Raw genomic sequence first — 136,596 nt, 5'->3', positions numbered from 1 at the left:
GGTCTGGAGAACAATATGGGGAGGAGCTGAGGGAGCTGGTGGTGCTCAGCCTGGAGAAAAGGAGGGTCGGGGGGACCTTTTCTCTCTTTACAACTACTGGATAGGAAGTAGCCAGGTAGGAGTGGGTCTATTCTCCCAGATAACAAGTGATAAAATAAAAGGAAATGGCCTCAAATTGTGTCAGAGGAAGTTTAAATCAGAGAATAGGAAAAATTTCTTCACTGAAAGAGTGGAGCAGGCTGCCCAGGGAAGCGGTGGAATCACCATCCCTGGCAAGGCTCATAAAAGGTGTGTGGAGGTAGCAGTACAAAATGAGTCTGTTTCAGCCTCGGGTCTTGCAGGAGGATGAAGCTGGTGCTCCTGCCAGCCGTGGTTGTTCTTGCTACACCAGCTCACCTGGGTTTGCCCACCCGTGCTGCGTGAGACCATCACTATCACATTTATTTCAACAGATTGTTAAAAAAATAACCTGTAAGTGCTTCAAGGGACTGAACTGCTTAACCTGGAGAGTTGTCTTCATTCTGGCCCTTTTTGCATAGGCCAGAGGAAGTTCATCCTCGCTGTCCCCACACCTGCAGGCAGCAGTGAGGTGTGGTGAGGGTATTAGGGCAGATGGACAAATGGGAACCAGAGAGTGTCTGGCTTGACCTGTAATGCTGATGGCTCAGCATTTCAGAGGGCTTGGTCATCACTGCCCAGTTCTGTCGCAGGCGTGGCTGCTCTCCGTTTTGGGAGCTGCTCTTCTCTTCCCCAGTGCTGTCCATGGCTCTCCACTGGGCATCTCTCCTCCATCCCACTTGGAAGCACGCCTGGCTGGAAGGGACAGCCAGTCGCTGCTGTGACTGTCACATACGAGCAGGGAAAACCCGTGTTGAACCGTCAGAGGCAGAGCCAGGAGCATCTGAGAGCTTCATTAGCCGGGCTTTGTTCTGACGGCGCAGTCAGGCGGGGAAATAATGCCGGGAGTGTTATCAGCCATGTGCAGGAGGTGGTTGCGTAGCAACCCCGGCTGGGGACCGGGCCGCTGCTCCGCCGGAAAAAGAAATACTCATTTTCTTCAATTTAGAGGCATTTCAAACAGGAATTCATTGCTGATGGAGGATTTGCTTAAGTTTAACATCTCTTAAAGAGATGGCAGCTGGTGTTGGCCTTGTTTTATCATCGTGTGGGTGCAAACTCACAAGGTAAATGAACCTAAGACAATCCAGGTTTTGTCTGGGTTTTCAGTGCTGGTTTTCATCTTTTTGTCCTGCTGGGGTTGAAATGGGACGAGTACTAGAAATTGCACTGCTCCTTTCAGGCCTGATGTAAAGGCATGTCCAGGGAGCCCTCCTTGGCACCACATTGGTTACTCCAGGTGAGGAGGGTGATCATGGTCCCTCTTTCCTCTGTGCCTTGTTCAGAGAGCAAAGTGCAGAAAGGGTGTGTTTCTGCTGCTGCATCCCCTGGTCAGGCTGGAGAATTGGTCAGACTTCAGAGAAACTACAAACCCAAAATACCTGTGAGGCTGGGAAGGAGCACTGGATGTAAGGATAGGAAAGAGATTCATCAGTCTGCTTTTGTCTGGACACTGAGATGTTGAGATTGAGGCAGAGGCTGCCCAGGCCTGTTTTGAAGGGCAGCATGATTATATAGTGCAAGTAAGAAACAAATCCCAGCTCTGAGTGGGATTGCCAAGTGTGCAGGTAGGGCAGGGCACCCCGTGGTCTCCCTGTCCTGCTGGAGCTCTGGCTGTTTCACACACAAGGGGCTCACAGAGCTTTTTCAAACTTCAGCTTTGGTGTGTGCTGTGCAGTAAGAGCAGTGGGGGAGAGTCAGCCTGCCCTGGACGAGCAGCTGGGATGCCCAGACATCACGAGGGCGTCCCTAATGCATCTGTCTAGGTTTGGTAGCTGTGTAGAGGGATTCACATTCTCCATGTGCCATTTATCTGGATGATGTATCTGGCTTTCCAAAAACTTGTGTGGACTTGCACCTACCCTTGTGCACTCCTCTCTGGTGCCTAGGACAGGCAGGGCATGCCTGAGTGCTCCCAGGCAGAAATATTAATAGGGAATTAACAACTACAGGATATTTACTAGTCCCACACAGTAATGTGGAAATTACTGTTTCATTCTTTGTTCACCTGTTACTGTCTCTATTGCCAGGGTGAGCAGGTAGCAGCAGGAGGGTGCTGGTAGTGGCATTGGGATTTGGGATCCGTGACGCAGGAGAGATTAAATGAACATCCTCTGTGTGGCCTCACCTGCTGAGAATGTGGAGGCATTTTCTGTCACTGATCAGCTTGTGCATCAAGTGACAGCAAGTACAAAGAATGTCATTTGTACATGGAAAACTCCTTTCTCTGCTCTGTCCTCTGGCTTCAGCCTTTCAATATTGAACAATAATACATCTTCCCTTCTTATTAACAATTCAGTTTGAAGACTGATTCAGATTAACTTGGGCTCTCACTATATTAAGCACTTTAGGAAAAAAAAGCCATAGGAGCTCAGGATGTTTATGAAAAGCAATTTCCTCAGTGCCAGGCAGTTTAATCTCCATGGACATGGCATTCAGGCTCATTTATTTTAAACTGTGTTTCCAAACTGTGACGGGTCAATAATAAATAAGGCAGGGTGGCAGACTTTGTGTGGAAGGGAGCTCAAAGGACACAGGCACATTCAGACAGGAGCACAGAGAATCATGTGGTTCTTGGGTCTGACAAATTAAAGGCTCATTTGAAAAACAAATCCTTCTTATAATCAATATTTCTCCGCTGAACTATTGAGAGCAAGTGAAAATTTGGAGCTATATATGGCAAAAGGGAGAAAATTCTCATCCTCTCTCTTCCAAACTGTTCTCTTGTAACAGTAAAATTGTTCTTCTGCATGTTGGTCTGGATTTTCCCTTTAATCAAGTCCATGGTGGAAGGAGACACATAGCCCCAGGCGGGTTTTTGCACCTGAGACCTCCAATCTACTCAAGCAATAAATACAAGCGTCACAGAGTGCTTCAAAGGACTTGTTAAAAATATTGGAAATCAGTACCTTGTAGGAAACAAAATAGGTTAATAGTATTTGTTGAAAACACCTTTTACAAACCACGTGGGACACTGAGCAGGTCAAGTGGAATGTGTAGCAACATTCACCTATCTCCTGCTTCCCTCTGTGGATATTCAGACAGAGATTTTGGTGGGTTTAGGTTTTATTATCTGCCTTTGAAACACAGAACATGCAGAAGAGCCAAGGTGAATCGCTCTGCTTTGCGTCCTGCTCTGCTTACGGGAGCTTTGGGCTTTCCAGATCAGGAAGGGCTTTTCTTCTGCATATCCCATGTTCAGGGCAGCAGGTTTGAAATGTAAACAAGCTTCAAAAAGCTGGAGTTCTCAGACTGGTGTTAGTACACGGATATTGGAAAATTGATTTCTGTTGGTCAAGTTTCCTTTCAGATTACTCCTGGTAGAAAGACACCCCCTTCTCTCTGTGGAGCATGAAGTGTGGTGGATTTTTCCTGGATAATCAAAATATTGAGTTTGATTAAAGTGTTATCTAACTCAACAGACCTCTTTGTTAGACATAATTTGTTAGATATCTATTTGTTAGATAACTTCTGTGAGTAATTGAGCAGGGAGGTTATCTCTGCTGTTTCCACCCAGCTGGAGGTTGGGCTGTGGCTGGCCAGGGAGGTGAGCTGCTTCTGCTTTTATTTTGGTTAAACAGAATATTTATAAATCAGGTGCTCAGCTTGAATGCTTATTTAAAAGTCCTAACTTTTTCCTTAATGTTCCTGAGTGCTCACTTATTAGAAGCTCACACTGTGAGCCCCTAGGAATTCACGAGATGTTTTCTGTATCTGGGTACTTTAAATAAATCTCACAAGTGCGGGCTGCAGGGTCTGAGGAGATGAACTGTTTCTGAACAGGCTTCCCACACTGACCTTCCCCTCCTCCAGCTTGGCAGGAAGAGCTGCATCAAAATCTTGGCGTCTTTTGCCTGTTGATGGACTTACCTGCAGAATTTCTCATTTGAAACAGAGGCTTCAGTGGTGGTCAGGGTGACACTGGAGCTGCAGGTGACGCTGCCCGCAGAGGTTGTGTGAATAATGGTGTGAGCTGGGGTGAGCTGAGCCCGGCTGGGTGCCAGATGTCACCCAAAGCTGGTGCATCACTCCCCTCCTCAGCTGGACAGGGGAGAGAAGATACAGGAAAAGGTTCATGGGTTGAGAACAGGGCATGGAGAGATCTCTTACCCATTACCACTGCAGGCAAAACAGACTTGACTTGGGGAAATTAGTTTAATTTATTACCAACAAAATCAGAGTGGAGTAATGGCAAACACAAGCAAATCCTAAAAATACCTTCCCTCCACCCCTTCTTTTTTCTGGGCTCAGCTTCACTCCTGAATTCTTTCCCTCCTCCCCATGGTGGTACAGGGAGTGAGGCTGTAGTCAGTTCATCACACACTGACTCTGCTGCTCCTTCCTTCTCAGGGGAGGACTCCTCACAACCCTCTGCTGCTTCACCATGGGGTCCCTCCCCCAGCAGACAATTCTCCATGAGCTTCTCCAATATTGGGCTTTCCCACAGGCTGCAGTTCTCCAGGAGCTGCTCCAGCATGGATTTCCCACGGGGTGCAGCCCTTCAGGAACAGGCTGCTCCAGCCTGAACCCCGCCAGGGTCACAGATCCTGCCCCAGCATGGGCTCCTCTCTCTGTGGGGCCACAGGTCCTGCCAGGAGTGTGCTCCAGCATGGAGCTCTCTCTCAGTGCTGCAGCACTTTGAGGCTGGGTCTGAGACCAAGACCTGGATCTTCAAAGAAACAAACCCCAGCTCCTGACCTTCTAAGGAAGCTCAGGCATAAAAATATCTTCACCCCCTCCTTCTTCCTTTCTCCTGTTCTGAAGCCCATGATCTCTCTGACCCAATGAAACAGGACTCTGGGCAAGTATCCCTTGCATGAGAGTGCTGCAGCTGGCAGGGTAATGAGACAGAAAAGTGATGGATCCTGAGCTCCCATCCCCTCCTCTGCTCCTGCTCAGTGCCCACACACTGCCTTGGCCGTGGGCCTGAGCCCGTGTGAACCTGCAGCAGGATGCAGGTGCGGGACACAGGGACACACTTCCCTTCTCTGCCGGTTCAAGGACTTTATTTTTTAAAGCTACCACAAGAAATGTCCTTACACTGGCAGGGATCAAGTGGGGAGAATGTGTTATGCCTCATCCTCCTGCAGTCCTATCCTCAAGGATGCCTCTGCTCTCAAAGCCATTCCTGAGTCATCTCTTGCTGGTTTGGCTGCAGGGCACTGACCATGGGCTCCTGGGGTGCGGGGTTTGTCTCGGTGTGAGGAGGGAGGGATGCCTGCTGCTACATCAGGTGACCAGAGCCTGCATTGCTGGCTGCTGCTTGGCTGCTTTTTTTATTCCCTTGATTTAAAACCATTGTGCAGCATCTGGGGATTCATTCTGTTTAGATGTGTTACTTACAGATCCGTAGAGAGCAAGAATTATCACCTTAATTCATAGTAATATTCCCAGGCAAAGCCTTTGATTGTGGGTGCATGTTTTTCTTGTCTATTTTGGCTCACAGAGGATTTGCTTTCTATCTGGGTTTGGAGGGATATGATTTCTTTGTTTGATTTTCCTTCCCAAATATCCCCATAGCTGCATACTGAAGGAAAACTTCTGTCTGAAAAATAGAATTTTACCTTATTTTAGGCTTCCCTGCCTTAATCTCTGGTCAGGTAGCTGGAATTGTATGTAAAAATGAGGGAGACAGGAGATAATCTGCCAGTCTTTACAGCATTCAGCTCTGGTGGTGGCATCCCAGCAGTTTCCAATCTTCACCTTGCTGGAGAACCCATTTCCATGATGATAATCATTTGTCAGCTTTTAATCTCCCAGTGCAGATGTGACAAAATAGTTTCATAATCCGCTTGCGTGCATCAGGCTGCTCACTTCTATTCTGGGAGAGCAGGGCTGACTAATGTGTAGCTCTGGCTGATGGTGTGTGACACTGCTGTGCCAAAGGCTGTCACAGTGCAGCAAATGCCTCCAGAAAGGGGGTAAATGCAGGGATTTTTTAGTATGAGTTGGAAACTGAAACAAAAACATCACACAAAGTCATGGAGAGAACCCTGAATTGTGACTCACAGGAGGAGAAGTCACTGTGTCCATGCAGTCATCAGGGGCAGGGCAGGGGAGTGACATCCCTCGTGCTGTCCGTCTGCAGCCTGGCCCATCTCAGCAGTGTTAGAGGGAAACATGGGCTCCAGGCCAAAAATAGGGAATGGTGACTCACTCCTGCTTCAAAGGGGTGCAGAGCAGCAGGCAACAGCGTGTTCCCCCAGTCACAAGGGATGCCAGCTACTCCCCAGATCCCCAGGGACGTTTCTATGATTCATTTGTGGGATGAGAAAGTGGAGGGATAATGGGGAGCAATTTGAGCATTGTGTCATCTGGAGTGTGCTTTGCTGCAGAACTTGTGGGAAGGGGATAAAGCACCAAAATCTAACGTAGCTGCACTGAGTGTGGGGGAGCACTGGATTATGTGTCTGAATATTCCATCAGAACTTGCACACGTGGTCATTTGACTGTGTGGGCTTATCTGATTTGGTCTTGTTAAAGCTCAGAGAAAGGATGGTCAAACACTTGTCCCGAGTAAGTGCCTAGACATTCAATTGTTCCTAAATAACCAAGTGTGTTTGATTAAAAAATAATTGAAATTTCAATGGGTCTCAATGGGTAGACAGTTTAAAATGAAGATGAAATGTGGTTGAAATGTAATCAATATCTTGGTCAGTCAAGGAATTTATGTTTGGGAAGTGGCAGTGTGTTCTATGGGGGAAAAATGGCAAAAGACCTCGTTAGCTTGAGAGCATATTTGATTAAACCAGAAAGTTGGGAGAAAGAAAATGCAATTTCCAGTTGTGCCTCGTGAGCCCACTAACAAGCCTGTGGGATGTGTGTGTGGAAGGTTCTGACATTGTTGTTTTCCTAATAGTAATAATACTTATATATAAGTAAAGATGGGAACTAGTCCACGGCAGAGTCCAGGCATAAATCCCACCATTTATCATCTGTGCTCTCCTGGAAACAAGAAGTGACTGGCATACATGCTTAATTCAGACTAAATAGCCTATAAAACAAGTTCCCCAAGGCTAATAATAATAATATCAGGAGAAATGAATATAAGGATGATTGAATACAGGATATGCTGAGGAGTGAATATGGGATATAGATGCATATCACGCTGGCAAAGATGGGCTGGTGTTTATGGTATGCTGGGAACTCCAATCCATCATCTGACCAGAGAATATAATGCAGTTAGAATCAAAAAGGATGCCTCTGTCTGAAGCAATGCATGGATGTTATAAACCAGTAAATGCAAATAATCAATCAAAAGCAGCGAGTGGGCCAAAGTAGAATATCATCAAGCAATAATTCAAATCACAGCTGTGATTATGAGAAATAACCTTAAATCTGCTATTTAATTAATATTAAGCTCCTGACACCCTCTGGGACGGGGCACACAAACCTTCACAGGCTAATATGATAATAAAGAAAATATTACGTTCCTTAGAAATTTCAGAAAGGTTATTAACCATTGAAGGCTCTCGGACCTGTGTGTATAAACCATGCTGTCTGCACCCCAGCACTGCTCAGGTAATTGCTGGTTTCCTGGGATCAAGCACCCTTTGTCAGAGACCCCAGATCAGGCTGGGGCAGGCTCAGTGCTCCCATCACCTTAGGGGTCCCTCTTTTGGTGTTGATCCATGGTTACTGTGTAGTCTGGTCCTTTTTGCCTCGCAGGAAAAATAGAGATGCCCTGTGAGACCTTGCTGACCTAGGCTGCCAGCAGCAGCTCCTGGTGACTGAAGCTTAGCTGCCTTGGTGTGGAATGAGGGTGCCCAACCAAAGCACTGAGCTTCAGAAGAGATCCCAGAATAGATTGGGTTGGAAAGGACCTAAAACTCATCTCCATCCAACCCTCTGCCATGGCCAGGGACACCTTCCTCAGGAGCAGCTTGCTCCAAGCCCTGATGATGATCTGACACCTTCAGTAGCCCAAGGGACATGTAGAGAGGTGCCTTGCACCTGCTCCCAGAGCCTGGTGTTAGACACAAGCTGATCCAGAGCATGAAGCTCTTCCTAGGCAAGTGCAGATAGAAATACCTTTGTAGTAAGATTGTAGATTTGCATTTTACACTTAATGGAGTGACTGACTCCTGTGCCTGGGAATGAAGCAGCTCCCCCCACCTTCCTCTGCTTCGTGAGTGAGGGAGTGTGTGTGTGGTAAATGACCTTTGGAATGAAAATATTAACAGAAAAGGAAAACATGATTGTAATTTATGAAATGTTAGCCCAGCTGCCTCTGGGGGGGAACAGACCTTTCAGCCCTGCAAGCTGATACATCGCTGGAGGTGCCTGCATTGACACAGGTGCGTTTAAAGGGTCAATTAGGGGGAAGCTGTGTATTTACACAGCCTGGATTAATTTCATGTTTTGGCAACTTTCTTTTTAAACAGTCGAGACTCCTGATACTGCTAAAAGAGATTACTAGTTGAGAAAGGACTGGATGAGGTTCCAGAGCAAAGAGGTGAAGCCCAGACTCTGGTAACAAAGCATTTGGGTGGTCACTGCACCCTGAGAGAGCATCAGATTGAACAGCCCCTGCCTGTGCTGGAGCAACTCTTGATGGTGGGATTTGGGCTCTTGAATGTTGGCAAATGGCTGCAAATAACTCAAATTTCCAGGGATGTTGTCTGCAGGAGAACAAAGGAAGTGGGTGCTCTCTTGGCAGTAGCTTTGTGCAATTCGATTTTCTGGGTAAAAACCCTGAGTTTCTGTCTTCATTACTGACCAGGGGCTTCCACATAGGGCTATTAAAACCTTAAAAGACTCTTTGAGGTAGATCAATGCAAAATGAAATGGGGGAAAATTGTTTATTGCTGAGGAAAATACAGCACTGTGAATAACAAAGAAGAAAATGCAGCTGAAGGCTCAAATTGAATCTCTATTATGCCTGTGATTAAAGAAAATGTGCTAGGAGAGGGGATTACAGGAGGGTTTCTGTGCTAGGCTGGATGGCTAAAAACATGGTGATTGTGGCTGCTGGGCCCTCATTGGCCTGGGTTTGATATCTAAATTATAGGGTTATTACCCAGAAATGAGTTTGATGCTCTGTCTGAAAGGCAGAGCCCCTCCATGGCCCAGCTGGCTGGGGACACTTGTCCTGCTTGAGGCTTGGAAACTCCATCTCTCTATTTTCCTTGGCAACTAAGGGTTTGTAGTTCTTTGCATAACAGTTGTGGGGTTTTTTAATAGGCTTAAGAAATTAAAGATGGATAAGTCCTTCTAGTCACCTACATTCCCATGTAAACCCCCTGACAGTGGATGAGTGACTGCTTTGTTTTAAAGCTGGGGTTTTTTCTTGTTTATTTTAATGAAGTTGATGTCCTTTATTGATGAGGGTGATGTGTGGGGTGACAGCACAAGATTTGTGATGTTTTCCAGAACAAACTTGCACATTTGTAAGTAGTTGAGGTTCTAAGTGATGGCTGAAGGGTTGTATTTGGCAAACTTAACTACATTTGAAACTACTTTGGGCTTGAACTTGGGAAATACTGCTTTCTGTTTTAAACAAAACTGTTCTCTAGGATGAGAAGAAGATTTCAATGACATGTTTGTATTTAGTAGGCTCAAGGCACTTTTCACAAACTTCAGAACCATTCAGCATCACAAGTTGTTTTCTCCAGGAAATCTTTCCTGCTCCGCATCCTCAGCCCCCACAAGCCCTGATCTGGGAATTGCTGCTATCAGCTGCCTGCAGTGTTCTGCTCCCGGCTTATCTGCTGCTAACACAGAAAGGACGCTGGCAACTGCTAATCAACCTCGAGCACGCAGATCTCCCCAAAACATCAACAGCATCTGCACTGCTCCCTCTTCCTTATTCCCTTCTCATCTTATTGGAGGGGGGAGCATCCTTTGCTGTCTGCAAGCTCCCTAAGCTTAAAAATTGGAGCACAGTTAATTATGATTATTGAGTTGCTGCATCAACAATTAGCTGCACCTTAATTTGAAGCACAGAGCTATTTGGATTTGTTTTATGCTACCCACCTAGTCTTTAACATTAAGGTCAGCTCTCCCTCTGGCCCCAGTAACATGAGTGTTTGTACTGTGTTGCTGGGTGGTGTAGCCCTGCTTCCAACCCCTTTGCTTTAGGGGACCTGCTGCAAATCCTCTTCTCTTGGAGCTCCAGCCTGGTTGACGGCTGCTTGTTGTCACCTTTGGGTCACTCTCCCAGTTAGTGCTAAGTGTTTTTTTGGTGACCCACAGAATCCAGTCAGCACCACTGCAAGGGGCTTGTGTGACAAACTGTAGCTCCTCAGCAAGGGACAGCAGGAAGGATGCTCCAGTGAGATCTACATCATCTGCAGGAGGACGGGCCACATTGGGATTTGGTCCATCACCCACACAGGTATCTTGATCTGGAGTTGACCAGTTCTCTGACCTTAGTGTTTCTTGGATTATTTTGTAAAAAAACCCACACAAACAAAACTCAGTTTCTCTTTCAATATTCCTGTCACCACTCCTATTTCTCCTGCAGCTCTGGCTGCCTTTGCCCAAGACATTAATATCCCAGTTGTTATCAGTGTGCCAAAACATGGCAGGAATAGCAAGTGTTTCTGCAGGAGTGTGGAGGCAGGAGAGGACTCGAGGTCCTGGGGACTGAAGACATCTAGGGAGGGTTTGGCTGATGAACTTAAACATATTTGGTGTTCCTGTGATTTTACTGAAAAATCACGAAATATCTCCAAGGTAAACCTCCAGCTCTAAGTTCAGTGCAATTTTTGCTGTCTTTAAAGAAAGAAAAGGGATCTGAAGAGGAAGGTGCAGCTGGTGGTTCCAGGGTGTAAAGGCTCAAATCTCTGGTAGGGCAGCACTAGTGCAGCGTGGCTTGGGTGATGTTCAGCTCTGTGGTGAGGGCAAGGCAATGACTCCTGCCTTGTTCTGTGGGTCTTGTACGACTGGTTCATGTGAGTTTCCCAACACCTCTTGTGGCTAATGGAAAAGCCAGCATGAGTCCACAGAGAGGTTCAGCCTGGCTGTGTCAGACCCTCCAGTGTCTTGTCATGTAATGTGAGTGAACAAGGTCAAAGATAAAATAATCCCCCCCCTCCCCCTTTCACAATTCTTCTGCTGTAATTTTTTAAGAGCCAGCCATGTGTGAGATCAGGCAAAGGTTAAATTGTCAGGCTCTCTTAGCCAAGGAGAGATTTGACTCCTAGCCCGAGGCAGGAGTATCTAACCTGAGCTGTTACACTGCTCGTTAGATCCTGGTTTTTCATAGCCAAAACATATCTACAGCATAACCCCACTATCCCTGCTGGCTGTGAGGGGTGTGGGTTTTAGTCAGTCTGTGTAAACCTGGTCTAACACACCCTGGTAACCTGTTATCCAGAACTCATCCAACTGTAGGCTGCCAAAAACTGGCTGGCATTGCACTTTTATTGGCTTATGTCAGGAGGAAGTACTTTGTTTCTCTGCATCCAGTATCCGGTGAGTGGGGACTGGGGATTATTAGATGTATTTTCAGATTTATGCTGCTGCAGCTGAAGAAGGCTTGTGTTTCTCGTGTGTGTACACAGGGCACAGAGTCAACTCGTGACATGGCTGTGTGTGCTGGCTGATTGCCTCTGCTTCGTCAGGGAATTGAGAAAATTTAACTCCCATTACGTAAGTTCACCCTCATTGAAATTTATACGAATACAACCTGGAGGTGTACTGCTGCAAGCACCTGAGGTGCTCAGGGGTGCTGAGGGGGAGCCTGTAACTTGACAACATCAGGTTTTGCTGGTCCTGACAAGCCTTTATGTGGCTTTTCTTATACAGAAAATGCAGTTGCAGCACAGTAAACTGCATTGCAGCTGCAGTGGGGGCCCATCCGTAGGGACCATCTGGCAGAGCCAACTGAATGGCTGAGCCTGCAGGCTCGGGGTGCTGTGACACACGGAGGGAAGCCACGCATGAACAAAAGCACTGCTCGTCTCATCAGCAGGAGCTGTGCTTAAATACAAGGAGGATTTTACAGTGACAGTCATTTCTGTGAAACCTACTGTAGTTAATTCTTCCCAGTGAGGAAGGCAGAGCTCACCTCTGCCACGGGCTGGATTTCTCTTGACCCATCACAGATGTTGCTGTACTCCATTCTCAGGTCCCTCATCTCATGATGAAGGTAGCAGTTTCTTTAGCCCATCCTTCCAGATTTCCCAAACATAGAGTAGATTTGTAACCAAGGAGGAAAAATTGCAAAAGTCCAGCAATGTTGCATCAGTCTTGAGTATTCTACAGACATGGGGTGGTTTTCTTTCTGCCTAGTTCTTCTGGGCATCCCTCTCTAATTAATATACCCATTAAATATTTATTTTGGTAAACAACTCCCAACTGCTGTTACAGAAAAACTCCAACCTTCTTTAAAAAGCCAGCAGACCCATTTTGGTTATGAGTTCTGCAGTGCAAGTGTGAACAGTGGTACAGCCACAGAAGGTCAGGGTGAAAGCCCATCACTGTTTCAGCTGAGGCCGAGATATTGATAGGGACCTTCTGGGTGGTTTACTGCATTCTGGGTGCCAAATTAAAATATCTACAAGCCCAAAAGAGTCAGAATTTAAGGCATTAAAGCTGTCAATGTCTAAAGTGGATTTTGGAAGAAAGTGTAGCTGATCTGTACTGGCTTCAATGACATGTTGGATGGCACTTTGGGCAAACTGGTCTAGTGGAAGTTGTCCCTGCCCATGTCAGGGGGGTTGGAGCTAGGGGGTTGTTAAAGGTCCCTTCCAACCCCAACCAGCCTGTGGTTCTCTGACCTTTCTTTCCCTGACTTGGACTGTTTATTTCTCCAGTGTCTGTATGACACATGCCCCTGCAGACAAAAAACAATCTTTGCTTTCACATTGGGACTCAGATAAACAAAGGCATCAGCAGCAGCCCCCAGAGAGGCTGGGCTGTAATTGAGGTTATTAGCTTTGCTATTTTTCAAAGCACAGAGCAGGCTGGCAAGAGGCCAACCCTTCCCTGCTCCGGCAGCATCTCTGCTGCTCCTGCACCCGCTGCGTTCAACACCCCCTGCATCCTCCCCAGCCCCTGCTGCCTCTGCTCTCTCCTCCCCAGACTGCCAATCCCCTGCTCACCAGGGAGCTTTTTAAACGGCAGCGTCTCTGGCTAAAAATAAAATGAAATTTTAATGACTGCAAAATATCCCCTTTCCACCCAATTGCCCTCTGGAGAAAGGGGAGGGCTGGGAAGCCAGGGAATGTCCAAGAGATGATGCAGGGGTTGATGACTCTCACTTGCTTTGCTGAGGTGTGTGATGGTAATGAGGAGTAAAGAAATAGAAAAGACATTTTATTTAACCATTTAAAAAATTTATTTTATTGTCTTCAGGTGTTGTGGATGGAGAAAATTCGCTGGGAATCATTTGTTTGACGTGGCAGTGGCATACACAGGCTCATGGCTCTGTTCATATGGCTGTGATGTAACTGATACCTGAACACAGAACGTGTTTTGGACTCTGACCAGCACCTCCCACTCTGCCCAAGCTTGGGCACTCTGGGAGAGCCAGACTGGCAGAAACTCCTGAGCACCAAGTCAGAGCCTCTTGCTGGAGTCCCATCGGCATCCCTGGACCTTGTGACTGGTTTTTGGATAGAGCTCAGTGCTGCAGTAGCCAGCAGAGTCTGCTCAGTCTAGGCTGAATCTGTCACTTTCCCCCAGTTTTTCCCACGGGAAAACACGGTGTTATAACACTTGGTGTTTGTGTTCACTTATCCACAGTGCTGAACCGCTGCGTGGCTTCCTCCACCTCCCTGAGGCCGCTGTGATGCAACACCTCCCTGCCTTTCTCCTGGCAGAACTTTGTATTTGTAACCTGTTTAAGAAATTACATGGAGACATTGATTTAACCTGTAAATCAATAGTAAGGCAACATGTCCTACCAGGATGGGACTGGGAGGGAAAACAGCCAGGGGTGTTACCATCCTCACAGGGCTTGCTGTGGGAAGAAGCATTCCCTGTGGGCAGAGCATTGTGATGACCTTCCTCACGTGAAATCCTTCTCTGGGGATTTGCAAACCCCACACTTTCTGCTCAGAGTTGATAAAAAGCCCTTCCATGCCTGTATATCCTTGCTCAGAAGGGCAGAGAGAGCCTCAAAGCTGGAGCATCAGAGCTGCTGCAGTGCCACAGCCAGTGTGGGGCAGCCAGGGGTGAACTGCAATGAGTCACCCCAAGAACAGAATTGTCACACAGCACCTCCTGTGCTGGCTGCTGGGAAAGTCAGAGGGAATCCTGGGGGTTATCCAGCCTCCCTGGCTGCTCCTCTGCCAGGTCCATGCTGGCAAGTTCCCAAGGGTGCAGCTCAGCCCTGTGGGGGACAATAATCACATCTCCCTGCTGGGATTCCCCTCTTTCCTCCACAAAAACCCCATCACCACACTCACTTTTTCATCCTGTGTTTGCTCAGTCAGAAAAGATAAAGGCACTCGTTATTTTTATGTGCTCTGTGACTTTATAGGTGAACGTGACATTTCTGACTGACATAATCTGATGAGGAAAACAAGGTATTGGCATCTAAAAATTAGTGATGGGTGCTTTACAAATGTCTGCATACCCAAAAATAGCTGCAGAAGACAGTGCTGCCAGTACATTTTAGGCACAAGAACAAGCAATGAAAACATCCCAGAACTGCTCGAGGGAATAACAGACTTTTCATTTAAGGCTGTATTATTTAATTGGATAATCCGATTAAATATATAGGTTATGTGGGGACCTGATGCTACGCCCTTAAACTGCTGCATATAGACAGAAATAAAATAACCAATTGCATGTGAGGCAGAGCTACAATAAATGCTATTTTTGATGCAATTGCTCTGGAGAAATTGGTGGCAGATGCATCACTCTGCTATTTGGTTAAAAGGGCTGTTTTCTCCCAGATGAGTCAGTTTGTGAACTGTAGTGAATTGGCCTTTGCCAAAATAATTTATTAAGTCAGAGCCATTGAGGCTGGGTATTTTGTTTGAATTTCCATGTTTTATTTATCCTGTGCTTGATTTACATGTGTATTTATATAAATGCCCAGTGTACGGGCTCTTGCCAGGGCTCTGCTGCACCAATGGGTGTCAGTGAGAGACGCTGGAGCTGCTCTTAGATCCCTGTGGTTTTGGGTTTGGTAGCAGTCACACCAGTCCTGTGAGTTGAGTAAGCTGAATACATTTAACTCAGCTTTTGCTGTGTCTGAGCAGGGGATTTGCCATGGCCTGTGGCTGGCTGTTTATTAGCATAACTTAATGGCTGGCTATAAATAGAAGTGAAGGGAGGTGCAGATAGAGACTTGCCTCACTAACCTGTCTCTTGGGCCCTTGCCTATGATCTTCCTTTTTTCTAGGGTTTTTTTTTTTTCCCCTTTTCCACAGTGATAAATAGTTAAAATGCAATTACAATGTTAATTTGTTGTGTTAATGTGCTACAGCAGGAAGCCAAAGGGAACTGCTCTGGCAAACTGGAGAGCCAGTCAGGTCCCATTAACCATCCAGGCTGCCGGGGGGAGTCCTCTGCCACGGGAAAACCAGGAAACACAATCAGCATCTTATCAAGGCTGACACCAAAAGTGATGCAATCAGGTTCAAGTGTCCCAGAAGGACCAGGCACGAATAAAGATAAAGCCACTCAGCCTTTTCTTGCTTCACTGGGGTCATTGGGAAGGGAAGGATGTCATTAACTAAGCCATAAATCTCACTCCTGAGGCTTCCAGTTTTGGTTTTCTCCCCTGCAGCTCCTTGGTGGTGCAAAGAAGGGGATGGCACCCAGGACCCCCTTGTTCCTGAATGGAGAGTTGTCCCCAGGCACCTCTGTTTGTGCAGAGGGAGTCCTAGTGGGGGCAGTTCAGGGGTTCATGGGCTCCAGCACAGGTTGTCCTCCTTCCCTCAAGTCCCTCCCTTTTTTCTGCTTCTGCTGCTGTGTTATCAAGGGCCTCGCTCACCGTGTTTTTCGTGGCTCTCCTCTGCCCCAGCAGCAGCTGGGAGCTGTCCAGACCTCCAAATTGTATCCCAGTGTCCCTGAACACTTTTTTTTTTTTAAGATACAGCACGTTTTTCATCTCCTCCCCATTTATTTGGTGTTCCAGGCTCTCGCCCAAGGAAGATGGCAAGAGGCAGAAGTGTTTTCTTTCCTGTTCTTGAAACTGGAAGGATTTCTCCTGCCATGGGCAGACATGGAAACCCTCAGGTGGAGAGCCCAAATTGTGAATTAAAATCTGACATATTATCCCAGGCTTGAGAGTGGGAGTAAGATCCAGCTGCTGCTGTTCTCCTTGTAGGGCCTAAACCACTCTGTGGGTGTTTTAGTGCTCTCAGCACATGAAAATTATGTATATACCAGGGTGCTGGTAAGGAATGCTCAGATTTTTCCTTTTGGCTAAAATGTCTCTTCCATTCCACCTCTCCTTCCACATAAATGTTTACAAAGTACAACCTGCTTCAGCAGCACGCCTTAGAATTTATTGAAAGGCAAAACACAGCCTTAATCAAACACTTTTTCCGTCAGGAGTTACATAAATAAGTAAACCTGTCTCCAAACCAGATGATTTTCTGGTAGTAGAAAAATCTCCTTTTACTGCAGTAGCTGGCTTTTCAAGGAATTAAAACTCATTAGCCTCTCCCATTTAGGAAAAAAAAAAAAGGCTTTTAAACATCAATTTAGAATCCATTTACAGGCTCTCTCAAGGCCCTGTATTACCACTTGGATCCAAGGTTATGTCTCCCTAATAAAATGTTGGGAAGTGTGGAAAAGCAGTAGGGGAACTGGAATTTCGAAATATTTTCTTTTTCTTTTTTTTTACTAAAATATATGTTCAGATACTAAATTACCATTAAAAAAAAAAAAAAAACCAAGAAACCAAAAAAAAAATTCCCAAAACCAAACAAAAAAACCCATCCCCACAAACTCTTGTAAGCAGGAGAGAATTAGAAATTCACTGCCAAAGTATGCAAATGATGTGAAGTTCAAAGAGGGCAAATGGCACATTCCTGTTTATCACAGCCCTGGCCTGGCACAGTGCTCAGTGCTTGCAGAGAGGATTAATGACAGATATTGGCATTAAAACTAATGTTATCAAGCTAAAGAATATTTGCTTTCAAAAAACTGCTCGCTAAAGGATAAGTGTAGAGCTATGTTAACATTTCACAACTTGATACTCTGAGATCTGGTTTTTCACTAGTCCAACTCCTCCAGTCTGCAATTAAAGCCAAGAGATTTGGATTTTGAAGATAGCAGAGGGTGAAGAGTATTAAAGTCCTTTGGAAAACCAGGAGATCCTGTGTGCTTCAAGCTGACTCCACGGCCAGGCACTCTGCTTCAAAGGTAAGACGGGACTGATGCTGCCGGGTCCTGCTGAATCGTTGGGCAGATGTATTTATTAGTGCTTGAAAAATCTGGTTGCTCTATTGGCCATGAAAAATGGCCTGTGGGGAAACACGAACTCATCATTGAGAACAGCCTCTGCCTCTGTGCAATGAATGAAGCTCGTGGCCACGGAGTGAACAGCAGAAATAGATGATGCTGCTGCTTTTTATTGCCTCCTGGAGCAGTGTCCTTTCTGTGTGTGATGTGAAGCAGGACCCATGTGTTGGCTGGAAACCTCGCCATGGGGGGATACAGGGCATGGGGAAACTTTCCAGGGCAGAGATAAAATGAGGTAAAAATCTCCACTGGATATGTAAATGTGGCAGGAAGTGTTTAAAAAGTATTAGTATACATTTGCCAAAGTAGCATTTGCTCCTCCTAAGGTAACCTGGAGAGAAGGGCACTGTAAATCAGTCAATGTATTCCTGGTTTACAGAGGTCGTGCCTTGAGATAGCTCTGTGTGCCTGTTCTTTCGCCTTGTTACACCTCACTGTGATGCCTTGGGTCCTGTTCCCTCTACTATCATCACATTAATGAGCTTATGCTGCTCCTGAAGGTTCTTTTACAGTGTCCAAAGGCACCTCAACGCACCAGACCTAAAGACCAGGAGGTTACAACAACCCATCCTCTTTGTGAGCTTAATGAAATTAGTGTTTTCTAACACAGTGTCGGTGTTTTCCTGCAGGCTGAGGGGTTCAGAACCCGAGCTGTAGCCTGTTCCGGAGTTCTACCCCTCTCAATGTAAAGAAATTCCTCCAAGTGTTGAGGTGAAACTCCTTGTATTTTAGTTTATGGCCATTACTCCTCATCCCGTCAATGGGTACCACCAGAAAGTCTGGCACCGTCCTCTGATGTCCCTTGGAGAGGTTTGTATGGATTGATGAGATCCCCTCTCAGTCTGCTTTTCTCCAGACTGAACAGGCCCAGCTCCCACAGTCTGCCCTCGGAAAGGAGATGCTCCAAGCTCCAAATGAACTTTGTGACTTCCAGTGGACCTCTCTAGAAGCTCTTGTTCTGAGGAGCCCAGAACTGGACACAGTGCTCCAGATGTATCTCTTCATATGCCCCTTTGCCATAAAATCCTGTTTAATGGTAGCATATCAGCACTGACAATTATTTTTAAAGGATATTTCTCATTTTATGTAGGTTTAAACACTTTGCCATGTTTGCCTAGAGAGACAGATTGTTAAAAGCCAGAGAAACCCTCTCTCTTTCTTGGCACTCCACAGGGCCACACAGCTGGAGTGAGTTTTAAAATTATTGTCTCCAATTAAAAAAAAAATAAGCCAATTTTAGGAAAAAAAATTAAGCAGTCAGGATTTTCCACTAAGCCTAGCTCACGCCTGCCCTTTAAAATGTTATAAATAGAAAAACATCATCAACAAACTCCTTCACTGTGCAAGAGCCTAATTTCTTCCTCTCCACTGGGATCTGGTGTGTTTTTCAGAGTCTGTCATTAATTGTGCTGTATTGTGAGCATTTTCTGCTTCACTGGTTAGTCAGATAGGCAGCAAATGGAGTCAGCCCTAGGTCAGAGAACACAAAAAGCCAACTCCTGCTGCCTCCCCATCAGGTAGGGATATTGAATTGGGCTCCACATAATTGAAAACATTAGCAGGCTGGACAATAAGCCAATTCTTAAGCACACAAGCCTGAAACACAACAAAGAGACAAGGTCTGAAATTCCCAACGAGCCTGATCCATCTGCCCGTGAAAGCAACAGAATTTCCTCCACCCCTTGCAATGGGATCAGAGTAGGGTGTCTGGAAAGAAATACCAAGGGCCCAGTGATCTAAAGGTAGCGACCAAAACATTTAACTTCCCCAAAAGCTGTGAAGAAAAGTAGGCTTAGCCAGTTTTTGAACAGGCATGCTGAGACATAGAAACAGATATGGGGTGTTCTGCCATGTTTTTAAAAGTGGATGAATAAAACCTTTTTCTATGGATAAATAGGCACATCGTACTTGCACAGAGCATCTCCTTCCCTAATTGCTTGTCTAGAAGTTGCCTTTAGCCTCTTTCCAACAGAGAGGAGAGTTCTGAAAGGCAGAAAATGCCCTTCTGTTCCATGGTGTGCATTTTCCCAGACACCAGCTCTTGTTTAAATGAAACCTGGGCCTCCAGCTTTCCTGGACATTGTGGTTTTTCACCTTGACTAAAAGCACAAAAGCTGAGGGATATCACCTGGCACTGCAGACATGATACTCACAATGTTTGCTGACTGTGGCTTCAACCCAAAAAGAGCCCCACTTGAGAATCAGACATTGGCCACTAAATGAGTGATGGACACTTCTTAGCCAGCCTCCCTCATTTCCAGCTGAGGAGATATCACAGGCTGACCCTTTTCCCCCTGGATAGTCCATAGCTAAATGCTAAAGAGGGGCTCTGCAACAGGGAATTGCAGATCCCAACTGATGTCTCTGATGGGTACAGGCACAATTTACAGTAGCTGAGTGTGTCCCATTTCAAATGCCCAGTAAGTCTCACCTCGGCTGCTAAAATATGGGGAAGGGAGAGGCAGAGAGGGGAGTGTTCACCACATCTTCTCGGGCAGGCAGTTTTTTTCTGGGGCAATTATCATATTGCTTCCCATCAAATAGCAATTTGCATGTGATGCTGCAATACGAGGCCTCCAGGCCTGGTCCCCACCGTGGATGCTGTGACGTGCATTTTAATCAGAGTTCATTGCATGTGCTCTCTTCCAGGTGTCTTTTTGTATAAGAAATGTGGCTATTTGTATAAGTCGTGGTTATGCAACATATATAAGGAAAGAAGCTGTACAAACACACATGATGGAGCTTCCCTTATCAGGTGAGCAGCACTGGCAGCCACGTCCTCTGGGACCTGTGAGATCGGGGAAAGGCAGGGATGATGACGTGCACTGAGCAGAGGAGATAAGGCAAGGAATAATTCCCGGTTGCCTCACAGTGTTTCAGGCCTCCTATCTACACAATCACAGCCCCTCGCTCTGTGTAGGCCGAGCGTTTGGCGCTTGGTCCAACAATACCCACCCAGCATATCAGCAGCACAACAAAGTGTTCAAAATTCAGAGCTCTGAATCTGCCCAGCTCGACCCTTCTGAAGGGTGTAAGTCAGCGCTGGCTGCTCCTCTGTGATTGGCCCCCAAGGAGCAAAGTGATTTCCTGAGCAAAGGGGCAGCTGGAAGAAGGATGGATGGAGGGATGGATGTTGGTGAGTGGCTGTGCCTCCAGCATCTGCCCAGGAACCCATAGAAATTGCCCCAGAGAGAATCTGAGGGCACAAAACCTGAACCAAATCAGGTTTACCTGATTACATCCGTTACATCAGTTACCCTGCTGTAACTCCACAGGGAAAAAAAAAAAATCTACTGTAGCCACTGTATTCTGCATATAATAGATGAATCTATTCAAGGCTGCCAGGGCTCAAGGAGTGCTTGGACACTGCTCTCAGGCACAGGGTGGGATTCTTCAGGGTGCCCTGTGCAGGGAGGGACAGGACTTGGACTCGGACTTGATCCTTGTGGGGCCCTTCCATCTCAGGAGATTCTTGACTCTACATACAAGGCATATGTGTGCATTTCTCCACCTCCACATTTGAAGACAATTCATTTTATTACGTCTCAGGAAATAAACTTGCTTCTTTCATAAGGCAGTACTCTGCTGACGGGGCTGTGCCCATTCAGAAATTCCTCTTTACAACCTCAGGCACCGCTTTTCTGTTGATGCAAATCCCACGTCAGAGGCATCGTGCAGCTGCTCTGCAACCCCGCTGTGGGCACAGGGAAGTGCTCCAGTTGTACAAACCACAGCTCACAGCATGCCTGGCCAGGCACGGGAAAAGTACAGGGGGTTGTAAACGCCAAGCTGATGAAATCTGCGTGAGCTGTTAAATGTTCAAACAGCAAAACCCATTTTAGCTTTTTATTTTCTTCAGAATGGCTCTGGAGAGCACCTCCGAGGTGTGTCCCAGTTCCTGAGAGCAGACGGCTGAGGGGGAGGAGGAGGGAGAAGCACGGCTCTTATGCAGGTAAGGGCTTGAATGCCATCGGTGACGCCAGCAGAAATCCCTGGGATGCAGCGGCGGAGAGGGAGGTGGGAACCTCTGGAATTAGCTTCTTGGGATGCTGCTGCTGTCTGCACACATTGACGCTGCTGTAGAGCCACATGGGTTGTGAGGATCACATGAAAACAGCTGTTTGCAAGCAGCACAGAAACACGGGTCACCGTCATCGAGGTTCCGAGCAAACACCACGCAGGGATGAAGGAGGCAGTTCACACGGCTCAAAGAATGGTGAAAGAAATTACTTTCGGGCTTTGCAACAGTTTCAGAAAGGTGAAAATGAATCCGTGCCTCGCCCAGCCGTGTGCTGTGAGCCGACACCTTTAACAATGTGCTTTTACTCCTGCCGTAGTTGCAGCTGAGGCCCCTCCACAGCCCCCTGTGCGTGAATCCTGCGCTCAGGTCCGTGTGGGAGAGCAGTTGACACCTTAGAGGAATGGAACAGCTCTGCCGGGATTGCTGGCAGGGGGGGGAGCCTTGTGCTTTTACAGGCGTTGTAAATTTGATGATGGCCCTGGCCAGAAGTGAGAAGAGGATCCCTGCCTTGTTTCCAATGGCAGCTTTCACCTCATGGCCATTAACCCTCCTTCCACCCTCAGCGCGTTCTGCAGGAGCCCCTGCGTGCTCCTCATGCAGTGCTTGGAGGCTGACGAAAACCGAGCCCTCAATGCACAGGTGAGTCTGTCCCGGGATACGAGTGAGTGGGAAATGCTGAACTTCCCCTGTTGAGTGGAGGACAAGGCACCCAGGCAGAAAAATCCCTCCTGTTGTTATAGATGTGTTTAGTCTGGCCCCACATCAGGGCATTCCTGCAGAGACCCCCATCCCTGGAAGTGCCCGAGGCCAGGTTGGATGGGGCTTGGAGCAACCTGGCACAGTGGAAGGTGTCCCTGCCTGTGGCAGAAGGTTGGAATGAGATTTTAAAGTTCCTTCCCACCCAAACCATTCTGTGATTCTATTAAAATAGTATTTTCCGTGCTATCACTAAGACTTGGATCACAGCAAGGTCCTGTGTGCTGACAAAATGGCATTGGTACTACCTGAAAATCAAAGGAAACAATCCCAGAGTGACAAGGAACCTGGAAAAAAAACAGAGAGAGAGATACAGAATTTGACCATAAAGTAAAACTTTAATTCTTATAAAGCCCTCAATGAGACACAGGAAGAGCAAATATTTGTTCTGCTGCTGACCTTCTCAGGCAAATAGCACGGGAGGCCCTGTGGGGCTGGAGGCATCGTGCTGCTGGGAAGTGAGAAATCACCAAAAGCCAGAGGGGGCTGTCGAGAACCAGCTGATTACTCAGGGGAGTCAAATTCCAACGCAGTGAGAAGCCCTTACCTGGATGAATGTGCCCAAATAACAGATATATTTTTGCCATTACTTCTTTGCTGCTGAAGAGAAGGGAATTAATTTCCAGTGTATGTCTAGAGTCAAAATTCAAACATATTTTCAGCGTATCTATAATTTTCTACATGTAATTGGTCCTGCCGTCTCAGCTAGAGAATAGTTTTTAGTATTTCGATCTGAAAAATGATCTTCTAAAAGTTTTTGATAGAATTTGCCATTCTATCACACTAAGAAGCTGATTTTGGTGATGTCTGTACCTCCAAGGGCACAGCACTGCTGCCACAACAGGGAAAGGTGCTCGCCTGAGCTGGGCACATGGCACAGGCACAGAATCACAGAATGGTTTGGGTTGGGAAGGACCTTGGAGACCATCTCATTCCACCCCCCTGCCATGGGCAGGGACACCTTCCACCGGACCAAGTGACTCCAAGCCCTGTCCAACCTGGCCTTGGACACTGCCAGGGACAGCATATCCAATCAGCCACTTATTTTCAGCTCCAAGAAGTGATTTTTTTTGCTCCTACCTGGAATGCGTGGCTTGGCGGCTGACACCAGCCAGCAAAGCAGTGGTGGCTCTGCTCTCTGCCCAGCCTGGAGGTTAGGGCAGGTTTAAGATACAGAGGAAAAGACTACCGAGATGAGCTACAGAATTAACACCTGGCTGACTGGTTAACAGGGGGTGGGTATGTTACTCATAGCTCCAGGTCTCTTCCTCACAGCCCTCCTCTTCCCGAGAACACCCCTTCCCTGAGCCAGTGTCTTTATTGGGGCAGCTGATCACCCCAGTAATGATGCCATTTGTGACTAATCTTCCAGGATTAAAAATGAACTGTAGCTGCTGCGGCTTCCACCTTTGCCGCATAGCAACGAGAGCAGAAAGTCAATTAATTACCTTCTCGCTGGAATCCGGGGGCCCTTTCGTCCTCGGCTCAGCCGAGTGTGTAATGGAAAAGGGATCGAGGCAGGCTGCAGCTGGCCAGCTGGGAATTGCATGACAAAGTGAAAGATGAGGTCTGGGAAAAAGAGGAGAGGGAGGGTGCTGGGGGGAAACCCTCATCCTACAGGTTCATTTAAAAAAAGTAAGATGCTACTGATTACACAATTATTGACTTATTTCCCTGCTTTCAGCCCTGCTGATGGTTCTGCAGACACCCCGTCTTGTTGCAGGGCACCACCTGAGCTCCTGGAGACATGGGATTATCTGCTCTGACCTCCTCCCTGCTTCAGAACTGGCCTTTCAAGAAGTTTATTTGGGTAATAGTAGCTTTTCAGCTGCTGTTTCCTTGGGTAAAGGTCCCTTTTGGTTTGTTGCAGCCTCTCACATTGCCCCAGAGTTTTCACCCAGCAGCTGTTTGGTTGCTCTGAGAGCTGGTTTTGAATGTGACTGTTTCACTGCTCTTTCTGGTGGCTTTCTGTGGTGAAGGTTAATGGGAAAATCATTCTAAAGATTGAATTTCCTTGGGAAGATTTGACGGGTGGGTACAAACAAACTGAGAAGCCACGGGTGGTGATCTGAACAGATATGGGGTTTGACTCAGCAGGAGGGCATGCTGCTTTTAGCAGCCTCTGTGGAGACAGGGGCTTGTAAGGTCACCCTCAACCTTCCCAGATAGAGCTCAGTGCCCTGTTCTGAAGGAAACTGCAAAAGTGAAGGAAGATAAGGACTATTTTAATGTCCATTTATCAGATCTGACAGCTTCAGAGCCCTCAGTAATTATCTGTTAATGAGAGCAAATAAATGTTACCTCTGGCCCCTCTAGTTCAGCAGTGTCACTCAGGTCACCTCGCAGGGGCTGGGAGGGGGGACATCAGGATTGACACTCCCTGGGACAGGAAAGAAGGGACAGTAGAAGGGAGGAGCATGGATGGGGAAGTGCAGAAGCCTCCAGCATGGCCAGTGGTGGATCCATGGGGTGAGGAGGGGCTCCATGTGCAGGGCTCTGTGGCAGCGACAGCAAGGTAATAGAGGGAACGTCAGGTGCCCAGAAAGGAATCCTGGTCTGTAGAAAGAATCAAACCTAGAGAGACCAAGGAATGTGAGACCCTCTACTTCAACTTTCGCTCTGGGCACTTCTGTCCTATTATCAGTTGGGATGTGAGGTGAACCGGGCTCCAGTGATTTATCTACAGTGACAGAGCTACAGTGCCTGAAATGGAACAAGGAAGCTTAATCTGTGCTTTCCTGCACAAGTTGGAAATTTGGAATCCCAGGTTTCCCTTTCCCCGTCAGGGGTTTACGCCACACAGAGAAGTTTTTGGCAAAACCAAGTGTCCAGTTTAACAGCAGAAGACCTTTGATGTGACAGGGAGGATGTCAGCTCCTCAGGGAAAAACTGAGAGTGCTGTGCCCAGTTTGGTGAGTTCAATGACATTTTCAAGCCTTAGGAAACAAGTCTTGAGGATCTTCTACCCAGTGCAACCACCACATGTCTATTTAATAGCTAGGATGAGGTGTTTTAGTACTGGAAGGTCTATCCTGAATCACAGTCCTGCTGTGGGACAGCACAGCCCTCTCCTTTCCCAGCCTTGCAGTCTCCTCTCACTCACCTTTCTAACGTGGAGAAGTAGTAACTTTAAGTCTCATTGTTAATTTACCTCATCTGCAGTTTACATGTGTACAGGGGGAGGTAATCACAGAGCTGCCTTCCCTGCTGTTCTCTTCCTGAGGTTTCACACTCTCCAAATTTCTTTTTGTCATAAATCAAATTAACTAAATTGCTTAAGAAGTACTGTTCTATTAAAAGCAGATAGTGTTGTGATGCCAAAAGGTTTATTAGGAGAACTGTATTTTTAATAGTAATACTTTGAGATTACTGACTGCTAAGTCAGAGTTTCAAAGTTTAAAGACTGCTTAAAACTCTCCTGTGAAATAAATATTTTGGTAGGCATTTACAGAGGCCTACAGCAAGGTACAAATGGATGAAAACATATAAATGTGGCTAAAATATTGGTTATTTTATTTGCTGAAGATCCTTGGATCCCCACACAAAGCTGTAGAGGTGCCTGAAGTCTTGGTAGTCCTGAGTGGGTTTGGGAAGCTCCCGAGGCACAAAGAGTGAGCCCAGCTGGTGCATCCATGGACTCCTGCACGGGATGCAGCGATGCACTTCATGAAACAGCTTGTCCCCTTTATTAGGAGCTGTCCCAGGAGGAAAGTGGTGTGGGAGAACAGCAAAAAAAAAAGCAAGGCTCCCCCGTGTTTGAGTTTCCTTCCTGATGGAAAAGCAGCAGCAGGGGAGGGTAAAGTCCCCTCTGTGTGTCCCAAAAGAATGCACCACGCTGGGCTGGGCTCCTGGAGTGCTCAGGGGCGGGGTGGTGCTGGTACCACGAGCACCTCTGAGCCTCGGGCAGCCACCCTGTGCTGCTGCTCTCTGCTCACTGCAACGATGGAGGCAGTGGGCAGAAATGCTGCTTGAGTGCCCAGAAAGTATTTATTTGCAAATATTTTTAAATCTCATTTGCCCTCCTCTCTTAATTTGAAGGCTTAAGCTAAATTCATGGAAAGGCACAGAATCTGTCCCTGTAATACCCATGAAGCAGAGACCCTCGGGTTCCTGGCAGCCACAGAGCAGACCCTGGTGAGAACCACCCTGCCTGCACCTTGCCCAGTCCTGCACCCAATTCTGCCTGTTATGGAGCAGAGCATCCCACCAGCAAGTGACCAAAATCCCCACAGGAGGTTTGCTGCAGTGGTAACAGGTGAAATTTCTATTTTGCTGAGAGATTTGCTGTGTGTCAGTGGGAGCTGCACAGCTGTGCACTGTTCTGCTGCGTCACCAAAAATACATCCTCTGCTGCAGCTGTGATTTCCAGCTCATGGTCTGTTGCCTCCTTATTGTCTCCTGGCAAGGGATAATTTCAGTCCTGCCCTAGTACCTGTTCTCTTTCTGTACATTATCCTAGATGAAAGAAGGAAGGCCCCTCTGCGAAGATCTGGTGTTCTGCCTGTGGGGTTGATGCTGAGGCTCCCGGGGCTGGCTGGACTCTTCTGGTGCCTCTGGACAAGGAACTGGCTGTTTGCCTGCTTGTGAGGACAATAAATATCACCCTGTCCCAGCTTTGCTAGTCTGAAACGCCGACAGGAAAGCTTTTCAGGTCAGAGTATTTGAGAAACTCTATAGAAATGCTACATTTAGGCTGTAATTACTGAGTGCTGTCCCCGTGGCTGGCTCTGGAGTCACCACAGAGGAGCTGCCAGCACTGTCAGGTATCGAGGGTTATTATGGGCACCCCTGCAACAGCAGACTAAGAAAATGTGATGAGCTGGTCTCTCTGAGACATGTAAAAAACAAGCAGGTATTGCTCGTGTTGGACACAGGTGACTGGAGCTCCTTGCACCCTCTCAGTGCAGGACCAGGAGGGCTGGGTCTGCCCCGTGCCAAGTCCCCCTCTGGCTGGGCACTCACACCCTCCCTGTGCTACAGTGAGTTTTCCCAGCACTGTGCATTGCACTGCTCACACTGGCATTGTGGGACAAAAGGGAATGATGTGTGTGGAGCCTCCCTGCACAAAGAGGTTTTTTCCCTTTTTTTTTTTTTTTTTTTGCCTTTCTTTGCTAAAAGCAGGACTCTGCCCGTGCTGCAGAGCAGGGGCAGCCAAGGCGAGTGCAGAATCCAGTCCTCGTCCACAAGCACCAGCATCCCCTCAGCTGGCAGTGGGCATTCAGGGGACTCAGTGGCAGCAGCACGAGGTGAGGTTTTCTGTCTCATCCACTCCAGCAGCATTGTAAGTGTTGCTGTGGGCTGAGCTCTCCTTCCCTTTCGATCAAGCTGTGACATACCTCGCTTTGCCCTTTGGCTTTCCTTAGGTCACAGCAGCAGCTTCACGTGGTGTTTTTCTGGGCTCAGGTTTTGATTGTATCCTTTACCTGGAGTTTATTTTTGCTCTCTAGAAAAAAGACCCGACTAATTGATGATACCTGCACTCAGAGGCTGCACATCCAAGTCCTGCTGTGGGAAACAGCACCCTCCACATGTGAGGCTCCACAAATTGGTGTGGGAGTCAGGTCCAGGGACCCAACTGCAATTTTGCCAGTAGCTCCAGTCCCTGGCTTAGGTGAACCTGGTTTCTGTCACTCCAAAACACTGAGAGAGGTCCTGTTAAAGGAAGATACACAAACCTGTGCCTACTGCCTTCCCTTGATAGCCTTGCCTGAGGTGTCAGGAATATCACAAAGCAGGGGCTGGGGTTTCCCAAAGAGCTCCTCTTGGCTTTTGGGTAGAGCTGGAAGAAGTTTGCAGGAGATGTGAGTAACTGTGTGTTGCTGACCTGCTTTAATCAGAAATGAACACATAAAGGAAGAAGGAAAACGGACAGATGGGGGATGGAACAGGCTGAGATTGAGCCCTCCTGACAAGAAACACCCCAAAGGCAGGCTGGCTGCCAGCCGGCCCTCTGCTCTGAGAGGCCCTTCCCACAGCACACACAGATTAAATGCAATTAAGAAAAAGCAATATTAAAAGAATAAGAAAAAAATATAGATTATATAAAAACTCTCCAGTACTGGGGCATCATCGGGCCACAGGGAGAAATTTCCTGTACAGACCAGTCACTGTTTGTTACAGCCTCTACAACTGCAGCAGAAGAGCTTTTTATTTGAAAGTTGATACTAAAAAGCTTGGCAACAATGAAGTATGCACCTTCCTTTCCTAGTCCACAGTCATTTCCTGTGAAATACAAGGGCAAGTACATATATGAATATTTAATTTGACAGTGATGAAGCTTTATATATTAAGTCAGTGAAAATGCTGTTAAAGCTCATGGGAACAATACTACTTGTGTAGTGAGTTGGGAATTTGGTACCCAGTGGCTACCACTTAATTTTGACATGAAGCATAAAGACAAACATTATTCCAACCTATTGAAAGTGGTTTTGGGAATGTGTTGTGCTCAAATTGCAAATTAATTTTTAGTTTATAGGTGATAATGGTTTATCAAGGCTTTTCCCCAGGGGAAGCAGAAATCACAGCAATTCTTGTAGAAATTGTATCCCAAATTACAGATCAGAAGTTATTTATTTTGCAAATAGTGAGGTTAAATCAAGAAGCCTTTTTTTTCTACATATAGTAAAATTTTCTTATCATAATACACATTAATCTAAAATCGTGATATTCCCAGTCCTTTATATGTGTGGTCTTTTTTTTATAAGTCTTTAATTTAGGCAGCCATTTTCTGTTCAGTAAAAAAAATGAAATAAAGAGGGGACATCCAGTGCAGGCTTTCTCCTGGAGACTTTGCCTTTGGATTTCGCTCTGTTATGGTTATTTTACTGCAGAGTATCTGTCAGTGTGGCTGCAGCTGTGTTTGTCTTGAGCACTGTCCTGTGGATCCAGCCCCAACAGCCAGAGCACAAACCCAGCAGCAGCTTCTTTGATTCTACATCCAGAGTTTTCACTTTGTACTTTCACTCAGAGCTGCTGACGAGCTCTAAACACGACCAGGAGGGAGAACCCAAAGCTTGGGGCATTCCAGCACCCTGTGCTGCAGCCCACACCCCTCCCTCCCCTCCAAAACCCACTCACTCTGCACCACGTCCTGACACCAATGCCTTTTCCTTCCCTAACAGCCCAAAATTCCCAGGGCTATTAACTAGGTCACAGGAGCTGGTCCCAATCCAGCAGTTTATCTAATTGCCTTTTTATAGTATATCATGCAACTCTTCATTATCCTGTCAGAGTTTCCCAGCACGGTGCTGGAGCGGGGATGAGGAGGCCGAGCTGGGATGAAGGGCAGTGCTGTGCAGCCTCTTGTGCCTGTGCATTGCTGGTGCTGCTGGGGTGGCATCAGCCTGGCCATAAACGCGGGAGCTGCTTATGGCAATGGCTGGAGGAAGGTGGAATAACTCCCAACTCCTGGGATCACCTCCCTGGGTGGACATGGACGTGTCCAGAGGGGTGGCTGCTGCTCCAAGAGTGCCTGCTGCCCTGCATGAAGTTTGCTCCTCGGGCAGATGTGACCATGGAATTTTCTTGGCTGGTTGGGCAGAAGGTGCCCCTCAGCCTTCCTGTCTCTGCAGCCTGGCATCTGTGCTGGAGGTGCCCTGCAGCAGGTTAGAAAGGTGTGGGGAAATATTGTGGCATTGGCCAGGAGGCTGAGCAGGAATCAGGGGGTTGCACACCTGCATTTGGACACCCACGTTTTCCCTGAGTGTTACAGGGGAGAGTGAGGGTGAACATTCAGGATTTGCACATCTCCTTTATTCATATGGTCACAATTTGCAGTCTGGTGTGTTTGTAGCAGTTCACAGTCCCCCAAGGCCCTTGAGAATCAAATCCTTTGGGGGCTTGGAGCCTGACTGAGCAGTGAACTAGGAGTGATGCCCATCCTGCTCCCAAATAACTGCACCTTCGTGCAAGCAGCACCTTCTATGCCGCCCAGCAACCTGCAGAGGGGCTGGTGGTGAGGGATTTAGAGAGACAGCACATCCAGGATTGGCCTTCCTGGCTTGCTTTAAGTGATTTTTGACCACAAATAGCTTTTTCCCTTCCGTTTATTAATCAGAAGACCCAGCCACAACCCTCACGAGCCTGCTCTGCAGAGATAAGGCAGAGTCGCTCCTCCGGCTTGGACGTGCCAGGGGAGGATGGTGGGGTCTGGACGAGCTGCTCCCCGCAGGAGCAGAGCTGCACACCCCTAGGGCTGCTCGGGGGGGTACAGGAGACCCTCAGCCCGCCCCGGGGAGCGGCTGCAGAGAAAGAAGATAGTGCCAGAGCCCCCCGGCGTCAGCGCTGGCAGAGGGGAGGCTGCCGCTCGTTCGCGGGCTCGCTCTCGCCTTTTAGCTTCGGCTGAAACGATTTGCAGCTCAAACGCCCCCCTGAGAGCCGCTAACCTTTGGATAAGGTCTGGCACCGTTATCCTGCTTGGGTTAATTGGGAGTTAGGGAGAGCCCAGGAGCGTCGCGGCTGCCTCCATCCGTCCGTCCGTCCGTCCGTCCGTCCATCCAGCCGCCCCTCCAGCCTTCCCCGGCGCGCTGGGGGCAGCGATGGGGAGAGAAGCAGAGGTAAATGCCCCGACCCTCCTCTCCATCTCTCCGGGTTTTCCTCTCTTGCTCTCCCTCTTTCTGTGTCCCGTAGCCCTTCCCCCCGCCCCCGTTCCTATTTTTGTGCTTTCTCCCCGATTTCAGCCGCCGGTATTAGTTCGGGGGGAGGGGAAGGGAGGAAAAGTCTTTTATTTCCAGCCGCTGCTGCAGAAAAATCTTTTTCTCCCTCTCCTGGAAACGGGGCAGGAGCGAGCCGGCGTCCCGGAGGCAGAGGGACCCGGGTGGGTGTTCCCAGCCGGGCAGGGGGTGGCGGGGGAGGTTCCGAGGTGTGCCCCGCCAGTGGGGACAGGGGAGGCGGGTGCGGGCTCAGCTCTCGGCGTTAAAACCGGGGGGGCAGAGCGGCACCCCCAGCTCCTGCATCCCTCGGAGCCCCCAGACCCTGACCCCTCAGCATCCTCTGCTTCCCCGCGCATCCTCGCACCCCTCACAGTTTCCCACTCACCGCGGGGTCCCACGAGGCTCGGCAGCCGCCCCGGCGCTCTGTGGGCTCTCGGCTTGAGGGGTCCCCCGGGCAAGAAACGGGCACGGCCCCGTACAGCAGTGGGAAAAGCGACCCCTGACCCCCGGGCATCCCCGGCCGGCGGAACGGCCCGAGCCCGCCGAGCGGACGGAGGGTGCCACGGCTCTCGCAAGGCAGCCCCTGCCCCGGGGCATTCTCTGCGCACCGGCCCCGCCATCCTGGGCTTATTTTCAAGCTCCCTGTGACTTTTTGTTTTTTTTTTTTCTTTTCTTGGTTAGAGTTTTTTTTATTGGTTGGTTTTCTGTCGGTTTGGTTTTTTTGTTCCGGTTTTGTTTGTTTGTTTTGTTTGTTTGGGCTTTTTAATATTATTATTTATTTCGGTTAGGGATTTTTTTTTTTTTCCTCTAAGCGATATCTCCCGTGCCCGACCCATCCGTGACATTGTGGATGCTCAACGAAGAGCCGAAAGCCCGCTTCCTCCACCCTTGGCGTGATCATAGAAAGGCTTGGGTTGGAAGGGACCTTAAAGGTCAGCTGGGTGGCTCCCAGTGGAACCCCCTCCACCCCCCGGCATCGAGGGCTGCCGGCCGGGGTGCGGCGCGATGCCCGGTGGGACCATTTTGGGTCTCCCAGACGACGTTCGGGGGTGCCGGGGCAGGGGCGGGGATGTGTCAAGGCTATTTGAGGAAATAATCACGCACCAGACAGAGGTTTGGATGCATTTTCGTTCCTTCTTCCCTGATGCCCCCTGCAGCCTCCAGAAACAGAGCTCCTTCACGTCTTCCTTCATAACGAACTCGTCTTAGGATGAATAAAAATTAATGTTAATAAAAAGAAAAAGGAATCGTTGGACGAGTCTCTCAAGGTGTCCGTCGTAGCAGTGGTTTTCCCGGGCTGTGAAGAGGCGAGACGGCGGCTGCGGCGGCCGAGGGCAGCGGGGACAGCCCGAGCTTTTCACTTTCGCCCGTTAAATCCCAGCCCTTAGACGCTGCTAAACCCGAGGCGAAGCCGTGCCCCGCTCGGTTTTCTCGACCTATTTGTGCACTGACATGTAATAATTCCCACGCAAAGCCAAGGATGCGCTGCGCTCAGTCGCCCTTCTCCTCTGCTGCCATCAAAACCCCCATTTTTGGGGGGCCGGCTGTAGCAGCAGCTCCCCATCCCTCCGCCGGGAGCAGCGGCCGAGAGACCCTTTAGGGCTACAGCTCTCACCGGGGATATTTTAGGTATTTTCTGGTTTTTGCGCCCTTCAACCTTTTTGCACCCAATTTGCTTTTGGATTGTGACTGGGAAAAAAATTTAAAAGGTATTTAAGGAGGTTATTTAAGGTTTTTTTTCCTAGGAATCGGGTTTTTTTCCCCATCTCTGTTCGGTACCGGATCCCACCTGCAACCGCAGCCTGAGCGCTCTCTCCCTGCTCCCTCAACAACGATATTAGGAAATAATTTAGCGGTGGCTTTTCCTCCCATCTGTAGTAAAATAATGTTCTTCTTTTGCCTTCCAAAATAGCAAAGGTAACAGAAATTCCTCCCCCCACGCGCCTTTTAAAGAACATATAGATATAATTTTTTTGTTTTGTTTTTGTCTTAACAACGATTCAAAGGCTCTCCCGCCGCAGAGGGGACGTGCTTTCCCACACACCTCCCCCAAATGCCATCTCTCCCACTGCCACTCCCCACTTGTCTGTGCCACAGCACAGGACCGGCATTTCCCGTTGCCGTTGTTGGCTGTGTTGGCCGCTCACCTCGGAAAAAATTAAAATAAATTAAAAATCGTAAGGCTTTTGACTTCCAAACGAACATAAGCGCTTGGACGGAAACGGAAAATATCGGTACTTTGTTTAAAGAAAGGAGAACCTCAGAATTGGCTGGTGGGGACCGAGAGCTCTGCACGGAGCATCTCCCTGGTGCCGGTGCCCCCCGCGGCCGGGCGGTACCGGTGCGGTGCCGATGCGATGCCACCCGGATGCGGGCCGCGACCGGGAGCTGGGCCCCTTGTCCCGCCGGTTTTGGAGCTCCCTGATCCCAGGAATCGTTAAAGAGAGCTGAGCCTTCGCTCCTTGTGCGCGGGTGGCCACGCTCTGCTGAGTCCCCTGGGCAGGGGCCGCTGCCCAGGCCGCCCCCCGCCTCCAAAGGAGCCGCGCGTTTCGGGGGGCAGAGAAAAGAAAAAGAAAGGGGTGCGAGGAGGAAAATCCCGTTCAGAACCTGTCGAAAGCTGCCTGTCCACCTCCTCAGCAGGGCTCTTTTGTTTCTCCGTGGGGAAGGGGCTGGCGGCCGGAGGCCTGCGGGCGAGTGCGGGGCAGGTGAGGGGCAGGGCGGGCAGCGCAGGGGATGCGGAGCCGGGTGCGGGGGGGGGTCCCGGGCTGCGGCGCTGCTGGCGGGGCCCGGCGGGCGTGGGTGGGGCGGGGGGGGAGTGCGGGGGGCTGGGCTTGGCCGGGGAGGCTGGTACCTCCCCCAGAAATGCAGCAATTCTCTCCCCTCTCCTCTTCTCTCCGCGAGGTGGGCGCACTGCGATGGAGACGCGGCGCGCTCTGCCAGGGGCTTGCGCTGCCCGTCTGGTGACATCCGCCGGCTGCTGACAGCCCCCATCCCGCCCGATTCGCCCTCCGATCCCGCCGCGGGGCTCGGCGGAGCGGCGCGGAGCAGCGCGGAGCGGGCGGCGGGGCGTGCGGGCCCGCTCCCCCCGCAGCGGTGTCATGCCCCTGGGCATCCCGGCCGGGAGCCGCCCGCACTGCGCCGGCACGAGGAGGTAGCGGCTCGGAGCAGATCCCCGCAGCCGCCCCTCGCCGGGCGACCAAGTCCCGTCCACCGCCCCGCCGCCCGCCCGCCCCGTCGGGTCTCTGCATCCCCGAGGGTCCGCGAGCAGCGGAGTCACCAGAGCCGCCGCCATGGCCACCCTCCTCCGCAGCAAGCTCTCCAACGTGGCCACCTCGGTGTCGCACAAATCCCAGGCGAAGATGAGCGGCATGTTCGCCAGGATGGGCTTCCAGGCGGCCACCGACGAGGAGGCGGTGGGCTTCGCCCACTGCGACGACCTGGACATGGAGCATCGGCAAGGGCTGCAGATGGACATCCTCAAGTCCGAGGGCAGCGAGGAGGGCGGGGAGCCGCCCCTGGAGGGGGACATCCACTACCAGCGGGACGGCACAGGGCCCCTGCCGCCCTCCGGCTCCAAGGAGGCCTGCTCCGAGCTCTCGGGGCAGGGCAAGCCCAAGATCACGGCATGGGAGGCGGGATGGAACGTCACCAACGCCATCCAGGTACGGCCGCCGCCGCGCCGCCACGGCCGAGGGCCGCCGGGCAGCGCTCCCCGATCCCGGTCCTCTTACATGCTCTGTGTCTTGGCCAGCAGCCGTGAGCTGATTGCAAACCCGCTTCGGGGAAAAAGAGAATAAAAGGAGGGGAAAAAGAAATAAAAATAGGTGAAAGATAGAGGAGAATAATAGGGGGAAAGGAAAAGGGAAACAGATTTTAAAAAAGGAGATTAAAACTCCCCAGGCCGGCTTTCTGCTTTTCCCCCCACCCCCGAACAGGGCACAGCGCCACGGAGGGGCCCCAGCCCTGTCACACTGCAGCTTCTGCGGGGCGGGGGCTGGCCAGTGACCCCATCAGGCTGCCCCCAGCAGGGTCAGGGAGCAAGGAGGGACAGGGGCCCCGCGCGTGACTGGGCTGCTGATGGGGCTGCACTGGAGTGGGCCAAGTGTGGCCCCTCTGGATGTCCCCAGCTACGGAGGTCTTGGCACACCGAGAGGGGCTGGGGACAGAGACAGTAGAGACTGGGGCAAAGCCCGGGCGCCAAAACCTTGCTGGCCTGTTCCGGGCGCTCGGGGGTGCGATGATGCGGGTGTGACTGCGCGGGTGTGACTGAGGGGGCGGCACGTCACAGGGACACGGGGCTGCGTCACCGCGGGGCCGCGACTGCATGGCGTGACTGTGTGACCGCCTGCGTGGGTGTGATGGTGCGCGGACGAGACACAGAGCACGCACATGACCGCCGTGCTGCGGCTGCGTGTGCTCAGCCTGGGCCCCTCCAAGACCCAGCAACACGGTTTCTATTTTGTCTCTTTCTAGGGAATGTTTGTTCTGGGCCTGCCCTATGCCATCCTTCATGGTGGATACCTAGGACTCTTTTTAATAATTTTTGCTGCAGTGGTTTGCTGCTACACTGGGAAAATCCTTATTGCCTGTCTTTACGAAGAGAATGAGGATGGGGAGATAGTCAGGGTGAGAGACTCCTACGTGGACATCGCAAACGCGTGCTGCGCGCCCCGCTTCCCCACCCTCGGGGGCAGAATTGTGAATGTGGCTCAGATCATTGAACTGGTCATGACCTGCATCCTCTATGTGGTGGTCAGTGGGAACCTGATGTACAACAGCTTCCCCAACCTGCCCGTCTCCCAGAAGTCGTGGTCCATCATTGCCACGGCAGTGCTCCTGCCTTGTGCGTTCTTGAAGAACCTCAAGGCAGTCTCCAAGTTCAGCTTGCTCTGCACCTTAGCCCACTTCGTCATCAACATCCTGGTGATCGCCTACTGCCTCTCCAGGGCGCGCGACTGGGCCTGGGACAAAGTCAAGTTTTACATTGATGTCAAGAAGTTTCCCATCTCCATTGGCATCATTGTCTTCAGCTACACCTCCCAGATCTTTCTGCCTTCCTTGGAGGGGAATATGCAGAACCCCAAGGAGTTTCATTGCATGATGAACTGGACTCACATAGCAGCTTGTATCCTTAAGGGACTCTTTGCCTTGGTCGCCTACCTGACCTGGGCTGATGAGACCAAGGAAGTCATTACAGACAACTTGCCATCCACCATTAGGGCAGTAGTCAATATTTTCTTGGTGGCCAAAGCCTTGCTCTCATACCCCTTGCCATTCTTTGCAGCTGTAGAAGTCCTGGAGAGGTCCCTTTTCCAAGATGGAAACAGGGCTTTCTTCCCCAACTGCTACGGGGGTGACGGGCGGCTCAAATCCTGGGGACTCACCCTCAGATGTGCCCTGGTAGTTTTCACCTTGCTCATGGCTATTTATGTCCCCCATTTTGCCCTCTTGATGGGTCTTACTGGGAGCCTCACAGGCGCAGGGCTCTGTTTCCTGCTCCCCAGTCTCTTCCACCTCAAACTCTTGTGGAGGAAGCTCTTGTGGCATCACGTCTTCTTTGACGTTGCCATTTTCGTTATAGGTGGTATCTGCAGCATCTCTGGGTTCATCCACTCTTTAGAAGGCCTCATAGAGGCTTTCAGAACCAATGCTGAAGACTAAGGAGGAGCCGGAGTCGGGTGCAGGAAGAGAATCACACTGAACATCCGCATAGCCAAATAATTCTGCATCCCTTTAATGGAAAGAATCATTATTTTCGTTACGTGCATCCAACAAATTCTATGTCATAGAATCTGCAAATTAAGGAAAACAAGAAGAGATGAAAGTGCTCTCCCTGATGTCTTTTTAAATAAGCTCAGATTTAAATCTATTTTTTTGTTATTTAGATTTTTTTGAAGGAAATTATCTGGTGCCCCGTCCCTATCTCCTCACTCGTTGCCTGAAGCTTGGCCCCCCACAAACGGCCTGTTGGGAAACAGTCGCAGTTTTCAACACTCCTCACAGATATGCAATTCAGTGTTTCAGGAGCTGAAACACAGGTGCCGATCCCATGGGATTGGGTCGCTGCGCTCACAGACGGAAGCAAACCCGCCTTTAAAGGAGCAGGGACCTTTGTTTTAACACTTTGAGAGATGGATGTAGATGAGACCCAGATTGTACGACCAGCCCAACAAGCCCAAGCAGCAGCTGACGACCGGTGATGCTGCTTACCTGCAATGTTTACACCGTAGTCACATAGATGTCAGGACTGCTTGATTCTTTCATCCGAGTCCGCACCGAGGAACGGCGCTTCCCATCGAATACAAATGTGTTGCCTCTGGTTGAAATCGCAGCCCTGGAGTCCACTTCTCGGTGACTTATGTTTCGTTTCGTTTTAACAATCGTTATTTCTAAATTATGAAAAGCTAAAAAAAAAAATAATATATATATATGGTTGGATTTGATGTCGTTCAGGATTACAGGAACAAAACTACGACACAATTCATTCTGTGCAATCTACCAGATCCGTGGAGCTGTTTCCAATGTACGTGTGGTGTCATTGTGGTAAATAAGATGAAAAATGTATATCAGAAAAAAAAAAAATCTATCTTTAACATATAATGTGGTACATAAATATATCGAACAATAAAGAGAAAACATAGATGATGAGGCTGGCCTGGTTCGTGGGGGGCCGCGGAGAAGCAGGGCAGGGGCAGGAGGTTCATCCTCTCCGTGTCGGGGCTACAGCACATCCCCGGGTTAAAGCGAGGCAGTGCTGGGTTGCCATTGAAGGTGGCATTAAGCTGTTTGCGACAGGTAGGACACGTTTTTTTGGGAAGAGGTCGTCTTACGTCTGGGGGTGGTGGGGCTGCTTTCACCCCCTCCTCACAGTTTTGCTTTCCCCCGTAGTGCTCAGACTCCAGGGATGGAGGGAGTTTGCAGATGCACCCTGAGGTTTTTGTTCTTCTGAAGGAGGGGAAAAAAAACCCGTTACAAACAAATAAAAGGGGAGAAAAAAACGAAAAAAAGTGCTGGATGTACCCCTGGCTCGATCCAAACTCATCAAATCCTGCCCACGGCTGTGGAGCACCGCGCTGATCCCCGCTGCAGGCAAAGCCGCCACCGCGGGGAAAATCAGCCCCACACTCCACTCCTGTGACAGAAAACACCTCGATTTACACCATTTTAAAAGCCACAACGACTAATTGTCCACCCGCTGCCGCTACGCAGCGAGGATGAGGATGGGGGTACCCACCGGCAGCACTCTCGCAGCACAGGCACGGCTGAGATCCCCGTGGGGGTCTTATTTTTGCCCCCAAATCGCGTCGAGCCCCGGTAGGGCCGGGATGTCCCTCCATGTCCCCCGTCCGGTCCGGCGCTAGCGGGCAGCTCCGCAATGCGGTACCGGGGGCGGGAGGGGGGTGTTGGCACAAGCTGGGAAAGGGGCTGCGAGCGGGAACGGGGGATGTCCCTGCCCGGAGGAAAACGCATTTCGGGCGGCTCTCCGAGCAGCCTCCGAAAGGAAAGCACAGGGGAGCTGTGGGGTCTATTCCATGTGGAGACAGGGCGGTGTGGCGCCGGGGGTGGGTGAGTGTGGGGGGCATCGTGGTGGGGCGCCTGCGCCCCCAAATTAGCCACGCTTCCCTCCACGCCGGCGCCCTTTCCCGGGGACATCCAGCGCTGTCCTATCCCGTCCTCAAGCTCATCCCCATCATCTCCATGCTCACCCCTACACGCATCATATTCATCCTCATCACCCCTGCTCCCACCCCGATGCAGGTTACCCGCGATTGCCGCCCTGCCGCAGGCACCGACAGCCCGATCCGACCCCCCCGCCCCGTGCGCTCCCCGCCCGCAGCCGGCCCGGAGCCGGCCCGGAGGCGCAGCGCCCTCGCCCGACGGCGCTCCCAGCCCGGAGCCACGGCATCCACAGCCGGGAGATGGGATGTGCCCGGCCCGGAGCCACGGCATCCACAGCCGGGAGATGGGATATGCCCGGTCCAGAGCCACCGCGTCGATCCGCCCGGGATGAGGGGAGCCAGCCCGGCCTGGGGGCTTCACTTCAGGGGTGCTCACTGCTCTTGCTTCTGCCCTGAACTCTGTCCCAGCTCTGTTTTCTCCTCAGGGCCAGTGTGGGAGGAGATCCAGCCCGTCTCCCTGCCCTGAGCAGGGTTGAGATAACCCCTCGGATCCTGGGAATAAGAGCTGAGGCTCCCCAGCAGGTACTGCTCTGCACATCTGTGGTTTGCATCGGCTCTGCACAAGATGGTTTCAGGGTGGTTTTGTCTCTCTGTTCCTCACCAGGGAAGCAAAGGGACCCATGCCATGCCATGCCATGCCATGCCATGCCATGCCATGCCATGCCATGCTGCAGCAGCGCGGCAACTGGCTCTCCTCTCATGCGGGCTTGTGTCTGGATACGGGATGCTCACAGACTAACCTGTCCTGGTCTTTGTGCTTTACAGGGGCCAAAACTTCTCTGGTTCAGGGTACATGATGATGGAGACCCTTTTATGAAGCTTTAATTTTGCAGAGGTTTTAAACCTAATTCAGCACTTTTTTTCCCCCTCTGTTTTGCGAGCAGAAGTGGCTCCTGCTGTAATTGGGGCTGTAAGGTTTGTCCCCTTTTTGTGACAGCGAGGGGAAAGTCAGGGATCCTCGCTCCTATCCCTCAGGGTGAAGAACAGAGAAGCATGAGCAGAGAGTGCCCTCAGTCCCTGCAAGGGCACCTCAAATCCCGGAGCCCCCCAAGCTCCTGCTTCCAGGGAGATGCCTCTGGCTGGAGGAGCTCCGCGAGGCATTCGTGCCTCCCGCTGCCGCCTGGCAGCAGCCGGCGGTGCTGCTCCCGGGGACGACAGGGCATCTCAGCGTCTGGCTCGCTGCAGATTTCTGCTGTGGCGAAGCCAGCGATTACCCAGAGAGCCCCAAAGGGCTTTGTCTCGCTGTCAGCTCTGCTCAGGCGCTTCCCTGCGTGTTCCTGCCGGGAGCCGGCGCTCGCTGGCGGCTGACGTGCGACCAGCTTGCGAAACGAGCCGGCTCTGCAAGCCGGGCGATAAGCGGAGGCTTTGTCCTCTAAACTTGTCCGTGGCTGGAGCGAACGCAGATGTCGGTGCAACACTTGTGCCTTGGGCTTGGAACACGGGCAGCCCCTCCAGCCCGTCGCAGCAGACATTTTGATGCTGTGCTGGTGCCGGTGAAAGTCTTCGTGAGCCCAGCGCTGCGGGACATGTGCAGCCCTTACAGCAAGGGATGCAGCGGAGTGAGGAAAATAACCCCCAAAACAGCAGCAGGTTTAACTTGAACAAAGCAGAGATCTCCTGAACAGCCAGCGCGATGGCAAAGTCTGATCTGTGCTCCAAATGGCTTTTGTCTGCAGCTTCGTAGCTTCTGGTCATGTGCTGCAACAATCCTCTAAACCTTCTCACTCTGAAAACCAGACAAACAAAGGCCCTCTCTGCACTACCAGGGAATGGATTTATTTCTCTCTCTGTCTGTACAGTTCCTCAAACACAATGGGGACCTCTATTTGGGCTCGTTTCCTGAGACATGAGGGTAATACCAAATCTCTGTTGCCCTCATGCACCCACACAGTCATGCCACCCAACAGGACCATTGGTGGGAGCTGGAGGGAGGTGAGGGCTGAGCCCAGTCCTCCCTGTGGGCAGAGGGCAGGTGTGGCTCTGCCTTCTCCCCACACACAGGGAGCCAGAGACCTTGGCTGTGGTGGCAGCTGGAAATCTCGGCCTCATGCTCCGTATCACATACTCCAGGCTATTTTAGAAAATGCCTGTTTTGACAGTGGCACCAATGTTCTCCATCAACTGTTTTTGTACATCTTTGGAGTTTGTGTTTCAGGTGATGAGCTGGAGGCTCCACCAGTGACGCCACCAATGCACTCATCTGTCAGACCCTCATTTGGGCCCCCACATAGGGATGTGTGACCACTGGTGCTGGGCTTCTGCAGAGGGCAAGGAAGAGGAATGCAGCAAATTGGGGAGGGCATGGAGGCAGTAGATTTTGGCTCTAAGAGCGCTCCTCTGGGCTCAGTTCTGATGTGCCCGTGGGGCTTGATCTTCTTGGCTGCTCAGGTGGGTGTTCCTGCATATTAGTGACCCAGGATGGGGAGTGTGGAGCGAAGGGGGGGCACACAGGAGGCAGAAGGGAGGTTGTAGGACTGTCACACCTGTACAGATCAAGCATGTAAAAGTCCCTGGATTTCTTGCCCCTCAGTCCTGCCAGAGGACAAGGCTCCCCCTCACCCAGCTCCTTCCTGTCTGGCAAGGTCTGTGGGTTGCTGGAGGATTGGCAAGAGGTCATGTCCACAGCCGGGAGGTCTTGCTGGCGTTTGGGAGGTGACCCATGCCTCACTACCTCTGCTGGGACCCGGCATGTGACCCGGCACAGCCTCCGGCAAACAGAGCACTTTGTTCTGACCCTTTGCACTTCCCTGCCAGCGAGCTGCCCTCTAATCCCCCCAAGGAGGGATTTTCCTCTCCCACCCCGGCTCCCTGTGCCTTGGTCCCCTCGGAGAGCGGTCCAGGGTAATAATTTACTGCCTGCCACAAGCCACTCCTTCGGACATTTTCTTCGACCTTCAGACTGCATTGCCAAAATAAAAACAACGGGAGGGAGCAGTACAAGCTGCTTCCCACAGCGAGAGTGTGGCAGTGCCCGCCCGCCCTGCTGCCGGATCCTGGGAGCCCTGTTTCTGCAGGTAATGCCCATTTGCTTTCTCTGGGATGATTGTGACTTTCCCTTCTTTTAATGAGTTCCTGAACCCCTTTGGGAGGAGCAGAGGGTTTTGTGAAGGACTCATCCGTTGCTGCCAAGAGCCCAGCTGGCCAGTGGAAGAGCTGATCCCCAGGGCCAGCAGCTGGAAGTGGAGGGGGGTTGAGTTCCAGCAGTGGGGTTGTTTCCCAGCTGTGGAGAAGTCCAGAGAGGAGATGACCAGCCTCCTTGCTCCCCCTGCAAATGCTGCAGTAGTTGGGAAGACTTATGGCACTAGCTCTGCCTCCCTCAGGAAAGTTCCATCAAAGGAACTTCCACCACCCTGCTTGTCCCTGCAGCCCCACATCAGCTCACTGGTGAGCTCCCACAGGTGTTCCTGATCTGGGTGATTCCAGGAGCTGGCAGATCAGCAGAGACCGACTGTGTGTGTCCGCATGTTCCTGGGCCACCTGCACATGGAAAGGAGCCTTGGGCTCCACTGGGATTTGCAGCCAGCACCAGAAGGGTGAAGTTTACACCGGAGATTTCAGGTTGTGAATTGGCTGTGGTCTCCTGGGCTGTGAGAGCCTCGGGGCCCAGCCTGGTGAAGCTCAGGGGTGCTGTGCCCAGCAGCCTTCCAAGAGGGCATTCCCAACCCCCTTGCTGGCAGGACAGGGACAGCTGTTCCTGCTCAGTTCCAGAGCAGGGGAACAGAGCTGGGCTTGGCAGATTTCAGGACAGCTCTGCTGCTCCTGTGCAGGGGCTCACAGGTCCTGGCAATGCCTTGAGCCCAGCTTGGACTGGGCTGCTCACTGGATCCATTATGTATAACTCTGCTGGAGACAATCTCTGGCTGTGCCAGCACCAGTTGCTTCCCAGGATTTGCACGTGGATAAAAAGGGGTGAAAACATATATCCCATGCAGAGGAGCTGGAGTTGGCAGCTCTCAGGGGTGGAGCAGGCAGAGGGGAGGCATTCCCAGGGACACTGCACCCATAAGCTATCCTCACAAACCCAGTGCTGTGCCAGCAGTGAGGGCCTGGGTCTGGGCAGTGCAGCTCTCAGAGCCACTCCTGGACTGCTAAACCCTGCTCAATCCAGCCAGGAGACTGCCTCTCTGCCCTTGTCCCCACCAGGCTGAGCAGATTTGGGGTTTGAGTTGTGGGTGGTGGCCCTGTGTCACACTGAGCTGTGCTACAGGGGAAAAGAGGCATTCACCCCAAAAACCAGGGTTTGGTGTTTGTGTTTTTTGGGTTTGTGGTTGTTTTTTGTTTGTTTTTTTTTTTAAAGACCTTAAAACACGGGCTGTAATGTGTCCTGAAGTGCAGCTGGGAAGGAGAGGAGGGGACAGCAAGCAGGAGAGCTGAGCCTTCCCCAAGGACAAGGCTGGCCAGGAAGGGCCACTTACAGTCAGGCTGCTTCCAACCACGTGTTATTTATTCACTGAGACTGTGCCTACACTTGAAAAGCACTCAGGAGCAAAAAAAAGTCCCAGCCAATTAATTTAATGGCAATAATAACTTCAGGAATTTATTCCTCAGAAGATGTAAAGGCTTTACAAGAGATCAGTAATCATTCTGCCACATTCATATTTACAGAAACAGAGGCATGAAAAGTGGCAAGAGTTGCTCAAACCCACCTTAGCTGTCCTTTGGAATAAAAACCTGATCCCCAGTGGTCTCCTCTTGTCTCCTTTCTCCACGGGGAAATATCCCAGCACCTATGTGAGATTCCTTGGCAAAATCAAAGGCAAAGCCTCAGGCAGAGCCCTGGTTTTTTGAAGCTGAAAGAAAAATGTAGAGAGGGAAAAAAAGGGAAATATTTTAAAGAACTGCAATGGTCACCAGTAATCTATTTAGTCTTTTATGGATCCTCCTAAAATGAACAAATAGCCTCTGGGCTTTTAAAGAACGTCCTATCCTATCCCACCCTATCCTATTCTATCTTAGCTCTTACTCAGCAGAGATAGCTGAGTAGCCAAATATTTTAGGTCAGCTTTCACTGCAGGTCCATGGACTCTTGCTCTGTGCTTTCTAGAGAAGTATTTGATTTAGCCTTATCTGGACCTTCCCTGCAATTCCAACTGCTCAGGACTGTGTGGCTCCACTTCAGTGATACTTTTATGATTATGGTTATGGATATTGCTAGATAGGGAGATTAGGATTATCTTTCCCTGTAAAATAACATATAAAATATTGTGTGAGAGAGAGAGAGGGTGCTTCTCTGTGTGTAGAGACAATGGGCTGGACCTGTTGTTCTCACTGGATGTGTCCTGTCCCAGAGAAGCTGCAAATGTGGCTTCCCTGGGATGGCTCTGCCTGGAGGGATCCAACTCAGCCACAGAAGGACCACACAGCCCTTGACCCCTTATAGGGCTTGGGGAAGTGAAGGTAACTTCCCTTCCTTGGTGGAAAAGAAAATGTTTCCAAGTACAGGCAGTGTGTGGAGGCTCTGAGCTGTGCCAGTGCAGCTGCAAAAGTTCCCTTTCTGTGGCCAGAGCCTGCTCCCCCTGTGGCCTGACAAGGTCCAGGCAGGAGGTGTGCACAGAAGGGGTTAAATTTCCCCAGAGCTGCTCCTCACCTTTGAACTCAGGTCCAGCCAGAGGTTTTCCTGGCACAGATGTGTTCTCTGGAGGGCAGGGAAACAGCAGCCAGACACAGAAGAGCAGCAACGCTGGCAAACCCCAGCCCTGAGATCAGCAGCTGCACCGGAATTGTTTAATTTTGCATAGGAGTGCGTGGGTGCTGGGCAGGGCAACGGGCCAAGGTCAGTGCTGGTGTAAGGGGGCACGGTCACCCTGCTGGCACCTGCAGGGACACGTGCCTGTGTGATGTGTGTGCCCTGCAAGGGCTCCCACACTCAGAAGTCCCTTCAGCACAGCACTAACCTGTCCAGCCATGGGCACGGCCGATGGTCAGTGAGGGACAAGAGCTGCTGCAGGGGGTGACCGGCTGTGGGCACACAGGACAGGGCAAGGGCAAAGTCTCACCTCTTACACGTGGGAAGGGCAGGAGGCTAACCCTGCTCACACCTACCTGTCCCACTCCTGTCATCATGGTGACAACTGCTCACCATGGTCACCTCTCCAGGGAGAGTCACAGGGCTCCACAGGCAAAGCCCTTTGCAGCTGCCCCAGGCATCTGGTGGTGTCTGATGCTGAATCTCCAGTGAGGATGGGCATTTTCTGATGGGCTATGTGTCCCTGTGCTTCCAAGGAATGTTTTCTCCTGTGCCAGGGAGCCACCAGTGTCAGGGCAGTCACCCCGGGTACGGGTTTTAGCTCCTCAAAAGCATCTAAACCCTAAATCCTTTCCCGAGAGCAGAAATACATGAATTCAACAGTTTTGGGGTAAATTTCTTCTGTGGTACAGAAGCCAAACCACTCAGCTCTCTTCCATTCCCCCTGTCTGCCAGTCCCAAAGCACTTTGTCACCGGGGTGATGGCAGAGCCCCCCAGTGACCTCCACCAGACTGAATGCTGAGTGGGTGCTGCCCAAACGAGGGTCAGGAGCTGTCCCTGTGTCCCAGAGCCGTGCATGGCTGGCAGGCAGCCAGTGCTGCACCCAGGGACTTGTTTCTGCTCTTACTCCTGTGCCCTTCACCTTTGCAGACAGAGGAACATCTGCGTGCTCTGCTTCCCGAGGACACCCGGAGCCAGCAGCTGGATTCCTGCCCCAGCTGTGAGGAGAGGAGATTATTTCAGCTGTTTAATGTTCGTGGCCTGGATGGAGCCCTCCTCCACTGCCCTGGGCAAGACAAAGGGTAATGCTGCTGGATGGTACGGTGTCACTAAGCCCTGGGGGTGGTGAGGGCATGGAGAAGAGTTCCCCATGGAGGTCTCCCACTAGTGTTGGGCTGCAGAGCCTTCCCGGTGGGCTCCAGCTGGGCTCAGCCTGCCCAGCAAGGGCTGCAGGGAGCCTGGTTCCCATGGCACACACACAGGGGACTCGTGTGTGAGGGGAGGTGGCACCTTTGCATCGCACACCTGGTCCTGAGTGACACCCAGCCCCAGAGGGTCAGTGACCCTCACAGAGTGGGTAGGATGGACAAAACCGACCCAACATCATTTTGCCATCACTATCTGTCATCAGATTAGGTGTTTTATGCATTTTAGCAGTTAAAATTTGCCTTACAGGATCCTTCTGCTTTCTCGTCTTTAGATAGGAAGTGGGTTTAATTAAAGATGCCTCTTCCTATGGAAATTAAAATCAAGTCGATTTTGTCGATAGCACCAAGATTTTCATTAAAGAAACAAAAGAAGAAGGCACTGACTAGAAAATGTAAGTTAACTGATGAAATTATTCTGAAATTTGACAATTTTAATGCAAGTGGAGGCAAAGCTGGAGAAAAGAAAAACATGTTAAGGGATATTCTTAAAAGATGTCAATGCTGATAGCCTGAGAATATTGGCTGAGCAAAAAATCAGTTTTTGACCTGAGAGAAGGCAACATTTCAAGCAAAATGCTGCTTCCCCTTCCTCGTTACACATGGCACCAAGCACATCAGATGTCCCAAGTGATCTCCCGCAGTAGCTGCAGTCTGGAGTGAGGGCCACCCGTCCCATGGTGGCCGTTCTGCTTCCCACAAGGAATGCTGCCCACAGCCTGGCTTTTACCTCCTTGCACCCACCACTGAAATTGCTCTGCAAGCTGCTTTCCTGCTGCTGCAGCTGCACACAGGGAGATTTTGTAGGAAATTACAATGGAAGCAAAAAGTGACTGCTTTATTTTTAACGAAGAGAGAGAAGACACCAGCCCTTCTCCCAGGTCCCTTTTGCTCAGAGCTTAGTCCCTGGTCTCTCAAATCACCAGGCTCCCTGCGTGTTTATGTTTGCAGATAACAGTGCTGCAAAGCACCAGCATGGCTGCCCTGGCTGTAGCCCTCCAGGATTCCTGAGGACAGCTGAAAAAGCAGCTCCTTCAGGGTTTGACCTAAACCAAATGCCAGTTTTGACCTTCCTCCAAACCACTGGATGGCAGACAAATTTCCAGCTGACCTGTAAAAAATTATTCAGAACACCTGAACTGCCTGCCAGGCTGTAATCTGCTCCTAGCCACAACCTACGCCCCTTCCTCCCCACCCAAAACTACCCCTCCCACCTAAATTCTCACTCCTAGGGTATAGCTAGCAGGTGTCTCTTCATCTTTTGCAGCTGGGCAGCTTTTCCTGCTCTCTTTAAAGTGTTGCAGTGAGGCACCAGCAGTGGCACAATCACTTTGAGGGGTTGAGGGTGGTTGTGTTCAGGGGCTAAATGAACTGCTGCAGGAAACAAAGCTCTTCCCCTCTGGGTTTTAGGAAGGGGCTTTGGGCTCCTGGCCTAACAGGGTGGGCTGGTGCAAGGATGGGAAATGGGGGGAATGAGAGGTCTCTGCACTCACTGGTTGTGGGCTGCTTCCCGTGTTTCAGGACTCAGCCTCTAGCAGATGTGCTCCCAGGTATGTTTGGTGACTTGTTTTCATGGAATTATTTTTCTGCAAAGTGCTTCAAACTTTAGCCACCTGCTGTTTTCTTTAAGTTCTGCATACAGCTTTTCCCTAAAGTTTCAAGGATTGGTTGTCTGTGGGCTCCAGCTTGCCCTGAGCCATGGTTGCTTGGCTGGGCTCCTGCTTTGGTTTGCCGTATCCCAGGATCTGCAGGAGAAAATTGGACAAGCCAGGAGCTCTCCAGAGGGTGGCTTAGAAAGCTTCCTCAAATACAGAAGTGCTTTAAAGTCTTTCCTAACCTCTTCCTGGACTTACTGTAGTGCCTCAATGGGAATGAAAGTGCAGTTCAGTACTGGCTTGCAGCTATCTCTTAGATCTGTAGCAGGGGAAAACTTGAGCCTTTTTTTTCTCTCCCCAGTAAAAGCACGTGTTTGCGGGAATCCTCCTTCCCACCTCTCTCCCTGCTCTTCTCTGAGCTGAAACTGGGGCACCTCCCCCTTAGGCTGAGAGCAGCCCCTGTGCTGGGTAAAAGCTGTGGGCTGCCTTCGGTACCCCTCTCTCAATCCTGCCCTTCCAAACTCTGTGCTTCCTCCAAAGCATCACCTGCTGTCCCGGTGACAGCCCTGCCATGCCTCTCCATGCTGGCAGCCAGCCCTTCTGTATAACCAGAGCGGGAGAGGATGAGGGACTCGCTCCGAGGGGTTTGCAATGTAGGTTAGGTAGGGGAGGCTGCCGAGAGCGGTGACATCAGGGAGGAGGGTGGGAGGCAGCCCGCAGATGACGAGTCTGTGAGGTTGTATCTCCGTGCAGGGTACGCGTTGCATTAGTAATGTGTTTGTAGCAAATAACGCTGGGCTAGCATGGGAATGTGGGTCAGCACTGCCAGAACTGTGCAAGGAAGAGGGAGCTGCTCGTGCTGTGCTGGGAAGCAAACGTATGTTACTGAGGGATGTGTGGTGGGGGGAGATTTAGCTGCAGTAACTGCTCCAACTTGTAAGTAGCGGCTTTCTGTTGTGTGAGCGGGGACTTCGTTCCTGGGGGATGCCTCTGGCTGGGAGTTGGGGTGAAATCGTCTTTGAGGAGTGGGGAGCAGGGTGCAGGGGTTATTCCTGGTGTGTAATAGTCACATTATACTGGGAAACTCCTAGACTTGCTTGCCGATGCTCTCCGTGGCCCTGGCCGTGCCTGGAGCATCTGTGCTGCACCAGCAGGCACAAGGAGGGATGCAGCTGGGCATGTATAACCAAGGATTCCAGCGTATTTCCGTGACCTATTTCTGGTTCTGTTGTTCAGTGTGTGCGCTCAGGAAATCTTTGTGCTTCAGGGGGACTAGGGTTTGTTAGTGATAAAGAAAAGCCTGCTCGACTGCTTGTGAGATTTAAACCACAAACTAACCTGGTTTTGAAGGTGGACTTGGGCTGGGGAAGGTGGCTCTGAAGCTGAATAGAAAGTGATATGGGATGGGGATATACACATCCTAAAAATGGGTATGGTACTTCAGTGCCAGAGACTTTAACCTCAGAGCAAGTCCCTTTAATGAAAAAGCTTTGCTGGAAAAGGCTGTCCCTGGTCAGCAGGGACTTGTTGAGTGGCTTCACTTCCAGCAAAGATGCAGTGGAGCAGAACAGGGTTGGTGGAGGGAGGCATTAACGGGCTGCCAGGCTGGAAGGGGCTCTTGCCTAGCTGCAGGTTGCTAAAACAGGCTTGTCCAAGCCCCTTGGAGCAAGCCAGGAACTTGTCCTGCATCCTGTGCTGCTAGTAAATACCTCCAAGGCAGATGGATGTGTTTCCATGGCTTGCCCATGTGCTCCCCAAGATGTCCAAGCTGTGATATCTCCATCTGTGCCTGAGTTGTTATGTTCCCCCAAGTCTGGGGTTGGAGCAGTGGCAGCACGCTGACCCTGGGGCCAACTCCAGGCTTGTGGGGGTTCAGATTTGGAGGAAATGGGCTGTATCACCTGATGGAGCTGCAGGCAGGGAGAGGGAGTGAGGTGTTCGGTTGGGCTGCTCTGGCAAGAGGCTCCTGAGCAGGGGTGGGAACCTTCACTCCTCTACGTACTGCTGCCATGTGCAGCTTTGGGCTTGTCCACACACACCTGTGTGCCCTGGCCATCCCCTGTGCCAACCTCCTCCCTGGCCCTGAGCCTTCAGCGAGTGTTGTCTGGTCAGAGACAGCAGCACTGATGTCCCTCTGCTGTGGCCATGATACCTGCCCAGCCTGCGGGACAGACGCAGCCCCGAGGCAGGTGTTGGATGACCTTCAGCAGACCTCAGGGAGCCAGGGAAAGCCAGACTTTCTGGAAAAGGACTATGCCCAGTGGGAGGAGATGGGGTTTGATCTGTCTGGGTGCTGCCTGTGTGCTGTCCCCGCTGGTGGGTGCCAGCTGGGACAGGATCTTGGACCTCCTGCAGGGCAAAGTACGGACAAGGTCAGGGGCTCGGACCAGCCTGATGTTGTAAGTTTTCCCTCTGCATGGTTTGCGGATTTTGCTTTAAATTCCTACTTTCCCTTTCTTATCCATTCAGAAACTCTAAACCCACAGCTTAATTTTTTGGCTGCTCATCAGAGCTGCCCCCAGATCTGCTGGTGGGGCCAGTTCAGTGGCTCTCAGGACTTCACACATCCCTCAGCCTGGCAGATCCAAATATCCATTTGGGAAGGGCTCTGTTATGGACTCGTTTGCCTCAAAACTCATTGTCCTACAAATTCTTTGCCCAGAGAGATGGCCTCTGGCAGTTGGTGCTGTCCATTCCTTGGTCTGTAGAAGAGCTATTCCAGGATATTTATGGACACAACTTGCTTGTGTCCACAAAGCTCCTTCTTTTTTAAATGGAGGTAAACACATGTTTCTGTGAATGCTTTGATTCTTCCTTTCCCTTCAGTGGCAGAACTGAGGAGTAAAACTGAGTCTTGAAATAATCTTGCTATCTACTCTCCTAAGCAAAACAAGGATCTCCTCTGTACAGGCTGCACGCCTTGGGCTTCCCTCTGGCTCAGCCTGTGCAGCAGCAGGGAGCAGGCTCAGGGCTGCCCCTCTGTGAAGGGAGAGGTGATGATGATGATGATGAGTGGTGGCAACTGCCTGCACGGCTGAGCAGCAGGGATGCTCCATGGTGGGAATCCCAGCTTCTGGCACTGGCTATGTGTCCTTGGGCAAGTCACTCCTGTGCTGTGTGTGTGCTGGCTTACCTCCTGCAGGGCCTGAAAGGTTTCATTCATGTCCCTAATTACTCACAGAGTCCTGAATGAAAGGGACAGTGGATGTGCCAAGTGTGTGATGTATCCCAGTACAACCTCGTCCTTGTAAGCACTCTCCTTGTTCCCCCTGGGGACACAGGGGTGGCTCAGGAAGGCTTGTCAGTGGTGCTTTAGCCTGAGTCCCCTCGGCCACCAGAGAAGGTGTCTGTTTTGTGGCACTCATCGCTGTCCTGTGAGCTATTGAGGGCTCCTGGTGAAGCTGGGAGGGAAGATGTCCTGGTTCCTATAATTTCCCGGTTATTTTGGTATGTGAGTGGAAGGGGGAGGAGGGTGGCTGTGGAGAGAAGAGCAAGGTCAGAGAAGAACAAATGTGCCTCTGTGCACTTGTGATCATGCTGCCAGCTAATCGGCTTCGGTGCTCCAACTTTCCTCACAGAACTCATCAAGCACGGCCGGGAGAGGATAGAACAAACCATCAAGGCCTCCGGCTCCAGGCTCTGCTTGTAGTGAGTATGAAACCCTCCCAGTGGGATGGGAGCCCTTTAACAGCTCAGCCCGATAACCCCTGCGCTGGCTGGGTGGCGGATGGAGCTGGCTGGCACCGGGCAGATGTGGGCAGTCCCTGGGGACAGCTGCCAGTATCCGCTGCTGCCCGGCAGCTCCTGCCATGCTCAGCCTGGCTGCGCAGGAGGGGCTTCTTTGGGATGGCTGGGGGTCTGTGCCTGGTGCTGTGTGGGGGCAGCGAGTGGGAGCACCCACAGGTGAGATGTGGGGAGGCTGGTGGGGTCTTTGGACCCCCTTTTTGGGAGGGGTAGGGCAGAGAGTGGCTGTGGGGATGGGAGCCTTCAGAGCCTTCGTGTGAGGGGGAGTCAAAGCTCTCTGGGGTAGGGGAGAAGGGAGCAGAGCTGTTTGTTTTGTGTTATCTCCTTAATTCTGGCCTTTGCAAGGAGCATGGGGGAACCTTTAAAACCAAAGAGAGGAATCCCTGAAGCAGGGTCCACCTATTCCCAGTGATGCTCAGGCAGGATGGATCTGAACCAACAAGTGTTCAAGTCCAGCTCTTCCAGCCCCAGCAAAAGCTGCACCAGGCAGACAAGAGCCCTGGTCTTTAATGCTTCTGCTCACCGAGCCTGCCCTGGCTGCCATGGCAGCTCTCCTGCAATGTCAACAGCCCTGAGCTGCCCTGGTCTGACCTGGCCTGGGGAGTGGCCTCTGGCTGCTGCCAGCCCCATGGACCGTGGTGGTTGGACCCGGCTGGACTCTCCTGGCTGCCCTGTGGGGATACTCACTGGGCTGCGGTATCCCTGGGCAGTGGGGTGGGGGCTGCAGCTGCCTCGAGAGGGGTCTGGCCAGGAGAGCTGTGACTTCACCTGGCCTGGTGCTGTGTTGCTGCTGGGGCTGTGCTGGTCCTCATGTGCTGGTGCCCTGAGCAGTTTGTGCTATTGCAAGTCAAGGGCAGACATTTCATGTGCTTGTGCACCCAGGAACCCTTTTCCCCTAACCTCCTGTCAGCACACACTGCTCCCTGCCTCCTCCAGAGCGTGGGCATCCCCATCCTTTGGGGATAGCAGTGCTGGGGAGCTCAGCTCAGCCCTCCTGTGATGGATGGGGTGCACAGGCGTCTGCACTGCTCCCTGGAAAGTTAATGGTGTGAAGCTGTTTCTCCCTTGGATTTTGTTTTCAACACTGACTACTTCTTCTTTTCCCAAGTGCTGAGAGAGTTGCTTTTTTAATGGATCGTTCCCGGAGCCCAGACAAAAGCACCCAGGTGAGATCATGGCTCTGAACAAGCAGATCCTCACCTTTGGGACAGAGGGGGCTGGTGCTTTTAGATGAAAAACAAGGAGAGAGCCTGTGTTAGCCTGCTGGCAGTCTTACTGCTGCCTTGTCCTCTGGGTGATGCTGGGTGAAGAAAAACAGCAGAGAGGCCCTTTTGGATAAGGCACAATGTTCCCAGAGTCTGGGGAGGGGAAGATTCCTAGGGAGCAGGAAGAGGAGGAAGAGCATGTATGTGTATGTATCCTCTTGTCTTTGGGAAGAGGGGGGCTGCAGCTCTGTGGTGCTGGGTGTGCATAAGGCCATCCAAAGAGACCTGAAAGGTTTGCCGAAGTATCAGCTGGGTCTCTTGCTGATGGGTGTTTATCAATGGCTCTGTGTGAGGGACACTGTGTTGAGGAAGGGAAAACCCAACGTGCAGCATAGTCCTTTTGACTAAAATTCTTGTTTTCTTCTCTAGCCTTCAACACCAACTGACAACATCAACCTTGGACCTTCTGCTAACCCCAAGTAAGCCTCTGCAAAGCCAGGTAGGGTGTGGAGCATGAAGAAATCTGCCTGGGGGATGCAGCAGGTCCCTGGGGATGCAGAAGTCTCAACAATTACATTTCTTGGCCTCTAACACCATGTGTGTCACCAACGCACCAGCTTTCAAGACTAAGCTGTAGCTGGCACTTATAATCATTTTCTCCTGGCCATATCTGTAGCCTCTTGTCCCTTTTCTTTTGAGAGGTGATAAGAGAAGGTCTTCCTCGTCCCTGCTGGCTTTCTGACTACCTTTCTCTAGAAACAGGGATAAACTGTGTCCCCTGTAAGGCATCACTTTATCCTTACAGGTGCTTTCAGTGCTGCTGCCTTCAGCCTGGGAACTGCTCATGGTGCTCTGCAGGGCACACTGACACCCACAGTGTGAATCCTGAGCTGGCTGGGAGCGAGGGTCACCCACCAGTGCCCTTTAATCCCCTTCACAAACTCACAAACACTCGTTTTTCCAAGCAGGAACTCTGCTTTGATGGTGGTGTCACTGTTGCATGTTTCTCTCCCAGAAACATTAACTTGTTTCATTCTTGCCCAACAGTGCCAAGCCAACAGACTTTGACTTCCTGAAGGTTATTGGCAAAGGAAGCTTTGGAAAAGTAAGTGGGCTTGTGCAGGTGGGCTGTAGATCTTTAGAGGCAGCTTGGAAGGAACATGTGTTGCTGAAGGAGTTTCTGGCTGTGTCCTTTGCTTGCACCTCTCTGGCTGTCTGGCCTGAGTGGGACTGAGATTAAATATACCTGAGACAGTTATTAATAGTCCATTCTTACTTTAAGGTCCCGCAACCTCTCTAAGGACTGAAGAGTGAGGTGCTTTATGCTCAGGGGGTGATGGTAAGGAGCAGTGCTTGATTCAGAATAAGTTTCAGACTTGTTCAGCAAAAGATCTCCAGAGAAATCTGTACCTTGGAGACAGCCAGGATTCACTTTAAAGGGGACTGTCCCCAAATGTTTCAAAAGTATTTTCTATTGGGTGTCTAGGGGATATATGTGGAGATATTGTGTGTTTTTCTTCTGGCAATGAAAAAGTGCTGGGAATTGAGAGGGCTGGAGCTTGGTCTTTAAAACCCTGTATCTGGCCCTCTGAAGCAGTTCTGTGTATGATCACTCACAAGAGTGTTGAGCTAATGAGGAACCACTGACCAAGGTGAGACTGAAAGCTGTGACCAGGACCTTCTGTTGCAGGTTCTCCTGGCCAAACGCAAGTGTGACGGGACTTTTTATGCAGTGAAAGTGTTGCACAAGAAAACCATCCTCAAGAAAAAGGAGGTGTGTCTGCTCTCCTGGGCTACTTCTGCAAACAGTGCTCGGTGTATGGGCTCTCTGGGTAATGTAGTTGGGGTACCTGGTGTTCGTGTAGGCAGTTCACATGTTAAACATGGATTTCTCTGTGCCATGAGAACAAAAGAACACAGATTAATTGGGTCAGATAGGAGGGAGTTGTTCTTCTTTTGGAGAACGACCCTCATGGGCTCCCAGCTTCCATCTGTTTTGAAAACAGCAGTGAGCCCCTAGGGCAGGCTGGGCTGGACCCTTGCCTGAAACCTTAATGCCTCGTCTGCTTTTTGGTAGCAAAACCACATCATGGCAGAACGTAACGTGCTTCTGAAAAATGTCAAGCACCCCTTCCTCGTGGGACTCCACTACTCCTTCCAGACCTCGGAGAAGCTTTACTTTGTGCTTGACTATGTAAATGGAGGAGAGGTGAGTGCACTTACAGGCTTTGTTTTAATCATTTTTGGTCCTTCACAAACATGCTGCTTCATTTTAAACTGTTTCTTGTCAGAAGATAATGATGTTGAGGGATGATGTTGTTTTGACTGCTGGCAAAGAGCAGCCAGGAATACCTAGCAGGATGCCTCACCTGTAAATCCAGTCAAGATCTTGCTGGCTATGACCTGGGTCAGATGATTCCCAAAGTAAAGATGCTGAGAAAAGCAGTGTTGGGGCATTTGAAAATGCTGGGGAGAATATGGTAAGTATTGGTGTTGGTGAGCTTTAGGGAAACTCACTTTTGGCCCAGCTCTGGATCCATGTCTAAAGCTCGTGTGTGATGCCACTGCAACTTTGTAGACTTTTTCTGTCCTGTAGAGGTTTACCTTTTTCAGCTGTCTTTCTGTGCTATCTGAAACTGGCTGGGAGACATTGTGAAAGTGGATATCCTGCCCAAGCTGAGTTCATGTTGGGGACCTTCACATGTTCAGCTCTCTGCATGTACCACTTCTCATGGCCATACTACCACTGAAATCATCTTGTGGGTTGTAGTAAGCTAGGAGCTTAATCAGGTCAGCAGATGATGAAGGATTTGAGAACTAATTATTAATTTTTGTGAATGAAGAGGAAGACAAATGAAGCAATTTCTAGAAAGGTGTTTGGATTGCTTAAATTCACTTGGCTTGGGCTTATTTCATGCTGTTCATGTGCTACCTGCTGCAAAACACTTGTCACTTATATAGCTGGCTTTCACCCTTGCTCCAGATTAGCCTTCATTTATTTAGAGACATGATCCACCCTCTCACCTTCCCATAGCTCTTCTTCCACTTACAAAGGGAGCGTTGTTTCCGTGAGCCCCGGGCCCGATTCTACGCTGCAGAAGTCGCCAGTGCCATTGGGTACCTGCATTCCCTAAACATCATCTACAGGTAAGGCAGGGGCACCACGCCTGCCCAGCCAGGGGTGCAGTGCTGCGAGGGAATGGGATTCACTGGGGAAGTGAAAGGCAGGACTGGCATAGCTGAAGAATCTCCTACCACAGACAAGACTGTGCTGCTGGCACTTTACCCTGCAAGAGGGTCTGCACAGGACCCAACAGGCAATAAGCCATTCTTTCCCCTTCCCAGTATCTGTCTGAGAGTATTAAGTTTAAAGATATAAAAGAAAACTGGCTCAATAAGTAAGAAATATCTCTCAGTAACAATTTATGCATGGAAATCCTGGCTAATGCTTGATCCTGATAGGCTGTGAAAGCAGCCTACCTATGTTTGCATGTATGTATACTGAGGGGAATCTGCAATTTGGGAAGGTCTTGGTGGTCTGGATTGGGAGGTTTTGTTAGCTCCTGTTCTTAGCTGATGCTGTTTCAGATCCATGTTTTCTAAATATTTGGCCAAATCTGCTCAAACAGCACTTTGTCTTGCAGGGACTTAAAGCCTGAGAACATTCTCCTGGATTGCCAGGTATATTCACAGCTTGGGCTGTCTTCCTGCTGCCTTTAAAAATGTCAAGACCACCAACAGAGGGCTGTGGCTCTGCAAGCTGGGCTATAGCTGACGGATGGCATGGGTTTTGTCTGTCTGCTCCACTGCACTCCTGTGGGAAGGATGACTGGGCCTGCCCTCTGAAGGACTGCACGGATTTGGAGCCCTTGGCTCATTCCCAGAAGCTGTGGGCAGGGATCAGGGGTGCGAAGAGCAGGTCACTGCTGCAACTCTTGTGGTGACTGTTACATAAATTGGCTCTGGGATAAAGCAGCAGAAAATCACCACAGTGCTGCATCTCTTCATGGCTATCTAGCTGTAGACAAATTAAAAAAAAAGAAATCTAGACTTTATTTCCTCTATAGGCTCCAGGGCCTGTGCTGCAGGATGAACACAAGGGGAGGGAGGGGGGCCAGATGAGCAGTGGGAAACTAAAACCCACATGAGATGTAATGCATAGGCAAATACTTGGAAATCCTGTCTCCTCTCCAGAAAGAGTGGGACAAGCTAAAATATCTCATTTCTTTAGGGACACATAGTATTGACAGACTTTGGACTCTGCAAAGAAGGAATGGAGCAAGAGGAGACAACTTCTACCTTTTGTGGCACTCCTGAGGTACTGCATATGCTGGGGCTTTGCTGTGACCTGAGGGCTGGAAGCCTTCAGACACTTGTTGCTCTGGGTCTTGGGTTTATGTGACACTTCAAAAAATTATGGGCTCTCTGAGGCTGTCAGCCTGAAGCTGGAGTTCAGATAAGGCCTTCCCTAGTCAGCAGAGACAACTCTACCTGTAACAACACAGCAATTTCTGAGTACTAATCAGTTATTGGGGCAAGGGTTCCTGCACTTGGAAATGGCCAGGCTTGTGAAAATAGCTGTGGAGTTGGAGACAACAGTGTCCCAGGGAGCCTGTGAGCAGGGTGTTTACCAGTTCTGAGACCCCAGAGGTGCAGGACAAGGAGCCTGCTGGTACTGGTGTGTGCAGGACCTTGCTGTGCTCTCCTGTGTGTCCTTGGTGCATGCAGGAGCTACAGAATGCCCTGCACGGAGGAGAGCACCAGGCTCCCTCTGGAATGTGATCACTGCTCAGAGGGGAGGAAATGCCTTTTCTCCAATGCGCTTCAGCTGGCGTTTGTAAAAACCTGTTTCCAGTCTGGCTTCTTGGAGGCTTTTTAACCTGCTCCTGACGGAGCCTGCTGGGGATTTTGGTAGCAGCTGCTCCCCAGATAGCTTGACAAAGGCTCTGTAAACATGACACCTTTCAGTGTTCAAACTCAGCAGAAGGGGGCAGGAATTTCCCCCCTTTTCCAGGGGGATGCCTCTTATGCCATAGCATAGCATGAACCAAGGAGGAATGTTTGAGCTTTGTTTTCTAGTTTTGCTCTGTGTGTTGGTGTTTTCCTATTCTAGACAGAGCCTGATAGCACACAGAGATAATTCTGTGGCAGACTGTTCTGCAGAATGCTCAAATTCTTGCCTGTTGCTCCTTGGTGGTGGCTCTTGGTAGTTTTGCTGCTTTGGGCAGGTTTACCAGGGCTGGAAACTGCAGCTTTCACAAAACTGCAGGAGCTTTTTAGAGGTGTGATGTGTCAGGGTGGCACAAGTTGGTTGGTTGAACTGTGGTGGGTGGCAAGCCCTTGTACAAATCCTCTCTAGGAAGAGAACTTTCTGTTCTCTGGAAGGACACTTTGAGGGCTTTGGTAGGTGTCTTTCAACGCCTTTGCACCAAAGCAAATGGAGAGTTTATTAGATAATAATAGGAAATACATCTGTGTTATTCCTAATGTTCGCTCAACACATTAGGAATAATGTGCAGCCAGGTTTGGGGCTTATAAGGGTAAAGCCCTTCCTTTATAACTTGACTCAAATATTTCCTTCTGGCTTCCCAGTACCTGGCTCCTGAGGTGCTAAAGAAACAGCCCTATGACAGGACAGTAGACTGGTGGTGCCTAGGAGCTGTCCTCTATGAAATGCTCTTTGGACTGGTAAGTTTGGAAATAGGTTGGTTTACTTTACATGGTGGAAACTTTATTTTCAAAAGCTGTGGTGTGAGGTTGGTCTGGTGTTCAGAAGGTACTTGATAGACAACTAAATCCTGAATCAGTGACCTGGTTCAATCCTGCCTCTGCCCTTCTGAGCAGAGGTGTGGCAGGTCTGCCTCATCTACTCATGGCAGGACTCATTTTGACCTGCAATTTGTGGCTCCTTCTGGTAGCTCATGTTTTACCTGGCTGCTTCTCCTCTCTTTCAAATTAGCCTCCTTTTTACAGCCGGGATGTGTCTCAGATGTATGACAACATTCTGCACAAGCCACTACAGATCCAAGGAACCAAGACTGTGGCAGCTTGTGACATCCTCCAGGGACTTCTCCACAAGGACCAGAAGAGGAGGCTGGGTGCCAAAACAGACTTTGTAGGTGGCCTCCACTATGATCAGGAGGGAGGGAGGGAGGATGGGAAAATTTCTATTCTGAGCATTTTTTTCATAACAGCACTGCCTTGGAAAAAGCTTCCCACACAGTCTGTCCCTTCAGCCTCCTACTGGGGACACATGGGGTTGACTTGGATTTCCCCAACGGGAAAGGGGTGGTGGCCAGCTAAGGACACCAATGGGTCATTTCCCTTCAAGGGATTCCTGGACCATGACCCTCGTGTATCAAGGATTTGTGGATATGGGTATGTGGTAACTTCAAGTCTTGCTTCAAGCTGTGAGACCAGGTGCTGGAAAAGGAGGGTTGGTGGAAAACTGACTTCTCCTTCCTGCTTTCTGTACAGCTTGAGATAAAGAACCACGTATTCTTCAGCCCAATAAACTGGGATGATTTATATCACAAGAGGATTACTCCTCCATTCAACCCCAATGTGGTAAGTGGGTAATTCTGTCTGCTGTACCAAAGGGATCCTTTCCAGATCTCTCACGCTGGCACCGAGAGTTCTGAGGTGTGGGTTGGGACCTGCAGATGCAGTGGTGATCTCTCTCTTGGAAGAGCAGCTGTGTTGGACTGCCTGAACACAAGTGGCTGGTTTGGGTCTGCCCACTCCATGACTGTGTGTCTCTGCTCCTTGGCTTAGGCTGGTCCAGCTGATCTGCGACACTTTGATCCCGAGTTCACCCAAGAAGCCATCTCTGCCTCCATCACCCACACGCCTGACCTAGCAGCCAGCAGCTCCAGTGCCTCAGATGCATTTTTAGGATTTTCTTATGCACCAGCTGAAGAGGACATTTAAGTTTTACAAAGGCTTTGTGAAGCCATATTTTAAATGAATGGGTTTTATGTTTATTTTGTTTTCCTTTTCCTTTTGAGAGGATTGGTACCGTCCTTTGCTCATGGTTTAAGGAAATTGGCACTAACACACTAACTGGCTGGGATGGATCAGAGCTCTTAATTTTTGCTGTTTGGTGGATTTTCTCCCTAAAGGAATGTTTCCCTGCCAGGGAAAGTGGGACACTGTTTATGATTTTCCCTGAGTGTCTTGTGCTACTTGGCAGAATTGTATTCACTCTGTGATTGTATTTATGGTTGAGGAATGTGCCATCATTCACATCAACAGCCATGGCCCTGTAACTGGACACATATTTTTTTTTTTTTATTTTTTGTGGAGCTATGCTCAGCTATGTCCAATATCTTTCCCCAAGCCTTCCACAGAGAAGGATACTCTTCACATCACCAAGAACAGTGGCTTCCTTCTTTAAATAAACTCTCTCTCTCAAGCTACTCATCCTGGACTGAGCTGGGCTGAGGGAAAAACTGTTCATCAGTTATTGCTCCAAAGGCAGCTGCAGATCTGTAAGTCCTGAACTGCACTGTGGCCCTTCATGCCAGTCTGTCCCTCCTCAGAGGGAATGGATTATCTCTCTGGTCCAGGACTGGGATGCTACTGCTGCAACAACGAGGCTGTGATGGAGGAGCCACTCTGTAGGAGGAAAATCCCAGATCAAAGGCGTGGGGAAAGAGGCTGAGCTGCTTGGAAAAATAAAAGTTAACTTTATAGCTGAACTCTGGTTGGGGTTGGGGGGTGCTTTCACAGCATGTGCTTGACTTGTCCCAGGCACACCAACGCTTCTGTGATGAGCACGGGGCAGTGCACAGTGAGGGGTAGCTGCGCTCCAGGCTCCAGCACTCACCTGAAAATGCCCATCACTGCTGTGGAACCGTTATTTATTCTGCCTTAATTTAAATGATGGTGTATTCATTGAATGTCACTTCCCACTTTTTTTTTTTTGTTGTTAAGCTGTTCTGTGCTGTTGCTGTAGGGAGAAGAGGGGGCTTGGAGCAACACAGGGATAAACAAGGGGCTTTCTAAAAGTGGTGTGATGCTCGTGCTGTGTGGAACCTTGTGCTGGAGCAATTGTTTGGGTTTTTTATCAGGCTTTATCTTGTATATGCTGGAGTCATTGGGAATACGACATGGTTTATATTAAAGTGCAAACACTGATGTTCTTCTATGGCTGTCCTGGGTCTGAGGGTAGGAGGGTGGGGGGTAGTTGCACTGTTTAATTTAAAGAGAAATTCCCCAATTTAAGATGATCACAGAATCATGAAAGGGTTAAGGATCTCAAAGGCTAGGGCCAGGGACACCTTCCACTATCCCAGGTTCCTCCAAACCCCGTCCAGCCTGCCCTTGGACACTTCCAGGGATGGGGCAGCCACAGCTTCTCTGGGCACCCTGTGCCAGGGCCTCCCCACCCTCACAGGGCAGAACCTGCAGCTGTCAGGATTGGGATTTTAGACACAAGTACAATCAAAGGCCCAGAAACGTCAAGAGATCCTTCAGCACAGCGAGGCCGCCCCGCTGGCCACGGGCCCGGACTGACCGCGGCCGGGTGCGCGCAGCCCTGTCCCCGCCCCGCCACACCCCCACCCTCCGCAGTGGTACCGCCCCGCCCGTTTCCCTGGCGGGGAGTGGAGCGAACCACCGCGGTGACCTCGGCACTCGGTGGGGGGCGGGGGCAGGACACCCGCGCATGCGTGCGGCCGGAGCGTTGCTAGGGCGGAGCGCGCGTGGTGACGGCGGGGCCGCGGTGGGGACCCGCGGGCGGCCGGAGCGCCGGCGCTTGTCCGCTGCCCCCCAGAGCCCTCCGGCAAGCCCGGGGGAGCCTATGGAGAGCGGCCCGCGCACTGCCATAGTGTTCAACGCCTCCAAGGGCGAGAGCTTCACGCCGGCCGGCGGCTACAAGGCCCTGCGGAAGAGGCTGCGCGGCAGCTGGAAGGTGCAGAGGTGAGGGGCGGCTCGCGGGGACACGCAGAGGCCCCGGCGGGGCTGTGCGGGCCGCGCTGGGTACCCGAGTGGCCTTGGGGATGTATCTCGTGAGCTGAGGTCGCTCTCTCGCGTTGATTGCGCCCTGTTGCATCTTCTGCCGCTGTGGGATGCTGTGCGTGGTTCTTTGGAGCTACAGCTGTCTCAGCTGTGGCGGAGATGCAGTGTAAGTTGTAAGGATGAAGCGCCTCATGCAGATTTGTGAGTCTGTCTCGATCTGGAGTTTGGGACAAAACGAAAACAGCCCCGGTGCAGATGATACTGTTTTATCTGGCCGCTGCAAGATGGCACGGCATGAACTGCTTGGGAGAGGCTCAGGCTGGATATCAGGGAAAGGTTCTTCCCCCAGAGGGTGCTGGGCACTGCCCAGGCTCCCCAGGGAATGGGCACGGCCCCAAGGCTGCCAGAGCTCCAGGAGCGTTTGGACAGCGCTGCCAGGGATGCCCAGGGTGGGGTTGTTGGGGTGTCTGTGCAGGGCCGGGGGCTGGGCTGGGTGATCCTCGTGGGTCCCTCCAGCTCAGCTTATTCTATGAAATGTGCCCAGACCAAAAAGAAAAAGAAAAAAATAATAGGAAGCTCCTCAGGTGCAAAGTTTAATAGCAGCTGTGATAGCTTGCAGCAGCTCTGGAACTGCCACGGTGCCTTGTCAGAGGAGTGTCACTGTTTAGCTGGTTGACATTTATAAGGATTATTTTTGCTCAAGTTGTCAACTTTAAACCCAGATAAAAGGATGTGAACTGACTGAAGTGGTTTGCTTTGTGTTCATTTGCCAGTCCTTTAAAAAAAATAAAAGGAAAAAGTTGTGGTTCAGGGCTATATCCAAGAATCATGTGTGTCTTTATTAATCTATTCATAGCTTGAAAGATGAAATCACATCTGAGAGACTGTTTGGGGTGAAATTGTGGATTACAGCAGGACCAAGAGAGAAGTTCAGTGCTGATGAGGTAAAAAGTCAATAATTGTTTTCAAGTTAATTATGTTTTAAAATTTGCTGAAGTAGAAAAGAACAAGACAGAAGACTTTGCTGTAATGCTGCTTTAAATGATTTAATATAAATTGAAATTTGATGTTTTTCTCATAGGATCAAGTTAAATGCAGGTAGTCAAAATCATTTGCCTTCCCTTATCTCAATATACCTTCATGCAGTTTTGTGTGTAGTTTCTCATGTTTGGTTTTTTTTTTCTGGATCTTTGTTGTTTTCTAGTTTTCCGTTCTGAAGAAATTCCTGGAGGATGGTGGGGCCATCCTGGTGATGCTGAGAGAAGGTGGAGAGTCCCGGAATGGCACAAATATTAACTTTTTGTTAGAAGAATATGGGATCATTTTCAATAATGGTAATGGGGCTCACTGCTGCCTTTTATTCATCAATTTGCAGCAAAATTGAAAGAGCAAGGTTCATCCTTTGTGGATACAAGCCAAGCAGATCTTTCTCACAAAGTATCTTTTGATCTAAAAGATGTTTTTTCTCTAAATCTGCATGCACGTGGCAGGGTAATACTGGAGCACAGCAAAGGCTTTCCATGGACAGAGTACCTGGACAACTCTGCCATCTCCATTCCTTTGCTGTAGCTGTTAGTTTTAATTTACTAGAAAAATTAATTCTAGTGAAATTTCTTGATTCAAAAGCCTTTAAGATATTTTCCACACATTTTAAAGGATTGACTCACTTCATGCTCATCCTGAATAAGAAGTGGCACTTTTCTTTATCAGACCAACAAAATGTCATTCATTAGTTTTGTGCTGCCAATGGGGAAAAAAACCCCAACAACCCAAGGCAACTGTGTCTCAGTGTAAATAAAATATTTTGGGTCTTTGGTGGCTTTTCTCGACTATGCCTTTTTTTTGCATCAATAGGATTCGATTCATCAAGTGTTTGGAAGATGTATTAAAAAAAGCAGCCTGTAAAAGTTGATACAGGCTGTTTTAACTGGACCATCTTTTTGCCTCTTCTGCTTTGCAGTAGATGGACATGTGCTTACTTTTTGTATTTTTATTTGAATTTGCAAAGGTATTCCTGTCCTAAATCTGTTTTGTCCAAAAGGAAACAGTAGTGAAGGCTGATTTCAATTCTTTTGGGATCCAAATGCCAGCTTTGTGCTGTTAGAAGCAAACACCCAGGGAATCCAAGAACTAAACTAATTTTTCTTTGCTAAATATAACACACTGATCAGCTAAGGTGTGAATTTCTGTATTTTTTTCTTGTTTCAAGATGCTGTAGTACGGAATGTGTATTACAAGTACCACCACCCAAAGGAAGCACTAATCTCTGATGGAGTTTTGAACAGGTAAGTATTTGGGGTACATGAATCCTCACAGTAAACTCTTGTCATCTGGATTGTTTTCAGCAAGGTTTGTTTTTCAATATCTCATAGGGGAATCAGTGAAGCTGCAAAGAAAACAGTGCTTGAGACAACAGATGAAGATGGAAGGGGCCATGACTCACAGTGAGTGTTTTCTGTGAGGAAACTGATGTGAAAATACGTAGAATACCTCAGAACTGGCAGGTTTGTGATTAGCAGCAGTACACTGTGCTTATGGTGAGGTTTTCTAATGCATTTCTTATGTTCTTATGCTTCTTAGGTTATATCTGGAAAGGGGAATCTGTTTAGTAGAGCTTGGTAACCTCTGAAGGAGCAGGAGGGATAGGTTTGGAAAGGAATTACTGTTCTCATGACCAGATCTTTTTAGCCTCTAGTCTGTGGGTTTGATTTTGAGTTCTGTGACTCTGTCCAACCTGCCTGATGCATGCAGGTGCTTATGGAGTTTCTGTATTTCCTGCAGAGCTCTCACCTTTGTTTATCCTTTTGGAGCCACACTGAATGTGATGAAGCCAGCAGTGGCAATTCTGTCCACAGGATCTGTCTGCTTCCCTCTCAACAGGCCTATCCTGGCTTTCTATCAGCATGAGGTATGAGCTGCCTGGGGCACTCCCTGCATTCCCCCTGCCCCACACAAAAGCTGTGAGTGGATGTTTTGGGGATACTTACAAACTCACCTCAATTTTTGATGCATCTGCAAACTCCAGATGAGCCCTGTGACTACTTCTTCTTTTTATAGTAAACTTCTTTGCATGGGGTTCAGAGGAGAGTTAATGAGCTGGTCAGCAAAGATTACCTATTTTTTGGTTGACTGGTGGATATCTTTAGTTCTTTAAAGTTTTGGGGGTTTTTTCCACTGTTTTAGTAATAGTTTATTAAATAAAATTATCCTTAGCTTTGTAAGTACACCATATTGAATGAAGGAAGAGGCCTGTCGCCTCAGAACCAGTAGATTTTTCATATATTGTCTTGCTCATCCAACCCTGTTAATTTACAGAAATAAATTCAGAAATCTAGTCATAGTCAATGGTTACAAGCACAGGATTGATATTAAGTTAACATAGTTTTTTAGTATGTAGACAAGTAAAGCAGTGCAAAACCAATTACCTCTAAAATTGCTTTGGAAGGAATTTTTACTATGTTGTATTCTTTGTTGGTAGAGTAAAGGTGGAAAGATGGCAGCGCTGGGATCTTCCCACATGTTCAGTGACCAGTATTTAGATAAAGAAGAAAATGGTAAGATCATGGTAAGTTGAAGTTTTTTGGGAGTTGGTTTTTTTCTTTAAAAACACCCTAGTGGGTCTTCACAACGTTTGCAAAGCACTCCAGGCTCATCTTCATTTTAGAGTAAGACAGCTAAGAAATGGATTCAGTATAAGGATTCTAAGCCAATACTAATGGATATTCTTTGATTTATTATCTTATTTTTAATCTTTTTCATGGCATGTTATTTAATAGATTTAATATGAATATTTAAGCATAGTATGAGATTATTTGGATTCTCCTGAAATTAATTGAGTTTTGCCCTTCTCCAGGATGTGCTTTTCCAGTGGCTCACAACATCAGATATCCACTTAAACCAGATGGATATGGAGGACCCCGAGGTAAGAGAGATCCATCACGAGGAGGTAAAGAACAGTGTGATCTGGCAGCACCAGTTTTGGTGCACCATGTATTTAGCAGAGTGGTTAACAGCCAGATGGGTGCTGCTGTTGTTGCAGTACCTTTATTCATGGTCTAAGATTGAGTAGACAGATGGCTTAGGTGTAAAAGATAATGGTATCACTCAGCCTTAGATTGCTCTTCGTTATCAGATAGGATTTGTGAAAGTCTCTTTCAATTTGCCCATGTTTAAGAGATTTACTGCTCCATTGTAATGAGTTTTTTCACTCTGAGCACTCAGACAAGGAGGAGTGTGCAGGAAGGAAAGGCAGATTTTCTGTATGTGAATAGGGATCAACCTTTGTGTCAGTTTTAGTTGTATACAAATGCCATTTTTATTTGGAAATATCTTTATGTGGTAAAGTTGTATACTCTGTGTACATAAAAGAGCAACAGTTTTGCATGGTTGTTTGGTAAGCTGGCTGTTCTAATTTTAAAGAATTAACAGAAATCCAGATGAAACATCCATGTGTTGGGTAGCTTTACAGCTGAGAGAAGAGTTGGCACAATTACTGATCTAGTGAGCTGCGCTGCAAAGGGCCATACCTGATAAAGAGTGAAATAATAACTTCTAGGTGAGATTTTATGTCAGATAGAAACTAGAAAGAGGCTAGGGGAATGAGTTGGCTGTTTCAAATGACAGGGATGTGTACCTGTGTGTTCAGATTTCAGACTACACCGTGCTCCCAGACACAGCCGCGCTCTCTGAGCAGCTGCGAGTCTGCCTGCAGGAAGGAGATGAGAACCCAAGAGACTTCACAAAGCTGTTTGATACATCCCTTTATCAGCTGGACACAACTGCCCTCCCTTCAGTTATCAAGTCAGCATCTGTAATTTTCTTCTTATTTATTTATTCCATTCTGTGTTCTGCATTTTCTGTTTGTGTTCAACTGTGTCTCCTTAAGAGCAGGAAGGACTGAGCTGTGGGCAGCATTTTGAATATGGATATACCAGAGGATGGATTTGTACAGTGTGGCAATGATGTTTTCTCTTGCTGCTTGTCTTAGCTGTAGTTTCTGGCCTTCTTCTCTCCGTTTTTTTCTGACTACATGAGATTCATTGATCTAATGTTTTTAGAGCTGTCTGCAGTGAAGTTGGGCACTTTCTGGAGTGATAGCTGAGAGCTGCTCGTTTCCCCACGTTTGAATTACTTGGCATTTACAGAAAGCTGCATTTCAGTCTCCTTTGCATTTCCCAATAATTGTGTTTTGAGGTTTATCAGCTGCTCAGTTTTCCCAGTTTGTGTCACTATCAGCTTTGTCCATCATAACTCCCCTGTTACCCAGATCATGTCTGAACACTTGAGTAGTGGCCGCTTAACACAGATTCCATGAAACTCCACTCTGCTGTGGACACTCTTCCTTCTTACTCTGTATTTCTTGTATTTTCACTAGTTGTGAATTCACAGTAGGATCTCCCTTCTGATCCCACCATAACAAATATTTTTTTCAAAAACAAATTTTGGTTATTGACTTCCTTACAAACATTTTTGAAATCCCAGTTCTGCTTTTTTGTGCTGGATCACTTTTTGTTCATCCATGTTCATCCTGCTAAAAGTCAATTGAAGAATTGAGCTGTGATTTTTTTTTGATCATCTGATATTTCCGGCTATCATTATCTTCCTCTGTCACAATTTTAATTTTCTCACTGTAGAAGTTGTTTATTACTGATCTGTAGTTCTCTGAGGTCCTTCTAATACGGACATCCCATTTTTTTTTGTGCTGTTACAGTGCAAAACTTTGATGCTGGTGTGTTCACAAAAATCCATCTCTGTAGCCTGCAAGTGGAAATAGATGTTGTATCATTTTTTCTCGCATACTTTGAATTTTTCTGTGCTGTAGAGCTTATGAAGAACTGAATGTGAAACATGAACCCCTTCGACTCATTCAGCCTGAATTTGAGAGTCCACTACCTGTCCTCCAGCCAGCTGTGAGTAATTTTCTTGCTTGTACAGTACAGGGAGAACCCTTCTCCATGAAAGTTGAACTTGAGAATCTTGGAGGTCTTTTCCAACCTTAATGAGTCTCTTCTTCCTTTGTTTCATGCAAAACCTCTGTGTGTTATTTCCATACTTCTGTAAAAAAAGCAGTGAGAAATACTGTAGTAATCATTAATCACTGGGGAGTTGAATACACTACAGGGACCATCTTTTAGAAAGAGCACTTATTTACGCTTCTAATTTTTATTAAAAGAGCTTCAAAATGTAGTGTGTGGTACTAAAACAGAATCCTTGTGTGATAAGCCTTTGGTTGAGTAGCTGCTCCCAGTCCTGTGAGGCGCTGGCTCAGCCTTCCCTGTGAAAACAGGATGTGGTATTTCAGAAGGCAGTGGTGGTGTAAGTACTGCACTGAGTGCTGCCAGGGAGGAGCCAGTCTGTCCTGCTCTGCTTCCATCTCCCAGACCCTCAGGAAAGGCAGAAAGTGGAGCACTGGTCTTTTACAGCAGGAGCTGATCAAACTTTTACCAGCAGAGATTTGGGCTGACAGCAACAACACGAGCTATGGTGGTGTCAGACTCATTTCAGAAAGCAGGAATCTCTGAGTATCTGAATTTTGCCATCATTGTTCCATCCTTCTTTACCCTGGCCATTGAGATTGCTGGGATCCTTATAGCTGCAGGATTGCAACTGAAAGTGGTGTCTCATGCACTGCTTTTTACAAACCCAAGTCCAACTTGTGACATAAATGGTGCCTGCATGAATCAGAAGATACTCTGACCAGAACTGATGTCAATATATTTTCAGGGTGATCTGTTATGGCCAATTTAGTTCCTCAGCCCTCAGCCATCACCTGGGTCTCATGGAGCAAAACTGAAACTGCAAATGAGAATGTCTAGTTGTGATGCTGGGTGATAATTCTGGCACACTTGTGACTAAATTCTTTTGGAATGTTATTTTTACAAAGTAAGAATGGAATTTTCAAATGGTGCCCCTTTGTTCAGTGGGCTTTGGAGTTGCTTATGGCTTTTTAAAAGGTTTCTTCAAGTCCAGTAGAAGTTCACAACTGTTGTCTTAGAGATCTGTAAAGTGTAAGAAAAATATGTGGCAATCAACCATGCTGTTTTTTCTCTTCAAGGTTTTTCCACCTGCTTTCAGAGAATTGCCTCCTCCCGCTCTGGAACTGTTTGACTTGGATGAAACTTTTTCCTCTGAGAAAGCACGTCTTGCAGAGCTCACAAACAAATGTAAGTGGAGCAGATTGTTTGCACATTTATATAAAAAGTCCAAATTTTTAGAGGAAAATTGTTATATTTAATTTTAAAGCATGGACCTCATTTGGGAAAATCTACTGCTCTCATCCTGATCCAAGAAATTGAAAGGCTTTGGAAATGGATAGTGTGACTTTATGTACCATGACATTATATTTTGTCTGTTACATGACATTTTATCCTGCTTCTGCCTGCTGTTTCCTATATTGTGCATAAATTGCTTTGGGCACTCTTGCTGATGAATTTCACATCCTTTTTATGCTTTGAAGTTAAAACGTTAAGATTATTCTAAACACCTAAGGAAGATGAGCAGGTACTGGCTGCAGGAATACATCATGGCTGGTCCACTGAGCTTGGTTATGGGACTGAACCTCCCCGAATGCCAACAGCAAATGGAGATTCAGAGCAGTTTTTGGCCAGCTGCTCCAGATGTGTGTGATACTCACCTGCCTTCCATCTGGGCGCTTGTTTAGGCACTGATGATGACCTGGAGTTTTACGTGCGGAAATGCGGTGATATCCTGGGCGTGACGAGTGAACTCCCAAAGGACAAGCAAGATGCCAAATATATCCTGGAGCACATCTTCTTCCAAGTGGTTGAGTTTAAGAAACTGAATCAGGTATTTTTATACCAAGTACAATGAGTAGCTGTAGTAACAGCAGTGAGGGTGGTGTGTCATTGTAGCAGCTACACTTGTCACAGGCGAGAGGTGCAGTGATGTAAGACATTAGTTGTGCAATAAATGAGACCAGTGAAATGTGATCCAGAGTACTTATGACTGTTAATCTCTGTAAAACATGTAGTGCTCAATTTATTAAGTCTCTCATTTATTTTAATTGGGGGATTAGTACATGCAAGTGTAGCTTGTGATTTCAACTAAATCCAGTTGATTGCTGGTGCCTGAGTGAGAGCAGTGAGGCCTCAGGAGTGCTCACAGCTCTGGCCAGTGCTGCAGTGCAGAGGTGACACCAGCACTGTTCCTCAGCAGCTGTACTGAAACACAGCTGTGCTGAAATAGTTCCTCATAGTAGATTTGATGCTTCAAAGTGTGTTTGGAGCATATTGGCAGAGCAGCAGTTTGTGCTAGCAAGAATTGCCTGTTCCACACATAATCTAGGTAAGCCAAAAATCTTACAGTTCTATCCTGTTGTTAAAACTCATTTTCCTTCTTTTTTTTTTTCTTTCTCTTCCCTCACTTAAGGAACACGAAACTGACCCAAGTGAAGCTGGATTCCAGAACAGTACCTGAGACCTGGCTTTCCCCAGTTTGAGAAAGACCTTTTAGTGAAAATGTATTTTTCCATTTTTAAAGCCTCTCCTTTCAGTATATTGATTAGGACTGTCTTCAGTAGTTCACTGAATACTTGGATCATTTATATGTGGTAGTTCAGATAATTAATGCCTTCTGGGGAACTGCTTGTATTTCACAAGCACTTTCCAAAGAATTTCTTATTTTTCTACTTCTTTATTGAAAATAATTTTTTAATATATTAAAAAAATAATATACGAAGAAAATGTGTTTTGGGTCCTTCTTTCTGGCTCCAGCATTTATTTTCTTGTAGTTAAGTCTTACTGTTGGTTCTCCTGGTGTACATGAGGTCCTTAATTGCACTGTGAGAGCAGTTGTTATTTTGGTTTGTGAACTGAGGACAAAAAATAGAGCCATGATTCTAACAGGAGCTGCTGAAAATACGTTTATCACCCTCGGGCAGCCTCCTTTTGTCTCTCTGCCAAAAAGAACTAAGGAGAGGTGAGTTTGCTATTGTAGAAGGAAAGTATTTCTTCCAAGGGAGGAGAGGATTTGAAATTAAGCAATAATGACATTGTTGCAGATCGCTGCCTCATATCAGACTGGAACTACATAATTTAAAAAAGAGAGGACAGCACATGGATGAAAACCTTAAGATTTAATGGATCATTATTAAGAAACTTTGATACTGCACAGAAACTCAGGAATATTTTTACTTCCAGTTATTTGATATCTAGCCCACTCCCTGAGGTGGTGAGTTCAGTAATGCACAGGAGTGGAAATTCAGGTTAAATTCATTGACCGTGAAATGTTGAAGCTCAGTGCACAGCAAAAATAGAGACAAGGAGATCAGTGATGAGAAGAAAACATTTGTCAACATCATCAATGCCACATCTCTATTGCAAGGACTTTTTTTATATTAATGTGGTGAAATTGCATTATAAAGCCTTTGTTTGGCTGTCAATCTGACACTCAAATTGTTACACATAAATTTTTCCCCCACTCAGGCCTTCCATGACTTCTGTGCTTTACCTTGCTCTTCCATGGTTTTTAAAATCAAAGCTGCTTTTTGGGAGAAATCTGTTCATCTTTTATCCCCCAAAAACATCTTTTTATTTTACATTTCTTCATGCTTCACATATCCTCTTGGCACAGGTTTTTCTAAAGGAGCTGCTCCAAAACCCCTGCCCAGTTGAGATGCGCTAATATAAATGTTAGCAGAAGTGGTTGTCTCTCCTACTAGACATTCCCTTTTCTCAGCAGCATGTTGGAAATTTTTCATTTCTTCCTCTGTTTGCCTTTAAGTCACCCAGAGCACTTTGTACATTCCAGCTACAGATTTACACAACAAGCTTAATCTCTTCTCCTGTGCTGTATCAATACCAATCAGCCAGCACAGACTGCAGCTGAACCAAGTCCCCGAGTGCTCCTCTTGCTAATTATAGCTCTGGTTTGTACTCGTCTGGGGTGTTTATACTTCAAACTGTAAATAGTTTCTGTTTCCCACCCCTGTTTTGGAGTTGTTTTGTCACCTGTTCCTGATGTTGTAATATGGTTTAGAGAAAAGCCAGGTGAGCAGCCAGGGGATACAAACAGCCCTTTGTTTTCTGAGTGTCTCTGAGGCCTCTCTGACAGCTGAAGAACCAATTTTTCACTGAATGAATGTTTTTTTACTGGGGTGGAATACATGTAGCTAGCATCTCTCTTTCAAAGCTGTCCCTTTAGCCCTCTGGAAGTATTTAAACTTAAAGTCATGGCAGTGTGATACATGTAAAATTTGTGGCTGACTGACAGTTTTGAAGGAGTACAAGTAGGTGAGGGCTTTGAAGAAGTGAGGCAAGGCTAGGAGGCAGGTTAGGCACGTAGCTAGTGAAGGAGTTTATATATTAATGAAATTATTGCTGCGATTCACAAAAGTGAGTTACAAGCAACTATTGCTGCTTTCCCTTTTTGTCTGTCCTCTCATACAACATTGGTTATTCAGCAAACCATAAATATCCTTTTTAATGTGGTTTTAACAAGTCCTTCTCCCTTTCTTTGCTGTAAGCAGCGACAGGAGAAGAAAATCAGGATTGTGGGAGTAGGGTGAGATCTAACAGGAGAGCATGAAAATCTGTAAGAGGGGTGGGTGCGATAGTCCGGCTCCTTTCCTTCTCTCATGACCAGCGCTTGGACAGGGCAGAGGAGGCCTTCCCTGCGTGGTGGCAGGTGCTGGATTCCTGCGGGCGGGTGACAGGACAGGGTGCCCGGGGCTGCTCCCCGCTGCCAGGCTGTGCTTTCCCGCTGCGCCAGGAGAGGGATCCGAGCCCCGGCGCGCCTCCGCCCGCGCTCCCGGCGGGCAGCGCCGGCCCCGCAGCCATGGCCCCGGCTCTGCAGCCGCATCCCGCTGCCCCTTCTCCGCACGGACCTCTCCCGACCCCTCTGCCAGGTAACGCGGGCGGGCGGGGCGGGGGGCTCGGGCACGGCCACCTTGGAGGATCCTGCGCCGGGCGGTGCCGGAGGGGGCTGCACCCGGTGAGGTTGTACCGGAGGCCGGCCCTGGGTGTTTAGGGGGCTCAGCCTCAGGTCGGGAATGCAGCGAGAGTCGGAGACCAGCACCAGAGAGACATTTATATCTTTATTGTGTTAATACAAAAGAGAGGGATCGGGGAGGAGGGGGAGGAGCCGCCAAGGCTGCGGCTCTCGGGGGTGCCATCACCAGCCCAAACATCCCCCACCAGCAGTGCCGAGTCAGTCAGCCCAGGGGGCGAGATTTAACTTGTCACCAGGTGCCGCCGTCACCACTCAAGCCGCTGGCTCCGTCTTCTGTGCGGCAGCGTGGATCCCTGCTCCTTACAGCAGGGTGCAGGCACCCAGCAGATCCAGCTGGAGCCAGGGCAGCAGCATCACAGAGTCCGGTGCAGAAACACAGGGACGGTGTCAGGATCGCTCAGGTGGGTCTGCAGGGTGGCAGAGCTGTGGATCAGTGTAGGGTGCTTCTTGAAGGCACCAGGGCAAGCCAGAGGAATCACCACAGGGGTCTCCAGGGATGATGTGGCTGGTTTGGAGCATCCCAGTAACCGTAACTCCTCAGTGCTTACATCAAGGGATGTGCTGGTATCCATAAAGGATTTTACTGTGGAGATGTCCCACCTGGGTGTTGGCACTTTCCCAGGGGCTGAGAGATCTCCAACCAGCCCAGGGCCCTTGAAGAGCAGGCTCTCCAGTGGTTTGCAAGGTGTCGAGGTCTTCTGTGACACATTCATCAGGCGGCCGTCTCTGCTGGGGTGCTCCCACGGCAAACCAGACACCTCAAAAGGGGCGTGGCCATGGTGGGCCTTGCAGAAGCAGATGAGACCAAGGTCAGAGATGCTCTGGGTTAGGCTGTGCAGCTCAGTCTTCACACAGCTGCTCAGAGACTCTACGTGCTTGACAACACACAGAGAACTGCCACTTGCTGTGCTGTCCAAGTCCACGGGAAGCTCCCAGGTGTCCAGTTTGGAAGCACTGCTAGAGTCCATGTAATAACTCAGAACGGGAAAAGAATAGCTATGGTTGGAGGACCCGGCCAAGAACCCATTTTCTAGGATTTCCTTTCTGGTCAGGATGCTGGCGCTGTGCCTCCGGGTGGACAGCATGGTGCAGAATCCAACAGCTGTCTGGCTTACAGAGACAGATCAGGGTGACCCTGTCAGAATAAACACGTTACTGTTCACTAAGGAATTACAGACTTACAGTAGCATGGACCACTCTTGGCAAAATCCTGTCTCAGTCTTGCAAGGAGCTGAGCAGGATCCAGGACAAGTAAGAGAGCATCCATTTTTTAGTCAGAAATAGCGCACCACAGTCTGTTTGTTGCTCAGAGGTCGTTGAGGAGCTTCCCTGGAACTGTATTTATTTGACCTCAGCCTGTTTATCACTACTCTTAGCTCCATACAGGGGATCAAGCAACATTTTATCCCACTCCTGAAGTCAGAGGACCACTAACCCCAGCTAGAATTGAGCCCCTTTGAGAGGGAGGCACCGAAACCAAGCTCAGGCTTGGATGGGAGAGGTTGAGGGGCAGCTCTCACCTTAGTCTCACTTGTGATAACCCTCACCATCAGCTGACTTCCAGCACCATTCCAAGCAACGAGGGCAGGCCTAGGAAGGGGATAGCTATGCTCCAAACCCATCTTTACTCTGAACGCACATTAAGCAGTAATAAATAGCTCCTAAATTTAGTACAAAGGGCCCGTATGCTCAGTCTATAAGGAAAGTCTTCTTTAAGAGACTAAAAGCCTTTTCTCCTAGTGTGTGAGAAAAAAAAGAGATTAAGAAAACAGAGTAAATAGCACTACTTACCTTCAGCTTCTATAAATACCCCTCAAAGTTCTTAACCCTGTTCTGCTAGTGCTACTTACAGGAGTTTTATACTTCTGGTAATCAATTAACAGGCTGGTTTCCCAATTAAGCTGGTTTGGGAGAGGGAGGGGCTTCTGTTTGCCTCTTTTTAAGCACAGGGGCAGTGATGGTGGGCCATGGCTGAGTGATGGAAGTACTCTGAGTTCTGTAAGGGCTAGGTTGGGTTGTGTTTGTCCTGTCAGTGGTCCTTATTAAGGTGACACCTTTTTATAAGTTTTGCCTTGTTTTGTGAGATGTTGGTTAGGAATATCCACATACACAGACCTAGTGGATGATGTGGATAGTGTATGTTGAAGTGTTTGGATCATGCTCTCAGGCATAGGATTGTTGGGGTTGTCCTGGCTGGGGCCAGGAGTTGGACTTGGATGATCTCTGGGGGTTCCTTCTAACCTGGAATATTCTGTAGCTTGTATGGCACTCCTGCCCTTTGCCCAGGGCTGCTGCTGTGGCTGGAGGGGGGCTCAGGTCGGTGTAGGGGTGGATGTAGGGGGTCCCAAGGGTGGAAATGGAGGGTCCTGGGGTGGGGGGTGAATGGAGGGTATCCTGGGTTGGCACGAGGGGTCCCAGTAGCTTCAGGTTGGTGGAGGGGGTGGATGTGGAGCTTCTGGGGGGGCCCTGGGTCCATGTGGAGGGGGACGCAGAGGTCCTGAGGATGGAAACGAGATGGGTCAGTGCAGGGGTGGATGCAGGAATGTCCTGGGTCAGTGCGGGGGATGCTGGTGGTTTCGGGTCAGGGTAGGGGTGGATGCGGAAGAGTCCCGGGGTCAGTGCAGGGGTCCCGGATCGGGCGCGGGGATGGATGCGGGGAATTGTGGGGGTCCCGGAGGGTGCCGGGGTCAGTGCGGGGCTGGGTGCGGGGTGCCCTGAGGGTTGCGGGTTGGTGCGGGGCTGGGTGCAGGGGTCGCGGGGTTCCCTGAGGGTGCCGGGGGCGGTGCGGGGCTGGGTGCGGGGATCGCGGGGTCTCCTGAGGGTGCCGGGGGCGGTGCGGGGCTGGGTGCGGGGATCGCGGGGTCTCCTGAGGGTGCCGGGGCTGGGTGCGGGGATCGCGGGGTCTCCTGAGGGTGCCGGGGCTGGGTGCGGGGATCGCGGGGTTCCCTGAGGGTGCCGGGGGCGGTGCGGGGCTGGGTGCGGGGATCGCGGGGTCTCCTGAGGGTGGCGGGGTCGGTGCGGGGATCGCGGGGCTCCCTGAGGGTGCCGGGGGCGGTGCGGGGCTGGGTGCGGGGATCGCGGGGTCTCCTGAGGGTGCCGGGGTCGGTGCGGGGATCGCGGGGTCTCCTGAGGGTGCCGGGGTCGGTGCGGGGATCGCGGGGTTCCCTGAGGGTGCCGGGGGCGGTGCGGGGCTGGGTGCGGGGATCGCGGGGTTCCCTGAGGGTGCCGGGGGCGGGGCGGACGGGCGCCCTCCCGCGCGCGCCTCTTTGTGCGGGCGGGAGGCGCGGCGCGCATGCGCGGCCCGGCCCCGCGCGGGGGGGCGCCGTTGGCGCGAGATAGGAAAGTGCCGCCAGCGCCGCCGCTCCGGACCCGCGCCCGGCCCGGCCCGAGCCCCATCCCGGCCCCATCCCGCACCGCCATGGCTCGCCGCGCCCGCGGGTGAGTGCCGACCCCGCCGTGCCGGGGCTCCCCGTGCCCGCTCCCAACCCCGGCAGGCTCTTCCCGGCCGCCCCGTTCCCGCTCGCCGGCCGGACAGCGCGATGCGGGACGCAGGGCGGCGGCCCCGCGGTACCCGCGCCGCGGCATCCGCTCGGGAGCGGGGGGTGAGCGGGAGCCCTGCGGCTGCTGCCCCGCACCGCTCCCCGCGCCCCTTTGCGCCAGCGATCCGGGCGCTGCTGAGCTGTACCGGGGAAATGAGGCCGGTGCCCAGATGCAAAGTCCGCCCCGAGGGACAGCAGGGGCAGAAATGGAAAGAAACGCTCTTTTCCCTGTTCTGGGCAGAATAAAACTTGCCAGCAGACGCTGGAGCCCAAAGTTGAGGATCTCCTTTCAGTCTGGGGTGGCTGGGTGGGTGTCGGTGAGGTTGGAGCTCGGTCTGGAAGAGAGATTTGAAGCTCTGCTCTATAATGGTGCAGGTTGCTCTTGAGCTCTGCTCTGTATGGTGGAGGTTGTTCCCTCTCCTGCATGGAAGTTATAATCTTTATTCGCTTCTAGTGAGGACCAGGATGAGCTGCATTACCAGGATACAGACTTGGATGTGCCGGAGCAGCGGGATGGCAGGTGCAAAGTCAAGTGGACACAAGAAGAGGTGAGTGAGAGCCTGAAATTTGCTGAAAAAGGTGCTTTGGGGTGGTGCCCCTGACATGGCACCCTGGGCTTGAGTGACTCCACCCCAGTCCTCACCTGCCAGCCACGACCTCACCTCCTGCTGTCCTGCTGCTGGAGAGGACCATGTGTCTTTTGTACTGAGCTCAGGCCTGAATGAGGCTCAGAGGTTCAGGGGAGTTTGAAATGTAGCCTGAAGAGCAAGCACTCAAACATTTTTAACTTAAGCATGTGAGTACTGAGTGAAACACCACTGCCTGTAACACTCCTGTGAGCACAGAGGGGTCCAGACGATGGCTGATGCCTCCAACAAGCTGAAATGTGCGGTGGAAATGTACTCCTTTTTCTGGAGTATTGACACTTGGGATCATGGCTTAGTCATCCTGGCTAAGAGCCTGGAATTTACTGGGATATTCTCTTCCTTCCTCCTAGTTTCACTATTGGTTTGTGCCGTGTGAAAACTACAGCTGGGGTCAGAACACCAAGTAAGGTGGTCTGTGGGGAGGGATCAAAGCCTTGGGGTCATGTTGGGCAGGGAATAATTTCATTATTGAGCCAGCCAGAGCTCACAGACAAGGACCCCTCTAACAGGCTTTGTGTGAGCTGTAGGAGTCTGCACACCCAGGCTATAGCAGGGATCACTAAAGAGATGCTGTAGAGCCCTGTAGCACTGAAAGACGGAAGAGTGCAAGGGCTAGTGGTGATACACTTCAATCAGTCAGCTGTCCTGGCCAGCCAAAAGCAGTGGCTGAGCTGGGACATGGACTGTCTGGTCAGGGATGTACTGGGGCTGGATAAGCAGGCCCTTGGCCACAGACTTTGAATCAGACTAGAGGAACAGGGCTGAGCTCTTACTCTGTACTTAATGTATGAGCTTGTCCTAGTACAGAGCTCAGAACCAGTCTGTGCCGTTTGGGCTCCATGTACTGGAGGGCTGCTAAAGGCTGATGTGAGCTGCCTTCCTCCCCTGAACACAAAATGCCAACAAAACCTTGACAGTTCAAAGTATCTAACTTGTTCTTTTAATGTCATCAGCCCTGTGGCAGGTGTTGCCTCAGTGTATCTGAAAGTGGATGTCTTTGTCCTTTGCAGGATGAGCAGCTGAAGATGTTAGTGAGCCATTATGGGCAGAATGACTGGAAGTTCCTGGCCAGTCACTTTCCTGTAAGTGACCTCGTGCCCAGCTGGGAATGCCATGTCTGCATGTTGCTGCTTCTCCTCGTGCTGGCTCCCTGTGTCTGTGCAGTGGGACTCTGCTCTGACTTCACAGCTCCAGGCTGTGAAACCAGGAGGAGACCTCCTTGCACAGAGGGCTTTCTGGGGCGAGTCTGTTGGAGTTGGGGTGAGAAACTGAGGTTCCTGTCCCTGTGTCCAGTGCCCTGGGCCTCCATATGTATTCTCCACGTGCTTCTGCAGGTGTTCTGTGGGACAGCCTGTGTGTATGGGGACTGCTGCTGCTTTTGGAGCTTTTTGAGCCCCTGGTCTAACACAGGGCTGTTCCCATTCCTGTTCCCAGAACCGCAGTGACCAGCAGTGTCAGTACCGGTGGCTGAGAGTGTTGAATCCAGACCTGGTTAAGGGTCCTTGGACCAAAGAAGAGGACCAAAAGGTAAGTGAGGGCTGAGAGGATCAAAGTGTTGGGTTGTCTCTGTCTGCAGAGAGGATGGAGATGTCAGAGCCATCCTCAGATGTTGTAAACTGTGTGTAATTGTTCCCCATGGGGGATACCTGTGAGAGCAGCTCTGTCTGCCCTGCCCTGAGCAGCCCAGGCAGCCATGGTTGGGATGTGATGTGATCTAGGCCTCTCCAGGTAAACACCTTCTCCCTTTCACACAGTGCTGCTACAGTAGGCTGCCAAAGGAGAGAGAGCTGAAAAGGGAATTAATTCATCTGCCTGCTGGCAGGTCTCCACCTGGCCTGGCCAGGTTGGGTCTGAGAGAAAATAAAACTGGCATTTCCTGTGCCACTGTAGGTAGGCTGGAGTGGGTGTCTGAGGTTGGCTGGGTGAATCATGACTTCTGTGAGCCTGTTTCTCTGCTGATTCCAGAGTCAGCTGAGAGACGCCAGCTCAGACAGACTCATCATCTTGATGTACTTCAGAAAAGCTGGAATGAAATTCAAATTTTACCAAGGTTTTCTGGTACAGAACATCCTAGTTTGGCAGATTCTCTGTAAGACTTCTGCTCCCCCAGTTCTTTCCCTTTTGGTCTCATTACATTATGTCAAGCCCTAAGGAAGCTTTTCCTGATGTTGTTCCCTGCTCTTACAGCAGAGCAGTTGTTGCCTGCTTTCCCCTGCCCTTTGTGTTGTCCCAACTCTGCCAGCCTGCCCATCCTGGCCAGGCTGGGCTCCAACTCACTCCTCATTTCTTTGGCCCAGCTCCTTGGCCGCAGTTTGGCATCTTGGGTCCATTTTTCTGTGCTCAAAAGGCAGGAGTCTACAGCGGGGACATTTGTTACCTCTCTACCTGCACCTTTCTGCTCAGCACAGCTGGCCAGGGTAGAAGTGTTCTTTGAGAACTCTTCAGCCAGGATTTTGATAGGCTGAACATTGCAGGGAGTGTTTCATCCTGACTGTGCCCTGGATATTGTAGGAGCCCAGAATGGATTCAGTGCCCAGAAGCATTTGTGTTGGGGCTCAGGTAGAAGTGACAGAGCCCTGGGTGAAGGGGAAGAGGCAAAGTGGATGGTTCTTAAATGAATTTGGCTCTTTCCCTGTTTGTCCTGGTGCTGTCAGGGCGTGGAGCTGCAGCCCTGTCTGTCCTAGGTGTACCACACTGTGAAAGGGAGCAGCAGCCCAGTGCACAGCTGATGGGGACTGTTGTCACACAGCCAGGTCCTCGGAAGCAGGGAGGGCAGAGGAGCCTTGGAGCAGGTGGGACTTGGCCCTTGCTCAGAAATGGGAACGTGTTTCTATATCTGGGCCCCTGCCAGTCTCCACCCCATCTTCTGGGAGGGGTCATCTGCATTCACAGGCGCTCTGGGGCAAAATATCTGTGTGGAAACAGCCTCTTAGAGAAATTTGGCTGAATCATTGCTCTCATGAGGGTTGGAACACCTGGTTGTCCTGCTGGGTCCCTCCAGCTCTTCCTCCAAAGGGGCCTTTCTTTGTCTGTCCTTGCCTGGTCCCAGGAGAGGTGAAGAGCAAAGCCTGAAGATGACTGTACTGACCTTCCTCTCCTTTTTTCCATTTTCTTATTTCCCTCCCACTCTCTCCAAAGGTAATTGAACTGGTTAAAAAATATGGCACCAAACAGTGGACCCTGATAGCCAAGCACCTGAAAGGGCGGTTAGGGAAGCAGTGCCGGGAGCGCTGGCATAACCACCTGAACCCTGAGGTGAAGAAGTCCTCGTGGACAGAGGAGGAGGATCGCATCATTTTTGAGGCCCACAAGGTCCTGGGGAATCGCTGGGCAGAGATTGCCAAGCTGCTGCCTGGGAGGTAGGACCCCTTTGCTTGCTGCTGCCTTCCCTGCTGGGTGGCCCCTGGAGATCTGTGTGTTAGGCTCTCAGGATGGGGCTGGGGCGTGTGTTGGAGCTGCCAGCTGTGCTTTAAAGCTGCTGCAAGTGATGATTTGTTCCCTTCTGCTTTCTCTGCAGGACTGACAATGCTGTGAAGAATCACTGGAACTCCACCATCAAGCGGAAAGTGGACACAGGAGGTTTTCTCAACGAAACCAAGGAGTCCAAGTCATTGTACCTCCTTGTGGAGGTGGATAACAAGGAGAGGCAAAGTCAGACGACAGCTGAGAGCCAGGTACTGCACCAGCACACTTGCAGCAGGCAGCTGGGTCAGTCTCCTGCCCTGCTAATGCATTTTGGAGCTGTTCATCCACCCCTCTGCTGCCTCACGCTTTGCCACAGCCTGGTGTCTGCACAGACAGTCTGTGCCTTCCCCAGCCTCCCAGATCTCTCCCTTCAGGAGCTAGAGGTGTGATGGGAGCCTGAGTGTGTTATCCAGGCAGAGGACAGCAGTCTGCTAGAGCTGTTACCTTGCCAATCCCAGCAACAAGCCTGTCTTGGACACGGAATATTCTTTTGGCTTCGTTGTGCTGTGGCTGGTGGGAGAAGGAGGCTGCTGCAGACAGTGTGTGTGTGGGAGCAGGGTGCAGAGATACTGTGTTCCTTTCTTCTTAACAAGGAAGCAGGAAAGTACACCCAGTGATTGTTTTCATGCAGAAAGCATATAGTTTTTGAAGGCAGGCTCCTGGAAAATAGGAAGCATAGAACTAGTGCTATATGCTCAGCCTAAGTACAACTTCCTCCTGGGACACTGGAAAATGACATATTTGATTAAGCAGTCCTGTGCTTATGTTGTGTGGACTCCTGTGCTCACTGTATGGGACAGAACAGTGAGGGAGAATGGGGATGTGAAACAAACCTGGTGGCAGGTAGGAGAGTGGGCAGAGCTGAACGTGTCCAGGTACTCTCTGTCCCCAGGACTTGACACTGTTCCCTTGCTTTCTGCTGATATCTGGACTTTCTTTGTTGTATGTGCCAAGAATGTCCTGCCAAACTGGCCAGTGGATGTCTCTGAAATAAAGGAAGAAGAAGTCAGTGATGAGGAAGTGACGGGTGTACAGGAGTTGCCCTTGGAGCTGCCAGCTGCAGGAGTGGCAGAGCAGAACGTGGAGGGGACCCCAGATGATGCAGTACCCGAGGATGGCACTTCATTGGTCGAGTCACCCTACAAATGGGTCGTTGAAGCTACCAACTATTTGTACCCAAGCTGTGCCCCAGCCTTCAGTGAAGCTCTGGACATGATTGAATCTGTAAGTAACAGACCCTTGTTCCTCCAGTTATTGTAGGGAGACCGACCCTCACCCTTTTTGTTTGACTGAACTTACTGGGTCCCCTTGATCATCACCCTGAGGAGAGCTGGGTCTGTCATTGCCTTGCAGCTTCCTCCTCTCTCTCTTCTGGGGCTGGATTAGACCTTTCCAGCTCTGCCAGTATTGCTGTGGGCTTGTGTAGATTTTCCTAGGTGGGTGTCCTTGTGTGTGGGCTCTGCCTGTGTGGGAGGCTCTAAGTGCTGGCAAACCTGATTTCAAGCCCTTCTTTGCCAGCCAGAGTGTCCCCAGCTCTCCTTTTTGTAATGGTTCAGGCCCATGCTCCTTGGTTTTCCTTTCTGTCCTGTCATGGGGTGGGATAGGACAGGACAGACTGGGAATAAGCCAAGCCCATTGTACTATGCAGGAGAGACCCCTTCATGCTGGCACAATGCCACCATTTGCTTTCAGTGGAGGTAGCTTCACTGAAATGAGTTATTTTCAGCCAGTCAAGCGGTGCTGAGGTCCCCTGGGTGACAGAGGCACACCAGGATGGGAGGCTGGCTAAAACCAGCAGGGCTCTTTGCTGCCATCAGAAGGAAGCTGCCTCTGCAGCCCCCAGCCTGCCTGAGGCACTTAAAATCTCTGAAGGAGTCACTTTGCCTGTGTATAGGCAGACAGTGTGTGCCTGAGGCTCAGCACTGCATCTGTGGGCCCTTGTATGGTACTGGGTGTTGGTGGGGTGGAGCTGTGAAGCAGCTCATTTCTGAACTATCTGGTTAGTTTTAGTCTGCTTTCAGCTGTACAGGTTGCACCCAAGCCCTGTGCTCAGCTTTACAGGTGTGCCCAGGACTGTGGGTCACTCTTGGGTGATAGTTGCTTCATTCAGTCCCAGCCCTCTGCCCAGCTGCTTTTTCTGTCCGTTCTCTGAGGGGGTGCAGCTGTTCGTGCAGCTGTGCTGTGAAACAAACAGGGAAACCAGCCATGCATAAATAGAAAAACCTGCCCCATGCACAAGCAGCAGCTTTCAGCTGGGTCAGATCCCTGATCTGGCTCCAGCTGTGCCCATGGCAGAGGAGAGAAGGGCTTGAGCTGTCCCTGGCCAGGCTCCTTCCAAAGCTTGGTGCCATCTCACACCCCTACTTATTTCACCTCCCAGCTCAGTCTGGCTGCTCAGCTTCCACCCTGGGCTGCTGCTGACACTTTCCCTTTTGTGCAGGACCCAGATGGGTGGTGTGACCTGACCCAGTTCGACCTGCCCGAGGAGCCCTCAGCCGGTGGCAGCAGCGGCAGCGCCAGCCCGGCCAGGCCAGTGTCCGGCGAGGTGGCCCTGGCCCTGCCCAGTGTCACTGAGTACCGCCTGGACGGCCACACCATCTCTGACCTGAGCAGGAGCAGCAAGGGAGAGCTCATCCCCATCTCCCCACACGCCGAGGGCAGCTTTGGCACCCCGCCCTCGGTGCTGAAGAGGCAGAAGAAGAGGAAGATCTCCCTCTCGCCTGTCACAGAGAACATCACCAGCACCAGCATGTCCTTCCTGGAGTCCTGCAACAGCATGACGCCCAAGGGCACCCCTGTAAAGACACTGCCCTTCTCTCCATCTCAGGTATCTTCTCGCCCTACTGTCATACATTCCCATCAGCTCTGCCCCCTTTGTGTTCCTCTTGCCTTGAATGAGGCAGTGCCAGTGTGCAGAGCGTGTTCCTGTGCTAAAAGAAGGCTCAGAGCTGGTTTCTGGCACTGCTTCTCTTCAGTGCTGCCCTTCCTGAGGGAGCAGCAGCCCGTGTCTCCATATGGGAGTGCTTGCAGTTTTAAGGAAGCCCAGCTATCCTGTGTGAGGGGCAGGGCACCTGCCCAGTGTGAGGAAGGAGCCCCACTGTGATGGAGAGCACACTGCTGCTGTCCCCAGGGCATTGCTGTCCCCAGGGCATTGCTGGCCCAGCTGTGGGCAGCAGAGTGGCAACACTGAAAACTTGCTTTCCCTGTCTGCTTGCAGTTCAGTCACACAGACAAGGGCAGCAAACACCTTGTGCAGATCTGTGTTGCTGTGCTTATGAAAATGCTCCTGGCCTTGTCTGTTGCAAAAGGGACTCAGGGTCTTTCAGCCTTTGTTGTGACTCCCGCAGTGTCCCCACTCGTGGTCTCTGTGGTGGTCAGAGGGTCCAGCTGTACCTTCCAGGCCTTTATTTCTGCTGTTTCTGCAGCAGAAAACGTGGGAGGGCACCACAGGACAGTCCAAAATGCAGGTTTAGGTGGACCTTGAGGGAAAGGCCAGCAGGAAGGAAGCAATCAGAATGGGACCCATAATGTACAGCTCTGCAGAGTGTGAAAGGCAGGAGTGTCTGGAGTGAATCTGAGAAGGCAAAGTGCATGTCCTACCTCAAGCTGAGCTTCAGCCATCAGTGAATGTCACAAACACAATTTTTCTCTCCCAAGAGGTTCTTGGGTACAAACTGTGTTCTTTATGGGGGCAGAGCTGTTGCTTACTGGCTCTAGGGAAGTAAAATCCTAGCAGAGCTAACACAGTTCATTGTTTTCTCACAGTTTAGGCTGAAGACAGCTCAATGCAAGACCTGTTAACTTGCACACTTTGTGTTATGTGGACTTCCCTCATGTTTGCCAGCCTGAGGTTGGAATAGACTGGGTGAGCTGGCATTACCCGTGCAAGGAGAGGCTTCTCTCCCACTCTGTAGCTGGTAGCTGTGAAAGTTGTATCAGCTCATCCCTTATGGGAAGTGAATAATCTCTATGGGTGTGAGGCACCTTCTGGGCACTTTCATGTGTGTGTCCATGCACAGAACTGAGTCTGTAACCCATCCTGGGTTGGGAGAAATGTTCCTGCATCAGGGTTTCCCTCATATTTAGGAAAAAGTAATGGCTTGTGATGCGATGCTTGAGACTGAGTGTCTTCAATTTTTCTTCCCTGTGCTGTGCAGTTCTTGAACTTTTGGACCAAACAGGATACACTAGAACTGGAGAACCCTTCCCTGACCTCCACGCCCGTGTGCAGCCAGAAGGTGATTGTCACCACCCCGCTGCACAGGGACAAGACCCCTCTGCTCCAGAAGAACTTAGCGTAAGTCCTTTCCTCATCCCTGAGCTGTGTCCCTTTCCACACAGCAGTCTGCTCCAGTTCAGACATAGCTCTCAGTACTTCTCATGGCATTACTGAGAGAGAGGCAAGGCAGGCTGGGGATTTCCTTAAATCAGTGTTTTCCCCCCCTAAAACAGCTCTTCTCTGAGCTGCAGAAAGTGAGTGTCCAGGCTGGCTGGGGGCACAGCTAAGTGACCTCTGTTGTGCTCAGCTGCTGGGTGGGCTGTGGCCTTGTGTGGGTTCCAGCCTGTCTGATCCCTTTTCTTTCCTGCTCTGCTTCCAGGTTTGTCACACCAGATCAGACATATGTGGTGGACAACACACCCCACACTCCCACGCCTTTCAAAAATGCCCTGGAGAAATATGGACCAATTAGACCTCTGGTAATTATTGAGCAGGGTGTGGGGCTGATGAATGCAAATGAGACATGGAGGGGAGAGGTTTGTGCGGGGCTGTGAGGAAACTTTTATCTGTGCCAGAACAAAGGGTGGTGTGGTAGTGCCAGGCTGAGAGGGGAGGGGTGAAGGGGACATTGTCACAGTGATCCTTTCACTGTAAGGAGCTACAGGACTTTTAGCTCCTCTGTAAACCAGCTAAAAGTGCCAAAAGCTGCCCTTGAGTCGGGCTGCAGTGCTTGGCTACTGATGACCTTGAGGAAAAGCAGGGAAATGATCTGCCTAGGCCTCCCTGAGGAGCTGGATCTCCCAGGCATTGTGTGCACACCGGTCTCCTGATGGCACGTGTGGGGTTCAGCTGATAAGTCTCTCACACCTGGAGATCCTGTAAATCCATCAGGCTAGCAGAAAGCTTGTCATATCTTTTCCAGATGGGAAGCAAATAGGTTGTTGTGTTTGTGCTCCCACTGTGGGCTCTCCTGACCCCATTGTCCCTTCAGGGAAACACTTGTGACCCTGCCTAGCACAGAGATTTTGACTGCCTTGTGCTCTCTCTGCCTTCCACCCCAGCCCCAGACTCCTCACCTGGAAGAAGATTTGAAGGAGGTGCTCCGAAGTGAAGCTGGCATCGAACTCATCATTGAGGATGATGTGAAGCCTGAGAAACAAAAGAGGAAACAAGGGGTGAGCTGGCTGTGCATCCAGTGCCAGCTGCTATCTGCTGTGTACTCTTAAGGAGTGTTCTGGCTGGTTTTAGTCATCCTGCTTTTGGTGCCAAAATGTTTTTTAGCCTTGTGGCTGCTCTCTTAATCAACAGCAGGTGCCTGAGGTTAAGGCCTGCTTAAAATACTGCCAGGAGTATCCTGGTTTATGCTGAGCTCAGGGCTTGCTGGCATGCTTGGAGCACCTGGGGCAAGTTGGGCTCCCAGAAGGCTCTGAGCTGGTATAAGAAGTCTCAGTTTCCTGGTGGCCTTTCCTTCCTACTAAAGCTCTTTCTCTAAGCTGCTGGCTCAAGGTGCCAGGAGGGGGGCACTGGAAGCTGCTGTGCCCTGTAGTGGGGAAGGCTGCACACACCTTCTTCCTGAGGTGCTGGTGCCATGCAGAACTGGGGTGGTGTGGCCTTGGTGTGCGCCCTGGGCCCTCAGGAGGGCACTTTCCTGGGTAGGTTCATGGTGACACTGGTTTTCCTACGTCCTCCAGTTGCGCAGGAGTCCCATCAAGAAGGTGCGGAAGTCTCTGGCCCTGGATATTGTGGATGAAGACATGACACAGAACCTGCCTGCCCTCCCCAAGACTGTGTGTTTCAAAAGAGCCCAGGTGAGGGCTTGTGTGCTCAGAGCAGGGGCAGAGCTGGCTCTGCTCTGGCAAAACCGTTCAAAGCAGCAGAAGCAGCCTGGAGCTGCCTTTGAACAGTCCATGTGCATGTGTATGAAGGGCTGGATTTCTCCTTCCCTTACGCTCTCCTTTTTCTCCTGGTGCAGCCTGTGAATTTCCTGTCACGGTCCCTGAACCTCTCCTCCTCGAGCAGGAAGAATGACAGTGGTTTGCTCAACAGAGCCTTTGTGCAAGTGCAGCCAGAGAAAATGTCCTACAGGAAAATGCCCAGCCACTTCAGGCCACCAGCACCGGTAAGCCCAGGCAGGAGTTTATCTGGCACACTGCCATTGTCCCTTGAGGAGTAAGGGATGGAGCTCTGAACTCCTGCAAGGGCATCCCTACACTGCCAGGGCTGTCTTTACACTCAGGCTGGGAGATGCTGAGCTAGAGGTGTCATTCTACGTTCCTACAAAACACAGCTGTGGCCTGCTCAGCATGTTTGGCCCTGGATTTCCCCATGGGAATTCGCACCCATCAAGGAATTTGGATGATTGCTCTGGCAGTAAAATAAACCCTCTTTTTTCCAGTGAGCACCCCTTGGGTGGACAGCAGGAAGCTCACCTTTTTTGCTTGTCAGGGCAGAGCAACTCTGAAGTGCTGTATAAAGGTTAAACAGGAAGGTATTTCCTACCCCTGTGTTTTTTAGGGTGCTTCTGGGTTGTGGGGAAGGCTGAGTGCCTTAGGCAGCATGGGCTGGCTTTATCCTGCTTTATCCTGACACCGTGGCAGTGCAGAGCTCTGGTGTGCCACCTTGTACCTCTTGCTGAGGTTGGTGCTGTTACAGCAGCTCTGTTCCTCAGCTCTGGAACTGGCTTGTGCTGGAGTCACAGCAGCCCACAAATGCCCTCTGGGGCATAAACAGATCTCTCTGCAATCGTCACAGTTTGCATGCAGGATGCATTTGTAGAGAGGTATCCCTGCTTTGCTGGGCAGTGTAGCTCAGACATAGGGATTGGGACTATAATTTTGTAGGTGTTTGTAGGGTGAGTCATTGGATGTCTCTTTGAGCGTCAGTGAGGATGGAAACATGTGCTGTCCTTGTTGGGGGGCTTAGACTGCAACTGGGGCCTTGTGTGAGGGTGTTTTCCCATCCCAGGAAGAGCCCAGGTGCAGTGTTGTCCCCAGGAAACTGCAGTGAGCAGCATCTGTCCCTGTCTTGTGAGAGCTCTTTATTCTGACAAATAAATACTCCTCAGCCAGAGTAATTCCTTCCCCTTCCCCAAATAAACCCTGCTTAAACACTTCAATTTCTCCTCCTGTCCTTGCCAGGGTTGTACTGCTCCGAGAGCTAACAGCTCCCTATAAATAAACTTTGGGAGTGACTCGGGGGTGCCAGTGAGGCAGCTTGTGTGGTGATGGAGTACAGGTGTGCAGTGAAATCCCGCTGCCCACAGGCAGCAGGGCTGGCTGTGCTGCTGCTGGGCTCTGGGGATTTATTGTGCTGCTCTGGTGCTGCTGGCAGGCAGTTCTTTATTAAGGAGGCTCATCCAGCTCTGGGCTGAGCCTCAGTGGGCCCAAAGCTGCTCTGTGGCTGTGTGGGATGTTGCTGCTGTGGCAAATGCTGGAGCCCTGGTTCCCTGCAGTGCATGTGGACAGGCACTTCCAGCTCAGGGCACTGCCTGTCTCCTGGCTGCATTTACCAGAGGATTCTCTGGGGCTTTCCTGGAGTGCAGAAACACCTTGTGGGTGCCCTCAGTGTGTGTGTGTGCAGAGACTGAAGCACAGCTGGTTTTTGGCTCTTCCTTTGTGCTGTGGGGCCCTGTTGAAGCTGAAGGCGCTAAATTGCTGTTAAGGATGGCATTTGATCAAAATAGGCCTGGGGCCAAGCAGCTCCTGTAGGAATTGAACTGGTGGGCAATAAACTCTAAAGCTGTGCTTGAATTCCTTCTATCCTTCTGGAATCCCTTCAGGGCAGTGAGTTTTAATAGGTTTGTGCTTTGGGGTTTTTGTCTTGAGGCAAGTTAAGGGAAAGCCCTAAAAGGGCATGTGGATTGCCTTGAAATGGAGCACTCACCTGGGAAACTGCTGAACCTGAACCCCAGAAATTGCCACCTCAGCTGTGAGGACCAACTGGTGGTGTGCAAGTGCCTCCTGGTTGCCAGATGGGTTCTGAAATTTTATTTCCCTTGTTAGTTTTGTTTATTTTTGCAGTCTTTCAGAACACGGTGTCGACAAGATTGGTCCTCTCCCTTGACTGTGTTGTACACATCCTTTCTTTTCCCTCTACAGATGAGCAGGGCTTGGAAAGCAGTGGCCTGTGGTGGAACCCAAGACCAACTCTTCATGCAGGAGAAAGCTCGACAGTTTTTGGGCACATTGAAACAGAGTCACACATCAAGGACCTTAATCTTATCATGAAGGATTGTTCAGCTTTTTAATTTTATTTTTTAAACTTTTTAATAAGTGGAGGGGGAACCACAGGAAAAAATATCTTTTGCCAGGTCTTAGTACATGGGTATGGATTTTTTTTCCCCCTTCAGTTCCCAGGTAGATCTGTACTGTAATAAATTGGGCTAACTGCTGGCTAGTGTGTGGAATGCAAGCTTTGGGATCCTTATGGAAAGGCAAATCAGGGAGGCTTGGACAGCTGACAGCAAGACCTCTCTCTGCAAGACCTGAATTCTGGAAAAGTGGAAGCAGCAGCCATGTTCTGCCTTGGAGCAGCAGGTGCTGGAGACCGGCCTCACAGCATCCCTGGATTCCTGCTGCTGCTCTGCTACCTCAGGAACAGCTTTGTGAAGGTTCCTGCAAGCCTTTAGCCTCCCTCCTGGCTTTCCCCAGGGGCTGGAGTGTCCCCCTGGGCTGGAGGAGGGGGGAGGGTGTGGTGCAGTGGGGTGACCTGTGCCTGGAGCCCCTTGCTCCCCATGGGCCTGCTTTGTCCTGCCATGGCTCCAGCGCGGCCTCTCCCACAACTGTGGGAACCTAAAATGCTCCCTCTTCCAATAAATGATGGTGCTCACATCCCTTGGACTCTGCCTCTGCCTCACAGCCCTCGGGGAAGGCAGAGAAGTGCTGGGTTTTGTGTGGGCTCTTTGCTGGCAAGTTGTTGAATTCCTGTTGGCTTCTCAGCACGGGGGAGAAGGGACATTCCTCCAGCACACACTCTTGGTAGTTTCATCAGCTGTTCAGAAGTTTGGGCTACTTTATGGGCAGGTGCCACAGTGTGTTGGAGCTCGGGGTGGCTGGGATCCCTGCAGTGGTGCAGGGGTGGATGGAGGCTGGAGAAAGAGCAGCAGAAGTGTGTGATGTAGCAGAGCCTTTCTGTTCCCTTTCCTGTGAATGCTAAAGTTGCATCCATGTAGCTGTTCCAGTGTGGGAACAGTAGCACTGCCCTGTTTTGAGGCAGCCAAGGATGAAATGTGGCGATCTTAGCAACATATTAACTTTGCAATTGGAAAGGTGTTGGAAAAACTGAGGAGCAGCTCAGCAGCACAGGAAGAGCTTTTTGGGTGAGCTGTGCTGTGCTTTCCTTGGCAAAAGCTGTCCTGCCAGGTCTGCCTCTGGCTGGGGGTGTGCACACAGCAAAGATGTACCCACCCCAGGGTGCAAAACCAGAGCTGGGCTGCACAAACCTCGCTTCAGGTTGTGGCTTATGCTGGAAATAGAGTCAAACAATCCTTACTGACAAACTTGTTAATAAAACCTTGGATCCTGGGAAATGAGGGAGGTTTAGAAACCCAGCTTATTTTTCATTTTTACAAGCTTGGGGCCAGAGCAAATCCATGAAGTAATTTTTATTTCTGTTTCTCAGTGTTGTAGTGTTTGCTTTGGAAAGATGGCTGGGAGCACTTGTCTGGAAGCCTGGCTTTAGCTGCTCCCATTCTGGTGTTATTTTAAGAGAAATTGTCATAAACCTATCCCTGTCTGCTCGGCCTTTGCTGGGCTCAGCTGGTCCTGCGCTGTGTGGCTGTACAAACCCAAGCCTGGAATTGCAATTCCTTCCTGGAGCTGACACGAGCTGGGAGCTCTGAGCAGGCAGGGGCTGCTGGAGGATAAATCATGGTGTGAGCCTGGCACCTCTGTTTGAGAGCTGTGCCCAAATTAAAGGAGGAGGAGGCTGAGAATATTAACTGCTTCTCTGAGGCTGCAAATCCAGGCAGTTCTGCATTGCAGAACATTTGTGGGGAAAGATTGAGGGGCAGAAAAATACCAAGGCCTAGCATAGTGGGTAAAAAGACAATTAGCTTTTAATTTGAAAATGATGCTCCTTCTAGTGTGGAGGTTGCCAGCCTGGCTTGATTGTCCTGGGGCCCAGGAATAGACATTGTTCTACAGGTGGGGTAAAAAAGGTTGCACTGGCTTTGTTTTTCCTGTTAGTTTGGATGCTCTGCTTTCTTCCAGTAAAAGTTTCATAGAGGTTGAACTTCCTGCTGGCTGTGGAGCTCCTGGCCTGGAGCTGGAGACCTTGAGAGGGAGTTTTGGTGGAGACCCCTCTCAGTCCAAGGCTCCCTGTCCCTGACTGATGTCCCTGTGAAGCCTCACACAGCCTTCTCAGGCTGCCCAACCTTCATTCACAAAGGGAAATCTGGATGTTTAATTTAGCTTTAAATGAAAAACCAGGATCAAAGTGTTCCAGGAGCATGGGCTGTGTGTGGGAGGAATCCACTCCCATGGCCCAACTTGCTGCACAAACCCCTTGTTGCTGCTTGATTTTAAAGTTTATCTTTCGGTATTTTGCATTCCACAACAGAGCAGATGACTCCCTGTTTGAGTCCAGACATGGAAAAAGGATTGATTCTTACCAGGAGTGGGAAGGGAATAGCACAGCTGGAGCTCCTGGGTCATGGCAGTGCCCTGACTGCTAACAGGATGTTGTTTCCAGCTGGGATAGGCCTTAAAGAAGCTGGGGAAAGCAAAAATAATAGGGCAAGGAGATGAAAAAAGGACATCCATGGTTTTTTATTGGCAAGTCTGGCTTTGAAATGGAGGCTGGTGGGGCTGAGGAGTGCTGAGCTCACACAGCTCCATGGTCAGCAGTGTGGGAGCTGCTGTGCTGTGTGTCCCTCCAAGGGCTCTCAGCTGCTGGGCTCCTTCCTGCTGCTTGAAGGGATTTCACAGCTTTTTTATCTCGTTTTCACAGCTAATTCTGCTAAAGCCTGTGCAAACAGCAGGTTGCTCACAGGGGCCTGTGGCTCCACACCCTTGGGGAGAGAGATCTGACCGTGGAGGAATACAAATGGTGAACAGTGTAATTCCTCGTATTTTGGGCATTTCTTGCATCTGAAGGAAAAACAAGAAAAAGACAGCTGATGGGGCTCAGCTGGGGAACAGGGTACAAGGCCAGCCTTGGCAAAGCAAGGGCTCTGTGGGCACGGGATCCACGGTTTGTGCTCCACGGCTTTGGTGTTCCCCAGGTGTTGGCAGCTGCGGCAGGACATGCTGCTGACCTGGCTGCAATTCCTGCTGCAAGCCAGCCTTGCCCTGCTGCCCTTTGGTAGTTCCTCATTAACAGGTGTGGTGGCACAGAGCAGAGGAAATTCTCCATTAGAGGGTCATTAGTAGCTAAATATTAGTTGGTTACACCTCAGTGCAGGGAAGAACCCTGTGAGGAGTGCAAGGGGATGCTGAGGTTGGTGTGGGGTGTCCAGGGTTTCTGCTTTGCCAAAAAACGCTTTGATCCCGGGGATTACTGACCAGCAGAGTGCCTCCTCTCCTGCCTTTGCTTATGGTATTCATTAAGTAGTAGCTCAGCAATAACCTTGTAAAATTTCCCATGTGCTTGTTTTGACACTAACCTGTGGGCTTAGAGGTTTGGGAAATTAAAAGGATGATTTTAGCTGAGCAGACTTGTGCTGAGGATTAGCTGAGCAGCTCCTGGGTTTTGAAGAGATGGAGACCACTTGTGCTAACAGCTGGCTGCAGCTGGATGGGAAAACAACTGAGCTTTGGAAACCTAAAATCCTGCCTGCCCCTGTTTCTGGAGTGAGAAAACTGCAGTTCTTCATCTCTGCCTGAACAGAATAATCAAATATTAAAATATGGTACTAGGTCAGGGGAAAATATTTGCTGTGGAAACCAAAGGGTTCAGGGTGAGGAAATAAATGTTCTCACTGGAAAAATGTTAGGAATCAGAAATTTCAGGGAGTTAAAACCCCTGCTGGGAAAAGACTTGGCAAAACTACCCAGGGGGCAAGCACAGGCTCACCTCCCCTGGCCATGGGCAGCCTCTGGCCTGTACAAGGGTAGCTGGCAGTGGCCAAAATCACCACCTGGGTCATGTGTGACCTGGTGACCTAATAGCTTGTGAGAGGCAAATCTAATACTTTATAGTGGGTTTGTGTTTGTAAATGCATTAGCTTTGGTTTTGTTTTGTTTTCCCAAGACACTAAATAGATGCTGTGGGAAATAAATTGATGTTGCATTCCTAATCCCTGCTAGAGTTTTTCAAAATTTGTTCCGTTTTGGAAATCTCACCCAAAGGTTTGGCTTTGAGCAAGGCAGCTGGCCCAGGGAGTGGGATGCCTTGTACTACAGTGATGTCTTTAAAGATGGGATTTGGGGTTTTTAAGGGGTTTTTGGTGCTACTGTGCTGTGCCCAGTCCTGAGTTCAGCCAGGGGCACTGGGCTGCTGAAAGTGCCTAAGTCAGTCGATTAGGGAAGGGAGAGCCCAGTGTCTGGCTGTGGAAATAAAGCCAGTTATCTGTAATTGTACAGCAGGTAACAGGTGCCAAAATTGCTGTCAGATCTGCAGAAAAGGACCAGATAAGAGGAAAAAAATAAAAAATAATAACTTTAGATTAAATTCTGCTGATGTACTCATCTATTCCCAGGGTCAGTGTAAATCGAGGTTTGAATTAAGCGAAAACAGCCCAGTTAATGTCTAAATCTGCCATTTCTCAGGCCCTGCAGAAGCAGACAAACACAAAATCAATATTTGCTCTAACTGTTGCTAAGTTTTCTTTACAGATTAATTTCTGCCTAATAATCCCTGCAGCTCTCTGGAGCCCTCTCTGCTGTGGTTTCTATCCTGCCCTGGGGTTTCCTCCCAGCCCATCATCCTGGGCTGTTGCGGCCAAGGGGATGTGTGAGGACCCTGCCTGACCCCTCCTGCAAAGCCCACCCTGCTCTGCCTTCAGGGGAGCACCCAGCATCCTTCCATCGCAAGGAAGGAAATCCTTTCCCCCTCTCTGGATGCCAGGAACCTTTTTTCCAAGTCCCACGCCGTGGAAATGGAGCTGGATTAACACCCAGCTCTACACTTTGGACCCGTGTCGAGCCAGGAGATCGTTTTGTCCCTTTAATTAGAGTTATTTCTGGTTTGAAGGATTATTCTCCGCTCCTGCCACTAAGCGGGAGTGTTGCCACGCCGTGGAGCAGCTGGATGAGCCCGAAGCAGCGCGTCCTTTCCCTCCTGGAGCGGCTGGGAAAGGCAGGAGTGAAGCAGGGATCGCCACAGCAACACCCAGGGCAGGGCAAACACCCTCCTGTTCGGGATCAAAGGGGGAGCGACACAAACTTCAGACCCATCTTGGGCAATAAGCGCAAACATCAGCCTTTGTCACCACACGGCTTTGGCGTGGGCCAAGAAGCACCGGTTGATCCACGAGGCCCCAGGAGGATGGAAACTGGTGAAGAGTAGGGAGGGCATGGTGAGGATGTAGGTGGGTGGAAGGACTCTTGGCAGTCTGATGAAATGAGCTTCCCTGCTACGGGAAGGAGCGGATCAAGAAGAGGAGAAATGCCCCAAAACTGCCAGTGGAAAGGGTCCCTCCCTGCCTGCAGAAGAGAGTTAAAAATGGGGCTGAGAGGCTCATTGGGGTAGGGCAGTTCAGGATCTCTGCTTCTGGCAGCTTTCATGTGGGCTGATGCTTGTGTCATCCCTGATGTGCTCCAGCTGACCTCAAGGTCATTCCCCTGCCCTGTGAGAGACATAAAAGGTGTGTGCAGTTCAGACCTTTCCCTCCTTAGAACCCCAGTCCCTCTGCCTATGAACTGCAGATAACCCCCTTCCATCTTTTTTTTACCTCTCCCTGCACAGGGTTTTGGCATCTACATCCACAGATGCCAAACACTCTTGTTTATGGCTTACTGTGGTTAGAATTGTGAGTTTTCTTTAAAAAGATATTCTCCTTTCAGTTTCTTACTTCACTTCAAATGTCATCCTTTTTCTCTTCTTTTTTCAGGGCCACCCAGGGATTTTATTCACAGAATTGGAATGAGCTGCAGAAGGGATAAAGATCATTCATGGGAACCTTGAAAGAATTGTCTGAGCTCTATGAAACGAAGCTTAAAAATAAAACAGGGAGGTGAAGCACAGGCTCCAGCACGAACTCCTTATAAATACTGGTCCATGAAATCAAGAGCTCTTCCCAGCATGCTGGATGGCCTGCACGGGCAGGAGCTGCTGTATCCATTTCAGGAGTGGGTAAATAGGAGCACAGCCCTAGAGCAGGGACATGCAGGAGGCTGGAAAACCTTCCAGCTCTTGGTTTGTGCTGCTTCCTCCTGGGTAAAGGGACAGGTGAGCTCTGCTGGGTGTGGGTTCAGAGCTGTGGCACTGGCAGGAAACGCTGCTCCTGGGGAAGGAGAGGGGAGGAGGAACAGGAGGAAAAAGCTGTAATCCTTTGCTGCCTTCAGGCACAGCTCATGGTGCTTTTGGTGCTGGTGTCAAAGGAAGGGCCCTGCTTTGCCTCCCACCTCATGGGGACCCCCTGGCCAAAGCCCTGGGGCTGATCATTCCTGGCCCTCAGCCTCTGTCCAGACTGGTGTTTATGGCTCTTGTATCCTCCCACCACATCAACAAAATTCTTACAAAGCACTTTCCTCCAGACAGCTATTTGCCAGGTCAAACCCAGCCAGACTCCACCAAAGCTGTGAAATCCTGAGGAGGAAGGCCTGATCTGGTGTTGTGCTGGCTCTCTGTGCCCAGGCAGAGGCTGTGACCCGAGGGAGGATGGCTTGTTGAGCTGTAAATGCCTGGGAGATGCTCTCTGGGTGCTCTCTGTCAGCTGTCCCCATGCAGCTACCCCGGTTTTGGGGTCAGGAAGGGGATTCACACGTAGTATTTATGTCAAAAAAAGCCACTCTGAAGCATAACGTTTGTGTATTTCTTCCTGTTGCCTTCCCGGGGTAAGTGACCTCGAGAGGTGTCTTTGAAGATAAAATGAAGGGAGGTGAGCATTTTTCTGTTTGATAAAAGGCCGTGCTGTGTCTGTCGTGGGTGTTTTGAGCATTCTGTGGCTGGCTGGAGACCTGCTGAATTTCCTCTGTTATCAGGACAAGCCACATTGAAATGCAAAACTTTCTCCATCTCCCTCCTATCTTTTCAAGATTCCAGTTGGGGGTTTCACTGGTGCCCATCTGACTCTGGCCTGACCGTTCTCCTCTCCTGCCTCTGTGGGCACAGCACTGGGCCAGGGATGATTCCAGGACATCAGAACAACTTTGGGAGATGGAGAAGGAGCCAGGTCAGGGTGGGAAGCTGGTGAGAGCACAGTGGGAGGGTGCAGTAAGGACAAAGGGCTCCAGCTCTCCATTGGATGGGAAGGCAAAGCTGCTGTTTCTAAGAAAAACTGTTTCTTCTTCCTTCTTCTAGAAAAAAAAAAAAAGCCATTTTAGGTATTGCTGATAAGGAATCAACTGAATTCCTCCTTTCTGGGTCCCCATCTCTGCAGGAGATCACTCAGCTATTCAGCTACAGCTTAGCACACGGGGCTTTTGAAAACATCTTGCTGCAAGTGCCTGGAAAATGCTATCATTTAAATCCATAATAGCTCTGTTAGGAAACATGCCCCAGGCATCCACATCAGCTCGTGGTGGTGCAGTGTGTGTGTCTGGTAGTGCTTCCCATCGCCCAAACCATAAATAATGGGAATCCAACACAGCACCAGCCTGCCTGGGCTTGGAAACAGCTCAGGCCACGGGCCAAAACGTTCTCCAGCGTGCCCAGGGGGGCTCCCAGCCAAGGCTGGGGCTGTGTCACAGAGCCTGGTGTCCTCCCAGATGAGCTGAGTGTCCTCCCATCTGCTGCTGCCAGTGGTTTGCTCATCCAATGCCCCACTGGGGTGTCTCTGTTGGGTGATGGGAGAGGCAAAGAGAAGTGGGAAGGCACCAGTGAGTCTTTTCCTCAGGAAAAAGTAAATTTCTGGAAACAAACCTGGGAGGAAACAGCTGGGTGCCATCAGCTCCGTGACACCCAGACATGTTCGTGGCAGGAGGTGTCAGCAAACCCTGCTTATGCTGAGCTTTTGGTGGCAGTACTAAGGTTAAAGAGGGAGCTCTGTTAGCCCCTCTGCTGATGCCTCTGTCTGTTCTTCTCATAAAATATGGATCTGGGAGATCTGGAAAGCTCTGCTGCAGTTACTGAAATGCTTTTACATCATGTATTGCTCGCTGCTGCCCACACGCTCTTCTGAATAATCATAAGTTTCTTCTATAATTATGTTTATTACATGCTTGCTATGGTGACACACTATCCTGCACTGTCGAGTTCCAAGCTGGAATTCTGCTCTGGCTGAGCAGCTGATTCCTGGGGTGCTGCTGGGGGGTATGGGAGGGAAATCCTTCCATAGCCTTTCTGTCAGGCTCCCCCTGCCCAAGACAGCATCACAGCAGGTAGCACAGAGATTAATAACATGATCATCTTTCTTGTGTGCTTTGGCAAGCAAGCTAATTAATAATGATGGGTCAACAGTTTTTAGGATTTTAGGATTAGCACCAGGTTTAGAGGAGGATCATGTGCATGTCTGAGCTGCAGTGTGCAGATGTGGGCAGGTGTGTGTGGCAGAAATGATGTATGACCCACATATTAAAGTAGTTTTTTTGTCTTTAAAAAAAGAAGTTTATGGATTTAATCCTCTTCCTCCACCACCTGCCCTAGTTTATTCAATCCCTCTTATTTAGGATAAAAATAAGACTTCAGTGTTATCAGGTAACTGACAGCTTTGGGGTGAGATGGCCCAGCCCCCAAAGCCTCGCGTTATTTTATGAACTGCCTGCCTTATGTGCTGCAGGGGTGAGCTACAGCTGAGGAGCTGGGACATCTCATGTCTCAGCAGTCTGACAGAGGCTCTTTGCTGCTTCTCTCCCCTCAGTTTTCCTCCACCCCCGAGGAAGCAGCCCCAGGGCAATGAGCAATGTATGATGGGGGGGGGATGCACTTAGCAGAGCCCTCTGAGGAGCTCCAGGCAGTGAGTGTGGGCTCCCTGCCTGCCCTCCTGGAGCCCAGCTTCCTGCTGGGAGCCCGCCAGCCCAGATACACAGTGCCACGGATAACAACAGGGTAATCAGCCCATAAGCTGCTAATTAAAATATAAGTGTGCTGCAGTGAGAAGGGGCTTGTGTGCTGGACCTTGAAACGCTCTGTTTGCACAGCTGATGAGGCAGTCAATGCTCTGCAGCAGCTCTGTGCTGCATGGACAGAAGTCTGAGGGTCCCCCACTGCTGCAGGCTCCCCAGCCTGCTGGTCCTTGTGTGTCCTGCTTCTCCCTGGTTCATCCCAGCAGCTGCAGCAGAGCTAGGGATAAGGTCTTGGTTCAGATTGTGCCGAAATGGTGTCTAAAGGTGCTGGTTGGTATGCTTGGGGATGAGTGGGGTGACCCATCTGCTGTGGGGAGCAGTGATGGGGTGTGACCCCGTGGGGACAAGGGGGTGGGCAGGCATCTGCAGCCTCTGGTGCCCCTGGTGACTCCTCCCTGCTGTGAGCTGAGGATTTGCTCAGCCCCACATGCCCGTGGAGGTGTTGGGGGGCTTTGGGTTAATCGCTGTTTGCCACAGTGCTTTGAGATCACCTGGAGAGATGCAGTCTCAGGTGCTTTGTGTAATGAGCCAGACCCTGACAGAGCCTTCTCTCCCTGCTGCCTGTCCGTGGGGCGTGAGCAGATCCAACATTTACTCAGGTGGCTGAGTCAAACACGGTCAGTACCTGCTACACACTGCACACAAATTAGGGCTGAGCTGCAACAGTTAATTCCTCTTACAATGAGCACGGAAAGTTAAACAGGGAAGACAGGAATGAGGTGGTTCTATTTTACAGAGACTATTCCTAGGGAAGCTTCTCACCCCCTTCTCTGGGCAGGTGCTGCCCCGCAGACCATGGCTGTTGCTTTGACTCCAGATTTAAAAATGTCCAGCCATTTTCTCCTATTTTTTCCCATCTGCAGACAGCTGTACCTGATCTAAGTGCCTCTTTCTCTCAACCTTTGATAACGAAGCAAAGCCTGAGTGGTAGAAGTTGGTGCTGGGATGAATGTGGTGACAGGAGCCCAGGGTGCTACTGAAGCTTGGTGTGAGTTTTGGGTCTGGGCTGGTCCGGAGCTGAGTGATCCCCAGGGCTGGTGTAGGGCTGTTTTGTGTGATGCTTAGTGCAGTTCTCACAACAACCCCATAGGGCAGAGAAGTAATGTGATATGGGAGAGGTGGGTGTGGGGGTCTGTGCTGGGGATGCTGGATCCCCCCTCTTGAGCTCTAATGGAGCAACACACCCATGCCTCTGTAACTGGACAGAAATTAAGAGTAGGGAAACCCCTGGGGAGGCAAACTTGCTTTTCTGGGAAACATCATCTCCACAGCCAGGCACTGAGAAGCACAGGGTTCCTGGGCTTGGAGGGGGCAGCAATTGCCTTTCCTATCCTTGTTTTCTGAGAAAAGCAGCACTGGCGTGTGGGAAGAGGTGCCCCAGCTTTGTTTTTATTTGCTGAAGAAGGGATTTTCCAGCAGCTGCATACTTAATGGCTTTCTAGGGCCATTCATTAACCTGCCGAGTCGACCAGCAAACCCAGAGCAATGATTCTACCTGCTTGCCATGACGTCTCTTTTTACCCCAATAAACCTTCCCACTCCTTCCAGCTCAGCTGATGAATCTGCCCTGAGATGCAGGGAAGGGTATCTCCAGAACAATGAATCCATGTCAAGAGATTTGTGAGCAGCCAGCCAAACAATTCCAGACAGAGACACGAGAAAGAACATCATTCCCGAAAGCACTGCATTATTGATTAAGCATTTGTGATCCGTAAAACACAGTAAAATCATGGGGCTGGCTGCAGAATGAATTCCACCAAAAAAAAAGGTCGTCTTTTACTGTCTCTGGTCCTCAAGGACGAGGGTAAAGTAAGTTTAGTACCAAGCAGGAATTCATTTGTGTAATAATGGTTTTTGATGACTCGCAAAGGTTATTTTATGATTAGCCATCTAATTATAAAATGGCCAACAATTTCATCTTATCCAAATCTGCATCAGCTAAATTATGAAATGCCCTTGTTTTATGCAAATTCTGGAAATATTGCTTCCTTAACCTCCCAACCCTGCTGTCTGTCACTGCTTGTGTGGAGCATAAATCTCAGGGCAGTGCCAGAGCTGGATTCAGCTGCAAATAAACCAGGGTGGATTGATTCCACGGGGATACCCAGCAGTGATGAACGATGGTGGAGGTGCAGCATGGGGCAGATGGGGGTGTGTAACCCCATGGCACGGTCCCAGCTGGGCTGCCCTGCCTGGGGAGCTGCTGCAGCTGGCACAGGGAGCTCGGAGAGTGTTCCTAGAGGAGGAAGGGTTGATCAATCACTCGAGGGGCTGGAGATGTGAGATGTCCTCGCTCTCAGGATCTGCATGCTCCATCCTTCCTGGTCCTCCGCACCACAGAATGGTTTGGGTTAGAAGGGGCCTGAAAGACCCTCTTGTTCCAACCCCACTGCTGTGGGCAGGGACACTTCTCTTAGCCCAGGTTGCTCAGGGCCCCATCTAGCCTGACCTTGAACATTTCCAGGGATGGGGCAGCCACAGCTTCTCTGCTGAGAACACCCCCTGGTTTCTCTCTGCTTTAATTTCTCTTGGTCAGTTGGCATCAGGAATATTTTCCTCTTGGGTCTGAGGAGCATTGCTGGAAGGTTCTACAGTATTGGGCCATGAAGTACAAATTCCTCCTGTTCTTGTTCTCTCACAGCACTGCAGGGAGCAAGGGCAGGGGAAACTGAGACACAGGTTTGCTGTCCTTCGAGGTGGGCACATCTGAGACTTGGGTGCAGATGGGCAGGGGACTGATCAGAGCTGCTCTACAAACTGTGTGTGTATTTTGTGGCTTCTTTGCTTGGAAGAGATGCTGACTCCTCACGCCTGACCTTTGTGAAGAAGGGATGATAGGAAAACCTTTTATATATTTTTTCCAATTTCATAAATGACAAAGCAAAGGGATTTGTTGTTTCAGGCAATCAGTTACAATTCTCAAAACCAGAACGTTTTGGCTACTCCTGCAGAGGACTCTTCTTCCAAAGAGTGCTACTTTTACCACAGCACCAGAGAGGGAGATACTGAAATAAAACAGTCTGAGCCTGGTGATTGGTGCAGAAAAGGACAGAAACCCCCCATGTGTTCTCCATTCCCCAAATCAGGTGTTTGGGGATCTTTTGGCCACTCTTCGCCTCCCTGTTTAAACAAAGCTTTAACGATGGGTTTGTGCCTGTGTCTCTGGGACAAGCCAGGCCTGAGCGAGCTCCTAAGGAGGAGACGGTGAGAGCAGAGGAACTGCAGCAGGAATTAGGAGCTTGCCTGGGAGACCCTGGCGGGTTTTGAAAGACTTTGGTATGATCCTTGTGAGATCAGCTCATGATCCTGGTGGGGCTCCTGGGAAAGGTGGGGATCTGCCATGGCAGAGACGAGGAACCTCTGTGCTGCAGGCAGGGAGAGCAGCAAAGGAGGAGGAAAAACATCAGGAGAGGAGGAGGAAAGGAGGATTGTGAAGATTAGGTTCAATTAGTTACATGCTCTTTAAACATCAGATCCTATTAAACACTCCTGGGTTAGAACCAGGCCCTATTATATGGTTGCAGCTTCCAGACAAAGTCCCGTTAAGTGGAGCTGCTTTGAAATCCAGGGCCTCAGACACAGCCATTATGGAGATCAGGCCCATTAAATATATTCAGTTTGAAGATTAGGTCTGGTTATACACAGGCAGTTCAAAGCTGGCCTCTAATTAGGCAGAGGCGGTTGGGGAACGGGAGCTTGAGGGGAGAGGGGGACCTGTGGAGCAGCTCCCTGTTCCTCCCTGGTGGGAAGGAGCCTCTGGCCAGCCGTGGGCAGGGTTCTGTTGGTCCTGCCTGTCCATGCTGAATTACCCCAAATGGATTTTCCAGCAGGAAAGGAGCGAGGGTGGTCTTCAGGCTGGTGGAGATGGAGGCTTGAGGCTTCAGAGGTGAACAACAGGGGGCTAAGGGAATATTGCTGGCTGGATCAGGGGCTTGAGAAATCAGGGGAATAACCCTGTGCCCCCCTCAGCTTTCTCTGATTTTGAGATGTGTCCGGCTATAACACCTGAACTCTTTTTTTCTGGAGAGGTGGTGTGTCATGGACATGGGGAGGTAAGCCCTGGATAGCCACAAAGGGCATGGCTGTCCAGCAAGCTGTGGATTGCATGGAAATATGGGCACTCACCTGTCTTCTAGGACCAACAGAGCTGTGCATGGCTTGGCTGGGCTCTGCGGTTTGGGTCCTGGAGGACTCCACTCTCAGCACGAGCCTGCCTTTCCTGCTGGCTGTGAGGGCAGTTTTCCTGCAGGATTGCACAGGTCCTCTGGATTCCTTGTGTGGATGCTTGCCTTGCTAATGGGAATGGCTCAGAAACACATCTCAGGTGAGATGATGGCGACAGAGGTGGCATCCAGTCCAAAGCCCCTGCCCCAAGGCAGCGCTCCCTTCCCTGGGCTCCCGACCCCACCAGTGCCCAGCCCAGTCCTGCAGAGCCGTGGTTGGACTGACTCATTCTCACAGCTGATGTTTTCCCTGCAAAACACCACCGACCATCCCTCCTCATCCCACTTCTCCACAGGTTCTTCACTGCTCCTGCTCTGCTTTCACAGTGTGTGATGCACAGAGGTGTGAGAGCAACAGGGGTCATTTTCTTCCTGATCCCCAAATCAGTGCAGGGCCCTGACATACTCTTACAAACATCACTGGCATCACTGCAATTTATTTCCAGGGGATTTATTTGAAGCTGCTCTTGGTCCTGAGCCTCAGAAGCATCAGATCACTTTTAATTAGTGCTGGGTGCTTTTATCTTTGACGGAGAAAAAGGATTTTGCCATTTGGACTTTGGCATATGAAGTATTAACTTAAATATATATATTTAATTTTGGTATTAAATATTATGTAGCAGCACAGTATTAATATTAAAACTTTAACACAATGTAAATGTCAGAGTGAGTTGTAGTGATAAAACCTAAATGAAATATATTTATAATATACTTATCTCTCTGTTTCACTTGCAATAGCAAAAGATTTTTAAGTCAAAACAGATTTTTTTCACTTTTCAACAGAGTGCTGTTTCTTTGTTCTACAAGAAACCATTCCATTAGAGGCTGTTTTGATTTTCTTTTTTTTATCACTTCTAATCTCATGACTTGAAGACTCAGGGCTTTAATGAGTGCTGAGGCTAAGGCCTGAGGTGATAGATGGTAGTGCTGTCACCTCTCATCCTTGTCTCGTCCTTATCTCCCCTCTCCTGTTTGTTCCTGGGAAGGAGATACGTGTAGCTGGCTCTGGCTGGTGCTCTTGTGGCCCAGGTGGGGACCCACAAGGGCCAGTGGGACAAGTAGCCACTCTGCTGCTCGGACAGGCCAGAGCAATCAAGCAGCTGCTGTCCCTGTGACCTGTGCTGGGCTCGGGTGGCACAGCCCCCCCCAGGGAATTGTTCAAAAGCTGTGGCAAGGAGGGATGCTTGGAATCCTGCCTGGTGCCCATGGTGTGCGTGGTGGCAATGGGATGGAGCTGTCCCCAGGCATGCAGGGAGGCACAAGGGGATGTTCAGAGTTCTTCACAAACAGCGTGAGGCAAAACTGGGGTAGAGAAGCTGCCCTGCCCCAGCCTGGCCCATCTCCTGATGCTGTTTGGCGCTGCTCACTCAGCTCCTCAGCAGGAGAGGGGTGCAAGAGCCTCCTTTCAATTCCCAGCTGTTCTCCTGCCAGGAAGGGTGAAACTTCAGCCCTCCAGGACAGAAGTGGGGAAAAACTGTGGAGGAATCCCTGAGAGACTGTGGGGGAAGGTTGGGGGAATGAGGGGCTGGGGGGTCCCTGCCCTGCCCTCTGTGCTGGCACTGTCTGGGTGATGCTGGAGGGCTGTGGAAATGTGGCTCGGAGTGGGACCATGGTCCCCCAACCCCCCTGGATACCTCTGCCCTACTAACCAGAGATGCCTGGGAGCTGGTCCCAACAAGACAAGCTGGCTGGCCCTGTCCCCATCCTCCTGTGCTTTTGCTGTTCCAGGTGGCTGTGACAGAGGATCCCAGTCCCACAGCAAAGGCCACCAGGACAGGCCTGGAGCTGGAGCTGTGACGTGGGAGCTCGTTGGAGCTGATGGAGCAAGTGCCGAGCAAGCAAATCTCCAGGAGCAACACGTCCATGCATGAGGATCCCTTCTCCTTTCATCCTTTTATCCACAGCCTGTTTTGAAGAAGCAGCAGATGAAAGAGCCCACCACTCACATCAAACCCCCATCAAGTGCATTCAAGGAAATGTTTTTGGCTTTATGGTTTGCTTTGAAGGAACCAGTGGCAAAATGAGCTGGGAAGGCATGAAAGACACCCCAGCTGGGTTAGCTGCATTTCCAGCATCAGAAATTTGTTCTCTGAAGTAATTAAGATGCAGGTATTTGAAAGGATGTACAAGGGCACATCATTAATGTGTACTTTAGCTCAGCTTCTCAGCTTCTGCTGCGCCCCAGGGATAGCTGCAAACTGTCCCAAATTGCCTCTTCCACTCAAAACAAGTTCCAGTCTTTTGGGAACAAAGGTAGAGATGCAGAAACATTCCAAAACTTACCTCTGCATAAACCTTCTGTTTTACCTTCCTTCTCCTTATTGAATGCTATAAATCAGACGTGATGGCTTCCTGTGCCAGGAATGAGACCCTGTCCCAGACAGGTGAGAGAGAGAAGCGGGCTGAGGTCTGGAGGGGCTGGGGACAGGCCCAGGGTGGTGTGGGGGGATGCAGGAGTTGAGGGTTAGCTGGGGTCTCCCACCTCCTAGGAAATTGCTTCCCCTGTATCAGTGGATTTGGGACAGCATTTAATAACGGGGCAGATGGCACATCACGATTGCAAATATCTTAAACAGGGAGACATGGCGATTTCATCTTTTCCTGTGAGTGAGCTGCAAAGCCCAGGCCTCGGGTCTAGATGTGTGAAGGTTAATAAAACCAAATAAAAAATTAATTCCCTTCAGCAGAGATGGCAGCTGATGATGTGCCAGTGATCCCCTCAGAGCAGAGCTGTGCTGCTCAGGCTCCATAGAGCCCCTGGTCTCGTGGCCATGAGGTGCACTTGCAGATGTAGCAAATACCAGCATCTGTTCCCTTCCTGCCCCCCTGCCAGGATGGAACCAGTGCTTTTTGGAGCTCCACAGCTGTTCCTGTTGGTCCCTTCCAGCAGGCAGATGTGCAATCCCTCAGCAGAGAGGATAAGTCGGCAGGTTTAGGATGAAGCAGTGGAAGGGCCTTTTGCTGCAGGGTGTCATTGATCCCAGCTTTCCCATCCTGCTGAGGTATGTATTAGAGGTATGTATGTATGTATTAGAGGTATGTGTATATTCTTTGTGTAAAACTTGTGGAGTAATTTCCCATCCGATGAACACCCTTTGTAGATGCTCTGTGCTCAGCTCTTTCAGTTGGAGACTTGTCCATGGAGGAGGGACTCTGGTCATGCACAGCCTCCAGAGTGCTTTGGAGCACCTGTTGCTGGTTATTCCCAATTTTCCAAATTGTTTTTCCCTACTACTCAACATCAAATCCTGTATGTCTCTTTGGGAGCTCCTGATTCTGATGCAGGGATAATGACGGGTGAAGACCAGGGCTATGGGACTCTGGGGACAGAAGCAGGGCCCAGCAGCACTCAGCACTTGGTTTCTATAGCGTCTCTTTGCTGTAAGAGTAGAGACTAGCAAGTGTGAGGCTGAAATGTGTTGCTGTGTCTGAGGAGGTTTTGTTTATTGCTATGGCTCCCTGTAGGGTGGAAGGAAATACTCCTTGTGGGCAGAGGAACGCTGGTGTGGCACCCATAGCTGTGGGGATTGGCTCACAGCGATGCATTTCATCATTCCTGAAAGGCTGAGGAATATAAGAATCCAAGGGATAGTTGGAGCCTGATTTTTACAGGTGGAAGGGGAGCATTGTACTTTTTACCACTAGCCATAGAGGGGCTGAAAGTAAATTGAAGCCAGAAGCCTAATCTGGTTTTAACAAGCTGGGAAGAGCTGTCAAGGAGTGGTTAGTGGGAGGAGAGGGATGGGACGAGATGCTGGTTGCCCCAGAAATCAAAAAGCAGTCTCTGGGAGCAGGGATTGACCCCAACTTGCCTTGCCACACACACAGGGGGTTTGTGTGCCTGTCCCAGAGCCAACCCACTTCCCTGGGGTGCTGTGTCACTCAGTGGTGTTTCACCCAGCTCCAGACTGAGTTTGGGGGCTGGGCATCCTCCTGCTCTGGGATAACACAGCCTGGTGAGCCACGGCCTGGCTGAAACACCCAGCTAGCAAAACTGCTAATTCCTCTATGGATAGTTTATTTTTTCTTCCCTAGAGCTGATGTAAGTGGTCTCTAGATATCCCTGTGTGGTGGAGGAGAAGGGAGGGCCAAACACTGGAACACAGCTGGGCAGGAACATCAGGGCTGTCTCCAGCTCTGTAGTGGGTGTCTTTGGGGACCCCTGCCACTCCATCTCTGTGGCAGCAGCTGCTATTTCTCCCCCAGCCCAGGCAGGCAGAGGCCCTTCAGAGCAGGCTTGTGCCTGAGCTGTGCTGGTTTGCGGAGCTGATGGGAACTCTGCTGTTAAACTGGAGGCATTTGCGAGCGTGGCTGCCTGGATTTGTAAGGAAATGCTGCTGAGCTGCTGTGCTATCGATTTACACATCACCTGGGCTTTGCAGCCTCGCTCCTCTTCCTTCCCATTTGCTCTGGGGCTCTGCAGGCACACACTGGCAGTGCTGATCCCTCCTTGCCTGGAATGGGGAGTTGTGCTGTGGCTGCAGATGATCCCCCAGGTGAGGCTCAGACCTCGAGGGCAAAGCTCCTTCGTGGACCTCTGGGCAGCACAGCACTGTCCCAGCAAGGAAATCTATTTTCCTCCTTTCAGGTTCAATTTTCCACTGCGCTGGTCCCTAGGAGAGAGGGTACAGCCTCTGAAACCTCTCTGAAGTACCACCTTGGAGTTGTACATGGGCACAGCATTTTTTAAAGAAACTTCCAAGCTTCACCTCTTTGCTGGGTGATGGCATCACTCAGGACATCACCAAGAGGAGGTGTCATAAATGCTGATGACCAAAAAGAGATCACCAAGAAGAAAATCCTTCCTCCAGATGCTGCTTCAGCATCTCTTTCCAGGCTGGCATTCTCTCCAGTCCTCACCCCTTGCCCTGCAGGCGGAGCTGGCAAAGCTGCTGAGCAGCTCAGGGCACTAAGCCGAATGGATAGACTTAATTCTGCTGTCTTGAAACCTCACAGAAGCTGGGGCAGAGTGTGATCACTGCCTGCAGCAAGTCCTCAGAGCTGTCACTGCCCTGTCCCTCAGCCTTGGGGTTGGGTGTTTCACCCAGCACTGCAGCTCCTGGGGCGGCCCAGCCTCACAGACCCATCCAGGTGTGCCCCCTGCCTGCATCAACAAGGCCAGACTCTGCTGGGCAGCAGTTTGACACATGGATGGTGGATACAAAATCCCCTCCTGTTTCTGACTCTGTTTCCCATCCCATTGGGGTGGGTGAGATGCCACAGGACGCGGATTGCTGTTCTCTTCCCACTCAGCTTTGGGGTCCATGTGGCACTCTCAGAGGGGCCACCTGGGGCTTGTTCAGGTGGAAAAGGAACATTTGAGGAACAGGGTGGAAAAACTGATTTTTCCCTTTTATGAGGAAAAAAAGTAAATCCTTAGTGCCGGTGTGAAATGGCATAGAAAAGGAGCTGCCTGGATTACAGCGAGAGAAATACCAATTATATTAAAACGGGGGGGAAAACCAGGAAGGCTTTATCGGGACTATTCTCTGACAAAACTTGCAGCTACAGGCTGTGGACGAAAAGCCTCAGATTTGAATCCACAGAAATACTTTGGCTATAATAATCCTGAGGTATTCAGGCGAAACTCCCGCGGGGTCCAGTGGGAGCCTTGCTTGGGGCCTGGAGGATTTACCTTATCGGTCTTTTGAAAATGTTAAAGAATTTAAAACCCCCGTCTGCCTCCCCCAGAGGAAAAACCCGTGCGTGGCAATGCTGAGGCCTGCGTGCCACGGCGAGAGCCGCCGCTGTGTGCCCGCAGAGGTGCCGGCCTCTTCCCTCTGTCCTTCCCCCCTTGCCACGCAGAGGGATAACAACAAGAGCTTGCAAAGTTTCTCACACTGCTCTCTGACAGCTCTTTTTTCCTCCTCTGTGCCTGGCTGGGCTGTGAGCCCTCTGTTCCTGGATGCCCCTGCCCTCGCTGCTGGGTCAGGGTGACAAATGGGCAGTTCAGGGTCACAGGAGGGGCACTCCTGGGACATGCTGTGCTTTGCTAGCGCTGGCCCTGCCATGTGTCCCTCCCCACAGGCTCTGGTGCTCGCTGTGAGCTGCACAGGCACTGATGCGATGTGGGTGGTGAAGCTTTTTGGACAGCACTGGGGACCAAAGTGTCCCCCTGGCACTGTCCTGCACCTGCACCATGAACACCTGCTCTCCCAGCTCTTTGCACAGGGCTTTTAAATATATTAGTGCTGCAAAATGTGGTCCCTAAGGACAACATCCAGCGTCACTCTCCTTGTCCCAGGTCAGTGGGAGACAGCTTTCCTTGTGCTGTTCCATGCTGGGCCTGTTTGCCCCTCACAGAGCTGCCCCAGGCCCACAGCTGTGGTGTGGGAGGCACCCCAGAGGATAGAGGCTTAAAATAATGATTAATAACCTGTATCTGTTTTCTGGCTGCTGCAGTTATATTTGGCCCTCATCTCTTTCCCATGTGACCTGGGTTTTACCACTTGAGGCAACCAGATTGATAAAAACCCCTCTGCAAGGTTGTTTAAACCCAGAATGAAGTGGAATGAGGAGAAGTGTTGGAAAGCAGCTGTCATTGAATTTCAGGATCTCCACTTTCCAATCCGTGATGGGGAGAGGAGCCGGCTCTGGAGTGCTGTGACCCTGCAGTGCATGGGCTGTGCTGGTGTGGGTGCAGCTCCTCACCAAAGCATGTTCCTGCTTGGAAAACGGCACCTTCTGGAAAGCTGGAGACCAAAGGGCATCCTGATGTTAAAGCTCAGGTGAGGAGCCTCTGGGGACTTGCTGGAACATCAGAGATGAGAAGTACACTCCAGGCTGCTCAAAGCACTGGGACAGGACCAGTTATTGCTGCTTCATGACAAGGATGGGAAAAAATGGTGACTGTTGAGAAAAGGGAAATTCTTTATGTGCTCAGACAACCCTCGGACTGTGTCCTGAAGGATAAACCCCTAAAACCCCCACGGCAATTTTTGTCTTGTTCTTCAGGTGGCCGTGGCTCCCCTCACCATCAATTTGAGCCTCCAATCAGCCCAAGCCCTGCACCACTGAGCCCTCAGAGATAATTTGCAGCAGCATCTTCTGGAAGTTAACGACATGTTGTGGGGAGTGGCCAGTTTTAAATTCACTGCTGTCTGATTTCACTTCATATCCTCTTGGCTTTGTGCTGCTGCAAAAACCACCCCCCAGTTGCTCAGTGCAACAGAGTCTGGCTTTCCCCTCATTATCGACATTTTTTTTTCTGTTTTGGGGTTCTTTTCCCATCCTAGTAATTGGTGCTGGGTTGCTGGGGGGAAACCATCTGCGTGACTGGGGAGATTTAGGGAGTCAGTAACAGAAGGGACGTTATCAGAGTGTGGTACTTTAGGAGACTACGGTAATCCAAAGCTGATTACAGCTGGGCTGGTGCAGCAGGAAATTCGGGACATATGGGACACTGACACTTCCCAGTAGCATCAAGCAGTTCAGGGCTGCCTGCGTGTGTTGGGGAGGGAGGGCTCTACTCTGGGTTTGCATGGAAGGGGACAAATAGTGACCCTTTCCCTCAGATCATGGCTGGGGAGAAAGGAGACAAGAATGAACAAAGGGAGGTGGGAAGCATGAAAGAACTGCTCTCTCTGGGCACAGGGCTGTGAGGGTGAGCACATCCACAGCCAGCTCACGTTCCCCTGCTGTGACAAAATCCCCATGCAGGGCTGCTCCCCGTGGGCCTGGGTCAGTCACAAACAACACTCCCAAGCCAGTAACTCGATGTCCTCAGTCCTGGGCACGCTGCTGTGCTGCCCCTGGTGAGCGATGCAGCCTGAGCACACCCAGCATGTCCATCACCGCTCCCCTGGGCCTGGGATTTATCCCCGCCAGGGCACGCAGGCGTCTCTCACTTCTGTTGTGCTCTATTAACAAATATCCAGCATTTGATCACCCCCAGTCCCACAAATACACACCAAGGGGAGTTGCCCTGGTGCTGTGCTCGGCAGAGGGGTTTGGGTGAGCCCCGAGGCCACTGGGAGTGGCCGGGACTGTGGGATGCTCTGTGCTGGGGAGGGGGCAGCCACTCGGGGAGGGCAGCAAACCTCTGTGTCCAACCCCAGGCCACAGTGTGGCCACTAAGGATGCTGCATTCCAGTTGGGCATGGCAAACAGGGCAGGCTCGGTGTGGAGATGGAAAGCTTTGCTTTGAGCGCTCAGGAAGCTTTCCAAGTGCTCCGTGCTGGCTCCTGCATCTGCACAGAGGGGAAAGTGCAACACGGGAGCTTTTATGGGAGATTAGGAACTCCCAGTGCGGCTCTTTCCCTCTCTGCTGGGAAGGGACAGCCCTGTGCCGAGGGGGGCTGCAGTAGAGCACACTGATGGGGGCTGCTGGTGCTTTTGGCAGCAGAAAAAGGGCTTACAAGGGGCATGTGCTGCTCTGTGCTGCTGATCCACAGGGGGGAAGGGAAGGGCTGCAGTGGGGCCAGTGTCTAAGTGGTATAAAAAAAGGGTGGAAACTCCTGAGATGCTTCTCAGGAGTGCCCTTCTAGCTCTTTTTCAGGGTTTATTCTGTGAATTCCCACTTGGGTCCCCTCAAGCACTGTGCACTGGGGTGTCCCCCCTCGGCTCTGGCTTTGGCAGCTCTGTGGGATCTGCACGAGGCCATGCTCAGGCTGCCCTGCATCAAACCATCCTATTGATTGCCACTTTGATTCCTGCTGCTTTATTTACTTGCTCAGTAATAATTTGCTTAATAAAACCCTGCCATAGCAATTAGAGAGTGCCCAACCCTTTTGATTTCCAATTGCATTCCCAGCCCCAAAGACACTTGGTGGTCCCGTACTTCCCCTGAGAGACAGCCTGGGGTGTATAGTGCATAATTTGGGGTTGCATGGGCTGACCCATTGCTTTTCATCAATAGGTGCCAGTAGGTAGGTACCATCTTGGGATGTTTAGGCATCCTGGGGAGACCCAGTCCTGGGAAACCTCCACTGCAAAGCCCAGGGGAGAAAAGGAACAGCAATTCCTGACACCCCAACAGGGAGCATGGGAAAGAAAACTCAGCAAAGTCCATGATGCCCCCGTGATGGGTCTTAATAGCCCATTTCTCACGTGAGCACCACTTGATTTATGCAGCAATGTTCCACGGTGAGGAAAGCATCATCCTTCTCATTAGTGCAGCACCCAGCATGGCAGGGCCTGGCAGCGGGCAAGCCAGCAGTGGAAATATGAAATAATATCAATAAAAAGGAGCAAAAGTGGAGCTTGCCAGATGCAGCCACGCTGGGGGTTGTCAGGAAATGACAACACTGCGTGCAGGCGCCGTGCAAGATTAGAAAGTGTTTGGAAATTGTCCCCCTGAGTCTTTAGCCAGGAATGGGCAGTATGCAAATACAGTGAGTAAATCACTGCAAAATAGGACAGCGTTTCCAGGGACAGGAGGCAATTTTATTCTTTCATTATGCAGGCTCTTTGCTCTTAAATATGATGAGGAGAAATTTTTTTTTTTTTTTTTGGGTAAAAAGGAAGTGAACAGAAGTGAATGGAAAGGTTTGTACAGGGGAGATGCTTTTGAAGACCTTCGCTGCTCCTGGGGGGATGGGAGCAGGGACCACCGGGGTTGTGCCAAAGGCTTCTTTGGGCTGGATGATGGCAAGGATTTAGTCCCAGTCAGGAAGCTGTTACAAGCTCTGTCCTGGCCTTGTCTGCAGACCAGCCATAAACCCCGGGGGTGTCTGCAGCCATTTCAGGGCCAGCTGGGTCCTGTGGGCAGGTTTGTCACACTGAAATAAGGTGCCCTAAAAGTGCACGAGCACGAGGCAGGGCAGCACAGGCAGATACACCCCCAGCCCGGATCCCACCGACGGCAATGATGTGGCACTCGCTCATCCCTCATTTTCTCATTCGTTATTTTTTTTCCTGAACTTTCCATCAGTGAAAAAAAAAAAAAAGTAAAAAATGTTCCTGTTTGGCTGTTCCAGTCTAATTTGGGATGAAAACGAAGCGCTGAACTGTTCCTGTGGCCCGCGGCGGTGTTTAGCAGCTCTATTAATACAGCTCCACGCATATTAATAGCGGCTGCCTGCGAGCGGCGAGCACGTTCGGCTGTGCCTCCATCCCGGGGGGTGCGGCTGCCCCCGGTGCTGTTCCGGGATGCGGGATGCGGGATGCGGGATGCGGGATGCGGTGCTGGCACGTGGGATGCAGTGCTGCTTGCGGTGTGGCTCCCACCGCGCTGCGATGGGGCAGCAGCCAGGACTGGTGGCTCTGCATCACCGGGACGGGACAGAGCATCCCCTCTCATGTCCCTTCCCAACATTCTGGGGCCACAAGGTCTCCAAACATCGGGAGAACCCTGGGATGAGGATGGTTTTGGGCGTTTTGGACTGGTTTGCTGCCTCTAGATGGCACTGACCCAACGCGCACGGCTCAGGAGCGGCAGTGTCTGAATTACATCTTTTTCCATCCCTTGGGTTATTTTTGTTTTAGAATCCTGTAATAATGGATGTTCAGTTTCGGCAACGAGGTGCTGATTACAGAAATAATCGATGCCATTGAGAGAAAAAAGCCTATCCGTGCCAGGTCCTTCCCTGCTCTCCTCCGGAAGGAGCCGGGGCTTAGGTCCCTGTGGCCCCAGGGAGAGCTGAGCAGGGACACCGGGGCAGAAGGGATGCTCGGCCCCACGGGCAAGCGGAATTTCTTTCCTGGATGCCTCTTCCTTCCCTAAATACTCGTGACACGGGTGTGGGAAGGCAGCAGCACGGTGTGCAGCCGAGCAGGGTCCTTGGCTCCCGCAAACCTCCCCTGTTCTTCTCTCAGTTATCCCTAGTAACAGCTTTGCTCTCTAAATCCCATTTTATGCTGATTTCCACATCCCTTGAATCAGGCAGCGAGAATCTGCCTTAAACCCCGGAGCAACATAAGATCTGTGGAGCTCTAGGATGCTCCGTGGACCAAAGGCATGACAAGAGGAGAGGGAAAATTCCCAGTCCTGCTTGGCTTGCTGTGGAGGATAAAAAGCTCCAGCTTGGGTGGGAACGGGGTGCAAATAGTGTTTTGCCTCTGAGGAGCCCCATCCTGTCTCCTCCTGGGGCATCTCTGTCCCCAGCACCCCCCTCCTCTCCTGCAGGGATGGGAATGCGCATTTCCCACCGTGGGGTTAAACACTGGGGATGACTTTAGAAAGAGACCCAGATTATGGGGTGCTCTGGGGATTTTAGCAGCTGGTGGCTACCAGAAAGGAGGGTCATGGCTGCAATGACCCGAGCCTGGTGGCATTGGTCGGGTCTGTCCATGGAACAGGAGGGTCTCAGCCCCTCTCTGCCTCCCTTCTCTGTGGGACAGACCACAGCTCCAGCCAAGACTGATTCCTTTTCTGATGCAAGATAAAGCTCTCAGCATCACCCAGGCTGAAAGGCTCCTTTTGCTCCCTCCCAGGAAATAATCACAGCATTTTGCATCGTGCTTTGCCCGACCCCGTGGCTAATAACGAGAGAGGGAGAGCAGCGGTGGGGCTGCTCAGGGCTAGTGCCTTGCAATGGAGCAGCTCTCCAAAGTGTCTGTCAGGGATCCTGCGGGGGTAAGGAAGGGTTAATGGCCTGACCCACAATACTCATCTGCAGATATTTGAAAATTGGTGTGTTTTCCTGCTGTACTTGCTGGGCAGCCTGAAAGAGGGTATTGTGTATATATTTCTCTGTAAATGAGTATATATTTGTATTTCTTAATATATCTGACATCAGCTGCCTAAAGGACGGTATGGCATTATTTAAGATTTATTTAAAGGACAAGTCAGGGGAGATTTCTGGAAAATTTGGGCTATTCCCCATGCAGCGAGGGAGGGGAATATTGAATTCCCTCCTTTCCAGCACAAATTAGCAAATGCATATTGCCTGAGCAGGAGGGAATACAATGTGATCAGGAAACTTGTATGAGGCAGGAGGCAGCTCTTCTCCCAGGGACTGCTGCTCTCGCTGCCCTGATTTCTTGGAGATGTCTGTGTCACTGTGCCTGGCTCCCTGGCTGGGATGTGTCCCTGCAGAGCTTTCCCAACACACCTGGCAAAAATTCAAACTTTTGGCCACGCTCATGGTCAGTGTTGTGCGGGGAGGACTCCCCAGAGTGAGAAGCAGTGGTGGGTGCTTAAAAATCAGAAGAGGAGAGTTAAAAACTACACGTGGCTTGCAAGATGTCTTTGCCCTTTCCTGTAGGAGGGAAGGATGAGGACCAGCGCATTCCCATCTCTCCAGTGGGTACCTGCAGCCGGAATTGCCTTTGAAAGTAAATCCTCACTTGGGGATGGGTTGCTGCCAACCCCATGGTGCCTTGAAGTGAAAGACCTGTGCAAGTTACGTGAAAGCCTCCTGATTTTTAACCTCATCTCATACACTTTGAGAAGGTCTGATTTTTATTTTAGCTCTTGGAACTGTCATTATTGCTTCCAGCAAGAAAGAATCACTGAAATGCACATTTTCAAGGAGATTTTGGAAAGGGTCATAATGTCTTTGAGAGAAAGATGGATGTTTGGTCTCGATGAAGGCTCATAAATTGTCTGGGGGAAGGGTGCATCTACTGGGAAATATGAATGTGGGTAAAACATTTGCACAATCTTCTGTTTGCAGAGTTATCAAAGCTTCCAGAAATGTTGCTTTTAGGACTTGCAGTGTGTATTTAACTCTTCCTTCAGCAAATCTTTTTGGCTTTTATTCTTATTTGCTAAGTAGTTGGCCTGCTTAGGATGCTCAGAGGGAAGGGAAGGGCTTTCTGCATCTCCTGTTGCAAAGAAGATGGAACTCAAGTCCCTGTTCTGGTCCTGGTAAGATCCTGTTTGCTTTCCTGACTTCCAGCTCTGACTTTTCCTAAGGCTTTTGTCCTCCCTAAAGAAAAACACATGGACATGAGGAGAAAACCCTCATATTTTCTTTTTTTCTTCCCCCCAGATTGTGCCAGTTTTGGGGCAGGACAGCAATGGCAATTCATCTACATCTCTGGAGAGGAGGGAGTGAGGTCCAGTGCCCTGAACTCACACAGAGAAAACAAATCCTCGAGCGGCAGAGAGATTAGGATGAGGCAAATCAATGTGGAGCATTCATAATGAATAGTAAATAAACTAAAGAGGGCTGTCTGTCTGCACAGGTGTAGAGCTCCATCAAGAGGCAACGGTGACATCCTGATAATGGCTTGCATTTAATAACAGGATTTAACATCCCCTAAAGGGAGCAGGCAGCAGCTCCTGTCAGGACCACGAGACAGAGTTCCCTTGTACTACACTTCCACAAACTACTTGTGAAATTGGGGCAGGCGGCTGCAGAGAGAGGTGGTGTCCCTTCCCTCTTCCTGCCCAGAGCAGGCACCACTGCCACGGATGGGTGGAAGGCAAGAGGTGGCTGTGGTGGGCTTTGGGGAGCCCAGTCCCTGAGGGGGATTGCCCTGACCCACGAACAGTGTTGGCTGCTGGGACTGGGGCTGGGGTTCCCTGGAAGGGTCTGGCCAAGAGGCAGAACCTCGCTGGGTCTGGGTTGTGCATCCTTGCAGGGGGATGCTCTCCTGGGGATTCTCTTGGACCCATTCCCAGGCTGTACAACAGAAAACCCCCGGTGCAACCAAAGCCAGAGCTGGCTCCGTGCTTCGCTCTGCTGCAATTCCAGACTGTGCCACCCCACTGCAGCCCACCCGTGCCCCGGGATGCCATCACAGCCCTGCTGCCCTGCAAACTTGGCATGCTCTGGATGTGCAGACATCCTCGGGGAGCCTGGAGGCGGCTGGGCTGCGTGTGTGGGGGAGTCATCTTCCCAAATCCCTGCTCAGCATCCGCCAGGCTCCCGGGGAGCCGCGCACCGGGCGGGTGCACACGGCAAGGCCGTTCACGGGCTCTATCAAAGGGGGCTGTGGAGAGCGTGGTAACCACAGGGCTGAAACTTGATTAGCTGGGGTTGTGATCAATAATTAATGCTGGTTATTTATTATTTGTTAAGTGCCGGCACTGTGCTCGCTTCCGAGTCCCCCCAGTGGATCTCCAGCCTTGCTCGGCACCCCCGGGTTGCATTTTTATGCTGCTCAAGGGCCACAAAAGATTTCAAAGAAAGAATATTTTAAAAAATGTAATCCTTTGTGCGGAGAGAACAGAAGCAGCCTGCCACTGTAGAATTCGCTGTAACTGGGGAGAGAAATTTATCTTCTTTTTCTTCATGGTTTGATTTCAGGGCAGCTCCCAGGCAGCTCGGGATGGAATAATCTGCAGGTCAGAAGCCAGTGTGGGGGTAGTGCAGGTTCATCGCTGCAGCTCCTCTGCTTCACGTGAAGCCAGAGCTCTGCCAAGTGCACCAGAGCAAAGAAAAGTGAGAGGTAATGCAGCTGGATTTGAAAAGATTTGAATTATTCAGTCGGCTGGGTCATGGGCAGAACACGCCACTTGTGGTATCTCTGGAGCCTGAGAGCTGCCATTTGTCCCAGGACACAGGGTGGGGAGGGTCCCTGGCTTTCCTGGAGCTGCATGGTGCCCCCTGCCAGCTTGCAGGGGGTGTGGGCAGGGGGAGAGGTGGTTTTATCTCTCTGGAGAGAGGGGGCTGTGCCTAGAGTTTGTACAGCAGCAAGGAATTAAACAAGGGGAGTGCAACATGATGGGATGGAGAGAGAGATGGTGAGGCAGCAGGACAAAATACAGGTTCAGGAGTTGAAGGAGATGCAATAATTTGGACCCTCTGAAAACCGGCTGTGGGTGGGCAGGGAGGGGCTGCACTCTGCCTGCCCATTTCTGCCCTCCCCAGGCACGGTGCTGCTCCCTGCACCTCTCACAGGGTGACCTTGCCGTGCTGGGCACCATCGCCTGCCTCCTCAGCCACTGGGGGGAAACAGCACTGGGGTTTTCAAGGGGAAAAGGAAAAACAGCTGGGATTTGAGAAAACACCACAAGTGTTTTCTTAGGAGTTTACAGACCCCTTCCTAGAGGCTCCTTCAGGGATCTAGGGGGCCTAGGACTATAGACCATATTTACAGACCCCTTTCCACTGATCCTTCAGGGGACGACAACCTGCTGTGGGTAAGAGAGACAGGGAAGTGCCTGTGGGGAGTGTGGGCTGGTGGATACAGTCTGTCCTACTCGAAGGTAGTGGCTTGTGTTTTATTGTAATGAACTTAGCAGCCTTTTAAAGCTAATTATATTTCTTGCTCTAGTGCTCCAAGAGATTAGAGAACCTCTTCTAATTTCTGACCGAGGTGTAACTCCAGGTGAAATCCCCAGGCAATGCAAGGCTGGAGCCCCCTGGAACACACGGGAGCTCTGTGCAGGGTCTGCAGGGCAGGGTCACCCCACAGAGCCCCCCAGCTCTCACTGCTGGGGTGTATAGGGGTTATGGGGTCAGGGCTGTGCTCCCCGGAGCCCCCATCCCTTTGCTGCAGCCTGGCTGCTCCGTGCCTGCCTCATAAATCCCTCCCTGTCCCAGTGCCCCACAAACTCAGCCATGAATTCACTCTGGGCTTCTCCGTGGTGACTTAAACTGGTGAGCGGATGAGCACGGACCGGGTGTGATGGATGTGACCACACAGCTCAGAACAAATGCACATCAGTTCCCACTGTTATTTGTTGCTGTCTGATGGCAACAAATCAAATTTTTAAGCAAACTCCAGATACTCAATGGCCCTGTTGTTATCTTGCTGGTCCCGGTGACTTGGACAAATCACTTAAGCTTTGTGGTTTGGTTTATTATTATTTTTTTTTCCAGAAACCTGTGTTAGCATCCTGTCCCAGCCTTGTGCCACACGAAGCACGGGGTGATTGTTAATCTCCTCTTGCCATAGACAGAGAATTTGGCATGTACAGAGCTTTATGGAAACACTCTCTAGTTAATCCCTGTTTTGATGCAACAAGCAAGGGAATGAAGGGTTAATGAACTCTCCCCAGAGAGATTAGTCTGGAATATTTAAGGCTTCTTTAGTCCCAACATTTATTAAAGGCTTTTTTGTTGTTGTTTTATTGTTGTAATGCTCCATTCAAAGGAATGCCTCCTGGAGAATCCTTTCAATTTGGTCTCCAGCAAAGAAATAAACTGGTTTATCTTAGATCTTTTAATATCATACTCAGGGCTTTTAATAAATGTGAGTTTCATCAGCGCCTTTTTTTTCTTTTTAAATTTTTTTTTAAACTGGTGAGATAATTTAATATTAACACATCACACCTTATCACCCAATAACACTTAGTCCCTGTAATCTTATGACAGGCTAATTTCTGTAGCAACATCCCCTGTGTCAAATCTGCTCCATTCCATTACTACCCCAGCTGCTCGTGGAGCCCGGGTTGGTAATGAATATTCTGGCTTCTAAGCTTTTATCTAAGGATTATGAAATGAATTTGGAGTTTAGCTTGAGGGAGTTACAGCTTCATTTTGCCTAGTGGAGCTCCTTCATATCGCTGGAATATATCGTAGAGGTTTTCATGCTAAAAATGTAAGACGGAGAATCAAAAAATATATATGCTCAAAATCCCCTGGACGGGCTGGGGTGTTCCGTGCAGGATTTGAGAAAAAGGGTTAATTGAAAAGAGAGCTGGGGAGGTGGGAGAAGCAGTGCCTAGCTCTGGGGAAGGGCAGAGTGGTGGTGTGCCTGTCTGTCCCAGGGCAGCGCTGGGAGATGGGAGGAGGCAGAGGGGTGACCCTCACCCTTCCAGGTGGATCCTCTGCCAAGGCAGCGGCGCTGGGGACCCGTGAGCCCCATCCCACTGCACAATGGGGGGTTGGTGCCTCTCCCCTCCCACCTTCCTTGTCTGTGACACTAACAGCTTTCACTTAATTTAATCTGTGCAGCTCATGAGGCTGAAGATGAGGTGAGCTCATTTGGCATAATTATCGGATGTGTCAGGAATGTGAAATCCCAGGCAGTGCAACTGTCCTGGAGCCATCACACTTCCGACAGCATGTCGGCTGTTGATGCTGTGAGGATGGGAAATGCACCTGCTTCCTCAAGCAGAAAATAGACTCTTAAAAAAAAAAAAAAAACAAGGGGTGAAGGCTAAACTGCTACCGTGGTTTTTTATGTTTAGCATATGCTCCCCATCCCTGCTCTGTGCCTCCTCTGTGCGTTTTTCCGCTTGGCTCGGGTGTGGTGCTGGATGATCAATGCCACCCGTGCAGGCCATGGCAGTGGCAGGCTGGGGAATGGGCACTTGGGACCAAGGGACTGCTCTGAGCTCCCGTGTGCCCCACTGATCACAGCTCTGATCACCCGCTCGTGGCGGAGGTGTGGGTGCTCTTCCTGAGGTGCCAAACTCTTCCTGGGATGGGAGGGAGAGTGGAATACTGTGCTGCCCTGTGGGCTGTGCACTCAGGTCAGGGTCTGGGGCACCCCTGACTGTCCCCATCCCCTCCTGCCTGTCCTGAGCAGCCCAGAGCCTGTTTGTGGGAAGCTATTCTATGCTCATTGTACAGTGCAGGATGGGCAAAACCCCATGGAATGGGACGACAGAATGTGGCTGCAGCGAGCAGAGGCAGGTGCCTGCTCCATTCTTGTCTGATTTCTGCCTGGACCATTCCATTACTCATTTGAAAATCCCATTTTTTCGGTAACCCCCCAACCCTGCTTTCCTGGAACATGCTCTGGAGCACTTGGACAAACGCAAGAGTTGAGTGGAACAGCTCGAACAGCTCTGGCAGTTTGAGCGGTGCCGTTCAAACCTTCTGAGCAGACTTTTCCAGCCTCTCTGCCAGAGATGCCACCAGTGAGGAAATAACTGCAGGGCCCTGGAATTGCTGTGTAAGCCCGGAGCGGGTTTCAGGGATGTGCCCTACGATCACAGCAGGGAAATGGGAGGGATCTGGCTCAGCCCTGCCCTTCCCCTCGGCCGGGTGCCAAAATCCGCCCGCTGCCACCTCTCTTTTCCTCGATGAGCACCGAGTAATAAATTGGACAAAAAATAATTAACTTGCCATAAATTGGGTATTAGCATATGAATTAGAGTTTAACATATGAAAGGGCTTTTGATGCCGCATAAAATTAATATGGAAAATGACCGTAACAGAATAACAAATTACACTTTAGGAGCTGGTTCCTCGGAGTCTGGCTGACAATGTGATGGTGACACGGAGGTGCTGGCGAGGGGGAGAGGCTGGGAGCGGGACATCGTCTCTGACCCTCCCGAATTTGGTGCAGCCGCAAGCCTCAGGGATGCCTCTGCCCTGTTAACGCTGGGGCTGAGGAAATTAGTGCAGGTAAAGTCCCCCATTTGTGTTCTGGCACTTCCTCCTTGTTTATTTGGGCAAGTGGTGGTATATTTTATGTTATTTTACTGGTGGTTAACCTGGGTGGTTTTTTCCATTTGAGTTTTAAATATTCTGACCCGGCTGGCTCTCAGCTGTTTTGTTAATATATCCAGGACAGGGAGGATTTAAGACAGAGGTTGAGGCATGCTGTGATTTGTTAAAAATGATCTGAAAAAAAAATTACTATTCATGAGCAAAAGGTTTTCTAGGACAGAGTTAAGCTGGTAAAGACTGGCCATTTATTTTCTGAGGGGGAAAAAAGAAAACCAAGCTTTAATTAGAATATGGGAGGTGTGAACACAATTAAAGGTAGTTTGGGGAACAGCAGCTCCATGAGCTGCCAGTGGTGGTGTTGAGCTGCCGTGTGGCCTCTGCACATGCTACTAGATCAACCCAACTGCAAACCCAAGGTCTTGGCTTAAATTGCCTTTAAGTTTAAAGTCAACACATTTTACCTTTTATTCGGAGCAAGAGAACTCAGCTGACGAAGAGCTGCTCGCTGAAATGCCACAGTGTGTTTGCATGCACCACCCAGTGCAGGAGGTCCAGAAAATATGAGTTGGAAAGATTGAAGATTTGACAGAGAATAGGCTTAGATGAGATGTTAGGAAGAAATCCTTCCCTGTGAGGGTGGGGAGGCCCTGGCACAGGGTGCCCAGAGAAGCTGTGGCTGCCCCTGGGTGCCTGGAAGTGTCCAAGGCCAGGCTGGACGGGGCTTGGAGCACCCTGGGCTAGTGGAAGGTGTCCCTGCCCATGGCAGGGAGTGGAACAAGGTTGTCTTTTAGGTCCTTTCCAACCCAGGCTGTTTTATGATTATGTGGTATTTAATATCTCCAGGGAAACTCTTGCAGTTCATAACCCCTGCAAGGTTCTCTGCCACATTTCCACCTCCCTTGCAGAGCACTGTGGGTGGCACTGCCCCTCAGCCGTACTGCCCTTGAAGTCCCTGCAGACATCAGCCTCTTTCCAGCACGGGGTGTGGTGTCTGTGTGATGTGCAAAGCCTTCCACGCTGGCCTGGGTCTGCATGATCATGAGAAGTCACAGAATTACAGAATGGTTTGGGTTCAAAGGGTTTAAATTCTTTAAAACAATCTCATTCCAAAGCCTTGCTGTGGGCAGGGACACCTTCCACCAAACCAGATTGCTCAGGGGCTGGCCTTGAACACTTCCAGGGATGAGGAGCCCACAGACTCTCTGGGCAACCTGTTGTATGGCTTCATGGCTGTCCCTTTTCTTTGGTTTTGGTTCTTTTTGCCTTTTTATTCTGTGAGCAGAATCCCTGTAGGCTGTGCAAATGCCTCAGACAGTAACATAATTACACCTTCCCAGCTGCTGTCTGTCTGTAAATGCTCTTGCCATGAGTGCCAATTAAAATAAATGCAGATTATTTGCAACTTAGAGGATAAACAAATCCCTTTTTGTCTAAATATCAGCCTGGGTTCTGGGGTCATTAGGGAGTTTTGCATTAGTGTCTGCATTCACTCTGGCAGAGAAGGACCTCAGCCTTGTTACTGGAGCAGGAAGGTGTCATGGCCCAGGGGTTTTTTGGGATGGGCTCTGCATCCAGGGGGGATTGAGGAAGCGCGTTGCTGTCCTGAGCAGTGAGATTTTTTTGGTTGGAGGAGCAGAGGGCTGCCTGCTCTGATGGGTCAGCAAACAAACAGGAATCTGAAGAGCTTGCTCTGAATTCACGGCCAGGCAGAGCAAGCCAAATAGAGACACCCAGCTCTGCCCCGAGGGTTAACTACCTGCTGCTGAAATACTAATTGCAGGGAATTGTGTCCATCAATTATGGCAAACAGGGCTTGCTTCCTGGGAGGGTGACAGGAGAGGGAGAGGGAGGGAGCAGCCCTGATCATCTAAACGAGCTCTTTGCTAATCATCTCAGATGGGAGGGCTCCAGAGACTGGTAATGAGTGGGACATGAGCTTCTCCCACCAGCCTGTAATCAGCAGGTCCTCAGGAATGCTGGGCACCCCTTTGCTCAGGCTCTGGTTCATGCTCATGGTCTCTAGCTGGCCCTGAAGGGTTGAGGTGTCCACGGCCATCACAGGCTGCCTTCCCTGGGGTTTGCTGTAGCCACCTTGGCCAGGTTGGCTGTGATCACCGTGGAAATCACCACCACTTGTGTCCCTCAGTGCCTTTTTGAGGGTCTGGATTAGCAGTGGAACCATGTCCTGCCAGTGCTGCGGTGGGATCATCCAACCGGCTGGGTTAAAGCTTCCCTTTCCTTCCTGCAGGCAACAATTTTAATTGCAGTACTATGATAGGACTAATAAAAATAGGAATTTCACACTCTCTCCGGCTTTAGAAATCTATTGTTCAGCCTCATCTATTGTTTACCTCCCTTTTTGTTCTGAGAAATGCTTAATTGTCTCCTTGGACAAGGCTGTCCTTTAAATTATACTAAATTGGTGGTAATTTATGTAGTGGTTTTTTGCTTCACGAAATGGCAATTTGCTCTTTACAGGCATTTCTTTTGGGGGTGCTCAGCTCTGTGCCTGAGCAGTCCTGGAGGGACCAGGGCAACCCCAGAGCCACAACTCTGCGCCCCGAGGTGGCTCTTGGGACCTGGTCTCCACTGTCCCTTTGTTGCTCCCTAGGGCCTTTAGAACCCTGGGGGAACTTCTGCTTCTGGCATCTCCAGTTTATTTGCAAGGAAGAAGGAGCAGGTGCCTTTTAACAAGTTATCTTCTCTTTGCTGTGTGCTTGTTCAATTTTTCTAAGCTCACAAGTTGCCCATGATGGAGCCACCAAAGCACTGCATGAAGTGCTCTGAGATCATCCTGGTGCCACTCAGTTTAAATGCTGCAGCAATGTTTCCTTTCAGATTTTAAACCATACTCCTGGTTGAATTATTTCATGGTTATGCTGGGTAAAAGATAAAAAATCTTTAAAGATAACTAAAATTTTGTTCAATGAAAAGGAACAGAGCTGGGGAAGGTTCTAGAACACAAGTCTTATGAGGAAGGACTGAGGGAATGGGGGGGCTCAGCCTGGAGAAAAGGAGGCTCAGGGGGACCCTCATTGCTCTCTATAACCCCCTGAGAGGAGTGGAACCAGGTCAGGGGCAGTCTCTCCTCTCAGGCAGCAAGCAGTAGGATGAGAGAAAATAGCCTCAGGTTGTGCCAGGCGTGATTTAGATTGGACATTAGTTAAAATCTCTTCACCAAAAGGGTTGTCAGGAACTGGCTGCCCAGGGAAGTGGTGGGTGACCATCCCTGAAGGGATTTAAAAGCGGTGTCCATGTGACACTCTCCATGTGCTGCAGGCACAGGCACATCTTCCACGACATGATTGATGCTGGTGAAGTGGCGGGTCCTACTCCTGCAGATGCAGCCACTCCCCTGCTTAGACTCCAGCATGAAGTTGCTCTTTTTTTCCTTTTATTTCTTTTTCCCTGTTGTTGGAGGCAATTTGGGCAGTGGCACGGGCCTTGTGGCTCTGTCACTTCCACGCCAGTCACCCACGATGGCATTTCTCTCCAGCCCATCCCCCCTGGCTCTCCCATCTCGGTGTGGCCCCCTCCCTCCTGCTCCCACCATTCTGTGTGGACCAAAGCTGACTGGAGCACGAGTCTGCATTGATCAATGGGACCCTTATCCATTCCCAGAGACAGGAGCATCCCGGGGAGATGGCAGGAATGGGGTCAGCTCTGCCTCGCTCGGTGTCGGGCACTTGGGGCTGCCTCCCACCTGCCCTCCTTCTGCCTTTGGGGGCCAGGGACTATACTTGGAGGAGCCTAGAGTTCCCCAAACCCCCCCTGCCAGGTGAACAGCCTGTCCCCAACTTGCCAGCCTCCTCTTTCTGTCCCCTGTGCCCTGCAGGGGCCTGGCTGGCTGCTCTTCCCGTTTTGTCTCAGGGTGTCCCAAGATATGTCTCAGGACAAATGTCCTCACTCAGGGTGATGCTGGCCTCTGCAGTGCTGTCAGGATGGGGTTATCAGGCTGACAGCCATGAGCATGCTGGGCTGGAGGAGGCTTGTGAGAAACTCAATTAATCCTCCTGTCACTGGTGCCAGCAGAGCCCAAGCGCATCTGCCAGCTGTGCCACTATAACACACCTACATGATGGACAAAACCTCACTGGGGATGGGATGCAAACTTCATTGCTGCTGGGACAGGACTCCTCTGGCATCGTGGAGGTGACCAACTGCTTTTTTGGGTGCCTGGTAACCTGGGTGGCCAGTGGGCAGCTCTGGAGGGAAAGGAGGACAGGATCACACCACTGCCCGCAGCAGCATTTGCTCATCCCCTGACCTTTTGTACAGCTCATTAACAACACACTGAAGAGAAGGAGGGCAGAGCCATTACAGAGCAATTTATATGTAAATGCCCAAAGTACCAAAAAAGAGCAACCCCACCGGCGTTCATCAGAAAAAAAATTATTGAATTTTCTTTTGTTTGTGTCTGGGTTTGTTGGGATTTTTTTGTTTTTCATTTCAGCAAGACAGAGTACACTGTCAAACCTCTGTTTGGCTTCTTGATTCTCCAGGTGCATCCTTGTTGCATCCAGGCACAGACTGGGGCTGGGTTTTCCCTGTCTGGAGAGTGAGAAAGGGAGGCTTTGGCCTCTGGGATCCCCAATAACCCTTGGAGACAGACATCCCATCTTTGCTGCCCACCTGGGACACCCAGACAAGTCTCCAGCGAGTGGCTTTGTTGTCCCCACAGGAATGTAGGAGACCAAGGTGTTCTCACAGCCTACACCATGGGCCTCACTTCCCCTCGGAAATCCAGAAACTTTGTTCCAGAGAGATTTCCAAGAAAAGTGAGTTTACCTTTAGCTAAACCCTGCATTCTCTCTGCTGTGAGGTTTTAGCTCTCAGCTGAGGGCTGCTGCTGCCAGCAGCAGCAATAGAAGCAAGGTAAAACACATGTATAAATTCTTAATCAAACCATTGTCGGTAATGGCCCCGAGTAGTACAGCTGGTGCTGCTGGAAAGCACATGCCGGTGTCTTTGCACATCTGAGGAACGAGCTGATGTTCCCCTCCTAGAGCTGTGCCGGCTCTTGTCAAGCTGAGACCATACACAGGTGAGTTTGGGGGATCCCTGGATCCAGCTGGAGGTCTGGGAAAGGCCTTCTTTGTGTCAGGAGGCTGGATGTAGTTTGATTTGAGGCAGAAAAGCCCAGCAAAGACTATTTCTGGACTTGGATGCAAAGTGAAAGTGCCACCAGTGATCACATCAAAATTCCAGATCCTTCTCCCAGCACCCCTCCATCCTGACTCCTTCACAAAGCTGCCTGAGCCTGTGAAAACCCTCCCTGCATCAGCTCTGCACCCTCAGCAGCCACCAGAGAGGGTTTCATGCATGTGTGACCCTGCAGTGCAGGCACAGGGAGGTGTTCTGGCCTTGCTCATGCCCCTCCCAGGCCATCCCCAGTGTGGTATCTGTGTTTCGGGAGCTTCCATCTGGCTGCTGCTGTGTTTGTGGGGTAACCACAACACTACCCCATGCTCAGCATTATACAAATGAGTGTAAATACAAGATCCACCCCACTGACACAACGCTGGTGTTGGTGGCTTTGCTGGGTGTGAGCTCAAACACATTTCTACCCTGCCTCTCGACACACAACGTCTGGAGATTTCCAAGGCACAAAACCTTTCCGAGGTTTCTTTCTGCAGCTGTGCAAGGGGAAGCTACTGAAATGGGAGAGAGGGAAAAGTGGAGAATAAGCAATGTTACAGCATCACTATCAAATATGCAGGAACCCGTGTCCTGGCAGAGATGTGTTCATTACCTCTCAAACCATTACCAGTGTATCAAACACAAGAGCTCACCCTGGGGTGCTTGTGCCCATGGCCAGACACCCAAAGCAGATGCAGTGAGAAAATCTTCCTTGGCTTTACCCCCTCCTCTCCTCCAAATGCCAATTTACAGCTTTTTAAATCAGTGTTAGGATTAATCCTCAGCCTCGCAATGGGGCAAAGGAATATCATCCCTTTCTCCTGTGCATCAGCAAGGGGCTGAGCTGTTGGCAGCTGCTGCAGAGGATGCTTTTGCAATGAGGTTGCAAACCTCATTGCAGCCACGCTGGGGTTTGTTTGCTGCAGCTGCACAGCCAGCCTGGGCCAAGCTTTTGGCTGTGTGTGCTGACGTGGTGTTACGGTGACATCCAGCATCACTGTCACAGCAAATCATTGCCACGGCTCTGGGGCTTGGGTTCAGAGCTCCTTCTCTGACCTGAGCGTGCTGAGAGCTACAACAAACTAGAACCACTGGTAGGAGCTTCAACATGCAACTCCATCTGCTGGGAAAAATGATGATGGGAAAGTTAAAAAAGGTGAAAAGTTGCTGTCCAGGTGTGCAGAGATGGGTGGTCTCACTGGAGCGATACCAGGGGCTGCCACATCCCCAGTGTGAGCAGGAGTGAGAGCAGTGCCCAGATCTGGTGTGTTAATGAGCGATTTAATGAGGAACCACATCAAATGACAGCTGTTGGCTGCCTGAAGGGACAGAAAATCTCCCCCTGGTGCTCGCATCGTGCATTTTGCTGCTTCCTCATGTGCTTTGGTACCTCCATTTGGGAGTGGGGGGAACGCCTGCCAGCTCCAGCAGGAATTGCTCTAGATGCTTGGCCACCCCTTTGCTTATCCAAAAGGACTAACTGGGTGGGCTGGGGCCTTAATCAGTGAGTTCATAATTGGACTAATGCAGAAAAAGACCCAGCTTCCCAGGTACGTGGGCAGCCTATTCCTTGTGTGCCTGTGTTGACCCTCAGAAACTGGCTGAAAAAAAATCACCAGAGCTCAAAGAATCCATGCCAGCAAGGATGTTCAGGCTAAAAAATTAAATAAGGGTAAAAGACTAAAATAATGTTATTTAATCATGCATACAAGAAGCTGATAAAGGATAACGTAACACAGGTCTGACGTGGTGAATTCGTATCTGAATGTCAGAGTCCACTTTTCTTATATCCCTAATATATCTCCATTGAAGCAAGATAAATATGATTATAACATTTCATCTTAATCTTGAGGAGATAAAAATAATGCCTGTGGGCACAACGGTGCTCCTGCTGTTTTTCCTGGCTCTCACTCCATGGGAAGCATTGGGGACGTGCTTCCTGTCCCTACAACTTCCACTGCACTCAGGCAAAGCTCCGTTCACCCCAGCTGCGTGGAGCATTCATTTAATCCAAATTCCTGCTCCTATCCTGCTCTCTGTCCCTGCTCCTGTTGGCTCTGGAGGTGTGTGGTGACCTCCAGCAGCACTGTCCCCTCCCTCATCCCTGCGCTGGCAGGGCTGAGCAGGATCCCAGGGGCCACCCAGTCCCAGAAGGGAGAGGAGAAGCCCCAGGATGTATTTTTGCCTGCTCATTTGCTGAAGATCTGAAGCAGGACTTGTCCCCTGCATGGTACCTCCCGGGGCAGAACAATTATCAGTCCCTGGCTATTGTCTACCTGGGAATTAGCCCATTTCCTGAGGATTAACCTAATTGTCTAATTATTCGTTATATTGTCTCTCCTCCAGATCTTCATTCATTGTTTGGTTGTTTTATTTGTAAAATATCTTTAGTCTATTTTATTTGAAGGCATTCAAGAGATTTACTTTGTGGGGTTTTTTTGGTTTTTTTTCATGTATTTCTCTTCTGAAAAGTCCTTCCTGAGCCAAATCTTTCCTGCCAGAAAGGACTGGGAGGTTTGGCACTTCTGGTGGGTCGTCTCCCCTGTGCCTGCATGAAAGATCTCTAATCCATTTTTGCCCCTGTGTTCACCTTGCCTGACTGACTTCTGAGACAATGTCACAGCACAGAAGGGATGTGACTCTAGAGAAGCTGCTCTGTGAGAGAACTCCTTGTGAGGAGTGTTAGGGTTAGGGAGTAAGTGTGATTTTTTCCATCAGTGAGTATTTAGCTGTTTGAGTTTGTCCTTGCCTCTAAAAACCCACCTGCTCCTGCCTCTGGGAAGTGGGTGTGTGTCAACACCTTGGTCTTTGTTCACAAGGCACACACTTATCACCCCAAAAAGGGCCAAAACCAAAAGGAAATCACCCCTAGAACAGCCCTTTGTGGCTGTGAAGTTTGGAAGTGCATGGAAGGATTCTCCATCCCCTATTCCACCTGCCTTTGCAGAAGGACTTAGATGACCTTTTAAAGAAGGGGACAAATTACTGAGTCTTCTGCAGGACCCTCGTGCCCTGGGCTTCCCAGCTGGTGTAAGCTTCAACCAGTTAGCTCCAGTTAGCTCTTACCAGCTGGTATAAGCTCCACTTGGTTTTTCTGTCCTGCAGAGATGTGCAGGGAGACGGTCTAAAGTTTGGATTGGGGCTGAAACACCCTTGGATGTGTCCAGAGTAAAAATAAGTTAAAATATTCCTTCCTTGATGAAAAAGGAGTGCTTGCTCTTCCCTTTCCACTTTGGTACTAGAGCAAGAGCCAGTGTCAGAGGGACAGTCTGGCAAAGCTCTGCTGTCACTCAGGCAGAGAGCAGCTGAATCCCTGCAGATAATAATCCTCTATTGATTTCTGCCTTGTTTTTACAATCATTAGAGAATTTTCACTGAGCAGAACGAGAAAATCTTCTTATCCCCCAGAGGGTTCTCATGTTCTCTCAAGGAAATAACAACAAACAAACAAAAAAACAAAGCAGAAAAATTAAACCCATGAGTAAACCAGAAATAACGGGGTAGAGCTGGCTGAGAGCACTTTGATGTTCAAATGCATCAGTTACATGGTTTGGTTCTTTTTCTTAGAATTTTCCTGTACTTTCCTAACTTTTCATAAGCAGATTTGCAGTACCAGGCATTGCTTCTCCTCAGTCCATTGGCATTTCCAGCCCTGCACAGAGGAGCATGAGCTGGGCTGGGCACAGGTGGCTTTGGTGCTGTGTCAGAGGCTTTTGGGGATCATTCCTCTGGGAGAAGTCTGTCTGATAAGGTCTTAGCTGTGTTTTGAGGAATTCCCAAAATGCGTGTGTGTGCTTGTGTGTTGGCTCACTGTGTGTGTCCATGCCTGGCTTGGCTGTCAGGGTTGGCAAAGGCTGAGGTTGTGCCCATGGTGTGGGTGTCTCTGAGGCTTTTTGTGGCCAGAAGGTGACTCTGAAGAGTTGCCCGTAGCACAGAGAAGGGCTGTGTGTGTACATAGAATCAGAGAATGGGTTGGGTTGGAAGGGACTTTAAAATTATTCCACCCCTGCCATGGGCAGGGACACCTTCCACTATCCCAGGTTGCTCCAAGGCCCGTCCAACCTGGCTTTGAACACTTCCAGGGATGGGGCAGCCACAGCTTCTCTGGGCACCCTGTGCCAGGGCCCCAAAGCCCTCTACATGTGCCTGCACACACGTGTGTGCTGGAGGACAGGGGTCTGCACACCTCATCCCAGCACAGCCTTTGGAATGGGTGCCAATTCCAAGAGCTGGCAGCACTGCTGCTCAGAGGTGCCTGCTGTCTCACACAACTGTAAAGATTATGACATTCAAAAGAAATAATTTATAAGTAGCAGATGTTTCATAAACTGTGACTAAAAAACCTAACAACACAACAGCAGAACACCAGCCCACCCATTAAGTGCCTTGACTTAGAAACAGGTATCTGGACAGAGCAGCTGCTGGGAATGCCAAGGGAGGTCGGCTCCAGAGCAGACCTGAGGTGCCCATGATGCTGAATGCCTGGTAAGAAATGTTGAAGTGATGCAAAGAGGGCATCTGAGGGAAATCAGACTCTTGCATTTTTATAAGAAACGGGGAAGAATGATATGATATGATATGATATGATTAATATGATATGATTGATATGATTGATTTGATATGATTGATATGATATGATATGGTATGATATGGGGAGCTGTAAGGTGGGGAAGGGGGAAGGAAGAGGGGAAAAGAACAATGAAGATGCAGCAGAGCTGAGCCACCATGTGAAGAACTTTGACAGTGAGCTCTGAGCAAAGCTGGAGCCCTTTGCAGCAGCAGGAGCAGCAGCAGCAGCACTGTGACCCTGTCCCCTGCCTGCCCGAGCCGGGCAGGGATGAGAGGAGAACTGCTGCTGGGGGCACGGGTCCTGACCAGGGAAGGGCCAGCAGAGCCTGACACTGCCATGTACCCCTTTCCCAAGAGCCTTCTTGTTACAACTGTAAAAAATCCATTTCAACATCAAAGTCTGTTTTAATTTGAGCTTTCAGTCTCTTTGATTTCATTTCTTCTGCATCTGCTAAATAATGACATGAGTGCTTTCAGAAAATGCCCTTCAGTGCTCTCTAATTATTTTTATGCTGTAATCAGCCCTCCTCCTCTTCCTCTTCAAGACCTCTTGGTCCCTGCAGCCCTTGCCCAAGCAGCAGCCAGGAGGAGAGAGTGGACATCTCCCTCCTTGTGCTCCAGCAGGTCCAGGCAGCTGGGGCAGAGCTGCTGGGTGAAAGCCTCCATCTAGCTGTGGCTCCTGGGGACACATCTGCCAAGGACTCCATGGACCTGCTGCAGCTCAGCATCTCCCCCCAGTTCCACCCCTCCACCACTGCACCTGCCAGGGGCAGCTCTTTCCTCACAGCCTTCCCTCCATGATCCCACAGATCTCCTGTACTAGTCCCTGTCACACACAACCAGAAGACACCTCCTGCAGCCCCAGCTTGGTGGCCATCAGCCTCCCTGGCAGGATTACCTGGTCTCCCTCAGGCATTGCAGGGAGGTACCTCTCTGAAGGACTTGGCCAATTCTTTCCCAGCTGGAAATCCTTGTGGTTGCCCCAGAAACTCTTTGGCAGAGATCCACACCTCCTGACCAGCTTTTAGCACCCTGCAGATTGGCCTCTGGGGTAGCCAGTGTTGTGGTTTCCCACCCACATCTGTCAGTGTCTGCTACTCTGTTCACCTTCTGGGTGAAGGTCTGAATCAAACAGATGAATATCTGCTACTGCCACCTGAAAACTGCTGGGAAACATATAGAAACACAGAGTGAAGGAGCTCTCAGGAAGGATCCAGCCAGTCTCTCCTCAGGGAAGCTGGATCAGGTAGCCCTGCCTGGCAGGAATCTGTCCCCACTGTGTAAGGGAGTTGACAGATTTGGTCGGTGCCAGCCAGAACCCTTAACTGGGCTCTCCATTTCTTGCTGGCTCCCACTTTTGTGGTTGCCATGCCCTCAGCACTGCACTTGAATGCCAAAGGAGAAGGCTCACAGCACACTGTGTACACAGCACATTAAATCTGGGAAACACAACCCTCTGCAGCCCCAAGTTATTTGTTAAAGGCTGCTGATAGCTGTTACTTCTAGTTTGTGTCTCCTTTTATATCTTCTCTGTTTGTCCCTGTCTGAGAGCTGGGGGGGCTGGGGGCTCAGGGACCTGGTTGCCTGCGGGGTGTGTGGTGGTACCCAGAGCCTGGTGCAGCTTCATGCAGCACTGCCAAGCCAGCTGAAACCCCTGTGGGCATCCTGGAAGAAGGAGGTCACTCTCTGGTTTAATAATAACTTGTTCTCCCCAGAGATTGTCACATGCAGACAAGCTTCAGAAAAGGCTCATAAAGGACCCTAGAAATCCCCCTAATTTCCACTCCCCCCTCTCTTTGCATACCCCAGGTCCCAGGCAGAGCAGGCTGTGCATTTGCAGGTGGTTCCTTCTTTCCTCGAAAAGCAGAGGATTCATCCACACCTCATCCTGTCTCATTCCCTGGGTCAGGGCTGATGTTCACATTCATCATCTCCCATTTGTTCCCATTTCCATGAGTGAGCAGCTTTTTGGAGGGTGTCCTTGGAGAGCGGCTGTGCATTAGAGAGAGCTCACTCAGACAGCATTAGCGTTGTCACCATTGCCTGCATCATCCCAGCTCACACCACTCCCGTGGTTCTGTGTCCTTATGGATGTGAATTTCTTTGGGATCAAGGAGGAGGCCCAGTGTGCAGGTGTCTGTCCCAGTCGTGTCTGGCTGAGCACATGTGCTGCCCATGTGAGGCTGTGCTTTGCTGAGCTGCTGCAGGAGCTGCACCAGCCACCCCAAAAGTGACCTTCTCTGACAAGTCTCACTCTCCACAGGAGTTGTCTTGTGGCCAAATGAAAACCTGAATATTTTCTGTATAGAGTGAGGGATCTGAAAGGTCAGCCATCCTTGGGCTTTGCCATCAATAAAGCTTAATTTGGGGACAGTGATTACCTGTCAGAGCAAAGGTCTGTCTACCCCAGCACCCTCATCTCAAAAAGCTGCCAAGGGAATGGGTAGAATTCAGGGAAAACAGCAGCTGCACCTCCCCAGCCCACAGCAGCTCTCCCTGCCTGCAGCTCAGGCACTTCCTTGAGGGGCTGTGGTTAGTAACGTTGATGGACTTTTTTCCCCATGAATTTATCTAATTGCTTTTTGCATTTCTGGATATCCATTAGCTGGTCTCAGCCAAGGAAAGGTTAATGAATTAGAGCCCTTAAAAGCACCCAAAGGATTTTAATGGAAACAATTCTCCAAGCACAAATCCTCATGTTCTCATACTGTCGTTAAGAGCTGCAGAATCATTTTGAGGGTGGTTGGTATAAGCATGGGAACCCCAGCCCTATCCCCCTTCTGACCCATTTCCTAGCCCAGAGACACTGGGGTGGTTTATCTGGCTCTGCCTGAAACCTGCCATTCCCATTCCTGTTTTGTTCTGTGCTGGGAGGATTTTTTTTTTTTTTACTTATTCATTTTCTGGTAGAGGAGGAAGAAGAGTTTGGATTGTTTTTGTTGCTAATGTACAGCCTGAAAAACAGCAGCTGCTTATTATGGATTAGTTTCATGGGACCCAGAAAGTGAAGGAGAGAAGAAACACAAAGGAGTGAAGTTTGGCACAAGTGGAAAGGATCATCATGAGGACAAACCTGCTGGAGGAGAAGGGTCCAGAGGAGAGAGGTGTCAGCAATGTGTGGTTTCAGTTGAAAGACAGGTTTCAATCAGGCTTGATGGCCATGGGGAAGGGTGGATGGGGGTCTTCACTCTGCTCCTCCCATGCTGGACCAGCAGCACTGGTCACACTGGGACACACTGGTGGTTCTGGGTTGACAGCAGCGTCTGGGGAGCAGCAGAGTGATGTGCTCCTGCCTAGGCAGGACTCCAGGGACAGCTCCTTCAGGGAATGCACTGATAATTCCTCAGCTGCCAAATCTGGAGTTTTGTGGTGTAATTAGTGTGAGTGGGGTGCAATTAACCACAAGGATCAAACACAGGAAATCTCAAAGTGTAAGAGGAGCTTAATATCATCCTGGAGCCTCCCATGGTGGTGGCTCTGGCACCCTGGCCAAGCCCCAGGAAGGAGAGCTTTCCTAGAGGTCTGCATACCTGTCCAAGCTCTAAACACCTCACCAGCCTCACCTGGGACCAGGTGACCCACCTACCTTCAGCCCTTAGTCAGGAGTGTATTTCAGCTCAGGCTCTCAGTTTCCTTCTTCCTCTTGGTTGGGCTGTGTGGGTGCCTTACCTGGCCTTGCTCCTTGGCTCTGACTTCAGGGCTGCCCCCAAAATGAGCTCTCCCTGCTCTGGGACTGAGCTCCTGGCTCATCTTCCTTGGCAGAGCAGCCTCTCCTTGCTGATTCTTGACACTTTATCTCCAGATAGGTCAGCTTTTGTTTCATTTTATTTGTGCTTAATGCTTTTCATTAATGGAAGGGCTGATCTCGTTTCTCCCTGAAACTCTCTTATTTGCTGCATGGAGGGATGAGCTGTGAAATGTCAGTGCAGAACTTGAGGAGGGAGAATGTGTCAGGGGTTTATGCAGCAGGAAGGGGTTGTTGCAAGGTCCATGTGTTGATGCCACAACTCTGGAAGCTGCCAGTGCCCTCAGGACCATTTCCAGGTAAGCAAAACTTGCTGTTGCTGTGCAGACCACGCTCTGTGGGAGCTGGAAGTTGGCCAGGCTGCTGCAAGATTTAGGAGCTGATTTTCAGGTCTCAGAGCAAGATCTCACTCTGCTCCCAGCTGCTGGCAGGGTTTTAAAGCAGGAGAGGCTGCCTGTGGTGTGTTCTGATGGGGTATGGAGGGAGGGGTGCAAGAACTGGGGAAGCATGGAGTGAAAAATAAGGCTGAGGGGAGGGAAGGCGTGCTGGAAGCAGCTGGCAGTGGATTGTAATAAGGTGACAAGAAGCTCTAACACTTCAGCAGCTGCTTGGTGCAGCCAGTAACCCAACACATTTAATGAGATGCTGCCTGCTGAGAAACGAAAAGGTTGGTTTCCTTAAATAAATATTATAATAGTATGCAGGAGACTGCTCTGGCAGGGTGCTCCAGTCCCCCTCAGCTCTCTCCTGGCACCTGGCAGCATTGAATTTGAGCTCCAGGGTGAGTGCAAGAGGCTCAGGCTGTGGAGGAATGGCTGTGGGCACTGGGAGCACTGGGCCTGCCTGCTCTTGTGGAGGTGGGCTGTGACCTGAAGGAGGAGGTTCAGGCAAGCTGCTTGGACAGATCTCCATCAGGTTGAGTGTGAAGGAAGGGCTGGGCATGGTCCCTGGGCAGGCATTTGGGCTGCTGCCCCTCAGCCCCTCTCTCCTGTTCACAGGCATGGTTCTCCTTCCTGTTGCTCTCAGTGATACCCACAGTTGCTGTTATCAGCTTAAAGCTGACACCGAAATCCACTTGAATTCCCCCTCTCCCATGCTGGCCTGATCATCAGTTACCAAAATCTGCTACCACCGTGGTGCTCTCTACACTGCCTGGGCACCTGTGAGAGCCTGAGAAGCTGCTCTGGCCAGCCTGGAGAAGGTCTGGGCTGGGAGAGAAGGAGGGAAATGAAGGTTTGATGGGCAGGGCTGAGCTTGGTGTTTGTGATCAAACCCACTGGGCATGAGTGTGCAGCAAGACTAAAACCACTCTGTAATGCAGGTTTGGGGCTTTAGGGGAGGTGCTGGTGTTCTTCACTGGGATGCTGAGTTGCTCTGTGATGAAACTGCTGTGGGTTTTTGTGGCTGCATCAAAGTGCTGCCCAGTGCTTGTAACCAGCCTCGAGGCTGCCTGGAGGACAAGTTCCTTCCTTCCCCCAGGCTGGCAGGTTCCCCTTGTTCCTCTGGACCAGCCCAGAGCTCTTAAGGAAGATGGAGAGCTGGAGCAGTGGCCAGGAGACTGAAACTAAAGGCAAAGGTTAGAAGTCCCCTCACACAGCTGTGATCCCAGGAGCGCTGAGCACTTTGCTGCACCGCAAGTGTGAGATCGTTCCAGCCTTCATTGCTCCTCCAGGCCCTGTTGCAGGTGATATCCTCCTCCTGTGCCCTGCCACAGCTGCACGAGCAACTGCACAAGTGAGGAGTGAGAGGAGCTGGGAGAGCAGTAATGGACTAACCAGAGCTCCTCTGCTTCAGCTCAGCAGCTGCTGTGCTCAGAAGTCTGTAACTATTTCCATGCAAAGTACTTGTTCTTAACCCACTTTTTCAATAGTTTCTCTCCAGCCTTTGGCCAAATACTCCCTGGTTTTTCTTCCCTGGGCAAGGGCAGGTGGCAGTTTTCCTGCTTCTGCTTTTCCTAGAATGCTAATTTTCTGTGTGGAAATAATACAGGTTTGTGCAGTCAGAAAATGGTTGGCAGGCTGAGTCATTCACAGGGTGCAAGCATGCTGTGGGTTGGCCTCCAGGAGCTGGGCAGCCACCACAAAAGGTTCCTCCTTCACCTGAAATCCAGACAAATGCTCATGAAATCTTCATCTTTAAGTACACTACGTGTGGGGGAAAAGCTTTTTCCATTCCTTTCCATGCTGGGAAAGGTGTTTTGCTATGGAGAGCTCAGGAGGCGGGCAGGGTGTGGAGGTGCTGTGAAGCTGTTGGGGCTGAGGGCAGCTTTGTGCTGCGACCTGAGGCATTCCTGCCTCCCATCTCTGCCCATGGGAGCTCCGTGCTCTGAGACAGCAAGAGAGAACTGCTTGCTCAGGGTGGCCATGTGTGAACTCTGAGGTGGCCACAGCCTTGCTCTGCCCTGGGGTAGGACTGGAGGGCTGGTTCTGCCCAAGCTGAACCTGGAGAGAAGCAGGGCCAACCTCCTAAACCACTGAGCCCTTCCACACTGCAGGTGCTCACCACAAGCCAGTCTCAGGGATATGAGCAGAAGTTCTGTTGATCCAATTCTTTCTTGGGTTCTGCCTCTGAGCTGGAGGACCATCTGTGGCCCCACTGATGGGATGGCAATGTTCCCTTCTGCCCACCACATACCCCTCATTTGTTGTATTTTGAAAAGTGCTAGGGCAGCCTTAAAATAGATGGTAAAAGAGAGGAAGTGCAAAAAAACCAGTTTAAAACATTTCTGCATAGTTGGCGCTATTTTTAGCCACAATTTGATAAATGAATGTAGGTCAAAAAATGGGGGGAGAGAGTTCACACTTCTTCTTTTGTACGAAATTTAAGAGAATTTTGGGAAAACTGGAGCAGCTCAGGAAGGGACTAAGTAGGTGCTGAGCACAAAGTGTTTCTGCCTGGAGAGCAGGCTCTTCGTGTGGTGGGTAGGGTGAAGGAAATTTTTATTCCCTCCAAAATATTCCCCACTTTGGAGTATTTACATAAAATACCTCAACCACAAGTTCCCACCACACTTCTGGAGCTGGGGCAGTGGTGCAAAGGGCATTTCCTCAGGTCTAAAGCTCCAGTTGTGTTTTGACTCTCTGGATGTGGTGAGAGCAGAGACTTCATTTTTAATTTTTTTTTTTTTTTCAAATGCACCAGGCCTGCAAGATGAGTGCTGGAAGTGTGGGGGGGGGAAAAACACCTGGGGGATAGAGATCCAAAATCTGGTTCATTCTCCTGTCAAATGCCTCTGTTCCAAGACAAGTGTTGGAGGGCTGGGTGTATGTGGAAGGGATGGGGGAGATGGATAAAGGTGAGTGGGAAGGTAAAGTGCTTTGAAAGGACACAGATGTGACCTAGTCCCAGTTTTAGCCTCTTCTGGCCTTGAGAAAGTTTTTCACCGAGATTTCTTGACGTCAGAATCCTTTGAAGGAGAAGAGGAAGCAGGAATAAGGAGAGCAATTGTATGAGGGACGTGTGTTTGGACAGAGATCTGAGTACCAAGAAGGACACTCATGTACTTGAATGCCTTGAATATCCTCCTCAGTGCACTCCTGGCAGCCCTTCAGGAGGCAGATCACTGCTCTGGGCTGGATGGGTCCCTGTGCTGCAGCAGCTGAGTCCCACAGGGATGTGCTGCTGATGCTGCAGTGTCCAGGAGGGATGCTCTGTGCTCTGCTCCTCTTCCCATCTCCTGCTTTGCCCCACTCTGCAAAGAAAATCCTGCCAAAAGAACTTTCTTGTTGCAGTACTCAATTACCTCCAGGACTCTTACTGCTCTGCTGGCTTTCAGACATATCCAAATGTAATTAATGTGTTCT

General features: G+C 50.3%; 4 protein-coding genes across 5 annotated transcripts; all 4 read left to right on the top strand.

The window, feature by feature from the left end:
* Positions 1–34,208: 34,208 nt before the first annotated feature.
* SLC32A1 (solute carrier family 32 member 1) lies at positions 34,209–36,579 on the top strand (the record flags this gene model as incomplete). The annotated part of the gene is made up of 2 exons (XM_082292892.1): positions 34,209–34,580; positions 35,392–36,579. The coding sequence occupies 2 exons, from the start codon at positions 34,209–34,211 to the stop codon at positions 36,577–36,579; spliced, it is 1,560 nt and encodes a 519-aa protein (XP_082149018.1).
* Positions 36,580–45,314: 8,735 nt separating this feature from the next.
* Positions 45,315–58,963, top strand: SGK2 (serum/glucocorticoid regulated kinase 2; the record flags this gene model as incomplete). Of its 2 annotated transcripts, none has more annotated exons than XM_082293067.1 (14): positions 45,315–45,366; positions 50,663–50,732; positions 51,937–51,994; positions 52,463–52,512; positions 53,081–53,138; positions 53,724–53,807; positions 54,111–54,242; positions 55,068–55,180; positions 55,678–55,714; positions 56,265–56,351; positions 57,626–57,721; positions 57,993–58,148; positions 58,511–58,600; positions 58,808–58,963. In XM_082293067.1, 14 exons carry the CDS (start codon positions 45,315–45,317, stop codon positions 58,961–58,963), a joined length of 1,239 nt encoding a protein of 412 aa, XP_082149193.1. The 2 variants fall into 2 exon arrangements, with proteins under 2 accessions (XP_082149193.1, XP_082149192.1); XM_082293066.1 differs by lacking the exon at positions 45,315–45,366 and adding an exon at positions 46,856–47,039.
* Positions 58,964–60,750: 1,787 nt separating this feature from the next.
* On the top strand, positions 60,751–69,585 carry IFT52 (intraflagellar transport 52). Its single transcript, XM_082293013.1, has 13 exons — positions 60,751–60,955; positions 61,851–61,938; positions 62,199–62,328; positions 63,204–63,279; positions 63,367–63,438; positions 63,776–63,902; positions 64,473–64,559; positions 64,848–64,916; positions 65,640–65,794; positions 66,816–66,903; positions 68,049–68,157; positions 68,655–68,800; positions 69,383–69,585. The coding sequence occupies exons 1-13, from the start codon at positions 60,837–60,839 to the stop codon at positions 69,428–69,430; spliced, it is 1,314 nt and encodes a 437-aa protein (XP_082149139.1). The 5' UTR covers positions 60,751–60,836; the 3' UTR covers positions 69,431–69,585.
* A 5,795-nt stretch (positions 69,586–75,380) lies between these two features.
* On the top strand, positions 75,381–88,058 carry MYBL2 (MYB proto-oncogene like 2; the record flags this gene model as incomplete). The annotated part of the gene is made up of 14 exons (XM_082292739.1): positions 75,381–75,400; positions 75,956–76,049; positions 77,159–77,230; positions 77,583–77,675; positions 79,287–79,507; positions 79,666–79,822; positions 80,568–80,837; positions 82,054–82,440; positions 83,771–83,910; positions 84,212–84,311; positions 84,894–85,007; positions 85,524–85,640; positions 85,805–85,951; positions 87,930–88,058. 14 exons carry the CDS (start codon positions 75,381–75,383, stop codon positions 88,056–88,058), a joined length of 2,061 nt encoding a protein of 686 aa, XP_082148865.1.
* Positions 88,059–136,596: the final 48,538 nt, after the last annotated feature.

This window comes from Coloeus monedula, assembly GCF_965178545.1.
Source record: "Coloeus monedula genome assembly, chromosome: 17".
NCBI classification, from domain to species: domain Eukaryota; kingdom Metazoa; phylum Chordata; class Aves; order Passeriformes; family Corvidae; genus Coloeus; species Coloeus monedula.
Note: the sequence above shows the minus strand (reverse complement) of the source record. Positions and strands in the feature narration are given on the sequence as shown.

Coding starts and splice junctions, on each gene's coding strand:
- IFT52 (XM_082293013.1), top strand. CDS start 60,837: ATGGAGAGCGGCCCGCGCACTGCCATAGTGTTCAACGCCTCCAAGGGC. Junction 61,939..62,198: donor AGAAGTTCAGTGCTGATGAG/GTAAAAAGTCAA, acceptor GTTGTTTTCTAG/TTTTCCGTTCTGAAGAAATT. Junction 65,795..66,815: donor GCCCTCCCTTCAGTTATCAA/GTCAGCATCTGT, acceptor TCTGTGCTGTAG/AGCTTATGAAGAACTGAATG.